Here is a 143,705-nt window from a genome sequence, read left to right as displayed (position 1 = left end):
TTTGATGAGAAAATTGACAGAGATTCAACTTTGCCTAAGATGACCCAATAAACCTTTTATTGAGCATTTAATTGCATGCCAGGCTTGGGCTAAGTGCTTTACATTCATTATCGTCTTTAATGCTCCCAATAACATTATGAGGCATCACTCACTGTAAGGTGAACCAAGTGCGGGAGCTCAGAGAGGTTAAGCTTTCCTGGCATCGCACAGCCAGTAAGTGGCAGAACCAGATCGGAAATATCTCGGTGTGCTTCCAGAGCCTGGTCTGCAGCTGCTCCCAGGAGGCACTCACAGACTCCCTATCTGCTGCCTTATCATGTGCCCCGAACTCCTCTAGGCCCTGTAGGGGTGCACAAGCAGAGTCCCCTCAAGGTGTTAGACGTATAATTGAGGAGCCAGAGACAGACAGATGGTCAGGGCTGGAAAGGACCACGAAAATGTTTTTCAAAAGGGGATCTCTGCCCTGGGGCAGGAAGGGAGGGATTGGAAGTGTGGTGGCAAAGGGTGGGTTGCTTCAATGCCTGGGGGCACTACTGGGATCTAAACTCTCCTGCCACCCAGGGGAGGATCTCACAAAGAATTGTTCCCCCCCAAATGCCCATAGGACCCCTATTAAGAAACTCTGGGATCTTTTATTCAGCAGATGAGGACATAAAGGGAGGATTCATTTGGGGGCAGGGACAGGAGTATGGCCGATCCAGTGAGAGGCAAAGCCAAGACTAGGAATTGCTCTGCTGCTCTCCAGGCTCGAGCTCGGTGCTCTGAATGCTCCGCGGGGCAGCCTCCTGCACACGCTTGAATAAAGAGAACCAGACTCAGCAGCTTAGAGTGTATGGGGGGGGGGCTTATTTATTAAGCTCCTGCTGCATACACATAATCATTTAAGTTCCACAATAATCTTATCATTTTATGTCCCCAGCTGAAGGGGAGCACTAGGAATTGGAGAACACAGGGATAAGTAGGTGGTGGCAGATTTGGGGAGAAGCCTAAAACCCCAGCAGAAGGCATGCCACTGAAGACATGGACAGCAGTGAGCTAACAGGGCTGATGAGAGGTTCTTGAACCAGACCGTGACTTCATCAAATGTGGGTTTTGGCCCACTAACTGTGGTGGCAATGCTTTGCACACGCTGTTCCCCCTGCTCAGAATGCCTTTTCTCCCTTACACACCTGGAGAGGTGTAGCTGAAAGTTCTCTGTGAAGCATTTGCTGACCCCGGGGAGTCTGACCACATGCATCCACACCCCTTTGTTAGATGGGGAACCCCCAAAAGCAGTGGCTGTGTCTTATCTTTGCATCCCCAGGCTCTGGTCCACTGTCAGGTACATAGTGGGAACTCCATAAATGCTTACGGAATGAATGAATGAATGAATGAATGAATGAACGAACGAATGAATGAATGAATGAAGTGATGAAGGCCTGAGACAGTGGCAGCAGGAAGAAAAAGGAAATATGAAGCCAAATTGAAGGAAGATAGGGCATCTTGGCTGGTTAGATAAAATAATAACAGCTTACACTTGTGTAGTACTTACTGTATACCAGACCCTATAAGGATGGTACTATTATTATCTTCATTTGACAGATGAGGACACTAAGGCTCAGAGAAATTACACAGCCGGGAAGTGCTTGAGGGAAGTGCACTTACACAGCTAGTAAGTGGTGGAACTAAGCTTTGAACCCAGGCGAGTAAAGTCAAAACTGTGCCTTCTGGGCAACTGGAATCATGATGCCCAGAGACCCTAGCTCTTCTGCCCTCCGATCTGTTGCATTATCCCTGCTTTCCCATCTCCCTCTCCTTTATCACCTCGAATACTCTCACAGGACCCAAGCTTCGGCCCCTACAAAAGGTACAGCCTGGACAGAAGGGGCAGTATCCTCTCCTTTTCTAGACCCAGGGTGGGGAAGCGGGGGCTGGGGAGCACGTGGAAGTGGCAGCAGGGATCAGAGCCCCGCCCCAGTGGCTTTTGGCCTGCCCCAGTGGGCTCTGGGCGGACAGCCAGTGCGGGCTGCGGTGCCATCTCTCTGCTGCTCCTCCTCCTTCACCCAAGTCACACTCCACACGCTCAGGTTCCTTTGTGGTGGGTGTTTTGATTAATTTTATTCTAATTAATTCAGTAATCTCAAGCTGTTTGCAAAATCTGCGCCGAGCGCTGCTCCGTGATGGATCTGCAGAAGGGCCTGCAGACAAACACAGGATTCATTTCTCCGTTGGCGCTATATATATCTTACGGCTGGGAGAGGGTGCGCTGGGGAAAGGAGCAGGAAAGCTGCCTGCCTGTCGGCTTTCAATGTCATCTCCCCAACGCCCTCTGCTTGTTCGGGGCCAGCGCTTATGGACGGAGGGTGGTGGGAAGACAAACAACCCCAGGCTCTCTCGCAAGCAGGCTTGGTGGCAGGGATGTGAGTCCCACTTCTGCCTCGGGTGGTTTGCTTAACCTCACCAAGTTCAGCACCCTCGCCTGGAAAATGGAGATGAAGCGCCTGCCCTGGCTACCTCATGGGCTCTCAGAACCAGCTAGAGAAACTGTACAGAAACAAAGGACTGCCGGCATCATTACTGGAGACGCAGTAGAGCATGACGGTTAAGACGCAAACTAGATCTGCTGCCTCAACCTGTAACTATCTGGGTACCTTCGGAGAGGTTATTTCCCCTCTCTGTACCTCAGTTTCCACACCTGTAAAATGGGGGTGAAAAGAGCACCCACCTTATAAAAATTCTTATGAAGATTAAATGGCTATGAGTTTTTACTTTTTTTTTTTTTAAAGAAGGCTCCACGCCCAGCATGGAGCCCAAAATGGGGCTTGAACTCACAATCCTGAGATCAAGAACTGAGCTGAAGTCAAGAGTCGGACGCTTAACTGACTGAACCACCCAGGCGCCCTGAATATGAGTTTTTAGAACAGTACTTGGCATGGAGTCAAGCACTAAAGAAAATTACTATTATTATGGTTATCTTAGTCATCTCCATCTTTAAAATCTTCCCAGTGCTACACGAGTGTGTAGTTAGGCAGGAAGCCTTCTCTGATTAACCAGATGAACCATAACAAAACTTGCACCCCAGTCCCAAACCACCCATTCTTCCCTCATTTCTCTGAATGCACTGAAGCCTTCGGCCATAATCTCTATGCCCTCTCCGGGTGGCCCATTTTTGCTTCCTGCTCAACAGAACACCCCAGATTACAGGACCCATCTTGCCCTAAGTCTATAACTCCTACTGGTGGGATTAAAGGGGCCAGGTCCATGACTGTTCCAGAAGTCCCATCCAAAGGGACTTAGAGGCAGCAAGATGATGAGAAGGGAACTTATCTTGAAGCTGAGTTTGCCAAGTATTCACAACAATTTTACTTAAAATCTAAATACATGTAGGAAAGTTTCTTTTTAATTGAGGCAATGTCTGTTGTCTATATGAATGATGATTTTACTTGATATGAAGGGACATTGGAAGGGACATATGGAAATGGTGGTGGAGAATCTCTCCCAATACAAATCTGTACTAGTGCCATGAAGAGGAAAACCAGCCAATCAACAACCAAGAAGGTAATGGAATGGGGAAGGAAGTGATGCTTTAGGTGGGTACACATGGAAGTCCTCTCTGAGAAGGTGTCATGTGAGCCAACCTCTGAGAAATGAGAGAAAACCTTTTGTGTTACCATCAGGGTGATGAGCATTCCAGATAGAGGGCACCGTCATGCAAAGGCCCTGAGATAGGAATGAACTTGGGGTATTTGGAAGACTGAGAGCAGTGGCTGAGGGGGACAGAAGGGTAAATCAGAGTCACAAGGCCACTAGGTCCAGACTGAAGGGTCTCAAAGGTCATGGTAAAGAGCTGGATTTCATTCTAAATGCACTGGGAGCCATTGAAAGGTTTTAAGCAAGAAAGTGACCCAATCTCATTTGTTTTTAAAGGTCACTTTAGGGGTGCCTGGGTGGCTCAGTCAGTTAAGCAGCTGACTTCCAGCTCGGGTCATGATCTCAGGGTTCTGGGATAGAGCCCTGCGTTGGGCTCCCCACTCAGTCTGCTTGTCCCTCTCCCTCTGCCCCTCCCCCCGTTTGTGTGCTCTCTCTCTTTCTCAAATAAATAAATAAAAGATCTTTTTTAAAAAAAAAAAGCTCACCTTAGCTACCTCTCTAGAATTCATTCCTTCATCCTTCCATCCTTTCATTAACAAGATTTACCATGCACCTACTGTGTGCCAGTCTGGGCCCGGAACTGGCAGTTCGGAGTTGAGCAGGACATTACTCTCCCCTCCTAAAGCTCAGCACTGATGAAGAAACAGACATAGAGATGCCTTAAAAGCAGGGTGGCAAGTGCCATGGTAGAGCTGTGTACAGGATTTGACTGTGGAGGAAAGGCCAGGGGCCTGAGATTGGGAACAGAACAAGCTATTGGTTGGAGCAGCTATTCTCCAAATTGAGTGGCTTTGGAATACCCTGGAGGGATTGCTAAAAATAGATTGCTGTTGCACACGCTCTCCCCACACAGATTCTGATTCATCAAACCTGGAATGGGGCCTGGGAATTTGCATTTCTAGCTAGTTTCCAGGTGATGCTCATGCTTCTGGTCCAGGGAGTACACTTTGAGAACCACTGGGTGGGAGGCTCTCAGCTTTTTTATTCCAAAAATATCCAGTTCTGGGAATCCATTTCAGGACTTGGGGTCTTGGACAGTTCCTGGCATCTCTCTTCAGTGTTTCTCTTCCACCCAGGTGTGAGACGGGGAGCCTGCTGAGAACAGGTGAGAATGGTGATTTCGCCACCATCTCCCTCCATCAGCTTCCCCTTGAATTCCACTCACAACCCCCACCCCTCTCCCTCCCTGGGAGGCACATCTTCGAACTCTGTCCTGCAACTGAAGGAGCAATTTCACTCTCAGTCGCTTTCATTGATTCCTTTCAGGATGCAGAAGACCTCAGTCACCACAGAACACAGTTTCCATTCAGCCAGCCGACAGCCCTCATCTCCCTCCTCAAAACTGTGCCTAGGGCTGGGGGATTCCAAATCACCCAGCCTTCATCTGTATGTCATAGATTTTATTCATTTCACACCCTAGTGGTCAGATATCTCCTCACCCCCTTCCCCTTTACCTGTCCCTGCCTCTCTCTGTGCCCTGAGTACCCCTTCTCTCCATGTCATTTCCCCCCAGTCCCCTTCCCTACTCACCCCTTTGCCCATGCCCTTCGTGCTAAATTTGGCCAGCTCTCCCATGAAAACCTAAGTGACCAGGGCTCCTGATAATCTTGACCCTAAGTCCCTCAAAGAGATGGGGTTGAGGTTTCCAACATCAGCCAGAGCCAGAATTTCCAAATTTACAAGGATTCTCCAATTTGGGGTTTTCCTAAGTATCCCCCAAGACCGGAAATATCCTTGGATTTTCAGTGGGCATCTGATCCCATTCCCCTCTCCTCCACCAGATTATAAACTCTCTGAGAACAAGGAGCTCTGCTACTCAACTCTGAGATGATATGCTCCCCACAGTGCCTAGCACCTAGTACCCGCTCAGTAAATGGCCCCTTTATTATTACCAGTGTCATGATTGCATTGCTAATGTTATTGTGCCCTCCTTTCCTTGTGCCTTGCCCAATACCTGGCACATAGGGTCTCAAAGCCTTCCAGGTAAACACATAACAGAATGCAGAGTTGTCGTTCTCACCTCGCTGGTCTCGCCTCCTACTGCCTCATTCGCCTGTAACAGCTTCTCCCTCATTTGCCTTTTTTTTTTTTCCTTAACTGCTGCTGTGTTCCGAGCCGGAGCATTTGAACGATTTTTGTGCAATAACTCCCCACCCCCAACGCCCAGATCTTGGAGGCCTGGGAGATTAGTGTCAGGAGATTTGGTGGGTAATGGGTTCTGGGCAGTAGCAAACGGCCCCCTTTACAGAGATACAATTATGCAGGTTACACTTCCCTGGCTTCAGACACAGCCACGGACCTCAGGGAAACTGGTGTCCACACGTATGGTGCATGGGGCCACATTACATAGAATATTCTCCACTTGCTGTAAATCTGTTGACAAATATATAAGAAACAAGATGGTTTTCTTTTCCTTCTTTTTTTTTCCGTTAGCCAAATACTGCAGGCCCTCGTGAGTCACAAAAGTTTTGAGATATTACTCACGAACGCAGGAGGAAAACTCCATATTTCCCCCTGTCAAAGGTTTGGTTTTCTTATTTATTTACTAGTGTGCCACTGGGTAAATTGAACCCTGAACAACATTAAAAGGAAATAAACATATCTCTCAGCTGCTCACGGACCTGGCACTCACCAGGGAGCTGGGTTATCAACAAGCCTCCCCAGCCAAGGATGAAGTTGCAGCCTGGAGGTGCAGTGGGGGTCTAGGGGCCTACAAAGCAAGGGACCTCTAGCTCCCCGCTCCAGGTGTGTCGGAGGTCCCCTCCCACCCACCAGCTTCCAAGACTCACAACAAACACCCGCACTCGATGTCCACAGCAGCTGTGGGCAGGCAGAATGGCTCCCTTTTTATTCCCACCTTTGTAGTCCTTGGGCTTCTTACCAACCCCTACACACACACACACACACACACACACACACACACACACACGCACACCCCAGCAATGACAAACAAATCAGAACCGTAGGAGAAATGTCATCTCAGAGTCATATCTGCATGGTTGAAATCAGAGGGCGAGATGCATGAGAGCATTCTTATGGCCTGTTTACAGTCACTGAGAATCAATACTTACTTTTAGGAAAGAAATACACACCACACACACACACACACACACACACCCATATATATAGCTATGGTGGATGGATGGATCCCTCTCACCCTGAAAACCATGACAGATGAGTTTTGTTCGGACCTCTATGCATTTTAAAGGTGCATTTAAACTCACTAAATTAGAATCTGGGTCGCGGCGGCACCCACCCAGCCCTGGCCAGGCCTCCTCTCTCCCTTAGCAGGGGGGCAGCCAAGCAGGGCTTCGTTCAGAATTCAGTCTCGCCTGAGTGGTGTGACTGCTTCTCTCTCTCTGCCCAGTTTCCATAATGAGAAAAGCTGCGCCTTCTCCTCAGGGGGCAAGCCTGGACCAGGTGGGTTTATAGGGGTGAAGGCGGAGACCCCACTGCCCTGTGATCTTCAGAGGCCTCGACCCCACCACAGTTATGACTCAAGGCTCATTAGGATCAGGGCAAGCAGTCCCACAGAGGCTCCAAGAATGCAAAACTCATTCTCTCGCTCAAGAACCTGCTGTGGCTCCCAGTTACCCAGAGCAGCTAAGCTTCTCCTCGGTCGAAAAGGCAGGGATAGAGATCCAAGGCCCAGCGGGGCTCGGCAGGGAGAGTATAGCGATTGGTGGGCAGGGTCCACCATGAATGAAGGCAGGAGACCGGAAGCAGCCATGCTGAAGAGCTGTCTTCCCTGGATTCCAGAATGAAGTCCAAATACCTCTGCTGTTCTTTCAGATCCCTCCACTGTCTGGCCCCTCTCTGGTGTCGTCACCCGCTTCTCTCCAACAAGGCCACCCTGGTGTGGACGACCTCAGTCCAGCTTCTGTGCCTTTACTCCAACTGGTACCCCCACCGTCCTGCCATCTCTCCATCCTTTGTCTATGAGTTCAATTCCTATTGCTTCCTGTGGTCCAGTTCAAATCCCCCGCTCCTGTTCAGCTTTCTTACCTGCATGGTAAGAAAGCTCTCAAGGCACCCAAGGACACTACGGCATATTAAAATATCTGTCTTTGGCATGTTTCCCATTTCCTAGAGCTCATCTCCCCAGTGTGATTGGAACCCTCCACCATCGCCTCCAAATAAGAATCACATCTTAATTTCTTTTTGCACCACCCACAGCACTTCACACAACTCCAGCCAAGACCCAGTCTTGTGCTTTGAGATCTCTGGGGTCTTAGAAACCAAACCTGTGGGGCCGAAGATGGAGTCAGAGGGGCCCATCCTGAACCAGGAGTCCCCTTGACCCAAATTCCATCCTTGACTCACAGTACAACCTGTGATCTGGGCACAGCTTAACTAAATTCCTAGGCCTTGTTGTGCCATCTGCAAAATAGCCACTTTTTGCCTCCTCCCATCCTGCCCAAGAGGCAGGGGGGCAGAGTTTCAATTTCCACCCTGCCACCAACAAGCCAGAAACACAGGGTCAGGGGGGCGCCTGGGTAGCATAGTCGTTAAGTGTCTGCCTTCAGCTCAGGGCGTGATCCCAGCGTTCTGGGATCGAGCCCCGCATCAGGTTCCTCCACTGGGAGCCTGCTTCTTCCTCTCCCACTCCCCCTGCTTGTGTTCCCTCTCTCGCTAGCTGTCTCTATGTCAAATAAATAAATAAAAATCTTAAAAAAAAAAAAAAAGAAACACAGGGTCAGAGACCAGGCCTCCTTGAGCCCCAGGGTCCTCCCCTGTAAGATTCTCAAAGAGGAACAGGTGTTCAGAAAGGGTTTGCTCCCTTCTCTTTGGTCCTGTTCCCTGAAGCACAGTGGAGGGTAACTGGGGAGAAGGTGAGGAAGGGGGAGGTGGGAGAGATGTGGGGCCCAGCATCTCACCTTTGGTACCACTTGCTTTAGGCCAGAGTTTTCTCAATCTCTCTCTCTCTCTCTCTCTCGTTGTTGTTGTTGAGAGGGAGAAGGGGGAAGGGGCAAAAGGAGAGAGAGAGAGAGAAATAATCTTAAGGAGTCTCCACACTGGATCTCACAACCCTGAGATCATGACCTGAGCCGAAATCAAGAGTCAGACACTTAACTGACTGAGCCACCCAGGTGCCCCCAGAGTTCTCTTACTCTCTTTGCCTCTCCTTGGGCTAGGGAAGGGTTTGGGAAGACAGACGTGTTCTACAGAGTCCATAAGGCCGGGATCGGGGGAGCCCTCTGGCTTCCACTGGCTGAAGGAGGAAGACAGCTCAGAGGTCTGGAAGTCAGTCATAGAACAAGTCAAGGGAGATAGGGAAGGCTGAAGGCCCAGCGGCCTCCCTGTGGAGCAGGGTCAAGTGGAGAAGAGCTGAGAAGACAGACCCCCATTGGAGGGTCAAAGAGGGATAGAGAACAGAGGTTCTCCGAGCCAGCAGGGCCCTAGTCCTACTAGTCACTGGCCCCTCCCAATCAGATACTCACAGATCCTTCCTGGCCCCACACAGGGACCACAAGATCCCCCTTTCCCCCTACACGTAGACCACAGCAGTTCTGCCCTGCCTTCCCCCAGGTGGTCACCACAAATGCTGATTACAAAAATTATGGGAAAATGTCTGTGGCACAGTGAAGTGCAGAAAGCAGGACACGGCACAGTATGTGCGGTGAGAGCACCGTCGTGTTAAGGATGTTGAGAAGCAAGAGGCAGCAGACGCTGAGAGAACAGGTTCTGGAGCCAGCCCACTTGGGTTTCACTCCCAGCTCTGTCTCTTCCAAGCTGCATGACCTCGACAAGGTACTTGACGTTTCTATGCTTCAGTCTCCTCACCTGTAAAATGGAGATGACTCATACGGCACCGCCCCCCCCCCCAGTGAATTAATCTCAGAAAGCACTTGCCCAGTGCTTCATATCCCTGTAGAACCACTGGGATGGAAACTCAAAAGGGTGCAGACTTTTATCTCTTGGATTTCCTGCTTTATCCCTGCACCTAGAATACCACCCAGCACATGGGAGAGAACAACAAATGATGTAGGAATGAATGTATGAATGTTGGTGGGGAGGGGAGACATTTCCATTCCTTTGTCTCCTTCTTCCCCACTCCTGGAACTTTTGACAGGTCAGATGGCCAAATAGAAAAAAAAAGAAAAAGACTACATTTCCCAGCCTCCCTTGCAGCTAGACATACTCGGATGACTCAATTCTGTCCGATAATATTTAAAGGGAAGTGTCAGATGAGAGCTTCTGGACGTCTCTTTAATAGACAGGTAGCACTCAGTCTTCCTCTGGTTGACTGGAAAGTGAGTGTAATGCCTGGAATTGGAGTAGCCATGCTAGACTGTGAGGGGACATTGGTCATGAAAGCCATCTGTCACAGGGCAACAAGATGGTAGGAGACTGGATCTCAGAGGACCAAATGGAGCAGAGCCACCCTATCAGCCCTGGATGCCAGACTTTCAAGAGAGAAAGAACTAAAGCCTCTAAATTGTATAAACCAGTATTTGGGGGCTTACTATTTCCTGAAGCTCATCTCAATCCTAACTGATGCCTCCCCCATCACTGGAAGCTCACAGTCAACTAGGGGAGGCACACAAGGAAACAGACCAACTCCGCCGAGTGACGTGGTAAGGGACATGCACAGGGTGCTTACTGTAGGAAGTACACAGAGGATGGGGGACCACAACCCAACTGGGAGGAGGATGTGGAGGAAAGGGATTTCAAAGAATGGGGAGGAGTTTTCAGGATGGTGGGAGGTGGGGAGAGTGGGGAGAACTCTGGAAGGGGAGGTGAATTTTGTCGCAAGAGACCAGGGAAGGTTTTCCAGAGTGAGATGGAGCCAGACTCTGATGAGAGGGACTATGTCAGGCCAAGGCTGGGAGGAAGGACACTCCTGGCTGAGGAACAGCAAGTGCAAAGGCGAAGAGGCCATGGCTGAGGGACAGGGATAGTCTGGTGTGGTTTGAGCACAGTGAGCATAGGGTTGGGGTAGGAATCATGGAAGATGAGTCACGAGTGTTTTAAACCCTGGTTGGAGTAAGACTGGAAAGCTGCGTACCAGGTGGCTAGTGTTTCAAGTGTGTGATATGTATAAACTCCCTCAACTTCACTACAACCCCATGAGTCAAGCACTCTTAGAATCTCTTCTGCAGATCCGGAAACCAGGCGCAGGCAGATTTAGACCCCTTGCTCCAGACCGTGCAGCCGTGAATGGCAGGGTTCAGGTTGGAGTCTGGGCAGTGGGACTCCTCAGCCCATATGCTCCCCTGAGATCCTGTGCATTCTCTCAGAGCTGTGGCCTTCACAGGGGTTGGTACTCTCAGCCTTTCCCTCCACCTGCCCGGCCACACCACTGCCCGATCCACACCTGGCAACTTCTGCGGGCTCATATCGACGCCTTTCCCACTTCCGGCAATACCAGGCGGTTTTGGTCTTGGTCCCAAGGGGAAAGGGAGAGAAGGGGCTCCAGGAAGGCCCCGCAAAGTCCAGAGCAGCCAGAGAGAAAGGCACATCTAAAAAGCAGGACCCGGATTTATTCAGACAGAGTCCTTTCATTTTAGGGGGGAGATTTCCAAAAGGAAATATCAAGTATCTTTTTTTTTTTAAAGATTTTATTTATTTATTTGACAGAGATAGAGACAGCCAGCGAGAGAGGGAACACAAGCAGGGGGAGTGGGAGAGGAAGACGCAGGCTCCTAGCGGAGGAGCCTGATGTGGGGCTCGATCCCATAATGCTGGGATCACGCCCTGAGCCGAAGGCAGTGGCCCAACCGCTGTGCCACCCAGGCGCCCCAGGAAATATCATGTATCTAATCTCGTTTGTACAATAGGGAGGTAACGACACGCTAATGCTTTTCTTACATGTTCTCATTTATCCCCTCACATCAACTCTATGAAGTTCCTATTCTCACCCTCATTTTACAGACAAGATGAGGCGCAGAGATGGTAAGTAACTTGCCTGAGGCTGCCCAGCTCCTAAATGACGGAGCCGGTCTGTGTGACCCCCAAGCCCACTCTCAGTCTCCAGGCTCTTACGAGTTCTCTGTCAGAGATCTTTACATCCGAGACAGAATTCCGTTCAGATGCTGCTGCCTCTTCCCTCCGCACCCTCCCCTCCCATCTTGCTACCACAATCTGTAGTCAACATATGCCTCCAAATGGCGACAAAGCCACAGACGTCCTCAGAGGTTTAAAAAAAAAAAGTAGTATTATTATGCAAGAGCTGAGAGAATCATTGCTAGAAACACCCTTTGCCTTACTCAGTCCTGGCACGTTTGGAAAACCCGTCCTAAAACAGGAATCTGAGTGCCTTCGGGCACCGAAGACCTTGGACTGGTCCTCCTGCATCCCCTGCCTCAGGGAAGGAGGCCCCTTCAATCCGCGCGGAGCCAGGGAAGGGCCCCTCCGGACCTGATGGAGACGCGCGCTTCCTGGCTCCTGGCACGGATTTGCAGGAACCTCTCCGTGGGGAGAGGCCCAGAGCAGGGGTGCGGAAGCGTGGCACCAGTGCAGGGGAGGGGGGGGAGCGCTCACTCACAGCGCGGCATGCCTTGGTCCCCAGGGCCACCCCCCTCACCCACTGGCCTCTGTCCCCCCGCCCCCCGGTCCCCTGGTGCCCCACTGCCCAGCCGGTGGCCGTCCAGGGCTTTGCGCCGGCTCGAGGCCGGCCTGCTCCGGACCTTGTGGCGTTTTAGGCCCCCAGCTTGAGGCTGACTGATGGCTGGCAGCTGGGCGGCCCACACGTCTGGAGTTCTTCCCGGGAGAAGCCCCAAGTACAGCCCAGTAAATCAATAAACAAATTAATAAGCAAATACTGCTGTCTGCCCAGCTGAACTGGGACTCCCGGGCGAACAGATTTCAAATGAACAACAGACGGCCACAGGGCATGCCGGGAACCAGGGCACCATTTCTGGGTGGAATTTTCAAACCCCCCTCCTTGCTCCCAGGACTAGAAACAGGGTTGGGGCGGCAGCCAGCCGGGAGCAGAGCGGGACAGAGGCTGGTATGGAGGAAGGCCCGTTTCCATCCTTCGTCCTCCCTTGCTCCGGTCCACTGTCTCCTACAGATAGAAAAGGCTGGGTGCACAACTGGCCGCAGCTTTGATCTGGGTGCCACGGCTGATGATGTGGGTGACAAAGGAGCCCTGAATCACAGAAGGCACTGGTTAACGAGTTGGCCGTTTATGGCTGACCCGCAGCTCCTTGCAGCAGTGGCAGCAAAGGGGCCTCTGTTCACTTCCTGGAAGGGCCTGCGCAGGGAGGAGGAGGGCCCAGCAGCCAGAGGGAAGCAGGAGCCTGCGGTAGGGGCCTGACCCCCGCAGGCGCCACCGTCACCTCATTTGTAAGAAAGTGTGCAAGTAGGGTGCCCATGCCTGGGGAAGACCGTAACTCCAGCTCTGGCAGAAATCTCCGTGGGGCCAGGGTCAGGGCGCAAACAGACATGCCTGGACAGCTGAAAATAGACTCAACCGGACCTCCAGAGAATCTCCAGCCAGGAGGCCTGCGGCACCCTTTTCTGAAAGGGCCTCCAGAATGCTCGTGTCTTCTCTTTTGTGCTCACAAATGCCACCCAATCGCAGCGAGGCCACCGAGGCTGAATAATAAGGCAGAGAGTGTGTCTGCCTGGGGCGCTGGCCTCTGGGCTGTCTGCCAGGGCTGTCAGGCCGCCCAGACTTCAATACCAACAGAGCTAAGGGACACGAAAACAGCTCCGGTGAAGGCTTGGAAGCTGGGGAGGGAAATGACCTGTCTTGTGAAGTGACAGAGTTCAGTTTGCCCGAGGCCTTCTGATGTGAGGCTGTCGGGAGGAGGCCCGTGTGGGCAGGCTCTCCCCCACCGGGTGGGCACTAACAGTGCCCACAGTCAGCAAAACGGACCTTGTAAGCGCTGCCCTGCCTGGTTGCCTAGGGCTCGTGCTGCTCATGAGCCTGGGCCCACCATTTCTTTCGCAGGCACTGGGGAGGGGTCTTGTCCAGCTGCTAGAGCTCTCAGCGAACACTCTTCAGAAGGGAGGGAAGGCGCCGGCCCAAACACCCCAGGACGCTGGGAGAATTCCGATGACGCAGTGCACCTGCTGACAAACCTCCGATGATCCGCCATCGGCTCACAGAACAATGTCAAGGCTCGTGAACATCCCGGTATTCCTCGGCTCATTCGGTCATAGGGTGCCTGCTCCGTCCCAAGCCCCTTTCAGGAAGGTGTCCAGGTGGTGGCAGTGAGCAAGACAGACATGTTTGCTACCCTGCCTGAGCTTGCAGTAAGAAGGAAGCCTGGCTTCCAGATTCAAAGGTGCGCTGGGGTGGACAGGGTCCTCTCCAGAGGGAGGGTGGGATTTCAACAGGGCTTAGAGGCAGGCTGGGATCGGCTAGGGCAGAATGTGTTGCAAGGGTGGGGAGGAGGCTGGCAAAGGGCGGAGGCCAAGGTCAGCCAGTCAGGGAGAAGAGGAGGCCAGGCTGCCCAGAGGGTGAGGGGGTGGGGCAAACATCAACCTCTCCCTCTTCCAGGCCAGGGGGAAGGACAGAGGGCCCAGCCCCAGGGCCTGCCTCCTGCCTCCCAGACCACTTGCCTGAGGGACCACCTCATTAACTGGCACGCCACGGCCCCGCTAGGCCAGGCCCGGACGGGTCCCACACCAATCGCCACACGAGAGGAGGAGAGCAGGATTTGAAGGAAATGCGAGAGGAAAAAGAGATCAGGCCCCAGACAGCTTCCTTGCCGGCCCCAGGGAAGCTAACAGAAGCTCCGTAGCTGTGGAGCACAGACCCAGGGGCCAAATCCTAGCTCTGCCTCTTACTAGCTGTGTGGCCTTGGGTGAGTCCCTTCCCCTCTCTGTGCCTCAGTCTCCTCATCTGTGAAATGAAGGTGCACATAGCACCAGTGTTCACGGGTTGTTGTGGGAATTAGATGAGCTCACGTACATGAAGTGCCTGGAGCAGCCTCCAGCGCCTAGTAAGAGCTGTGTAAGCGAGACTGGTTGCTCTGAGGGAACAAGCGGCTGGGCCTCCTCCCGAGGCAGGTGCGCTGGGCCCTGCCACTCCGGCAGGGTGGGCAAAGGGAGAAAAGAAGGAAGAGAAGAAAGCGGGACAAGCGGGCCTGGAACAACAGGCTGCTGTAGCCTTTCAGAGGAGCCATGGCAGACTAGTGGGGACCCGCTGGGCTCCGACGTATGCGTGTGCGTGTGCGTGCGCGTGCGTGTGTGAGACACAGATTTTTGTTCGGTCGAATGCACTGATCTTAAGCGTACAACGTGGCCAGTGTTTACTTACGTTTACACTTGTATAATCACTACATAGGTCAGGATAATATTTCCATCACCCCAGCATGTTCCTACAGGGACAATGGCCTTTAACACAGTCTTCATCCAAGCAGGGAGCCCACAGCCCAAGGAGGCATGAATCTGTTGGGGTGCCACTTCTACTTTGTCTCAGTCTTTTCGATTCGGCTTCGCGTGCGCACCGTTCAACGCGTGTAATACGTTAGCGCCCCCGCCCGTGTTCAGGGTTAATAGATAAGCATACATTTGCTGGGGGTATGAGCCGAATATCTCTCCTGCGTGTCGCCTTGACTCCCTGGGCCCTCCTCCACCCTGCCCTGAGGCTCCCTGCCCTGGGGTTTCGGGTAAGATTTGGCTAATGGGAGGATGGCAGGAGGACCGGCCAGGGAGGGAATTTATTCTCAGGCCTCCCTCCCTGCGGGGCCGCCTCAGATGGCTGTGTCCCTCGCAGGGCAGCTCCTCACAGGTTGGCTCTCTCGCTCCAAATTTTTTTTTTTTTAATTTATTTGACGGAGAGAGAGACAGCCCGCGAGAGAGGGAACACAGGCAGGGGGAGTGGGAGAGGAAGAAGCAGACTCCCAGCAGAGGAGCCTAATGTGGGGCTCGATCCCAGGACCCTGGGATCACGCCCTGAGCCAAAGGCAGATGCTTAATGACTGAGCCACCCAGGCGCCCCCTCACTCCAAATTTAGACAATCATTCCCTCCCCTTCCTCCTGTGGATGGAAGGGTGGCCTTTGCTGTGCTTACCACACAGTCCCTTGTGGTTCCTTTATGTATAAACTTCCTTGGATTACCCTAATTTGAATATGACATCTCTTTCCTGCCGGGACCCTGCCTGCTACACAGGCACATCCTCAAAACTGTTTTGCCCATGGGGGTATGAGCTGAAAACATTTGGAGATCACTGTTCACTGCGTAGTCATTTGCCCAGAAGTCTGGGCCCATCAGGGCAGTCTTCCTTTTCCCAGAGGAGAGGTGAGGGCGACTGTTTCCAGCGCTTGCTGCCCCCAGCTCGGAAGCCCCAGGTGCTCAGTCTGCTTTTGGAGATGGAGTTGACTGAACTCCCCCTTGCGGCTCACCGGGGGTTCCTCCAGCCGGGAGACTTCACCCAGAATCACCCTCCAGCTCACCCAGCTGCCTCTGAGTCCGCATGTCCTGTCAGTGAGGGGAGTTTGACAGTTTGCTTACAGAGATACAGGCAGGGTTTAGGGAAACCCACAAGGGGCACTGCAGGAGCTCAGGGCTGGCGGAAGTGGACAGCCCCTGAGGGCGGGGGGGGGGGGCTGTCTGACATGGGTAACTGTGGGTCAGGGACACGACCAGCCCACGGTAACCTCGCCAGGAGGGAACCGGGCTCATAAACTCCCTGTCCTCACTGGGCCCTTGGATGCATCCAGAGACAACAGCTTTCCGGGCCAGGCAGCGGGGTGTGGAAAGGCGGGGCTCGGATCTAGAGGGACAAAGGGAAGGTTTCCTGCCCAGCACCAGACATGATCTCTGCTCCCAAAAGGCTTTGCTGCCCCCCCCCCCCCCCCCCCCCGCCCAGGGCCCCTGGTCCCTCAGGTACTCAGCGGGACCAGAGCCCAGCTCCACACAGCCCTCCAGGTACACGGAGCGGGAGGGACTCTCGCCCCAAGCAGAGGCTGGAGGCGTGAGTGGAAGGTTGGAGGAAGAAGTCTGAGCCTTCCCGGCAGGCCGGCGGAGATGGCTAAGCGGTGATCTGGCTCACTCCAGGCCTGAGCCTGCATCCAGCACGGATACGGACGGACTCTCTCTGATTCCGCACAGCCTCAAAGAGAGGAAGCGAGGGAGAGGGGAGGCCACAGATAAAAACCCTGCTGCCTCCAGCAAGCCATTTAGGAAGAGCTCCTGAGCCTTTGTTCGCTGCAAATACACAGAACTGGTTCTCGTTCTGCCTGGAGCCAGGGTTCTGGTGTCTATGGCTGGGAAGGAGAGGGGAGGGGGGTGGGGAGAGGCAGCTGGCAGAGAAGGGGGAAGGGAGTTCTCTCTCCCTCAACCCTGGGAGAACTCGGACCCCTCAGACCCAGCTTGCTTCTTTCTGTGTAGCTCTGGGCAGGTTCCTGCCTTTCTCTGGGCCGCAGAGTCCTCATCTGGAAGCGGCAATCATAGCACCCTCTTCCCGGGGTTCTTGGAGAAATCAATGCGACAACACGTGTGCAAGCATATGTTCCTCACCAGAAGACACGGAGGATGGTGGGCAAGTGCCATTTTATGGAATACCCAAAAGGAATACTCATCTCTAAATATGTCTTGTTGAAATAACAGAACCTTTCCCCCGCCCCCTTTGGGTTTACCGAGTGTCTTCATGCCCCCGCCCCCCACCCCACTTTGTGGGCTGCGCTGGAGCACGGGAGAGGAAAGGGGGCCCGCAGCTGGGCTGGAGAGCAGACACACGCACGCACAAAGCATGGGAACTCCGGGGGTGAGGGGACACAAGTTCGGGGAATGACAATTCTGGGAAGGGGGAAATTGGGCCAGAGGGGGCAGGGAGTGTGGCTAAGCGGTGCTCGAGTCAGCGTTCCAGGTGAGGGGAGCCTCCCAGCTAGAAACAGGAGCCTGGAGCAGGAACAGCCCCCAGGAAGGAGGCAGGACGGGGAGCTCCGTGTGCTGCGGGGAGCTGGCGGGAAGGGCCACATACAGGTCCTGGGACAGTCCGTGCTCTCAAATACCACACCACATGTCTTCCCCCCCCTTTGGTAAAGATTTATTTATTTATTTGAGGAGAGGGAGGGGCAGAGGGAGAGAATCTTCAAGCAGACTCCCAGCTGAGCACATACCCCAACACCAACACTGGGCTCGATCTCATAACCCTGGGCTCACTACCTAAGCTGAAACTAAGAGTTGGACACTTTTTAAAAAATATTTTATTTATTTATTTATTTATTTATTTATTTATTTATTTATTTATTGAGAGAGAGAGCAAGAGAGAGCGAGACAGTATGAGCTGGGGAGAGGCAGATGGAGAGGGAGAGGCAGACTCCCCGCTGAGCAGGGAACCCAATGCGGGGCTTGATCCCAGGACCCTGGGCAGATGCTTAATCAACTGAGCCACCCAGGTGCCCCGCCATACCATGCTCCTTGATAACCACAGAGGTAGAGACCCTACCGTGGAGAAGCCTCTCCAAAGCTTTGTCCCTCTTGCTATCTTTCTGCTACTTCCTCTGAGCAAATCTCCATCCCTAAATTAGTCCAGCCATCCACTTTCATTCTCCAGACTGCTGGTGTCTAACAGAGGAAGTTACTCCTACTTGTTAGTCTTGGAGTCCCTACAAATTCATTCACTCATTCATTCATTCATTCATTCATTCACTCACACATTTATTCATTCAACAAATATTTATTGAACATCTACTACTTATGTTCACTATTTTAGGCCCTGGGGGATACATCAGTGAATGACATGGAGCCGTGTTCTAAGGTAGAGAGACAACAAACAAAATAAATAAGCAAAATATATAGGAGGTGTTATGGAGGAAAAGGAAGGAGAATAAGGGGACTTGGGAGGGAGGTCAATTTAAAGAAAGAAGCCAGAGAATATGTCATCAGGAAAGTGACTTCTGAGTGAAGACCTGAAGGGAGCGAGAGAGGAAGCCATGAGGGCACCTGGAGGGAGAGTATTCCAAGCAGTGTCAACAGCAGGTACACAGACACTGAGATGGGCATGTGCCTGGCATATCTGAGCAACAGCAAAAGGCCAGTGTAGATGAGGTAGCCTGCACAAGGGAGAGTAATAGGAGGTGATGACAGAGTTAGTGGGGGGATCCAGTTGCGGAGGACCTTGGAGGATTGTAAGATCCTCACCCTCAACCAGGCCCTTAAGGTGGCATTTGGTTTCCCTTTTTCAAGTCACAGTTGAGTTATTTTAAAATTTCAAATCAATCAGGGTGCATTTGGCAATTAGGTTGTGTTTGAAAAACCAATAGTCAGTGGCTCAGGTCATAGGATATATATATTATGTACTGGAGAAGTGTCTGAAGGTAGTGGGTCCCCAAACTCATTTAACAGGTCACAGATGTCATCACGCCCTCAACCTCTTCCTGTTTATTCATTCTGCCACCCTCAATGTGTCTCCTCACGGTGACAAGATGGCTGCTGCAGTTCCAAGCCTCACACCCCTCCCAACAGTTTCCCAAGTAGAAATGAAAGGCTTGGGCAGAGAAAAATGTATGTGTATGGTGAGAAGACAGGAAGACTTTCTTCTCACTTATGTCTCTTATCACGGAGGAAACAGTTTCCCAGAACACCCAGCAGACTTTTTGTTTCATTGGCCAGGGTGGGGTCATATGTCTACTCCTAGGCCAATCACTGGCAGAAGCGAATAGATGAGCATAAGTGATTTGTACCAATCATGATTCATCTTGGACCTGAGCACATTGACTGGTGGAGAAAATTGGGGCTCTTTTAGCAAAGAGGGGGAGGAATGCTGTGCGTAGGTACCAGGTAGTGTCTGCCATGCCCATCCCAGGCCCCGCTGCACCCTTTCTGGAGCACAAAGAAAACAAAGACCTTCAGGCTCCCTCAACCACCCACCTGCCCTCCCACCCCATCTGCGATCCCTTCGCCTGTACCCTGGAGCCCAGCCCTCAGGGTTACCACTCCATTGAACTCATCATTGTTCTTCCTAAATCAGCCACTCTACCTGGTTTTCCTGTCCCAGCAAATGGCAACACCATCCTCTAGTCCAAGACAGAATTGCATGCTGGTAATATGTCAACTGGTGAATTACATGACTAGAGAATGTGATGCAAACAGAGCTTCCAAATGTACTTGTATGGTTTAGCTTGGCCTCTTGCAGTCTTGCTATTTGCTGTGAGAAGAGCAAGTTCCCAGCAAGCTGTTGTCTCTTCAGCCTGAGTCCCCAAATGAGAGAGACATGAAGCAGATGTGAATCTGAACAGAATCACCCCAGCTCACCTAAAATCCTATGAGCAAGAAGTAGATGTTTGTTGCTGTAGTCACTGAGATTTCCTAAAGGATTATTTGTTACACAGCATGATTGCTGCAGTAGCTGACTAATATAATGGACATTTAAGTGGTTTCCAGTTCTTGGCTATTGCAACAAGGCAAATGCTTATAATATGTCACTTCTTGTGCCAGTGTATCTTCAACTTTTCTAGTTAGTGCTGATTTGTTTTCCAAAATTTTGTACTAATTTACACTCCACCAACAATGTATCAGAGTTTCCATGGCTCCATGTTCTTGTCAACACTTGGTTTTGTCAGGTGTCTGCTGATCTGATAGGTGTGAAACTGCATTGTCTGTCTAACTCTTATTCATTTTTCCCTTCCTCTGAGCCTCCTTCCCTAACTCCCTAGTCTGAACTAGGTCTGCATTCCGAACACATCCCTAGCTCCTTACGCTTGCCTCCCTCACAGTGCTGATAACATGGCATTGCATTTATCTTTTAGTCTTTCACCAAACAGAGCCCGTGTCCCCCAGCCCCAGTCTAGAGATCAGCACTGAATAGGCACTTAGTAAAGAACTTTTGAATGAATGTTTGATGAGAAACTTTAATCAAGCTGGTCAGTTCTTGAGTGTATGAGATGAGACAACTGACTCGTCACAGGTACGAGGTGTGTAAAATGTCAGAGACTGATTGCTTTTCATGTGGGTATCTGACTTGGGCTTTGAATGCTGCTGGTTTTCACACTGAAAATGTGATCAGATCAAGGTGACTCTCAGGAGACTAGCAGCAGCTACAGAAGTGAGTGAAAGCTAAACCCAATGTCTTGTGAGAAAATGTGATCTAAAAAAAGCAGGTAACGGTAAATAGCTAGAGTCTACTATTGTTGCACACTATTCTAAACACTATATACATGTATGGAGGCTTTCAACAGCTCTGTGGGGGCAATAGCAGAGGAGGAACCTGAGAAAAGCAACTTGCCCGAGGTACACAGCTGGTGAGTGGAGGACCTCGAATGGTTTGAACTCAGGCAGTCGGCTTCAGAGCCTGAACTTTTCATCACCATTCTCTGCCGCTGTTCTGGAAACCACACATACCCCCAAGGCAATTGCTTTAAGAGATCATGGAACTTGGCACCTCCCAGAGATCCCTTGTCTGAAACGCTGAGAACCCCTTTGGATGGCATGGCTGTGTTTGATATATCTGAGGTCATATTCAAAGGTCAGTGTTCTGAGCGATCCTTGAAAATGCATCTCTGCTGCCAGTCAGAGTGGCAGAAAGAACACAGACCTGGGAGCCAGGAGACTTGGGTTTTAATCCACTCTTGGCCACAGTCTTAGTTTAGGTTATTTTTGTTACAAGAAGAAAAAAATAATAACTTAAAAATTCCCAAAATGAAGAGAAAAGCCATATTATAAGGGTTGGGTGGTGCTGGTGGGAGACCCAAGTGTTGATCCAAGAATTGGTGCATTGATAGGACTATTCTGCGCCTTCCTCTCTGGGCTTAAGACCAGCATCTCATTCCAGGGTCAAATTCTTGGCTGATGAAATCTGATTGGTCCAGCTTCAGTCAGGTGTTTTCCTCAGGTCCAATCAACTGTGGTGAGTAAGGTAAGATCACCTAAACTTCAGGCAAGGGGGATCATTGTGAGCTAAGCAGAGATCTCTGGAAGGTGTCTACTAAAGTTGCAAATTCTCTGTAGACCTTAGCGAAGCCATCTTCCCTCCTGGGACTCAATTTTCTCATTTGTGTCTTGTTTACCATTATATTTGCTATGCCTGGCACACAGTAGATGCTTAACAAATGTGTGTTGAATGCACTAATGGGATCAGGCCATCTCTATATTACCTTCTGATTCTGATAGTCTGTCTTCTAGGATGCTTATATGTGAGCTGTGGGGGTTGAGAGCTGACAGTGAGGAAGAAGAGGGAGAGGAGGGTGGACAGACACTGGCTGGAGGTGCCCAGGGAAGCCAATTTAAGCAGTCCTTTCTCTGGGCATCTTTCCAGTGTCAATCCTCTGTCCTCACCAAGCAGACTTCCGGACAGAATTCGGCTTCTCTAATGGACTCTGCCCCTGGAGAGTTAGTGCCCTTTATAAGTTACATTGTTTCCCTGACAATAGCCAGCGCAGTGTCCTTTGGTAAACATGGTTTTAAAGACATGGCCCTGGATTTTTTTTTTTTAACCCTGGATTTGACTCCAATGTCTAGAATCCAGACTCTTCCAGTTATTATGTGACTTGGGTGGGTCACTTAACCACTCTGCACATCAAAGTCTTCATCAGTCACACAGATATGAGAATATTTGTTCTTCCTCACTCTTGAGTGAGCTTGAGGGATATTGCATGTAAAATTATCCAAAAATAATTGAACTACATTTACGATGTGCTTACTAGATGCTAAGCACAGCATTATATGCTAAAATGGAGGATTTCATATAACCTTCACAAGAATTTTAGGATTCTGCTGTGATTATCCCCATTTTTCATAAATGAGGAAACTGAGGCTCAGAGGTTAAGTAACTTGCCCAAGTTCGTGCAGTTGACGAGCTACAGAGCCAGGTTCAGAGCCATTCTGAACCACTAAGCTCCATAGTCTTTGTTAATGCCCCAGCTATAGACAGATGCTTGACAACGTGGTGGCAATTATTACCAGAGCCTAAGCCCCGTTGGTCAAGCTTAACGTTGAGTTTCCTGACCTGAGACCTAGGAAAACAAAACTGGGACTTCAGAGAAACAGAACTTCAGGGTTTCTTCTCCCAGGGAAAAAAAAAAAAAAGCCTAGAAAATATATGAATTAAGAAATCTCTAGGCTGTAAATGAAAGAAACTCAGCTCAAACTAGCTCCCTCAAATGGGGAGGTTCATTGGCCTCCATCCTGGGAGGGGGTGAGGGAGCAGAACCTGGAAGCTGAGCTCCGCGCATCTGCAGGGCACTCTCTCTCCCTGCCTCCCATAGTTGTGCTTTGTGCATGCTGCCTGCCTTCTCTCATACTTCGCTTGAGCTGCTTCTCCTGGAAGAGAGTACTACCACCAGCACTTCCAGGATCACATCTCAACAGCTCCACAACCAGAGCTGAGGTGGGCTTTCATTTCCCTGCTAGAGACTAAGAATCTCACTGAAGCACTCCATTGGCTCAGTTCAGGTCATGTGTCCTCTCCTCTGAGCCAATCACGACAGCCAGGAGCATGTGGTGCTATGATTGGCTGCCCAGCTTGGGTCACATGCCACCCATGGGAGCAATGGGAGTGGTAGACAGTGCAAATGGCAACACAGATATGGACTGGAGGGAAGGCGGGTAGAGCTCTGAAGCCAGTGGGCACCCCGGTTTGTCTCCTTTCCAGTTGGTGACTCCAAACTTGGTTTCCTCCTTCGCAATCCACATGTAATAATTAAAGTCACCTGGGGGGCTGTTAGTTTCATATTCTTGCCTTTTTCTTCGAAGGTGTTCAGGTGGTCTTCTAGATAGATGGGGGAGTGCAAGCCACCCCGGTCACGGATGTGCCTCAGCTTCCTTGCCTGCAAAATGGGGCCGATCAAACATCTGCCCAACTTCCCCTACAGGGGTGTGTGAGGGTCCACAGAGCTAATGGATGTGAACTTGCTTTAGAAAGAACAAAGTGCCATATTTACAAACACAGGATGTATTTATTGATTTATTTAGGCTCCTTTGTGTTCCAAAAAGCTTTGAGGTAGTTTACCAAGATGCACACGATACAGTGGGATAAAAATAGATGAAGTGATAGAGCAAAGGGAAAACAAGGGTAGAAGAATAAAATAAAGCCAGGGACGATGCTGGTACCTGGAAACCTGTGCTCTAAATTCCTGAACAAGCTCAGATCTAAGCTTCCTCAGGAACAAAAATGCGGGAAGCATGATCAGTTACAAAAGGTATAGCAGCCATTAAGGTAGAAACAGCACGACAGGGAAGGTCGCATAGCTTATCTTGGCACTAATTATCTGATCAAGAGGATATTATGGATATCAACATGTTATAGATATGCATATTCAACAATATTTGGATTTCCGTCCTTTTGTTTTCACGATGTCACTTGACATCTACTTCAGGGTCTCATGTGGATTCATCATTTATGATTTGATTTCATTTAGCTAAAAGCCAGATACCAATTAAATAGCAAGCAAAAACATCCCTTTCATCTCCTTTGGCTTTCTTTTTCTGGGAAAACGAGATCGGGTGCACAGAGTGGTACACGAGTTCCCCAGCAAAGTACAGGACAAAAAAGTTCGAGCATCTTAGCTTCGCTGAAACATATAAAAATCACCAAGACATAAAACTGATCCAAGCAGGCCATAAAGACACCGCTGCCTTTGCCTGAGAACTGGGGCTATAATCTGCTGTCCTGGAACAAAATTCAAACATAAATCAGCCTCCACTGTATTTTTAACCACCTACGAAATCCTTCATTTCCTGCCTGAAATGCTTCTGACAGTGAACGATTCCACTCTCCCCCACTCCTGCTCTGAGAAGGTGCCCTCGAGGCAGTGGTGGGAAAGGGAGGGCTGGGGTCCCAGGTCCAGGCCCCTCAGGTCAGGCAAGCCAAGGATGGAACAAGGGGTAGAAAATCGACCCAACGGTCTCTGTGACAAATAAGCCAGGGCCGTGGCTAGCCTACACAGCAATTTTGTGCAAAGGTGAAAGGGTGACCCTGTAGGCACAGGAAGCCCTTTGGGGTCCCACCTGGGGTGCCCTCTTCCTCGTCTTCACCTAACCAAATCTCTCCTGTCCTCCGGGACCCATAGCCTCCGCAAAGCCCACAGCATTTCTCTTTTTTTCTGAGCTCCTAATGCATCAACAGTACGTACCAGACAGCTCGCATTTAATTATATGATGTCTGGTGTTCGCTATTTCATGTTGTCAGTCTGTCTCTCTAACTAGATTGAAGCTATCTTGAGGGTAATGATTGGTTCCTATTTTATATGTCTGCCTTACAGCCAAGGAGGGCGCCTTATGTCTAGGCACTTTACATATAACAAGGTCATTAAAACAGAATCTTAGGGTGGCTAAGCTGTCTAGTTCTCCCTCCCCCTCCCCATCCCCATGCCCATTTCACAGATGAGGAACTTGAAAACCAAAGAGGAAGCTTTATCTGCCCAAGGTCATGCAGTGAGAACCCGGCCTGGCCAGGAATGAACCCATTCTCCTGTCTGCCAATGCAGTGCCTACTCCCTTAAACACTTAGCTCTAAAACTCTCAAATAGAAAGACGGACAGACAGCTGGCCCACAGTAATCGATATGCCTGTGGGCAGAGTTTCCAGCACAAAACCAGGCCAAGCTGCAGCAGGCTCACCAAACAGCCCCCGTGGGAATCAAAGCTGGTCTTTGTATGCACCAGGGGAACGAAAGGACCTCAGTGGGTCACCTGGGGCTTTTCAGCCTCACCACACCACGGGATCATGCTGTCTGTAATGTGTGGGCACATGAAACCCATGACTGCTGGTCTCAGCAGGAAGAACGAGTAGAGAGGTGGAGAGAGCATCACAGAGAGACACTTGTGTATGTCGGGGGCTGCCTTTTGCAGTGAACCACTTGATAGCAGGAAACCACCCAAGTATTTGCCCCAAACTCCTAACAACAGCTACTTTACGACAGTGTCAAAGCTGGTCCAAACCAGTATCAAAATAATAACAACGGAATACAAACGGCAACAGTTGCCAAGCGAAACCCTCTACTGGAAAACTGGCAGCAGCTGCCTGAGTCCTGCTGGGTCCCTGGTGGTCGTTCACAACGCACAGCACCGACCACTTAGTAACTCTCATGATGACCCTACAAGCCTGGCCTCACGAGCTCGTTCCGCTTTGCAGGCACGGGAAATTATGGTTCAGGAAGTGTAAGTGTCTTGTCCCAACTCACACCACTGCTAAGTGGCAGAGCTGGGGACTGGAGTCCGGGTCAGTCTCCCTCACTCCCCTTACGCTACAACCCACATAGGCTCTTATTCCAGCCCCATTTCAAGTATTAGTCTCCTTATCAGAACCATTGGACAAGGTTTGGTGTGGAAAAGCTGAGGCTCTTCCAGAGAACGATGACAGCTTGCCCAATATTTCGCAGGGGAGTAGGGGAGAGAAACAAGAGACCAAAGCCCACTTAGATCTCCGTGGCTTTTTCTTGGTGCCAAACAAATGCATAAGAAGCCACTTCTAAAAGAACACAGTGTTTTTCCCTCTCTTCTCACCTCCCCTGGGCCTGTGCCTGTGATAATTGGGAAGTACAAAGTCTGGTTTTTCTGGGATTGGAACCAATGCTGTGAAGCGTTCTGACAATAAATGCTGTTGATTGACAGTTGATGGACAATGTTCTTGAGCAAGTTTTTCCTGTGCTGGGTGTTAAGCTGAGAACTGCTCTAAACAACTGCTCAACAGCCTGCTTCCTGTTCAGACAGAATTTACTACGTTTTCCCTCTGTGGGCCTCAGTCAGGCAGCCAGGCGAGATGATATCTCAGGTCCCCTCCAGCTCCATTACTCAATGACTATATCAAGAAGAGAACACAGATCTGAAAACATTCCCCTCCCACCCCCCAAACACTGAGTCAGGGTTATCACTCACACACAGAAACGCAAGCTCCAATAGAGAGGTAACTAGTCAGAAAATAATGTGTTTGATTCTGGTATCATACCCTTTGACCCAATAATTCCACTTGTGTGAATTTATCTTAAAGAGCTATGTACACAAAGATGTTTGCTTTGGCATTATTTGGAAGTAATATCCCATAGAATAATGTCCAATATGAGAATGTACGACTCACCTGGCAGTATATACAGCTATCACAAAAGATGATTTGGAAGACATGAGAAAATGTCTATGACTGTTTGTTGTTTTTTTTTAAGATTTTATTTATTTATTTGACAGAGAGAGAGAGCACAAGCAGGGGGAGTGGCAGAGGGAGAGGGAGAAGCAGGCTCCCCACTGAGCAGGAAGCCCGACGTGGGGCTCGATCCCAGGATCCCAGGATCATGACCTGAGCGGAAGGCAGACATTTAACTGACTGAGCCACCCAGGCATCCCTATGACTGGTTTTCAAATTGTAATTCAGTATCCATTAATGGGTCAGGAAATAAACTTAATAGGTCTCCTGCCACCAACTCTTTTTTAAAATGAATTAGACTAGAATAGAAAATAGAGTACATCACAGGTGGTAAAGGTGTTTATCAGGAAATCAGTTTCAGTTATATGGATAACTGGGCTAAAATACCCATAGTATTTTGCATCATAGGGGGTCACAATTAAAACATCTCTAAAGGGGGCGCCTGGGCGGTTAAGCATCTGTCTTTGGCTCAGGTCATGATCCCAGAGTCCTGGGATTGAGCCCCACATCGGGCTCCTTGCTCAGCAGGGAGTCTGCTTCCCCCTCGTCCAGCTTGTGCTCTCTCTCTCAAATAAATAAAATCTTAAAAACAAAACGAAACAAAACAAAAAAATCTCTAAAGACATAGGTCTACAGTGTACTATATAATAGGATTACAAGAGTGTAAAATACTATATCTGAGACCAAGCCTAGAAGGGAATACACAGGAACAAAGATAGGAGCTGTGTTAAGAGTGGTAGGATAAACAGTGTTGCTTTTCATTTATAAGTTTTCTGTGATGTTTGTAGGCAGGTTTCTGGGGTCTTTTGTTTTTTTTTTTTTTTTTTTTTTTTTTTTAGCAATGTCTACACCCGGGGTGGGGCTTGAACTCACAACCCCAAGATCAAGAATCACATGCTTCACCTACTGAGCCAGCCAGGGGCCCCGTAGGTGGTTCTTACAATAAAACAATAAAAATGAGTAAAAACACATGACAAAAAAAAAAAAAAAAAGAATACCAACAGGTCATTATCAGAGCCCACGGTGCCAAAGGGCTCAAGGCGGGACTTCCTGGAGGAGCAGTGCTTCAGGATGGGGCTTGAACGTTGGACAAAATTTGAACGAGGGATGGGCCATGGCCTCAAAATAAGTCGGGTGGTCACTAAAAGGATGAAGGGTACAGAAGGATAAGATGGGGTGAAAAGTGCCTCAGTGATGTAAAATGGTTTTGAACTAGAAAGAAAAGGAGCACCATCTCTGGAGGGTGAGCGATTGCTCCTCCCGGGCCAATCTACCCATCCTCTGCCCACCCTCGCCTGAGACCTCCAAACTAGAAGTTGCTCCTCATAAACATGGCCGCGCCAAGATGGCCACGCCCCTCAACGAGGTGGTGACCTCCAATAGCCCCGCCTCCCACCGCTTCTGGGGCCAATGCGAGGGAAGTACGAGCGCTGGCGCATGCGTGATGCCACCAGTGGGTGCGCCCAATAATGACTGGGGGATCCCGGCAAGTAACATGACCAAAAAGAAGCGGGAGAATCTGGGCGTCGCTCTAGAGGTGAGGGGACAAGTGCGGGGTGGGCCGTGTCGTTAGCTGCCTTCTCCCCGCGGCGGGGTACAGTGGGTCGGTCCGGCTGCAGGTTGGAGGAGGGGCTGAGGGGAGGAAGTGAAAGCGACGAGAGTTTGGGAGAGGGACGCGAGGGGCGTGAGAGCGTCCGATGGGGTACCCGAAGATGAGGGGCGGGATGGGGGAGATGGAGTTTGGAGAGCCCGAGGGGGCACCAGAGGTGAGGGGACCTTCACGTCTCGAGGTGAAGGGGAAGCCCCGAAGAGGGCGGGACGCGGAAATTGGGAGGCCCTGAGGGGAGATGTGTAACTGAAGAGGACGCGAAAGGGGCGGGCTCTCGCAGGGGAGGGGCACCCCAAAAGGATAGATACCTGTGAATGAGCCCCCCCCCCCAAATGACAGAGCCCGTACTGTTTAGAATGTTACTAAGTGGCTTAAACATCTCCTGAGATGGGAAATTTTTTCCTCTGGGGTACTGAAGCTCGTAGCCTGAAAATTACTTTGGGAATCTGTGGGAATTTGTAGAGAATTCTGGAATGAAGACGTTCCCAAAGGGCTTAATGTACTGCATATGGAAAGGAAAGAAAATTGAGGCATATTGAGCAACTGCTAACATCGTTTGCATTCTAAGTCAGTCCTCACTACGAGCCTCAGAGTTTTAAACCGACGGGGAAACTGAGGTTTCAGGCAGAGCCCAGGCTGAAGCAGTGAAGGAGCTGAGCCGCAGCACAGGTAATTTGTCTAGTGCATCTTATTTCTTCTGTGCCCCAGGAGTTACCAGAGAGACACAGGGTGGTAGTCTTCGTGAGCTTACTGCCAGTTTGGTAGTTCTCAAACTTTAGAATGCATTAAGAATAATTTGCAGAGCTTGTTAAAAATGGAGAGTTGAATTGTCTCCCACCCTGAGTAATTCAGTAAGGCTTGGGTGTACGTTTTCAATGAGGAATCTGCATTTTTTTTTTAAGTAGGCTGCATGCCTAACATGGGGCTTGAACTCACAAACCTGAGATTGAGAGTCCCGTGCTCTATGGACTGAGCCAGCCAAGCTCCCCCAGGAATCTGCATTTTTAACAGCTACACACACCCATGCTGATGCAGGAAGTTTTAGTACCGCCCCTTGAGAAATAATTGGCCTACCTGGTAGGAAAAAGTTGGCGGAAATATGAACCTCCCTCTAAAAGAGAGTATGAGTGGTAAAACGAGGTGGCACTGTATGGTGGAAAAAGCATAGACCTTATAATCTGATTAGGACGCAATAAGCTACTGTAACAGAAAAACCCTAAAATTCAGTGGCTTCAGAAAGTTTACTTTTTTCTAATAGGGTAGAGCAGGGATTGACAGATGTTGTCTATAAATGGCCAGATAGTACATTTCTAGGCTTTGTGGGCCATATGGTCTGTGTTGTAACTACAGTTGATCCTAATTATTCACCAATTCCGTATTTGTAATTTTGCCTTCCTGCTAAAATGTACTTGTAACCCCCCAAATCAGTACTTGCAGTGCTTTTGCAGTGATTCACAAACAAACCAGTGAAAAATCTGTCCCCTGAGGCGCAGCTAAGGTCGAACAAGTAACGCTCTGCCGTCTTATTTCAGCTTATACTGTAAACAGGTGTCCTTTTTGTGGTCTGTTTAGTGCCATGTTTTTTGTGTCTGTGTGCTTTTTGTTGGTGATTTTGTTGCTTAAAATGGCCCTCAAGTGTAGTGCTGAAGTGCTGTCTAGTTTTCCTGAAGTGCAAGAAGGCTGTATTTGCCTTACAGAGAAAATAGGTGTTAGATAGGCTTTGTTCAGAGTTGAGTTATAGTGCTGTTGGCTGTGAGTTCACTGTTAATGAGTCAACAATATATATTAAATAAGGTCTCTGAACAGAAACACACAAAAACAAGGTTTTGTATTAATCACTTGATAAAACTCTTGTGACCAGAGGCTCATAGGAATCTAACTTGGTTCAGTATTTGCTAATTCATTGCTGGCAGCAACTTTACAGAACATAACTACCATAAATAAGGAGCATCAGCTATGCTTAGATAGGCTATCTTAGCACAAAAGTAGCCATAGACAATATGTGAATTAATGGGTGTAGCTGTGTTCCAATAAAACTTTATTTACAAAAAAAAAAAAAAAAAGGCAGTGGACTGTATTTGGCCCCAAGGCTGTAGCTTGCCAATCCCTGGTCTAGAGTGGTTCTGCCGTATTCCCCTCATCTTGTGACACTGCCATCCCTCAGTGCCTTAATGTCACCTCATGAATGGAACTAAGTCACATCCCATTGACATGTCCACTGGCAGGGAAAGAGAGAGTGGAAGAAGCATAAGCATCACTGTCTTAAGAGTCGTGGGCCCAGGGGCGCCTGGGTGGCTCAGTTGGTTAAGTATCCGACTTGTGATTTCGGCTCAGTTCATGATCTCATGGGTTGTGGGATCGAGCCCGCCTTGGGCTCCTAGCTCAGTGGAAAGTCTGCTTGAGATTCTCTCTCTCCCTCTGCCCCTCCCCCCACTCACATGCTCGCTTGCACGTGCACACACACTCTCTCTTTAAATAAATAAATCTTAAAAAAAAAAAGTCATAAGCCCCAGAGTGCCCACCTTCCATTGGCGAAGATGTGAGCTATGACTCAAGACATCACCCAACTGCAAGGAGCTGCTGGGAAATGCATTCATTGTCTAGGAGGCCACATGCCCAGCTACAGCTCCATCACTGTGGAAGAAGGACCTAGCATGTTTAGTGGACAGTCTGCAGTCTACTGCAGATGGCAATTTACCTCAAGTGTGGTGGGTTTTTTTAATTTAATTTTTTTTAATTCTTTATTTAAATTCAACTTAGTTCACATATACTGTTTCAGGGGTAGAATTTAGTGATTCATCGGTTCCATATAACACCCAGTGCTCATTACATCAAGTGCTCTCCTTAATGCCCATCACCCAGTTATCCCATCCCCCCACCCACCTCCCCTCCAGCAACCCTCAGTTTGTTTCCTATAGTTCAGCGTCTCTTATGGTTTGTCTCCCTGTTTTTATCTAATTTTTCCTTCCCTTCCCCTATGTTCATCTATTTCTTAAATTCCACATATGAATGAAATCATAGGGTATTTGTCTTTCTCTGAATTATTTCACTTAGCATTATACCCTCTAGTTCCATCCATGTCATTGCAAATGGCAAGATTTCATTCTTTTTGATGGCTGAGTAATATTCTCTCTCTCTCTCTGTGTGTGTGTGTGTGTGTGTGTGTGTGTACGTGTACGTACATACACACACACCATATCTTCTTTATCCATTCATCTGTTGATAGACATCTGGGCTCCTTCCAGAGTTTGGCTGTTGTGGACATTGCTGCTATAAAGATTGGGGTGCAGGTGCCTGTTTGGATCACAATGTTTGTATCCTTTGGGTAAGTACCTAGTGATGCAATTGCTGGGTCGTAGGGTAGCTCTATTTTTAACTTTTTGAGGAACCTCCATACGGTTTTCCAGAGTGGCTGCACCAGTTTGCATTTCCACCAACAGTGTGAGAGGGTTCCCCTTTCTCCACATCCTTGCCAGCACCTGTTGTTTCCTGAGTTGTTAATTTTAGCCATTCTGACCAGTTTGAGGTGGTATCTCATTATGATTTTGATTTGTAACCTCAAGTGTGGCTTTGAGGATACCGTATGTGTGAAATACGAGCCAGTGGGTCTCCAACCCCTCTTCCTTTGCCCACTTCCACTGCAGAGGTTAGAAAAGCTCAAGAGATGCTTTCCCAGACTCAAGTGTGGTTTTGAGGAGACCATGTGTGTGAAATACCTAGCACACGCCTGGCTCGGGGTGGAGATAATCAACAAACAGTGCCCTTGGTAGTAGCCTTTATAGTTCTGCAGTTTTCCATCATGGCTAAGTCCAGACCCCTTGTTCAGATTTAGTTTCCTTTTCTGTAATATGAAGACCGTGAATTTCACCAGGGGTTATAAGTTCATTGACTGTGATCCAAATACAGATCACAGATGTCTTTTGTTTGGCTGACACAGGTTTCTAAAATGTTTTAAATTTGGTGGGCATATGCTCTCCTAGTGCCTTTACCAGTCACATTGGCTCATTTTTTTTTTAATTCTGTCAATACCAATGTAGATATTTACATTTGTGATCTTGGTCTCTAAGGTTACTTTTTGCTTGGCTATTCTAAGATTTGAGATCTATAACTGTGCACCTTAGGCAAAGCTTGGCATCTGGCTGTCTCCCCACCTGCTCGTCCGGTGCTCCCAGCAGATCTGAGTATTGAATGTGCACTGATGCTCAGGAGCTGTGGATATTGTCCTCTTATTAAAAGTCGTGTGCTCAGAGCCAATGAAGTGGTGATTTAATCAAAATGTTTGTTAATCTGACGAGTGCAATAAAACCCCCACAAGCGAGTGATCTCGGCACCTGCAAACAGTCTCCACTTGTTGTAATGAAGCAATTACCAAGCAGGCAGCACTCACCCCTAGGGCCGGCTTGGGCCAGCTGTACCGGGCATTTACCTCCCAGGACAACCAAGGCACCCCCTAGCAGCCTCCACTCATGTCTCCTCTCAAGGTCTTTTTATCCAACTCATTTGCCACCCTGAAAGATCTCAGAGTTGGAAAAGACTGGCTATGAGTTTAGCTTCTGAGAGTTAATTCTGAATAACGAGAGAGCATTCAGATGAGAAATCACCGGTTTGCTACTGATTTTAATGTGTGGAAGGATGGAAAGGCTGCATTTCAGTCTAATCTGATAGGATTTTGGCTGATGTAAATCTTGTTTCTGTTTTTGTAACCTCTGATAGTAATGAGCTGTTACTTGGTCATTGTACTTTTCTTTCACAGCTAGATCATTCAGCTTGGTGTCTTTAGATGTTTCAACAGCCAGTGGATCTTAACAGATGTGTGGTGTTTTAGCCAACATCTTAAGGGGGATAAGTGGGTTAGATTTGGCCCCTAGTACAAAAATCTATCAGATGGAAACTTTGGCTACAAGGTACAGAAAACTGACCTAAGTAAATAGGAATATACTTTCTTCCCCATAACAAATTTGGAGGTAAATGGCTACTGGCATTGGTTCAAAAGCTCAGCTAAGTCAAGGCTGGTATTTCTGCATTCTCTTAGCTGTTTCCTCATATTCACAAGAGAGCTGCCACAGCTCCAGTCATCATATCCAACTTTAAGTTAGGAAGAAGGATAAAGGAACTACAACACTGTCCTTTTTTTTTTTTAATTTTATATTAAAAATATTTGAGAGAGATTGCAGAGGGAGAGGGAGAATCAGACTGGCTGCTGAGCAGAGAGCCCGATGTGGGGCTCGATCCTAGGATCCTAAGGCAGATGCTTAGCTGACTGAGCCACCCAGGCACCCCACAACAGCCCCTTTTATCAGCAAAGCATAAGCTGTCCCAGGAGTTTTCCAGCGGACTTCTGGAACATGTCATTGGCCAGAACTGGATCATGACCATCCCTGGCTGCAGTGAGCGTGGGAAAGCATCTCTTGAACTTTTCTAACCTCTGTAGTGGAGGTGGGCAAAGCAAGAGGGGTTGGGAAGGAGTGTTGTTGGCCAACGAGTAGTATCTGCTATAGGAAAGAGAAGTAAATGGGAGTCATTTAAATTCACCAGAATCCTTACCAGAAAAAGAGGTGGTAAATTGAGGGGAGAAAATTACCTAGGCAGAATGAGCACAGGAGGAAAGAACCTTGACATTGTAATTATTTGTTCAGTGTAAGCCACTGCTGTAAGCTCTCTGCGGGCATAGAGAGGCAGAAGCACCAAGCTGTTGGTTTGCAAACTGACCCCTTTCCATGGAGGACAGAGAGAGACCCAAGAAAGAGGCAGACCACTCCAGGCTGGTAGGTGGCAGGTTTAATAAGCAAGGGAACTTAGAGGTGAGGCTTGTCTTGGGCAGTGAATAAGAGGAAGAGATCTCCGCACCCACCCGCCAAATCTTCCAAGTTTGTGTAGAGGCCTTAACTGGGTTCCGTCACGTATACTGTCCAGGTGGTCTCCACAACACATGGTCTCTCAAGGCTATGTCCTTGGAACAGCTCCCAGTGCGGGAACAGTGGGCAGAACGTACATTCCAAGGTCAGAGGAGGGATGAGGGGCCTCCGATTGCCCTGGTCCTGCGCTCAGGTCAGCCGGTGGTTACGTCCTCTTCGTTACCTCCTCCACCACAAAGGTGTAGACAGTCACAGTTCTGAAACAGGCTGTGCACAATGCTGGGGGTGTGAGCATCTACCAATTTTCTGAGACAAGGGGCAGAAACAGCTTAGTGGACCATCAATAAATATTTACTGAATTGGCTTGAGTGGCTGGAGGAAGCACTTGGACGCTTGGCCCTGCCGTCTGGGCCCCGTGGAGTGGTTCACTGGTCAGAGGTTGGGAGGCCACCGTGGGGCAGGCACTTGGACACCACCTTGCCAGGGAGCCAGCCGTCCAGGGGCTGGGAGAAGGGCCGCTGACCATTAAATGAGCGTCACCTGCTGCAGGCGCGAGCGACAGGTTGCCGTCGGGCAGGTGATTTCTCTCGGCAGCCTGTGTCTGGCTCCATTCCACTTGACGGGGGTCAGGAGACTAAAACCTCATTACCTAACGCGGCTGGATGTCAGCATGTGTGGAGTGGCTGTTTGCCAGCATCTTAATTAATGAATTCATAAGGCACGGGGTGGCTGCCAGTTCTTGAACAGTGCTTTGAGCCTTTCAGCGATGAAGAAGCTTTTCCTAATTTATCAAAAAATATATATTGGGGGAAAGAGGAGAAAACAAACCCCACACAACGTTCTGGCCCAGGGACAGCTGAAGGCTTCAGGCAGGGACTGACGTGGCTCTCCTTGTAGAGCTGCTCAGCACGCCACAAGGTCTCACAAGGTCCCGGAGCTTGCAGGCGCTTCAGCAGGGCCCCTCGTGTGCCTGACCTGGGGCGGCGGAGGGGGGCGGGGAGTCTCCAGAGAAATGGCAAGCCCTTTGGCTCTCTGCTTGTCCCGAAAATTGTTCGTTGATTGAAGACTGGGAAGGTTTACGGTCTTCATCTGCTCAGCCTGGGAGAGAGACTTCTCATGATTTGGGGAGACATGGATGGAGGTTTTTGTCTTCTGTCCCCACGGAGCCCTGAGCCTCCTCCACAGAAAAACATCCCTTCAGCAGTGTCAGGGCAATCGGCCCTTTGGGGTTTGAGGCTGGTCACCTGGAAAATCGAGGCCCATGACCCTCATGTGACTTGGCTGTGTGGCCCGATGGCCTCAGATGGAAAGCCCCAGCGCTCTTGCCACAGACCATCTGGGCAGGTGTTCTGGCCTCTTTACCGATTATAATAAATGTCCTGGGGCCTCCCTGACGTGTGAAAATGAGTGGATTTCCAGAAATCCGGTTCCCAGGCTGCTGGGGCTGGAGATAAAACAGCTGGCACCACTCTCAGGGCTGGGAACTGGCACGTGAAAAGAAAGGCCTGGCTACCCACTGGGAAAGAAGGGCTTAGCAGGCCTACCTAGCTCCCCTCTCTCCGTCTCAAAACTGCGGCTGTTTTGTGTGAATTGGGGAGGGTGCTGTGGCAGTTTAGGCAATCTGGGGGAGGGTGCCAGGGATGTTTGAGAAGCCGGAAGTTGGGGGGATGGGTAATTGCCTTCAACATGGGGACAGGCGCTCTGCTCCCGGCTCACCGTCTCCACGCGGATTTCAGTCAAGCTCTTCCCTCACAGAGAGTATCTGTTACGTGGACAGAGACCAGGCAAAGCCCTTGTACAAGATTATTCAGAGTAGAGAATCTGTTGAAAGCAGATCAACAAGCTTAGATTGGCTTCGACTAGGATGTGGAATGACTTTGTTCCACAGAACCCTTCTTTGTCATGAATGTTTTCATGAGGGATTTTGGAGAAAGAGCTTGAAGTGTTGAAAAGAACATAAGCTCTGAAGCAGAAAAACCTCAGATTCAGACCCTCAGTTCTGCCACTTCCCAATTACATGACCTTGCTTAAAACCTCTACACTGGGAGTTTGCTCTTCTCTAAAATGGAAATAGCCCCTTCCTTGCAGAGTTGATGCAGACGTCGGTAGCCTACACGAAGCTGCCACAAACTGCCTAGTCCGGGCTACAAGGAGTGGAGCTCACTCCCGGGAGCTGAGTGGCTCAGGGCCGGTATGTGGGGTGGCAGCTAACAGCACAGACTCGGACTGCCCAGCCCCCCCCCCCCCCCCCCACGTACTGGCCCAGTGACCCTGGACAAATGACTTCATCCCACGGCCCAAGCTTCCTCATCTGCAAAAGGTGAATACAGGAGTTCCCCCTCATCCATGGTTTTACCTTCCGAGGTTTCAGTTACCTGCAGTCAACTCAGCCTGGAAGCAGATGATCCCCCTTCTGACATACTGTCAAAACGTGGATGGCGGCCTTAATGCTGTGTCACAATGCCTCCGTCACTCACCTCGTACCACCTCATCACGTCGGCATTTTTCACCTCACATCAGCACAGGAAGGGTGACTACAGTACAGTAAGATATTTTGAGAGAGACTACATTCACGTAACTTTTATATATGGCCTTTCGTCATAATTGTTTTATTAGCTGTTGTTAATCTCTTACTGTGCCTCATACATAAATTAAACTTTATCATAGGTATGTACCTATAGGAAAAACCATCATATATATACAGGATTCAGTACTATCTGTGGTTTCAGGCATCCGCTGGGGTCCTGGAGCGCGTTCCCAGCGGGGGGGGGGACCGCTGACTGATGGTACCCTACCCCTCGTTAGGGTTATTGCGAGCATTCTGTGGGTGAGGTGCTGAGAACGGTGCCTGGCATACAGCTCATGCTATAGAAGTGTTTGCTGCTGCTGGTAGTATGGTTTAGTTTTGCGTGGACTTTTGGCTTCTGGAAGCTGCTTTGACTTGTGCTGTGCCATCTAGATACCCCCACACCATGCTCTTTATTAGCAAGTACCTGGCCAGGCAGCTATAGGATATGCCCCTTGACCACTGCCTGACTCCTGAGGTTAACCTGTTCCAGCAACTTCTGGCAGTCACTGGCCAGAAGCTCTTGAGAGCAAGGCTGGGAAAACAAGAAATAACTACCTAAACCAGAAAGCAGAGTGGCCTGCGTAACCCAGAGCTCTAAGTCCTGAGGGTGCTTTCTGCCCTTTCCCAGAAGAAAGCCTGGCCATAGACAGCAGCTTGGGGTGGGTGGGGAGCCAACTCCCAGGCCGTCGGGATGCTCACGGGAGCACCATTCAGCCACCCTCAGGAGGAGTACCTGCAACAGGGGAGCGGCAGCCTGTGCGTGCCTGTCAGCAGAATGTGAGCTGTGCACGGGGGCCTGGCAGCCGCCAGACCCGGAGTGGCCCCCCTGCACCCCCGTGGGGCCTGACCTGACCAGTGTGCTGGGCAGTTTTCCATGCGTGAGCTGGCATTCAGGTTCTCTGTCCCCAAAGAGGCCTCACTCAGGGTTTTGATTCCAGGAGGCTCCACACTCCTGAAAAGATGCCTCCCAGGGATTTCAGAGGAATTTTACAGTTTCTCTTAATACAGTGGTTTTATGGCGTTATAGGACCCCAGGGAGACTTCCCTAAAGCTCTGAGAATAAGGTGTTATTCCCCAAGTCAGGTGGCAGAGGGGATTTTGCCTAGCTGGCTCAGGGCTCCTGGACGGCAGGCGCGGCATCCGAAGGGCGCTTGAGGAAGGCCGCAAGTCTCTGCCCCTGGTGACTGCAAAGAAGCCACCCTCGCTTCCCTTGGCACCTGCCAAAGGACCAGCGGCCCCACTCGGCTGGGGCGGGGCCTCTGCTAACCTCCACTGCCTGCCGCCTGACTTCAGATCTTCACATTCTTATGCAGGATACCCCCCTGCGCCCCTGAGCCTGCGTCTCTACCCACTCTCGAAGCGGCCCACCAGGCTCCAGGCTCTGATTCCCCAGTCCGCGCCTGGGTCAGAAAGGCAGAGGTTCTCATCCTGTCTGTGGTAGGATGGGCCTCTCAAGTACAGACTTACGGATTCCGGTTCCAGGGCCTCCTCTGGGACCTTCAACTCCTTCCCACTGCCTACCTTACATACTTTTTCCCTCCCGCTCTGCGTCTTCCTTTCTGGGCTCACACCAGCAGTCCCCATGGTCTGGTCTCAGGGTGAAGGACCAGCTGTTCTACCAGGACACCCTGCACACTCACCACCTACCTCTCGTCCCCTGAACCGCGCGGCACACGGGTTTTCACACCTACCAAGACCTCAACTCTGTGTGACGTGCCAGAAGGCAGTTTGCTAACTGGTAGAAAGCTCACACCACCACCTGACTTCTAGTGTCCCTTTGCAGCCGTGCTTCACCTCACCATTACGTCAAAGAGACACAGTGTTCTTTGTCCCTGGATAAAAATGGACACTTGGTCTTCAATATAAATGCAATGCATGGATATTTTTTAATGTAATTTTACAGAGGGGGTATCCACTCTCGTTCCCACACTGTGCCTGAATGAGTGCCTCGTCTCAGTCCCCACCTCGGCTGTTACCACTTTGCCTGTGACAGTCACAACCAGCAGTGCTGCCCCCTCTAGCTCCACGCGAGTCTCAGTACCTGAGCCACTCTTGGCCCGGCCGCACTCTTCCAGCCGGTTAACCCTGTATCCAGCCAGTTGGGCAGGAGTCCTGGGAACCTCTGTGGCCTCCAGAGTGTAACCTTCTCTTCCTACTAGAGTTGGTCCAGTCTCTTTGATGGGGCCTCTTTCTGCCTTAGTCCTGGGGCTTCGCATTCCTGCTCCCAGCTTAGCTGGATGCCAGGCCATGGTGTGGGTGAACATGGTCTCCAACTGCCAGTCCCCACCTGCCATTCCATGTCTCCTCAGATGCTGATCCGCGCCCAGACCACACCTGAGTCTGTGTGCCCTTAGACACCGCTCTGGGCCTCATCCGCGGGTGCCACCAGGCCGAGCCTCAGCAAGTTGGGGCCGGCTCCAGAGCCCAGCCCAGCTTCCTCCCCAGGCAGGAACATGAGGTTCCCAGCATGCTGTGTTCTGAGCCAGCTGGATGGGTTAGGCTTTAGAGGCAGTGCTGTTCTGATAGGCTACCCTGCAGCTCCCCCCCCCCCCCACTGCTGAACCCCTCCTCTGCAGACTCGGAGGATGGCCATATCCCAGCTAGACGGCCTCCCCTTGCCATTGCTGCCAGCCAGTGATGGGTGGAGATTCCTCTCCATCACACATCCCCACTTCTGTCTCCTTCTCTTACTCTAATCTCACATTAACTCACTTTTCTTTCTCTGTTCCCCAAATATCAAGTGGAAACCATTCTCTGCTAATAATGACAGCACACACTTATTTAACTCTTACTGTGTGTGTTCGGCACTGTTTAAGCACCTTACACGTATGGCCTCCTAGCATCCTCACGACGTTTTGAAATATGAAACATGAACTTTGTTTTACACAGGAATAAAATGAGGCACAGAATTAAGGAAGTCCTTCAGAGGGCAGGTGAGCAGCAAGCTGAGGCACCCGCTTACAGCCCATACTCCTCACTACCACACTTCTCAGGACCCACAGTTTCAGGCTTCTGGGCACTTGGGCTCCCAACTGCTTGCCCAGCTCTCACCCTATGTGTTTAGAATCTTCCTGGCATTTGTCTTCTTGTTCTGGTCCTAACCCTGTGCCCTCTCTCCTGTCCTGGCTGTATTGTGCTCTGTTGCCTTTAGCCTGGCGGCGAGAGAAAGCTACCCAAGGACTCTAGAGTTGCACTGGGAAATCTGCAGTGCGTAATCCACATGCATGCCATCGAAAGTTGACTGAACACCCAAGGAGGGGCTGCCTTTAAGGTCCACTTTCTGGGTCCTCTTCCCCGTTTCTGGCCCATGTTGAGTCCACCCCACTCTGTAGGCACCACTCCTGACCCCAGCCACAAGTAAAAGATGCATCCTGACTTCCCTCCTGCCTTCTCGCAGCCAGGTCCCTCTGAATCTTTGCACCCCTTATCATAGCTGCTCGAGAGCCGGCTTCTGCTTCAGCAAATGCTGCAGGGTGTTTGACTGCCAGCGGGGTCACCTTCTGAGGACGGGTTTGTGGCCTACTGAAGAGCTTCCTGACAGTCTCAGCCTCCCCTCACTCAGCCCACATCAAGCAGCTGGGTTATAAAAAAGGGGAACTTGCTATTTAGAAGGGAATCAGAGAGAGCTGTCAGCAGGACATAAATATTCATAGAGGGAGGTTAGAACTTGAGTCCCTAAAACCTTGATTTGTGTTCGTCCGTTTAAGCCTCATTAAAAAGTGGTAAATGAAAGTGGGGATATTCAGTGGAACTGCAGATAAATTGGGCTTGTTCAGATAAAGGCCTCTGACTGCCAGCTCCACAGGCCCTGCCCAGAGCACGACAGCAGATTGGCTTGGCCACTTGTGGTTTGCCAACCTCAATTTAAAGATTTTGCTTAGCATGAGTTCCCAGCCTTGTTCTGGCCCAATTACCACTTGTTTGGGCACCTGGTAGCCTTCCAGAGGTGTTTAGGGACGGAGATCCCCAAGCTGCTTCTTCCCAGAATGACGTGCGAACTAGCACTTGGCCCAAGGGATGGCAGGAAGCAGGCTATCCCAGGACTAAAGATGTGCACTGGGTTAGCAGCAAAGTACATAGTCTGTGTGCAAGTGTAGTTGCTTCTCCTTCTAGCTTCTTCGAGCTTCTGTGGGCGCTAGGGGAGGGTTTCAGGCTCTAGTTGCTATGTGAGGTCTAGATCTGTCCCTAGCTCCTTGGCCCCATCCACGTCCAACCAGAGTCACTCCTCCATGGCTACAAAGACTGCAGCAGGCCAGGCCTTCTGGTGACCACAAAGGAGAGACCGATGGCCACCATTCTAGGATAGGAGCTACACAGTCGGGCATCCTTAGGAGCCAGGCCGTCACATACACAAACAGAATGGGCCAATCTGGGTGACACTTGATCCCTGGGCTGTGAGTTTACACCATAGGCCCTAGGGGTTCCCAGTCTAGGAAGGTGACGTTGGACGCTCATAGCTGTGATGACCTGGTGTGCTGTCAGCCTTAAGAGAGGAGGCCTAATTCGTTTGCCAAGGGGAGGATGTGGTACTTCTCCAGCCAAGGGCAGCAGAGAAGGCCTTGTGGAGGGGGTTGTGCTTCAAGAATTACGCTTTGGGGGGCGCCTGGGTGGCACAGCGGTTAAGCGTCTGCCTTCGGCTCAGGGCGTGATCCCGGCGTTACGGGATTGAGCCCCACGTCAGGCTCCTCCACTATGAGCCTGCTTCTTCCTCTCCCACTCCCCCTGCTTGTGTTCCCTCTCTCGCTGGCTGTCTCTATCTCTGTCAAATAAATAAATAAAATCTTAAAAAAAAAAAAAAAAAGAATTACGCTTTGGGACCTAGTGTGGAGTTTGGTGCCCTGCCTGTGGTTTCTACACGATGGCAGCAGCAAGCCTCAGGGTCCCCAGGGTCTGGGCTGAGGGTGCTGCTGTGATGCGTGGGCCACGTGGTGGCCTGAAGCGCCTGCTCTTCTCATCTAGCCCCACAGACCATCATATCAGGCCGCCACGGTTCCCTGAGCCTGGCTGCCTGGTGCTTATTTCCCTGCAGTACAGGTTCCCGGATGGCCTCTAGCCTCCCCAGGTGCAGGCCCCAGCTCCTTGCTGAGGCTGTTCCCCAGGACAGTCCTACCTTTGGTGCCAATTAGCAGAGAAATGATACAATTACCAGGCAGTTACCTCGGGGCTCTTCAGTTGCTCCCTCCCACAGGGCTCTGCTTCTGGAGCTGGAGCTGGCAGCAAGCTGAGGCTGTTGGGAAGGGACTAGATGGTGTGTCATTTGGGGCAGGCATTGGGACAAGGCAAAGTGGCCGACCCAGAAATGGCTGGGGTAGGTGCTGAGGAGAGGGGCAGAAGGCTTCAAGTGCATCTCTCCTGACACGGACCCCAGAACACCTGCCTGGGACTCTGGGATCCACACTTGGAATCACTGATTACCATCTCCACAGGGGCCTTTCTAGAAGCGGCTAGATACAGAACTGGCTGAGACCAGTAAGGAGAGGGGTGCTCCAGTCTGTCTCAGAAAAGTCATTCCCTTTGGGGATCTCAGTCTCCCATTTGTGAAATAGAGGTCGTACTTGCAATTCCTCCCAGGGATGTGGCAAGAGTGAGTGAAGTCAGATGGAAAGTCGAGTGTCCTGGGGACCTGAGGCACTATTCTGTCAGCTGCCGTGAGGGACACAGGCCCTCTGAACCTTCCTGCCCACTGAAATCTGGGCTCCCGCCAGCAGGGCAGAGGTGCTGGAACAGACCCGGGCCCAGAAAGGTGGCTGATGAGACAGACACCTGGAGACAGACGGACACAGATGAACTTTCAAAGCCACATGTATGATACCAGGAACCAGGCTTGGACCATCCAGTCCAGTATTTTACAGAATATTTTCCTACAACTCATATTTGTCCAAGAACACAGCTCTGAAACTATAATCAAAACAAATGGGAAAACTGATACCTTTGGCAGCCAGCCTTTGAGGAGCTTAGCTATTTTGCCCTACAAGTTACGGCTGCCTTGATGACAGACAATGTTTTTGCACAAGAACCAAGTCAGAAAGAAACAAGTTTTTGAGCTGTGTGGGTTGTTTTTTTTTAATACTCAGTAATTTTTTTTATTGATTCTCATGGGAGAATAGATATTAACAACTTAAGACTACCTTAAGAAGTGTGTCAATGCAAAAAACACCCCTGCTTTTTGTCCCTGAGATGTCTAATCCCCCAACCCTCACGTGTGTGGAGCTCTAGGGAAAGGCGGCACCTCACTGCATTCTAGGCTGGGCCTGTGCAGCAGGCGCCTGCCTCATTCCCGAGCTCTGCTGGCTCCTGCTGTGGGCGCAGCCAGGACGTGTGCTGGGGACACAGAGCTGACTGAGGGACTGCTGCCCTCTGCCCCCATCCCAGGCTTGGTCCAGAGGGGCGGGGCCGCTGCGAGAACCTCAGCACACCCAGAGCTGTTTCCAGTGGGGCTCAGGCCGCACTGTGTGGAGGCAGAGGACAGCAAATCAAATCGGCTGGGAGGCCAGGGCCAGGGGAGGCAGGGCGCTATCCAAGACGACTCCTAGAGGCTCCTTCCTCCCCATCCCAGGATCCCAACTGTTTTGAAAGTTTTAAGGCTCTGCCCCCCATCTCTATCTGTCGGGTGTGCCGTGTGTTTCAGATCGATGGGCTGGAGGAGAAGCTGTCGCAGTGTCGGAGAGACCTGGAGGCTGTCAACTCCAGGCTCTATGGGGTGGAGCTGAGCCCAGAGGCCAGGTAATGTGTCTGTCCCAGACTCCTGCCTTCTCCCGACCCCTCATATTTATCCTGGGGCCCTGGCCCTGTGCTTCCATTCACCCTACCCCTTGCCACTGGAGATTTGGGCTCCTGTTCCCCTCATCCATCCTGCCCCGGTATGTCAGCTGCCCCTGAGATGGGAAGAAAAGGGCTTGAGCCATAAAACTCCTTCTCCCCTCACAGGAAGTCTCTGGAGAAGGAGAAAAACAGCCTGATGAACAAAGCCTCCCACTATGGTAAGAAAGTTCCCTTTACCAGCCCCATCCTCCAGTCCCAGGGTTAGGAGGGGACAGACAGCCCAGGGAGCCCATCAGGTCATAAGGATCAAGAAGGTTCTTTGGGAGGGAGCCCCCCCACCACCACCCTGCGACCGCCCCGCACCCCCACCCCTCTGCTGAGGCCATAGGAACCCACTGTAAGCCTGGCAGCCTGGAAGGAGAGCAGGTCTGTTCCTTTGTTCCAGGGGAGATGGAGAGGCCTGTGGGTCTGTTCTTCCTCTGTGGGATGAAGGGGAATGGTTATGGTCAGGTCCAGAAGAGACTCTCACATCCACCCAGACTTGGGAGATCTGTCCTCCCCCACCCCCCTCTCCCCTCCCATCTCACACTCCATCCCAGGAAAACCCTAGAGGTGAAGGAAGGGCTTCTGTGGGTGGAGCAATGCTGCCACCTTCTGGACACTGGGAGCAGAGCCAGGTAGAGCCAGCAGGGTGCAGAGGAGAGCAGCTACGTCCACTCCTACCCCAACCCTGCCCCAGCCAGCCTGAGAGGAAGACGGTCTGCAGAGGTTCCTCAGACTTCTCGGTTTTGTTCTCCCCCTGAGAGACCAGACCTGCCAAGAATCAGCCCCAGAACAGTCCAGGTGACAGGGAATCTCCCAAAGGGAGTTTGAATCAACACTGTAAGCACAGCACGTGTACACACACACCCGTACCTGGGCCCCAGTCTCAGTCTGGCCTGCCCAGAGCTGACTACCTACCCCCTCCTTCACACAGTAGGGGAGGGATAGCCATTCTGCCTCAAGCCTAGCAGTTTTTACCATCAGCCCTCAGTTTACCTGAGAGGTAGCACAGTACCGCCCACCTGCACGTCACACAAGGGGATGAATGGATGCCCTGTGGGCACACCCTGCCTTCTCCTAGCATCCCTGGTTCCAGCTTAGCTGGGCGTCCAGCAGGGGGCAGGGCTGGAAGCACCGATGGTGTGGCCCCACCCTGTCCCTACTCCAGTATCAGTCCCCAAAAGTCCCAGCCGCCCTGAGTTTCTAGTCGGCCAGATGAGACCCCCTGAAAGGATGAGTCCCATGAAGCACCCCACCCCCACCCCCCGCCGGCAGCGACAGGCCAGAGGACTCACCTGGTAATGCCATGCCAACACCTAGCGTGGCTATCAGGTGTGGCCTTTTAGATGACCCCCTCACACGCTCCATCCTCAAGTTCCACTGCATTTGAAGAAAAATGGCTGAGCAGCATTGGGTGGTGGGATTCCTTTGGGCCAGGATCTGTAGCCAAAAGGTGGTGAGAATCTGGGCAGATCAAGTAGGACAGTCATTTTTGTGGAGAAGCAGCAGAGAAGCTGGGTGGGAACACCTCTGCTCTCAACAGCGCGTACACCCATTTGCCAGAGAAGCAGAGGCAGAGGAGGGTGGCAGAGGGGTCCACCTGTTCACCACCCTGTTCTCTCCTAGAGAAGGAGCTGAAGCTGCTTCGGCGGGAGAACCGGAGGAACGCGCTGCTCTCTGTGGCCGTCTTCATCCTCCTGAGCCTCGTCTACACCTACTGGACCCTGTGAGCCTGAGGTGCTCCACGGTCGGCACAGGCTTCCCCTTGGCCCCTGGTCACTACCAAGCAGGCCCTCCAAGCCTCAAGACAGCCAAGGTACGGGAGCCTTTCTCCCCAGCCCAGACACTGCAGCAGGGCCTCCTGTGGGCCCAGCCCGTCTCGCCTCCTGGTCCTGCTGTGGGGCCTGTGTCTGCAGAAGGACTGTGTGCTGGTTCCTCCCTCAGCCCAAGGGAAAGGCAATAAAGAACAGCCAGGCTGCTCCTGTCTGCTGAGTAAATGTCATGGTCTGACTGCAGCTGGAGGCTAGTGGGGGTGGCCCTCAGGAATCAAGGAAGAGAAGATGTTCAAGGGGAAGTGCTTGGCTTAGAATTCAGGAGGGGGGAAGGGGCGCTGCGAAGGTGAGTCCCCAGCTTAAGTGGGGAGTAAGACAACGGAAAGCATTTTTAAAGCCAAAACTATTCTGGGAGCCATTTCCAGGGCCTAGGCATGACGCCACCCATCCACCGCCCCCACCAGACACACTGTCTTGCCCTCCAGTCAGTGCCACTGCCTGTAATTATGGCAGAAAAAAATGCAGCCTGCACACAGAGGGTGACCGGGGACTTGAAGTGGTCATGTGGAGGTCCCATGGGAGCACAGAGTTAATCCATCTTCAAGAGGCAAGCAGGGCTGGTGAGGCCTGGCAGAGGAAGTGGGCAGCAAGAGCCTTGGTAATGACCGGACACTTATGGTGACAGTAGTCAGTAAATCAGGCAGGGCTCCTGGGAGAAGCAGTAGGGGCAGGGCCGACCGGAGCGGGGGCCAGTAGCAGCAAACACGTATCCCCGCCCTCAACTCTGCTCCCAGCCCCAGGACCGGGAGGGTCAGGAGTGGGAGGCCGGAGCAAGGCAGAGCACAGTAGGGCTTGGCGTGGAGACTATACCAATTAAGAAAGTGAAAACAAGGAAAGGAGCTGCCCCAGGAGCTAAGGCCGTGAGACATCAAGGAAGGACCCTCAGGGCCAGGGTGAAGGAAGGAGCCAAGCAGAGGCAGGCTGTGGGAGGCCAGCACCAGAGCTGCGGAGCTGGTGGAGAAGCCGTAGCCCTGAGCCGAGAGGGGGGTGCCATTGGCACCTGCATGCCTCACCCCAAGTGCAGCACCCTCCCCCCTCCCAGTGCAGGCCCAGAACGGAGGGGAAGCTGGCCAGGGGTCAGCGAAACCATCTCTCCCTCCCTCTCTTCCTCCAGTCTAGTGACACTAATTGGTCTGACGCCTCTGTTATTTTAGTCACACAGACTGATTCTGGATTGTCACAGTGCCACCATAGAGTGAGCTGTGAGATTTATGTGAAGGGGGGAAGGTGCCTCCCTGTCCCGCTGGGCTGTAGGTTCATTCATTCTCCAGTCCCTGCTTCCAACAGGAGCTGCATAATTTCTTGGGCTCTTCCTGGGCCCCTCTCCAGAAGCAAGCAGCAGGGCCTGTGGGGCCCAGGAACTTACACAGGCTCTGAGTAAACCAATCTGCTTTTCCCCCTCTTCCTAAGCAGAGCTTCCCCCCTTCTCCAGCCCAAGCAGTTTCATCCAAGCCAATCCCAGACCACACAGCACCAAGGACAAACAGCCAATAGCCCCAGCACAGAGCCACACAGGCATTAAAAATATGTTTATCTTTAATGATCCAAGATTCTGCAAGACACACCGATATACCCAGAACTGGGTGGAAATACAGCTTTCTCAGCGGTGCTGCCGCCAACCTAGGGGGAGGGAGGGGCTGGATGCTGGCTGGAGACCCTCCCCCCAGGTACAGTTCCGACCTCACAGGGAGTCTCAGTGCCCTATCTCCATGGAAACCAGCCCAGCACTGGGATGGGGCCCTAGGGAGCCCATAGGAGCATCTCTGAGAGGTATTTCCCATTAAAAACAACCACAGGTGCCCTCCCCCACCCAAAGCTACTGCCCAGCTTCCCCTCTTCCCCCTCTGCCACGACAGAGGAAATGGAGTGACCACAAAAGGACAAACAAAAGTGACTGTACTTCCTATTGGGCAAGAAAAACGAAGGGAGGGGTTTGCAAGGTGGCTGTGGCAAATGGGGGTGCCATGATTGCCAAAGGGCCAGGTGTGACCCAACCCCAGAGATACCCCGTGTTGCCAGGGGGCCACTACTCTGGGGCATAGAAAAAGGCAGGTCTGCAAGGCTGCTTCCTCTTCTAGAGCTGCCCAGGTTCAGATCAAAAGGGGATGGGGCCCAGGAAGGCTCACAACCCCAGGAGGCAGTCACACCCCCTGCCAAGACACTACCTGTGTCGAGACACAGCGTCAGGGATGTGTGGCCCACATGCCTCCCTTCCCGGCCTGCGGGACTGTCAGAGGTCCGGCTGAGAACTGCAGGGAAGACCAGGTCAGGGGTCAGGGGAGGAGACAAAATCTTCTCCGACTTGGCATCAAAACAGAGCAAGTTCAAAGAAACAAAACCTCGATTTGTAGAGCAGCTGCCCCTGGCCTACACCCACTTAGGGTTGGCCCAATAAAAAGCTGGGCAGAGCAGGAGCATGGCCACCCTCAGGGCAGTGCACGGAACTCAGAAAAGTGAGTCTACAGGATACAAGAGAGAATGGCAGAGCCAAGGCCCTGCTGTTCTCTGACAAGTCCTCCGCCGGCCGCACGTTCCCTGGGCCTGACCTCAAACCCACTGCGGGAGCAGCAGCCTAAGGCTGAGCCCTGGCAGGCAGGTCTCCGGGGAGGGAAGTTCAAGAGGTGTCCCAGAAGGAACGTTAGAGTCCTCTGAAGGCCCCTGACTGAGTTCTTCAGGGAGAATGGAGAGGAGACCACCCACCCCTTAATGGCCAGGCTGCAGTGACTGCGCTCCCCAGTCCCTCTCCTTGAAGGGGAAAAAAAACCAGTCCTTTGAGCCCCAGGCAGAGCGCCCTGACTCAGAGAACGACAGGTCATTCGGCAGGGGTGGGCATCCCCACGCCCTCAGGCGCTGTGTGTCTGGATGAACGAGAGGACATCTTCCTTGGACAGCTTGTCTGGGTCCTGGGGCTTCTGGGAGTCATGCACACGGATGCCATCCCCCCACTCCCAGAAGAGCCTGCCATAGTAGCAGATGCTGGGGAGAAGGAAGAGAAAGGAGGTCAGAGGGCTGTACCCAGGTGGAGCAGGACCAAGAGATCACCACCCCAGCCCCGGCAACCGTGATTTAGAGGGTTGGTTCTTAAGGGGCGGGGGCGGGGGGAGCATCCTTTGATTCCTCTGGCAGCCAGAAGGTACCCAGTAGGCCCCAGTTCCTCCTTCCTCACTTCCGGAACCAGCTTTTCCCAACAAAGAGCTGCTGCTGCTAATTGTGTCCATCTGGATTCCTACAGTGACTGATATTCCTGGTTTACCTGTCTGTGCTGCTTTAAGAAAACAGTATTAGTGTGGCAACAGAAACTAGTGTCTGTGGCTAACTACAGGCACATCAGGGCTGCTGGCTGCTGTCAAAACCTAGGACTAACAATCTGGCCAGTGGACACTGGGTCCTAATGAGGGACGACTTTAGGACCTTGAGTCCCAAGGGGTATGGCTGCAGGCCCTCAGTAGGTTCCCACCATCAGGCCAGTACCGGAAAGCAACGTAAGCAGTGGCCACTCCAAGGGGCAGATGCCCTGCCTGGGTGAGGCCCTGCCCACTGAGGACCCCCAACCATCACAGCAGGTCCTGGCATCATTCGCCTCTCACTGAGCCTCTACCCAGAAGAGGGCCACATCCCCACCCTTGGGAGGAGCCCGGCCCACGCTCAGGAGGGCCCCTGCGTGGGCACCATCTTTCTCAGGACTTGGGGTGTGCCCCAAGAGGGCTGGCATCCTGGCAGGAGCACCTGAAGCTATGGAGGGGAAAGGCACGGAGGAGGGCCACTTACTGAAATGGGGCAATGGAGTCTGCAGGGAGATCAAAGGTAGAGATCTTGGTTTTCTTGTTGTAGAAGAACTTCCTCTTGAAGCTTTTGCTGAATCCCATAGTCCACGGCTCTGACAGAAGGAAGAGGGAAAAGTCATAAAGGACACACGTTATTCACGGGGGACAGGGGCAGACCAACATAGGGGTGTATCTTCCTACACTCCTGTTCTTCCAGTCCCCTCTTCCAAAAAGCAGGCAGAGAACGGCCTGTGAGCATACAGCCTTGATCACCAGCCTGAAGAGGCTCAAGGAGGACACCTAAGATAATTACTTCTCAACCTGCCACCTGCCACCAGGGCGACAACTCTGGGACCCTGGCAAAGAAAAGGCTCTGCTAGCTAAAGGGCACTGAAGAGAAAGGGATGGTACTGAGGATGCAAATGGCCAAGCTTGACTTTCTGGATCTGCTGCTGCCCCCTTGAGAAGGCCCTTTTCCTGCCATGAGGACATGATCTGTGCACAGACCAACTGCACTCCTCTCTCCCCAGCCCCAAACCAGTCCCCGGGCGGGGGCGGGGCCGGGGGGGGGAACGCAGTCCCCACCCCTCCAAACTACACCTCCAAGAAATGCCAGCCTGGCCGCTGTGCACCTTAGCAGGCAGCTTTCGGCTCTGGCTCAGTCAGGGTCTGGGCCATCCTCCCGGCCGCGGGAAAGAGGGCAGGGAGCGACCCCCCGTCACCTACCGTTCACCGTCCTGACGATGTAGAGGCCAGTGGGCACAAAGTGCCGGTCATCCCGCCCTGTGTAGCTGAGCTTCGGAGTGCCGCTGGAGCCCTTGATGATCTTCATCTCTAACCTGATCTCCCCGAGGTGAGTCAACAGGAAGTGTGAGTGCGTACATGAGCGAGCGAGCACGAGCGCGCTCACATTAGTCTCTGGCTGATATCAAAACCTCACCACCCACAGGATTTATCTCAGGATTTATCTTATGTTGACATAAGAAACTGAGGCAGACAGGAGCTGCTCCAGGCCACACAGCAAGGGAGTTTGTGCAGAGCTGGATGTAGGACTCGGGCTCTAAACTCTCAACTACACAGCGGAGGCAGGAGCGTGACAGATGGCCCTGCTCTGTCGCTGCTGTTGCGGTCGGGGTTCAGGATGACACCAGTAAGGGTAAGATCCGAGACCAGAGGTGCCACTGGGCCTTCAGTCCACCACCAAAGGCATCTCAGTAGCCACTAAAGAGTTAACCCGAGACCATGGAGTCCTGGCCCAGCTCCTATGGCTGGCCGTGGTGGGCACAAACCCAGGATAAGACTCACAGACTGGAGCACCCCGCACACCACCAAGAATACGAGGAAGCAGCTCTGCCCCCTTCTACCCTCCAGGCTCAATCTCTGTCAGCACCAGGAGCTGGGATTTACAGCATTTCAAGCAGCTGGCTGCTCTGCCCCTCACAGGGACGACCGTAACTATTACGGCGTCAGTGAGCCCGTATTTCTGCCTGACACACACCCGCCCTGCTCCCCCCCGACAGGGTGCTGCATCAGCGCACCCCGGGGGGCTCGTGGCTGCAGCGGGGGGGTCAGAGGCAGCCCGCGGGGCCAACTCACTGCCTCCCCCACAACCCAGCTCTGCAAAAAACACTGCTGCACCCCCGACCCCAGCTCCTCTCAAATCCTGAGCTAAGACAGAGTCACTCACCTGACAAAGATCTTCTCCATCTCCTCCAGTCTGTACACCTCCTTCACCCTGTGTGTAGAGGGACAGAGAGGGGACAAAGGCTTCCTGGGGGCTCAGGGGGCAGACATTCTTATCTGGCAGCAGCTGGGAGGTAGGAGGCGGTGCCTGTCCTTGTCCTCTGCTTTGGGTCCCTGTATCCCCAACCCACCAGAATGAGGACCCCCCAGGCTGGCTCACCGCTGTTCCTCACAGACATGCCCCTAGCTCAGAGCTACCAAACACCGCCTTGGGCCTGCCCCAGGGCAACTGGGGAGCACAACTATGGTTATGGAAGAAGGGCGAGAGGGCAAGGTCAGGCAGACAAAGCCGTCTCCGCCAGCATTCCCACCCTAATTGATCTTCCCTGTCACCACGAGAAGCACCGAGGTCAACACTCATGCCCAGGTCTGTTGCCATGGATTTTAGGGCTTCCTGTAGCAGAGTTACTTCCAAACAGTTCTAAGAGGCCTTTTACCACAGGTGGCGGGATTCCTCCACCTCTGGGGGCCCTTGAATACATCTTTGGAACTGCTACCGGGTAACGTCCCCAGGGCCCCAGCAACCAGACCACCAGCAACACAGGGAGGGTCCCTGGAAGGTGGCCCTCAGGACCTGGCAGACAGATTTTACATAAAGGGTAAACCGACACCTCAGTCTCTAGTCACATGAAGCCCCAAAGGTAATAACCTCTGACCTGGGAGCAGCCTGGAAAGACTGTTCTCCATCTGTTGGCTCCCTGACTGTCCTCATCCTCCTCTCCTCCCTTGGGGGCCTGGAACTTTCACACTACCTAACGTGACAACAAACTTTCTCTTTTTCATGTTCAAAAACTCCCATTCCCTTAGCACCCTTCTCTTACCTGAAAAAAATGAAAAGGCCAGGTGACATGCTAATGATATTCAAGCGTGCACGTGCGATTCACAAGGTGTGTGAGCACGTGCATCTTAAATGGGGACACCTTAACCCCTAGGAGTGAATCTCTCCTCTGGAGGTTGGCCCACTGGGACAGGCAGGTTGGGGAGAGACTGGGGCGAAGGAGACACCTGTCCTGGCAACCCAAACAATTCACACTCACCAAGGGTAGTCTTCTCTCTGAAGCCAACCTTGCCTGGTCCCCTCTACTGAGTTCTCCCATCCCCCACAGGATGGGGAAGCCGGCACTGGCCACAAAGCAGCAATGGGGGACGGGGAGCGGGGTTTGGAAGGGAGAGAACATATGCTCACCTGATGGGATTCATGTCAGGCCGACTGGGCTTGGAAACAGCTTTCACAAATTTCTCAGCAAGCTGAATTCTACAGTTCAAACAGAGGCTCTCAGAGGCAAGCAAAGGCGCCTCCACCAGCACCCCCGCCCCCAGGGCTCTTCCACGCCAGCCATGAGGGAACACGTCAGGTGTGCAGCACCGCTGCTCCGAGAGGCAGCACTCCCGCCCCCAGGAAGCCCAGCCCGCCCTCCTCCACTGCCGTCGTTATGCAGGCCTGTGCTCTCTGGATTCCCCCTTCCACTCCGTCCTGGGAGGCGGTCCTGAAGGGTGCCTCGAGGTGTGCTCAGTCCCCTCCAGGCAACCTCAAGCATCGTCTTTACGGTCTCTACCGTCTGTGTCCACTCCCCCCTAACTACTGATACCACAGCACACCACACAGAAGAGCCGCCTTAGCAGTGACGTCACAACACGGTGGTGTCAGATGTCCCTCCTTTTTGTCCCCTTCCCCCCTCCCAACAACGGATCAGGCATCCATCCACAAACAAAAGGGATCCAGACGAAATGACTGAAATGGGACCACCCATGCTTAAGACGTGTTCTTTAGAGACCCTTCCTCTCTCCATAAGGTTATCGTCTTGCTCAGCCTTAACACAAACATCACTTCTGATCTGAACAGCTGTGGCAAAATGGAGTGTGCTGGAATCTACGGCCATCAAGGCCCATGCCCTAGCAAACTCTGCGGTGCCGGTATTCATTCCTCTCCCTGCCCCTGGAACCAGCCAATGGATGGGAAAGGGAAACTAAGGCTATCCTCAGGCAAGGAGGCCTCGGTGAGGGGCCAAGCCCCGGAGGCTGCTGCCAGAGCTGCCCTGGCCTACCCCGCCCTCCCTCCCTCCCCAGGGCCCAGGTCAAACCGCTGGTTAAAGTGCTGCTCTCGCACGTCGCTGCCGTTCAGCACGAGGACATCGAGGATGTGGATGGCACTGATTTTCCGCTGGGCCTTCCCCTAGAAGGACAAGTACACTGCCCACCCTGCCAGGCACTGGCCGGGGCCCATTCTGCCCACCATGGCATGCTGGCCTCCATTCTACCTGTAGCCAGACAAGAGAAGGACTCCAGACACAGGATATTTCTCTTGCCCCCCTTCCCAGCTCATTCTCAGCACCGCACTGGCCCAGACTTCTGAGCAGGCAGAGATCTGAGGCTTTGGGTGATGAGCCCCCCGGAACCCAGGGAGAGGCGGCCGCCATGGTGCTCCAGCCAGGGCCCAGCATCCCAATCCTGTCAACTGTTCCCACTGACCGTTCTGAAAGTCATCTGTATGGTTGTAATGGCCAAAGCTCAAGGGATCCCTGGTAAAAGCAAAATCAGCAGCTATACGGCCCTCACTGCCCAGAGACGACCAAGATCCCCTCTTCCACACATGGGGACTGTGGTCCTTCCTACCTGAACATATCATGGTTTAGAGCAACTACTCGAGGAGGAGGAATCATTACAAAGCCTTCCCCCAGCCCTGGGCCCTGTCAAGCACCATACAATGTAACCCAGTTAACTCAGGGGGAGCTTAGCTCTACAGCTTAGCTGGCAGGGCCAGAACACGTGAGCAGAACCACCTCTGACCTCCCCTTTCAGCTCATGGACGATCTCCACAGACAGCAGAGTATCCCGGGGTAGCTCTGTCTTCAGGTCCAGCTTGACCCAGCGGTCTGACTGGCGGCCATCCCATGTGTAAATCTGGGACTTCTATGGGCAGAGAGAAAGGGCCCCATCAGGCAGGCATGGAGATCGAGGGGTGAGAGGCTCAGTTCTCAAATGGGCTTTTTGTTGGCAGCTATAAGCTGATGGGGCTGGGAAATGTCAGAAGAAAATGTCTAGGAGAGATTAGCCAGTTATACTTCAGCGATAGGGATCTGGTTGTCCTAGTGAGAGGGAACAGGCCCAGGGCACCATTCAAAAGGCCTAAGTCCACGGTGAGTAGCCATCAGGAAAGATCAAGCTTGCTGTCTATTTCTCTGAGGTGAGGTTGTAGAAGGGTCCAGTGAGCCGGGGAGAGGGGGACCGCAAGTAAAAAGAAAAAGATCAAGTGTGAGAGAACACAAGTGAGGGAGAGAGATAAAGTTACACAGAGATACAAGGCAGAGTAGAAAGAAAGAGCAATGATGACTTTACGCAATTAAGATACAGAATTGCCAAGGCTTGGGGCGCCTGGGTGGCTCAGGCAGTTAAGCATCTGACTCTCAGTTTCGGCTCAGGTCATGATCTCAGGGCTGAGAGATCACTGGGCTCAGTCCTAGCCGCGGAGCCTGCTTAAGATTCTCTCTCCCCCTCTCCCACTCCCCCTTTTGCTCACACACACGCCTGCTCTCTCACAAAAAAAAAAAGAAAAAATTGCCAAGGCTTTCCCTTATCTTAGACTCTAAGGGCTCCAGAGCAAGACAGGATGAGGAGGGATGGTGTTGCAAAGAAATGGCTGCGTGGATTCAAGCCACATTAGCCTGTTGACCATCCTGCTAGCCTAGGAAGCTTACCGTCACAAGAAAAGAAGCAGTGTTCCCTTTAGCAATGCACAGAGATGGGGAAACAAATGTGTGAATTAATGAAAAACTGAATGAATGAATGGCACTTGGCCAACTCAGAGGAAGAAAGGAAGTGAAGCTTTAAGAAACACCCTCTCTGGGGTCAAAGCCCCAGCTCCTTGGTGCTAAGAGAACACGCACCAAGTGTGGCAGGCAGCTGTCCAGACTCCCACAGACCGAGACCAAGGTTCCATCACCCCAACGGCCAGATGGGAAGCCAGCAGCAGACTTACCCCCAGGCCAATGAGGAACTTCTGCTCGCTGCCAGACACCATGCAGCGGTAGTCAAGCACTGGGCGGATCTTCTCCAGAGTTTTGGAGGTGAGCAGCGTGGGCTTATAGCTGAAGATGTCAATCTCAGTGCCCTGCAGCCCCGGGTCAGAGAAAACACGGCTGGGTTGGGGGAATGGACAGCGCTCAGTAAGGGTGCCTGTATGGGGGTGGGGGCAGGCTGGGAGAGGCGAGGGACAGGAAGAACTGGCTCTCTGAAACATGCCCCCCTGCATCCCGGCTCTACCTAACCACGCGTTAACTGGGATCTAATTCCATCTGCTTGGAGTGTTCCTTTAGGACCTATTAGGACAGGCTGGGAAGGGAAAGAACACCGAGTCCCTGAGTACAGATCAATTTACCAGAGCCATAAGGAAATGTCACCAGAATATAAAAGCCACCCCTTCAATAAAACTGAAGGCGAGGACTCATCAGTAGTTGGTTTGAGAGCAGTTAAGTGACCTCTCCACCCCACTTAGAAAAAATGTACACATGCTACTCTTTCGAGGTCATCTTAACCACATTCTCCAGTCCCTGACCCCACAAAACCAGCACGATGGCCCACGATCCAGGCCAGATTTAAATGAAGCCCAGAGAAAAGCTGGAAATCAGGTGGTAGGAAGAAAAACCGGGCAGAAGAAGTCCAAGGACCAGCTCACCAGAAACAGAACAGGGAGTCTAGGGCTAGGCCAGCCCCACTGTGGAGCTCCCCTGACAGCCCCTCTTGGCCCTCTGCCCAGCTCCCCTGCCTGAGATCATCCCACACTTCATTGTCTTCCCTGCAGGCAAATCTCATGCGACTCTGAACTTGCCAGGGAGTGACAGCCAGCCCCACCCTTTGGGCGAGTGGGAACGCTGAGCACATCACATCTCAGGACAAGAGGCTTCAGGCAACCCAATGGGCTCGTGGGGAATTCAACACCCTACACCAAAGGTTCCCACCTATGGTGGCCTCAGCCTAGCCCGTCAGAGCCCAGGAGGTGCCTGCACAAACCCTCTGGAGGACAGACATCTGGGGGATCTCAGCGATACTTTCCACATCCAAAGTTAGGCCTCTCTGAACTTTTTATTTTCACCAGATACAAACTTACCTGGATTAGCTCAAAGAACTTAGATTTGGGGTCTGAGGAAGAAGGAGCAACTCGAGCCTGGTCTGGGATCTGAAAGGAGACAGCAACGAGCTTTGATTTTCAACTGCACTTTCCACGAAGGCTGTGTGTGAGCATATGCAGGCGAGGGGATAGGTCCAGACAGGGGAAGAGGCAATGGCACCTAACAATGGCACCTAGGAAGCAGGAGATGGAGGTGGGTAATCCAGCCACTGCCCCACGTCAGGCCCTGTGGTTGCACACCACAAAGGCCACTTCCCTCTCTCTGGGGCTCTCTGTGGGCAGTGTTGCAGTACCAAGCCCCAGCAGCAAAAGGAGGCCTGGTCACCCACCACCCTTGTCCTTTCTGACCCAACTGCAGGACCACACTGACAGTGAAAGGGCCACGAAGGTAACTCCTAAAAATGTTGAAACATCCGGCTCTGGAACGTCAGGAGGGGAGGCAGGCATTTTCACACAAGGGGAGACCCTAAGGTGACAGGGTTGGTCAGTCCATTCTTCTCGACAGCTTCCCTGCCCTGCAGCAACGATGGGCTGGGGAGATGCTCACCCCCCAAAGTCGAAGGCACTCTTTCCGGATCTCTGCCTGCCGAGGCTCACTCAGGGTCCTGGGAAAATGAAGCCAACAAGTGATGAAAAGCTCCAAGAGGCGTACCACTCAGAACCCGAGAGAGAGGAAGCCCACAAGAATAAACATGTGCACGCACACGCTGAGGCCACGCGGCCATCAGCTCGGGATGCTGACAACACTCACACGGCTCTGCCCCTGAAGCACGGGTGCTCAGATGTACACAGAATGGGTACTTCCCACCACAAAGGGAAGGGGACTGCCCTCCTCATCACCCTGGATGCCAGAATTCCCCACATAGCCTTCTCTCAATTACCCGTCAGCACATTCTGGCTCCTCCTCTGCTGAGAGAGGCCACCCACGTTAAATCCATCCCAGTGGATGTCACTCTGTCCCAGAAAGCTGAATCAGCTTATGCTCACCCCCTACCAGAGGGCTGGTTTTCCTTGACCAGCCCTATCTCCCCTCTCTGGATCACTCTTTACTCCATGTCCCCTGAACGTTATGTATTCTATTCACACTACGCCACTCTACATCCCCTGATGCAGTTAATGACTCTTCCTGTGTCCCTCTGCTGGGTTACTCTTCTCTGCCCAGACACAAACACGAAGTCTGGGAGGGCAAGGTTCATGTCATATACTCCTCTGGCATTCTTCACAGACCACAGCAGAGTGTAAGATAAAAGAGTAGATGTTTTAAAACGTTTGTTGAAATGAAATAAACAAAGAGCTTAAATCTTTCCTTGAAATAGGTGAATTCTGGGGAGTGGGCAACACTTACGTGTCTTGAACAAAGGCATGGATTTTGGCCAGAGCTTTGATCTGCAGACTACAGTGGCTAGAGAGAGGGAGAGAGGAAAAAAAAATTTAATTTCAGAAGGATTACCAAAAAAGACAGCCAAAGGACATCAAAAAAGAGAAGTTCAGCCAGAGCAGTGCTATCTACATTTGGGGGAGAGGGGTGGAGGACCTGAAAGAGAACTCCCTTGACCACACCCCAAGGCACAGTTACATGGGGCCTGCTTACAATAAAGCAGAACTGAGTTAAACCCTTCAGACGCTCAGCTCCCAAGTCCTGCTAAAAAGGAAGGTTCTGATCCCATCCTTGAAAATTTGAAAGCAGTAGTGAACTAAGTCTAAATAAAGCAACAACAAAATCCAGACCCAGTTCAACTGCAGACTAAACCCTATACTAACAGCTGCCCTTTCTACTTTAATCCCCAATGTTCTTTTACACACAATGTCTGGCATTAAATAAAAAAGTACGTGACATGAGATAAAGCAAGAAAATGTGACCAACTAGCAAGAGGGAAAACAGTCCAGCAGCACAAGATCCGAATGTTAGAATTATCAGACGCGGCCCCTAAAATAACTGAAAAACATGTTAAAGGATCTAGCAGAAAAGATGTACAGCGTGCGTGCAGAATAGAGAATTTCAGCACAGATGCAATAGCCACACTTCTAAAGCACAAAATTCTAGAAACAAAATAAATATTGTAAATATTTAGAATTTAGAATTAGAATCTAACGATTCTAAAAATAAAATATAATATTAGCGATGAAGAATGATTTTGAGGGGCTTATCAGCAGACTGAAAACAGCAGAGAAAAGAATCAGTGAACTTGGGGACTGAAACATAAAGAGAGAGAAAAATGAAAAAAACACACAAGCACTGAAGCTCTATAGGACAGTAGCAAACAGTTTACCATAAACAAGTAGTCTCAGAAGCAGAGAAAAGAACAGGACAAAAATACTGACAAGATAATAGTCAAGAATTTTCCCAAACTGATAAATGAAATCAATCCACAGATCCAATGTCAGAGAACCCCAAGCAGAATCAATACAAAGAAAACCAGATATAAACACATCATAGTCAACAAGCTGAAAACAAAGATAAAGGGAAAATCTTGAAAGCAGTCAGAGGAAAAAGGACACACAACAAGCATAAAAACAGTAAGAATAATGACTGACTTCTCATCAGAAACAAGGAAGGCAGAGAACAATGGAACATTATTTTTCAAGTGCTGAAATAGAAACATAGCCAACCTCGAATTCTATATCCAGTGAATATTCTTCAAAGATGAAAGGGAAATAAATACACTTTCAAAAGACAAAAGCTGAAGGAATTACTCCAGCACACCTGCCCAACAAAAATAGGCTAAAAGAAATTCTTTGGGCCAGAGGGAAATGATTCCAAATAGAAACCTGGGTCTGTAGGAAGGAATGAAGAACACCAAAACGGGTAAATAGGTCAGTCAATATCAAGGACCTTTAAAAAAAATTAAACGTACAAATACAGGCCCACCTCGTTTTATTGCGCGTCACATGACTGCTCTTCACAGATAATGCATTTTTTACAAACTGCAGGTTTGTGGCAACCCTGTGTCGAGATCTACTGGTGCCATTTTCCCAACAGCATTTGCTCAATTCATGTCTCCGTGTCACATTTTGGTAATTCTCACAATATCTCAAACTTTATTATTATTATTATTATTATTATTATTATTATTATTATTATTATTATTATTATATTTGTTATGGTGATCTGTGATCAGTGAACTCTGGAGCCTGAAGATGGGACTGAATTGCTATAAAACTTTAACAGATGAGGAGCTGCTCCTTATGGATAAGCAAAGAAAGTAGTTTCTTGAGAGGGAATCTACTCCCGGTGACGATGCTGTGAAGACTGCTGAGATGACAACAAGGGATTTAGGATATTCCATAAACGTAGTTCATAAGGCAGCGGCAGGGTTTGAGAGGACCGACTCCAATTTTATAAGAAACTTTGTTGGTAAAACGTTATCAAACAACACTGCATACCACAGAGAAACTGTTCATGAAAGCAAGAGTCATCCAGTGTGGCAAATGTCTTATTTTTAGAGATTGCTCGGCCACCCCACCTTTAGTAACCACCACCCTGATCAGTCAGCAGCCATCAGCACTGAGGCAGGACTCTGCACTAGCAAAAACATTAAAACTCGCTGAAAGCGCAGACAATGATCAGTTTTTAGCAATAAAGTATTTTTAAGATTTGTACATTGTTTTTTGTACATAACGCTATTACACACTTAACAGACTATAGTATGGTGTAAACATAACTTTATATGCACTGAGAAACAAAAAAATTAATTTGTCTTGCTGTATTGCAATATTCATCTCATTGCGGCGGTCTAGAACCGAAGCCACAATATCTCTGAGATATGCCTGTATGGGCATGTGTACCTTTAAATCGCTTTAAAAGACGATATGGACTTTATAGTTTAAAATTAAAATAACAGCAAGGTAAAGTAGGGTTTATATGAAATAAGAACACGCGTATGCAAGTAAATGCATATTCACTATGGTAAGGTTCTTACATTGTTCATGAAGTAGGATACTTGTTGAAGGTAAGTCATGATAAATTAAAGATGCACACTGTAATCTCTGAAACAGCTAAAACATAACACAAAAAGTATAAAAAAGAAAAAACCCAAGAGATATAAAGGACTATTAAAAAATACCAAACTTTCCTCCCCAAAAAGGAAGGAACAGAGAAACAAGAAGAAGACAGGATAAACAGAAATCAAACCACCAAGATAGAAGACTTAAACCCAAACATATCAATCATTACATTCCATGTAAAGACTCTAATTAAAAGGCAGAGACTGTCACACTGGACAAGAAGGTAAGACCCAAGCATATGTTATTTACAAAGACAGGTTGAAAACAAAAGGACATAAAAAGACAAACCAAACAAATACTAAGCAAAAGAAAGCTGATGCAGCTATATTAATGCCAGACAAGGTAGACTTCAAGACGAAGAGGATTACTAGATATAAGGAAGGATATTTCATAGTGACAAAAGGCCAATTCATTAAGAACAGAGAACACAGATTTAGAGACTAATATACCTCATAAACACAGACTCAACTTAATAAAATATTAGTAAATCAAATATAGCAATATATAAGAGTGATACTCCTCATCAAACCATATCCAAAAATGCAAGATTTGTTTACCATTTGAAAATCACTCAAAGTAACTCACTGTATTAATGGAATAAAGAAAAATAACATAATAAATTCTATAGATACAAAAAAATTTGACAGAATCAAATATCCATTCATGATAAAAACTCTAAACAAACTCAAAATAGAATAAAACTCTGTCAACCTGATAAAGGACTCTAAAAAAACCTACCAACACCATACTTAATGATTAAACACTTTACACTTAAAATCAAGAATAAGGCGGGCGCCTGGGTAGTGCAGTCATTAAGCGTCTGCCTTTGGCTCAGGGCGTGATCCCAGGGTCCTGGGATCGAGCCCAGCATCGGGCTCCCTGCTCCGCTATGAGCCTGCTTCTTCCTCTCCCACTCCCCCTGCTTGTGTTCCCTCTCTCACTGGCTGTCTCTCTCTGTCAAATAAATAAAGAAAAAATCTTAAAAATAAAAAAATAAAAAATAAGGCAAGGCTGCCTGCCTTTATCACTTCAATTCAACATCAAACTGGAGGAATTAGTCTGTGCAATAAGACAAGTTAAAAAAAAAAAAACAGAGCTACCATACGATCCAACAATTCCACTTGTGGGCATTTATCCAAAAGAACTGAAATCAGGATCTTGAAAAGATATCAGCAGCCCCATGTTCACTGCAGCACTACGCACAATAGCCAAGATGTAGAAACAACCTAAATGTCCACTGACAGATGGATAAAGAAAACGTGGTAATGTATATACGATGGAGTATTTTTAAAAATTTTTTATCTTAAGTAAACTCCACGCCACATGTAGGGCTCAACCTCAAAACTCCGAGATCAAGAGTCACATACTCTACTGACTGAGCCAACAAGGCACTCCTTTACATCGATGGAGTATTATCCCGGCTTTAAAAAAAAAGAAATTAAGAAACATGAGACAACATGAATGAACCTTGGGGACATCATAAGTGAAATAAACTAGTCACAGAAAGACAAATATTGCATGATTCCAATTATATAAGATATCTGAAATAGTCAAATTCATAGAACCAATAAGTAAACATTCTCACAGGACACACAGTCAGTATACAAAAATCAATTGTATTTCCACTTACTAGCAATGAACTAGAAAATGAAATTTTAAACATACTACTTAAAATACATCCAAATGCACACAATTCTTAAGGATAAATTTAGCAAAAGATGTGTAGGACCTCTATACTGAAAACTATAAAACTCTGCTGAGAGACATTAAAGAAACTAAATAAATTGGCCATTTTTTTTTTTTTACTTATGGATGGGAAGATTCAATTTTGTTAAGATGTCAATTCTTGCCAAATTGATTCATAGATTCAATGTAATCTCCATCAAAACTCCAGCAGGCTTTTTGTAGGAATTGACAAACTGTTTCTGAAATTACATAGAACTGCAAAAAAAAAAAAAACCTAGACTAGCTAACAGTCTTGAAAGAGAAGATCAATGCTGGAGAACATACACTACCGACCTCAAGGTAACTTGTTTCAAGGTACAGTCATCAAGAGAATATGGCAAAGGACAGACAAACAGACTGATAGAACAGAACAGAGTGTTCTAGATATAATCAATCACACACACATAGTCAAATAATTTTCAACAAGAGTGACAAAGCAATTAAATGGAAAAAGGAAGGTATTTTTAACAAATGGTGCTAGAACGGGGTAGCTATAAGGAAAAAAAAAGAACTTCAACCCCTACCATCACACCACATTCAAAAATTAATTTCAGGTGGACTATAGACCTAAATGAATGAAACTTCTAGATGAAAACAGGAGAATATTTTCATGACTTTAATGTAGGCCAAGACTGTTTAGGGAAAAAAAATCACCTATAACAAAAAGAAAAAATTGATAAATTAATTTCATCATCAAAATTTAAAAATTCTAGGCATCCAAACTGAAAGAAAAATTAGTAAAATTATCTCAGTTCACAGATAACATGACCTTTTATGCAAAAAACCCTAAAGATTCCACCAAAAACTATTAAAACTAATAAGCAAATTTGGTCAACTTGCAGGATACAAAAATCGACACACAAAAACCAGTCATTTCTATACACTAATAATGAACAATCTGAAAAGGATTAAGAAAACAACTCCATTTACAATAGTGTCAAAAAGAATAAAATACTTAGGAATGAATTATTATTATTATTTTTTAAAGATTTTATTTATTTGACAGCAACACAGCGAGAGAGGCAACGCAAGCAGGGGGAGTGGCAGAGGGAGAAGCAGGCTTCCTACTGAGCAGGGAGCCCAATGCGGGCTCGATCCCAGGACCCTGGGATCATGACCTGAGCCGAAGGCAGACACTTAACGACTGAGCCACCCAGGCACCCCACTTAGGAATAAATTAAAGAATTGTTAAGACTTATACACTAAAAGCTACAAAACACTGCTGACAAAAATGGAAAAAGACATAAATGAATGGAAAGACATCCTGTCATCATGGATTGGAAGACTCAATATTGAACATAACAATACTATCCAAAGCAATCTACAGATGCAATGCAATCCCTATCAAAATCCCAAAAGCAATTTTTGCAAAAACAGAAAAACCCATCCTAAAATTCATATGGAATTTCAAGGGCCCCTTTAGCCAAAATAATCTTGAAAAAAAGAAAAACAAATTGAAGGACTCACACTTTCTCATTTCAAAACTTACTACAAAGCTAGAGTAATCAAAACTGTGGTACTGGCATAAAGACAGGCATACAGACCAATGGAACAGAATAGAGAGCCCAGAAACAAACCCTACATATATGATAAAATGATTTTCAACAAGGGTACCAAGACCATTCCATGAGGAAAGAACGCATTCAACAAGTGGGCTGGGGAAACTGAATATCTACATGCAAAAGAATGAAGTTGGACCCTTATCTTACATCTACAAAAATTAACTCAAAATGGATCAAAGACCTATATATAAAAGCTAAAACTATAAAACTCTTATAAGAAAACATAGCAAAAAGCTTCATGATGTTAGATTCAATAATGATTTCCTAAATATTACATCAAAAGCATAAGCAATAAAAGAAAAACTAAATTGAACTACGTCAAATTAAAAACTGTACACTGAAGGACATAATCAACACAGGGGTGGAAAAGCAAAGAATGAGAGAAAATATTTCAAATCATATATCTGATGAGGGATTAATATCCAGAATACATAAAGAACTCCTACAATTCAACAACGAAAAACAAACCAATTTAAAAATAGGCAAAGGACTAGAATAGGCATTCCTCCAACGAAGATACACAAATAGCCCAATATAAAAATATGTACAATATCATTAATCATTAGGGATACAAGTCAACACTACAGTGAGATATCATTTCATACCCATTGGGATGGCTATTATCCAAAAAACAAAAACAGAAACAAAAAAACAAAAGAGAGAGATAGAGACACAGTAACAGGTGCTGATGAGGATGTGGAGAAACTGGAACCCTGGAGCATTACTGGTGGGAATGTGAAATGGGGCAGGTGCTGTAAAAAATAGTATGGCAGTTCTTCAGTAGCTGCACCATTTAAGCAGAACTACTTACATGATCCAACAATTTCACTTTTTGGTATTTACAGAAAAGAACTGAAAGCAGGGGTTCAGTTATTTGCACACCAATATTCAGAGCAGTATTATTCACAGTAGCTACAATGTGGGGAAAATCCAAATGTCCAAGAACAGATGAATAAAAAAAATGTGGTATATACATATGGAATATATTATTTAGCCCTGAAAGGACTGAAATTCTGACACATGCTATAACATGATGAATCGTGAAAACATGCTAAGTGAAATAAGCCAGACACAGAAGAACAAATACTGTATGATTCCAATTATACGAGGTACTTAGAACAGGCATATTCATGGAGCTAGAAAGTATAATAGGGGTTACCAGGGGCTTGGGGTGGGGGAAATGGAGAGTTATTGTTTAATGGCTACAGAGTTTCTCTTTCGGATGATTAAAACATTCTGGAAATATACAGTGATAATGGTTCCACAACAATGTGAATGACTATACTTAATGCCACAGAATTATACATTTTATAAAGGGTCAAAATGGTAAACTTTATTTTATGTATATTTAAACACCATAAAAAAATGATTGAAAAAATTTTAAACTTCTGCTTATCAAAAGATACCATTAAGAAAATGAATAGGTAAGTCACGCATTAGGACAAAATATTCACAACATATATATTTGAAACCAGCCTTGTATTCAAAATAAATAGTTACTACAATTTAATAAAAAGACAAATCAATTTTTAAATGGTCTAAAGATCTGAAGAGACACATCATAAAAGAAATATACAAACAGCCAATAAACACATGAAAAGAGGTTCAACATCATTAGTCATCACAGAAATGCAAATCAAAACCACAAGAGATACCACCTCAAAGAAAAGAAATAACATGTGCTAGTGAGGATGTGGAGAAAAAGGAATCCTTGTGCAGTGTTGGTAGCAATGTAAATTGGTGCAAACGCTCTGGGAAACAGGATAGAGTTTTCTCAAAAAATTAAAAATATAGAATTACTACCACAGTCCAGCAATTCTACTTCTAGTCATTTATTCAAAGAAAACAAAAACACTAATTTGAAAAGCCATATGTGTCCCTAGATCATCAGACTGTCATTTACAATAGCCCAAATATGGAAGCAAGCTAAATGTCCATCCACAGATGAATGGATAAAGAAGATGAATACATACGATGGAATATTACTCGACCATGAAAAAAAGAATGAAATCTTACCATCTGCAATATGGATGGATCTAGAGGCTATTATGCTATGTGAAATAGGTCAGACACAGAAAGACAAAAACCATATGACTTCATTTGTATGTGGAATCGAAAAAACAAAACAAATGAACAAATAAAAACAAAACAGAAACAGACTCACAGATATAGACAACAAACTGATGGTTGCCCGAGGGAAAGGAGTGGGGGGATGGACAAAATAGGTGATGGGGATTAAGAGGTACAATCTTCCAGTTAAATAAATAAGACACGGGAATATAATGTACAGCATAAGCAATATAGTTAATAATACTGTAACAACTCTGTATAGTGACATATGGTAACTAGACTTACTGCAGTGACCATTTCATATATGTATATAAACACTGAATCATTAAGTTGTACACCTGAAACTAATACAATATTCAATTTAAAAAATATATAAAAAAATAAAACCACAATGGTGGAACACTACACCCCCACCAGAATGTCCAAAATGAAAAAGACTAATAATATCAAATGTTGGCAAAGACTTGGTACAACAGTCAGAATTCTCACACACTGCTGCAGCGAGTATAAACTGGTACAAGCACTTAGAAAACTGCACGGCGTTACTAAAACGTTACACACACATCCAACCTATGACCTAGAATTTCTGTTCTTGGATATTTATCCAAGAGAAATAAAAACATTTGTCCATCAAAAGCCCTGCACAAGACTGTTTTAGCAACTTTATTCAGAACAGCCCCAAACTAGAAACATTTTAAGTGTCCATCAACAGAAGAATAAATTTGATATGTCCATACAATGGACTATTACTCAGCAATAAAAAGGAACAAACACCACATGACAGATTCTCAAAAAACACGATGGTAAGGAGGAAAACACCAGACACACCAAAGTGTCTATGTATGATTCCACTTATACAAAGTTCTAGAACAGGCAAAACTAACCTATGACGATAAAAATAAAGAGTGGTTACTTCAGGATTGATGGATAGGGACACAAAGAAATTTCCTGAGGTTATAGTAATGTTTTTTTTTAATCTTAATAGAAATGTAGGATACATGGATATATGCAGTTGTCAAAAATGACTGAAGTGTACACATAGATTTCCATTTCAATTATGGAATTATACATCAATCTGTTTAAGAAAAGAGAGAAAACGAATTTGATATAGGATTGCTAAAACATTGCACTTTTGCAAGCACTGAGAAGTCCGGTTCTTTATCTTTTCCTTTTTTTTTTTTTTTTAAGATTATTTATTTATTTATTTGAGAGAGAATGGGCCAGAGAGAGAACATGAGCAAGGTGGAAGGGAAGAGGGAGAAAGAGAAGCAGACTCCCCACTGAGCAGGGAGCCCGATGTGGGGCTTGATCCCAGGACCTGAGCCAAAGGCAGATGCTTAACCGACTGAGCCACCCAGGCGCCCCTGAGAAGTCCAGTTCTGCCACAGTTGAAAAGAAGTCCAGAAATGTTACAAAGCCCTGGTTTTGCTGACTCTAGACCGGTTCGGGCCTGTTTCCTCACGTATAACACAGTGAAGCTCAGTATCTGCTCTACCCTGGCACCTTCCATTACTGTCAAGATGAGAGCTTATGTGGCAGTACTGTGGAAAGTTACAATACTGTAGGGTGATGGATAAATGGGTAGACTTCATCTTCTTCTGTGATTCTCCACGGCCACCTATACCTTCAAAATTCTCTGGGAGCCAGGACTGTATCCTTAGAAATGACCTTTCCAACAGCTGTTTTGCCCCGTGAGAAAGCACTTCTACTGATTCACTACTATACAACTCTGCAACGTACCTCAAAACACTTTTCTCTAGGGGCACCTGGGTGGCTCAGTTGGTTAAGTGTCTGCCTTCGGCTCAGGTCCTGGAATCGAGCCCCGCATCGGGCTCCCTGCTCAGCGGGGTCTACTTCTCTCTCTGCCTGCGGCTCCCTGTCCTTGTGCCCTCAATCTCTTTCTTTCTCTGACAAATAAATAAATAAAATCTTAAAAATAAAAAAAAAACACACTTTTCTCTAAGGCTTGCCCACTTAGAAAACTGAGCCAACTCTCACTACTTTAAATTATTACAGTAACAAGAAGTGGAGGTGGGGAATCAAAAAAAGGTTTAAAAAAAAAAAACAAAAACCATCATTCAGATCACCCATCTGGGGAATTCATCAACTGGCAAAAAAGCTTTAATACCAGAAACTTCCAAAGCATGCTGCATACTTGCTTCCTAGCCATCTCCGGTCTCCAAACACGGAGCTTCACAAGGCAACAACCATGACAGTCTTTCACGAACAGAAGCAACTAAAGAGCAGTTACTCCTGCCTCCAGGGACACAGGACAAGACTGCTCTCTATCAGGTTTCACCATCATCTTCAGACTCCCATGGGCAAGGCTGTACCAACCAGGTTCCCACTGGCCACTCTTGGGACAGGGCATGGGAGTAGGACAAGGGTCCCCGAAGTCTAAGGAGCCCTGGAACAAGCAGACCAATTCTAGTTACCAATTTTTTAGGACTGACCAAGTGATACTAAGAGCCAGTCATTCAGTCCTTCGTTCTCTGGTCTTCCTTGATATCCCAGTGGCGTTGGCAAAAAACACCCAGTTTGCTTACCTCTCGTTGGACCGTATCATGTAGTCCGTAAATTCATGGTCTCCCTTGATCACCTCCAAGGGGACCACAAGGTTGACATCAGAATCGGTGTTGTGCAGTTGGTTGAGTTTGATATTGACTGAGAAGAGGTAATCCCGCACATCATCTATGCCCACTTTCAGGCCCTTGCACACCACATACCTGGCAGAAAACACCCTGTCAGTCCACTGAGCAAGGGCTTCTCCCCCACATTCCTCCTCCCCAAACTCCTTGCTGAGTCATAAAGCTAAACAGTCTTAAGTCCATGCACAAAGAACAGCACAGACTTTGCTGCGAAAGTTCAATTCAATTCTTTCCTTTTTATGTTGGGCTGTGTTTCTACCCTCTGTAGCAGTGGTTCCCAACTGCCCTGTGCCACGCTGGCTGCATCACCATCACTAGGGAGTCTGTTAATTACAGACTTAATTAATCAGACTCTCCAGGAATGGGGCCCAGAAATTTGCGTTTTTAACAAGCCACCTAGCAATTCAGACTGGCCACATCTTCTCTCACATCATGCAGGAGCACCGTGTACTGTGTCCCAACTAGGATGCCAACAGCGCCTCTGGTTGGTGGCCCCCTTGCCCTTGTCCAGCCCATGTCCCTCCAGGTGCCCCTTCTTCCAGTCACCTTCTCCTTCCTGGACCAAGCCAAGGATCCCCCACCTAGGTGTGAGGAATAAGGCCTGTGGAGAAGGCGGCAGAGGCTGGAGTGGCACACCACAGAACCGTGAGGATCCGAATCCTGACTCCTACTGGTGCTAATGACTTCCTTAAGATCAGGGTTTAAACGCAGCTTGAGTAGTTATGCCAGAGACGTGCATCAGGATCTGCTGCTCTAACATGCGGTCAACTAGCCCGACCACAGCGCAGAGGGAGGCCTCACCTCTCGGAGTTGGCAGGACGGCTGGTAAGCGGCTTAAAGAGACACACTCGTTCGAAGCAGCAGTAGAGCAGGTAGATGAGCCCGACGCTGAACGGCGTGAACAGGTCAAAGGTTTTACAGATGAAGTGGCCTCCTAGGTTAGCGCAAAAACACCAACAGCAGTCAGTGGGTTCTATCCCAGGAGGCGGTAAGGTAATCTCAGGGAGTCAACGTGACAAAGCCGGGACCCACCACTTGGGCCCATTAAAAGAGGCAATTTAAGGGGGAGACTCAGCTTTAGAGGGGACTTCAGGGATTCTAGAGCACTTACTCCCCTAAATTCCTCATTTAGCCACCTGTCACCTGATATAAGCAGTTTGTTTGTTTTACTCCCAAGCCCTGGACATGCTCTCATCCCACAGGGCCTCTAACAGGTCCTGGGCTGGGGAGTCAGCTGAGGAAGCGTCACCTGTTCGGACAACAGACAGCGCCATGAGGAACTGACAGAGCAGCAGCTGCTTGCTGAGGATCTCTTGCAGGTTCTCCTGCCCCTCCACTGAGAAACCCTGAAATGAGAGCATAAGAGTCGGAAGAGGAAAGAGACATGGTGAGGACTTCATTCATCCCCACCCCACCGTCACTGAGACGTCTTCAACTGTTTTCACTGACTTCCACATCTGACTGACAGAGACACAGCTCAGCATTTAAATTATTTCTGCGTGGTCATACGGCACTGCGTGGCTGAGGCTAGCACTAGGACCCAGGCCTGGCTACTAGAACAGGCCCTCTTCCGCTCCAGCACTCCCAGGGGATAGAACCCAGTCTACTTTTCCAAGGAGATGGTCCAAAAAACTGTAAAACCTGTGTGGGAATCCAGGGGAAGAGTAAGGGAGGACAGAGGCAAAAATACTGGCTGGTCACAGGCCAACTACAAGATAGGAAACAGAATGCCCTGGTCAGTCCAAGAGCCAGGGAGCAGTGTGACTACTCTGCTTCGGCTTACTCAGCCACTGTGCTGATCACTGAACAGGCCCCAGTATGGTGATGGGAGAAACGTTAGCACAACTCTGACACTCACAGTAATCTCTCTTTCTCTGCTGACCAAAACCCCCTTCCTGTCTCAAGACCATGGAGCCTCTCCCTCCAGCTGCCAGGGTCTCTGGCTAGGGTATTTGTTCAAAGCATGTGCCTTGCCATTCCTGGAGTGGTCTCCCTCCCTGTGAAACACCAGCAGGGAGCAGAGAGCCAAGCTCACACACAAGTAAAGGGGGGCCAGCGGTTGGAGGAGGGAGGAGAGGAGAGTTGTTGTTTACTGGCTACAGAGTTTCAATTTCACAAAAAGAAAAAAGCATGGCTGAGATGGCACACTGTATGTGTTTTTTATCACAATAATTTTTTTAAAAAGTAAAGGAGGCTGACTTCTGTCCAGCTGGCTCCAGCCCAACCAGGTCTCCCTCACTCAGCTCTAAATGACTCAGAATCAAAAATTTAGTAATGTCCTCGGGTTTTATAGATGTTTCTCAAAATGCATGTGTATTTGTAGGGTCAATCAAAAAAAAAAAAAAAAAAAAAAGCCCAAGTCACCAGTCTACATTGCCTAAGCAGAAAGAGAACCTTTGCATTCGCACTGTGGCTGCTACATGGCACCAACCGCCTCCCGAGCACCATCAGGCCCTAACATCTGCCCAGCGGGAGCAGCCCCTCCCTCTTTATTCCCCAAGCCTGTCTCCCTGTCATTCCCTGCTGTGCACAGTGCTTTGGTAAGCCAGGGCATCTTCAGGTCCCACGCTGCACCCCACGCACTCCTTCGCCTTTCTACGTGGTTACTTGAGAGGACACCCAAGGAGCTCCGAGGCTCAACTCTAGACATGTGACCCTGCAGCAGTTGCCACATTCTCTGTCCTTCCTCTTAGAGTAAGTGGTGGCTCACTCCAGAAAAGCCTACTTGCAGCATCAGATTTCTAGGTGAGAAAGCTACAGTGGGATACCCTCGGTACCTCAAGCAGCTGCCCAAAGAACAGGGCTCCCTGAATGTTCACTTCAGCCCAACACTGACAGAGCCTCCTGTGGGCTCCCCCGAGCTGCTCCCTTTGGTTATATGGTCATCTGTCAGCCATCCAGAGGCTTAGGGGTGTAAGGACAGCCTCTACCAGGAGCCACACCCAGGTGACAAATGATGGAAATGTTCTTCCCAGTTTTGCCTCGTCCATCTTGGTCATGATTCTCCCCTATCATCTCTCACAGCCAACCAAGGCCCTCTGAGGAACTGAACTAAGAAGCCACTTGCTCCAAGCAAAGATGTCCACAACATTACGACACTGACAAAGGAATCATTGCAAATATGTGCAAAAAGAATAAAAACGTACATCATACATCCCTACTATCTGAATAGTGAACCACCACCGTCTGGGGCAGCAAAGGACCAAATAAAACAAAACAAGCCTCTAACATGATAAATCCCTAAAGCATCGCCCTATGGACAGAAGATCACCTACCCCATCAGCCATCAGAAAGTGGACACCCTTGCGATCTGTGTTATCCAGGACAAAATTCCGAAAAGCAGTGATGTTCTCCGGGCGGGTAATATCTCCATCTCCATCGATCCCACCCTCACCTGGCAGGACACAAAATTCACATTTAGCTTATCCACCCCGTGCATCCCAGGAGCTGGGACACAAGCCCTGGGGGGCTGTGAACACAAGTTCTCCTCGAGGACCATGGGGAAAGGCCCTGTGAGGAGGAACTCAATGCAAGATCTATCCTGCAAAGCTGCCTTGCAGTGACGGACCAAGAGGCAAAAACAGGGCCCTGCTGTACTAAAGCAGAATTCAAAAAGAGTTGTCCAGCTAAGAGTCATCAACTGAAACAGAGGGCCTTCCTCTTCAACGCTGAAGTTGCGTTTAAAGCACCTACATTTGGGGGAAGAAAGGGATAAAGAAAGGGGGGGTAATCAGAAGGGGGAATGAAGCATGAGAGACTATGGACTATGAGAAACACAGGGGAGGGGGGTGGGGGAATGGGATAGACCGGTGATGGGTAGTAAGGAGGGCACGTATTGCATGGTACGCTGGGTGTTATACACAACTAATGAATCATCGAACTTTACACTGGAAACCGGGGATGTACTGTATGGTGACTAACATAATATAATAAAAAAACATTAAAAAAAAATAGAAACCAATATCAATTTTTAAATAAGAACTGTTACAGAAGAACTCGGGATTTGCTGCCAAATCACAGCCATCAAGAAAGAGCAGAGGGGACTGCCGTGGGGCTGCTGAGCTGTTACCCAGCGCGTTCCACAGCCGGTGACCAGGGCCCGAGATGGGCATGCGGTTTGTATTTGTTAATAACTCTGCCAATTCTCAGCCGGAGATCAGGCAGTTTCATTATCTCCTGTCACCACAAGAGAAAAAAGGAGGATTTAATATGGTTTTGATGAGTTTGCCTAGTGAAGTGTTTAACCTGCATCCTACAGGCGTGGGGTAAAAAGGGACAGTCTAGAGGGAACCAAGACCTTCATGACATGGACTGGAAACCCCAGGCTGAGAGACCTAGTAAAGGAAACATGCCCAGGGGATAATCACTGCTTCTGACTTAAAGTCCCCAGAGAAGATGATCTCTCATCACCCCCAGGACCCTCCTCCATGTCCCTACCATAGTAGGGTTCGAAGAGCTCACTGGAGGCCGAGTAGAAGTCCTCCAGTTTGAAGTCATTAGGGCCCTTCAGAGTCATTCCGAAGCCCTTCGCGTGCCACTTCTTCCTCCACAGCACATACTCCGAGAAACCGCCTGGGCCTGCGCAGACGTCAGCAAAGTACAGAAGCTCAGCTTCCCGGTCCTTTACCAGTGGTTTCTGCAAAGGCAGGTGAAGGACAAGGGAGGAAGGGGAAAAGTCTGGCTCAATGGGGAACAGGAAGGAGAATGCAGGGGGAGTAAAATGAGCCTTTCAGCAAGCACACAGCAGAGCTCCCATTGGGGCCACAAGACTCAAGTGTGTATCCTCTGTGGTCGCCACCCTGTGGAGTTGCCCATCCCCACCTCAAAATACCCCTAATGCCTTCAACCATAGGGCCCAGCTCAGACTCCTAAGAAAAGCATCTTACTAGGAATCGGGAGTATGCATTTTGTTTCTCAGAGTCTTTTCCTTATCATATCCTGCCTTACAAGAGCCCCACTGAGCCGAGTAGATGCTGTATCCCCCACTCACAGACAGGGGAAAAGACACCAAGAGACAAAGCAACCTGCTCATAGCCTGTGTGCAGAAAAGCTAAATCGGATGCAGTCAGCCTGACTGCTGGACTCAGGTCTTCCTACCCAAAGCCTGAGGGGCTCTAACATCTCCCCCTCCCAGTCACAGGGCCTACCTTTCCAAACCACAGGCCTTGCTTCCCTTCTCCCCTTCCTTCTTGGCTCTCCCTATTTTTTTTCAATTAACTTTTTATTGTGGAATAATTTTAGATTTACAGAAAAGCTGCAAAGACAGAGTTCTCATATACTCTTCATCCAGATTCCAATTTTGTTAACATCCTACATGGCCATTTGTCAAAACTAAGAAACCATTGTTGGGGCACTGCTATTAACTAAGTTCGACTTGATTCAGGTTTTATTAGTCTTTGTTTTGTTCCAGAACCCAATCCAAGATATCATAGTGCATTGAGTCTCCTTTTTCACACTCCCTTCTCCTGCCTTTGCCCCTCTGCTAGCCAGGCGCATGGGGCGGCACGCAGAGCTAGAGGCTGACAAGGCAGGGGGCGAAGAAGACGCTGGTGTGCAGCCTCCAGGCAGCCCCCAGAGTACCTGCCCACCTTAGGAGTAACTAAATTATAATAATCATTTGAATTTTTACTGGATTATAGGTCTGGTTACTCCGGTACCTTTCAACTCATAATCTGAAATTTACACTGAACCCAGCACTGGCCCATACTGTGTTTCTCTTTTATACACCTGTCGTAGAGGGTGAATTCTACTTGTCCCGACCTAGCTCCAAGGCAGAGGGGATATACCATCTGCACTGGTGACAACAAGAGGTAGAGCTCTAGGGCAGGTGACTACAGAGGACCCTGAGGAACATCCAGAGAGAAGGAGCTTGGGCATCTCGGCCTTCCCTCTCCACAGGTGTGTCATGGCTGAGTACTTGTCCAGAGTTCTGTAACTGCTAGGTAAAGATCAGAAAGCTTTAGGGGAAACAGTTTTAAGAAAGAAATGGAAAATACGAATGTTCACAATCTAGTCACTTTCTGGGTGAAAAGGGCCCTGCCTCTGATGATAGCTATCCAGCTTTATCAAAACAGTGAAGAAGTCTCTGGAGAAACTGACTTCAGCTAAAAATAAACTTCATCATCCTATGACAAACCCACCCAGGCATGCTGAGATGTATCAGTTCTTTCTCTGCTTCCCCACCAATCTAGCCCAGTATTCTTTGTTCCTGAGCCATCAATTATTCATATTTTTGGATTATATTCATTTGCACACAAAAAAAAGACCTAATGGCATTTGCTGAGAACATTATGTAGCATGTTCTAGGCAGCACAGTGGTAATGAGGCAAGGTCACAAGTTTAAGGCCCGCACACACTGGAAAGAGGAAAAACAACGTTCCTCACCACTGGCCATGCCTAGCCCTAGGCTCTAGGCTCTCCCAGCAAGCCGCTGGCCCAGACGAAGACTGGGAGAAGGAAGGAAAAATAAATCAATGAAAAAAATCTCACCTCCAAAAAGAGGGCATAAGTATGATCTCATTCTTTGATTTCAAGGCATGTAACCCCCACAGGTCATGACCAGAAGGTCTTTTCATAGAAAGGACAGCTGGAGTTCTCACCTCTGCCACTTACTGGCTGTGCAGTTAAGGGCAGCATACAATTTATGCCTTTAAGTTCAAGCTCCCTCAACTGTAAATTGGGACTAATGTAGGTTCTCGAGGCTGTTGTGGGATTAAAGTACCATATGTTAAAGATGCTTATAAACTGTAAATACTAAACAAACATTAGATAATACAATATTCAACTGGATCAACTTCCTTAGAGTCAAAACTCTTGTCCTTTTCCGTCGCCTCATGTAGTACTCCACGTTCAGTGGGCACTTTGTAAGTTCTGTCTAATTTCCTCTAAGACACCACCGCAACTCAAAGACCCACATTCAGTTTTTGTCTCCTGTAAGGCTTCACACACAACGTTTACTTACCTCAGCAATATCCCCAGGCACACAAAGCCCGCACATAATGTTACGGTTTATTATAGGCTAGCATATACCCAAAGAATCTAAACTCCCTTCTTTCCTTTGTCTCTTCCAATTCTTATTTACGATTTGTTTCCCTACCTAGTCTCTCTTCTCCTCTTACCACAACCCACAGAAGCAGAATGCCAGTGAAAAACCTCATAGTCCCCTCTGCCTCCCACCTCCAACCTCCCCACACCTGTCCAAGCTTCAAGTTCTCCATGCTCTTATTCTAAAACCTGCCTGATCCAAGAGCCAGAGGCCCTAAAAAACCCAGGTGTGTGTCTGGGCCTTCACCCGCTCGCATCTCTGCTAGTGATTGCTCTAGGGCATCTCTGCTCTCCTGAAAAACACACCAAGCCTGCTGGGTCCTCAGGGGAAAAAAGAGATGGAAAGAGAGAAGAAAACACTAGGGGCTGGAGAGAAATCACCTTCTATAGTGGAGTGCAGAGAAACATCTCTGAAAGGGCAATTCTCCATGGCCACTAACAATCAATTCAGGTCAAGACGGTGCCTGCAGCGTTACAAACACGGCTACCTTTTCCGACATAACTAACATCTCCACCCTTGACCTGAATGGTACAACCCTGGTGCCTCCTTCACTGTCCTGACAGCAAAAGACAATAACCAGATCCCAGCCGCTGGAGGCATTTACATTCAAAAGCCCAAAATGATGTGCTTCCCAGCAGCTTGACAGAGCTCCTCTGCCAGGCAGGGGTTTAAAGGAAATCATTTGGTGCTCAGAAAATTAAACCAACATTATATCAACCTAATTTTCTCAAGATGCTAATTCCAAGAGCCCTTTTGTGCTGCCTGCTGGTCCTGGAAAACAGGGCGGGAGACCCAGGAGAGAGAAATGACTAGGGGCTGGAGGGGTTCACATGCCAGTTTTGCCAGCATGGAGGGAAACAGGGAGGTGGAACTGAAACATTAAAGAACTTGGAAAATAAGTTCCTTTAGCGGGTGGATAATCAGGGGGCCTAGTGGAAGGAGAGTGAGTGAAGCAGAGACAGGTTTGGGAACAGCTGGCTCCTGGCCCTTCACTGTCTAGAGAACTAACTTTCTGGGCCTGAGTAAAAGTGCTTTGAAACCCTGAAGGGAATGCCAGAATGAAATTTCCTTTTTTCTCTATCATTACGGTGTGTCTGTGTTCAGCGGAATGAGATGTAGCAAAGTAGAAAATCATTGTGCTCTACCACTTCTTGAGAAGGGCCAAAATCTAGTAACTGTGACCCCACACAAAGCTGGTTCAGAAAGGCAGAAAGGGAAAGTGGCCACATCTGAAATCACAGATCTTAGAAATGGAACAGATCTTAAGGGCCTCTGGTCCTACCCCAACCCTCTGACACGTTAGTAGGGCTAATTTCGGGGGATGAGGCAGCTGAGGCCCTAAGAAGGGATGAACTTACGTGACACCACCTGCGATGCAAGAGCTGTACTTCCTGCCCCGCAACCCTCACTGAACACCACAGCCTGGATTTTCAGACAGGATACTGAGTTTCAATAAACCGGTGAAAGGACCCAGGTGCTCACATTTCATTCAATACGCACATTTCCCCGGGCACTTCCTTCTCATACCAGCCACGGCACCCAAGTCAGATGATGTCACAAGTTCGAATTTGGAAAACAGCTCACTCTAAGGACTACATACTCACCCTGGCAGCAACTGGCCTCCACAGAAAGGCTTTACAAACATCCCCACCCTGAACCCTTGCCAGTTCTCGAATCCACCAGAACATCCAGAACCTAAGTGCCACGGAGGAAGGGATCACATCTACCTCATCCAAAATTATATTCCTGGTGCCTGGCACATAGTAGGAGCAGGATAAATACATGTTTAATGGATGCAGGAGGAGGGCCCATGCTCTACCTCATACCCTGCACCTCCCTGTTCCCTAAGCCTACGGATGTCACAACTGCTGATTTTGCCCAGAAATGTCCCTTTGCCACTGCTGCAAGCCCTACCGTCCTCCACCTGGGGTGAGCAGCAGGATCCGCAGAGTCAGGGGCTACAACTCTGGGCCTGAAGCCCTACAGACAACTGCGTACTGGAGCATCCCTGGGACCACAGGAAGCACCATGGGACCTACTTTGAGGAGCTCAAAGCAAAATCTCTCTCACATAGCAGGAATACTCTTCTAGCATTGCACAAATGGCAATTTCTGGGCCACTGAAGCGGAAGCCCATTTAGCACTATGAATTCAGACAAAGAATCTTGCTCTCACCCCACAAGAGTCCCGTGGATTTGTAAACATGCGATCAAACACAAAATCCATGTTAGCCATCTTCATTGCCGCCCTGCAATACAGACGGAAAAACGCAACTCAGTACGCCAGATGTATGGAAAGCGGAGGCTCAGACGAAAAGGTGGAACAGTGCGTGTCCGGGGAGGGGAGAGGTGGGGAATGTCAGCAAACCTGTTTAGGAAGAAGACTCCTCGGATCATCTCGTAGGGATTGGCCCGGGTCCGAGCTCGCCGCATCTCCTCCCCATCCAGAACATCAAACACACTCTGCCCAGAGAGAGTCAGAAAGTCGAGGTGAGCATCGCCCTCCAGGACGGGACAGGGGACTTAAGAGCTTGAGGAGCCCCACTCAGTCCTCGGAAGAGTGACAATACTGCTGCATCCCAGCTCTGAAATGACCGGTTGTGTGACCCTAGACAAAATGCTCAATCTCTCCAAGCCTCAACTACCTCACGGGTGAAGCGGTAAATAAATAAATACATAAATAAATAAATACATAAACAACCTGGAAGCGTGTCCCCGCACAGTAAGTGGTTAATAAATGACACCTATGGGTAGGCACAAAGCCACCTGTCGGCATCACAAATCCTCAGAGCAAATCTGTTTCTCCACTCCAGCAGCAACTTCCCAAGGGACCAGAGTTCTGATAGTAAGGCTCACTCAGAGAGAGGGCAAAGTAAACCAGGCCCAGCGTTTTGTGACGGCACCTATTCACACGGTAGAGGTCCCTTCTCCCTTCTCCAGTTTTCTCCCTGAGAAAAAAAAAGCCTCGCTTCACCTGAGTTCCAGTCACCTTAAGGATATTCCCAACCCTCTGCCTGCAAAAAAAAATAAGTTTGGTGAGGCTGGTCTGAGGCTTCTTCTCCAACCCATTTCTTCCTCAGTTTCCCTGGCTCATCCTGCCCCGGGCAAGGTACTTCCTGACGCAAACTCGCGCCGAAAGCTATCAAGGAGAGACTAGTGCTTGCCTGTGTGTTAGGAGCTTCACGCTGACTATCCCATTTAATTCTCACAACGATCCCAGGAAGTATCTTCTCCCCGTTTTACAGATGAGAAAACTCAAACTCAGACCAGCTAAAGCAACCGGCCCAAGGTCACACAACAAGAAAGCTGCAAAACGAGGATGAGTTCAGCTCTATCTGACACTAACGAATGATTGCAAACGTTTCACTCCACCAGGCCCCCTCAGGACTGTGATGAACCGACCCACTGAGGTTAAGTGGAGCCTTTCCTGGCTACTGACCACAGGGACAGCACAACACTACAAGGCTCCAGGAAAAAGGATACCTTGGAGAAATGTAGCAAGCCACACATCTCATCTGTGAGAAAAATCTTGGCTAAACTTCAGCTCCCCCCCGCCCCAATTCAAAAGAACTGGAAGAGCCCAGCATATGCCCTCACACAAGGTTTTCCAGCCCGGCTCTAGTCACAGGCCTTACCTTACACTGCAACACACTGTGAAGCAACTCTTCGCCACAAAACTCTGTCTCGTCTTCAATAACCATCTTTCTCTAGAGAAAGAAGAAAATAATCAATAATGACCATGTATGACTGCAGTTGGGGGAATGAATGGAGAAACGAGGGTTCCAAGTGAGTAGAGCAAGAAGGGGCTTGAGTCTCTGCCAAGAACATCAATCCCTGAGGGGCGGGAAAGAGAAAATCCTAAATCCCTCTGGCTATACTCCAGATGGCTGTGAGATGAAGCAGCCCCCTGGGTGCTCTGACTAGAGCACCATATGGATACAAGACTCATGAATGCTGAGGCTGAGAAAAGCAAACGGGAAGGAAACATTCAAGCTGTCTGCCCCCAGAGCATGGAGGCAGAAGGATGGGGACTGCCCTAAATGACAGAAGCCTTTCAACCAGGAAGCCTCGTGATCTGTGAGGGGTACAACTGTAGGACACCAGGCACTGACCGGGTAGCATCAGAGATAACAAGGGCTCAAGAGACTCTCACAGAGGTGTCAAATCCAACCTCATGGCTGAGTGAGGCTATCCCTAAAACAACGATGCTCAAATTTGGGTGTTCCCAGGTTTTACACATTTCAAAACCACTGAGGATCCCAAAGAGCTTCTGTTTATGGGAGGGGATATATACATATCGACATTTAGTATTAGAAACTGAGACAATTTTTATTCAGTGTAAAAGAACAATACACTATGTTAACATAAATATTTTTTTGAAAAATAACTATATTTCCCCAAAAAATTTTTAATGAGGAGAGTGGCACTGTTTTTCGTGTTTACAAATCTTTTACTATCTGGCTTAATATAAGATGGCTAGACTCTACTCTCTGCATTTGCATTCAACTGGTTGTGATATAGCCTCTGGAAGACTCCACTGGACACTTGTGAGAGAATGAGTGAAAAAAGCAAATAACTTTCCAGTACCATTATGAAAATAACTTTGACCATTTAGAGCCCCTGAAAGGGTCTTGGGAGATCCCCAGGGGGCCTTACACTTGAGAACTGCTCTCTAGACCATACTGATTTGGTAGATATGTACTTTATTCTTAGTTTTCCAGAAGGAGATTAAACAAATTCCCTCTGTAACAACTCCCTCATTATTTTCTGAGGACAGGGACAGTGTCTTTTCATCTACCTGGAACAGTGCCCAGCAGTGACCAGCATATACACAAATGTATAATAAGCTACTCTAAAAAGCATCCATGAGGAAGACATAAGTTATGCATTTTGTGCTGCCTTGCAAGTTTAAATAACTAGGAGAAAAAAACCCTGTCACAAGGGCATATCTGTAAAGCCCTTGACACACCATCTTGACAAAACTTCATTCTTGCCAGAATGGTCAGATTCACATTTTTCTTAAACTATGAGTATACATACATACATACACACTGGACTCAAGAAGAAAAGTCAGGAGGTAAGTGCCAAGAATTCAAGGTACATTTTCCTGAAATCCTACCTTTCCCACAACCATCCAATCGCTCATTTCCTGAGTGTCAGGAATTTCAGTGGTACATTCTGGAAACCATGACACCTGCTCACAGGCACTGGGCTACAAACAAAAAAGAGGCAAGTAAGTCAGGGAAGACTTGCTATGCCCCAACTTGCAAGGGCTTCCCCAAAACAATCAAAAGGGACTCAGACAGATGGAAGGGCCCGGGAAGCTCAGGCGAAATGTACTGGTCAGAAATGAGAACTGAGCCAGGATCCTGAAGGTTAACTTTGGAAGGCCAGCTACAATTCTAGTTTGAATCTTCAGAAACTTCCCAAAGCTTCAAAGTTTCTTTCATTTGTTCCAATATTATTTATAAATATGTACTATGGGCTAAGTACTCAGAATGCAGTTAAAAAGATGTGGTCCTTGACCCAAGGTGCCTACAATCACAGCACTGGGGACACAGAGAAGTGCACACAGGATATAAGTCTATGAAAAGGTAATTATACCAGGAAGACCCAGTGGCAATGAGTCTCGCCTCCCGATGCCTTTCAAAGTGTTATTCACAAAGGGGATTCCTTGCCTCTTCATTCCCAGAGCAGAAACTGGCATCTCAGTGGTGCTTTCTCTTAATTTTTGAATTACATTATACATTAGAAATATCTGCAGTCTTTTTTTTTAAGATTTTATTTATTTTTAAGTAATCTCTACACCCAGCATGGGGCTTGAACTCACAACCCCGAGATCAAGAGTTGCACACTCCACCAACTTAGCCAGCCAAGCACCCTTCCGCAGTCCTTTTAAAAAGTACTGCTAACAGGCCTCGCCCTCAGACTATATGATTCTGTCAGTCTGAGGCAGAAACTGGGTATAGTCATATTTTTTAGAAGACCCCAGAGGATTCTAATGTGAGTCAGGACTACGTTCACTGGGCTAGAGACATGGATTATAAGACCTGAACAGGTGGCTAACCTGCACGGCAGCTCTACACGCGGCCTCCCAAGCAAGGGTGGAGAAGAGATTCACCATTGCAAACTGAAGCGATGTGATTAAAGGTAATATTACATGCTCCGAAAGGCATAAAATGGTAACACAACGCAAGGTCTTGAGAGCAGGCCAACCATCAACAACAGAGAAAAAGTTTAAAAGAAAATTTACTGAAGCCCTTTTCAATCTGGCAATGAATCATGGCTCCCCCCCGGCCAGTCGAATTCATCACCTTTAACCATTTATAAATGGTTATAAGTTATAAACTCTATGGGGAAGAAAGCTCGTGTACACTTGGATGTCCCTTTGGAGAGAATAAGTAGACTCAAGCTCCCCACAGAACTGTGCACATCAAGAGCAAAAATGGACTGCAACGTGGACTCTGTCTGAAGGGCCAAACCTGGCACTCCATGTTCCTGGGCTGCCGAAGCCACCAGGCATTTCCTCTGCAGTGACTCCAGGACTGGACAGCCACCTGAGGTGACCCAGACTCATCTACCTTAAAGAAGTGGATACCAACTAATTAATTAAGCCAAACTCTTAACCAAGAAATAGGGCATCTTTTGTAGGAGGAAAACTGAATCACGGTAAATGATAATTAGGACAGCCTTGCCTCAAAAAGGAATTTCAATAGCTTGTCTCCATTAAAAACAGAGATTTTATGGGCAAATTTGAGATTTTGAGTTTAGCTAAGTTGGTTCTAATTCTGTCCCACTATGAGGATTAGGACTCTTTACTGGTTTTCATACAAATGAGGACACGAAAAGCGCCAAGAATTTCTGAGGTAAAAACCTACGCCTCACACCCAATTACAAATATTTACCCTATTCTGCACTGTCTCATCTGCTATTCTGCTGGTCTCGTCTCCTCGCAACTACAAGGCAACATAGCAGGACCACCCCCAGAAGCCATTAGCTCCTGGCTTGTCAGCATCTTACTCTGAAGCCTTATTAGGCTTTTATCATGTGCAATTCGCAGGAGTTCTTTCCTGAACTGGAACAGCACAGAGACAAATAAAATATCAATTCTCCAGAGTTCACAGCCACATGTGAAGCTCAACTACCCCAGCTACATGGAAGACTAGACATTTGTGTTCTATTTTCTCTAGCTTCAACTCTATAATGGCAATATTTCATCATTATTTTTAGTTGTTTCATTATACCTACTTCGAATCCTCTGTGAAATAAGATAGGACATATATAAATGAATAAAAATAAAATTTCAGCATCATCTGTGCCATGAAAAAGGATACGAATCTCTTTCGGTAGCTGGGGTTAAAAAAAACCGGTACCCAAGCAGATAAGCAGACTAAACCCACAAGAGGAAAGCTATACAGTATAAACAAACACCTACATAAAAGCTGGGGTGTCACAAACCCGTAGAGGTGCAGGACCTTAGAGGGGACCTAATCCAGTCACTCACCCAATGGGAGAGCAGGTCCTCATCCAACCCTTTGAATCCTCTCAGCAGAGGGAACTCATTACCTTAGCCACTAGTGGAAAGGTGTATCTATTTATTAAAGTACTTTGTGGAGCCAAACTCTGCTTTCCAGCATTTTCTACCCACTGGTCTTTAACAGAAAACAAATCCTCACCCTAATATATTTCCCTCAGTATATCTCTTCTGTTTCCATTCTGGACATCCCCAGTATCTTCCATGTAAAAACTCAGTTCCAATCCCCACTGCCTCTGAAGACTTCTAGTTTGTTACCATGGCTACTTAAAGCCATGGATACGAAAGCACAAGTTGGCTTTCCCGTCTCCTCCTCCCCTCACCAGTTACCTCTGGTTCGTCTCGCCAGTCCACATTCAGCTCTCGATCAAAGCCTTGCAGTGTCAGACCCAAGCCTCTTCGACCTTTCTGATTAGAGGCCTCAACTATGTCCTTCCGACCCTGGCTGTATTTACCCAATCCTTCACCTTCCCTGAAGCCCATCTTGGCCTGAAAAAGAGACAAAATAGAGCATTTATACAAATAAACAGATAATAATGGAGCACTTACATAAACAAACAGATATCTACTCAGCCCCTATCACGTGTCAGACATTATACTAAACTCTGAGAAACAAAGATGAGTAAGGCCAAAAGTTTTCCTTCTAGCCTAATGAAGAAAATAAGCATAAATAAGTAACGGCAGTTTAACTGTGGGCCCAGTGGCTATCTACTCTGGAAGTGAAAGTCCAGGGCAACCAGAAGTTGGATAAATGAGAAGACACCTCATAGCTGTAATTAAAAGCACCAAGAGCACTTAATGAATCTCACTGGACATCTGCACAACTACCCTTCCAGCTAATTTGTCTGATTAAGTGAAAAGTAGATCTAGAGTTGAGTTGGTACAGAGAACAAAATTTACAGTGCAACTGCTTCAAGCAGCAACTCTACCTTACCCTCAGCCACGCAAACAGCCTTACTAGGTAAAGACAATGAAGGCTGTAGAAGTCCACTTAATCAAGATATTAACTGAAAACTCGCTTCATGTAACACTGAGGTATGGACGCATAAGTACCATAAGACACTGGACAGGAACTTTTTTTTTTTTTAGAGAAGGGGAAGAGGGTGATGGAGAGAGAGAATCCCAAGCAGGCTCCATGCCCAGTGCAGAGCCCAATGCGGGGCTCAATCTCACGACCCTGAGATCATGACCTGAGCTGAAATCAAGAGTCAGATACTTAACTGACTGAGCCACCCAGGCACCCTGGGAACATTTTTTTTAATGTCACAACTGTCCATAAGCTCACACTAAACTCTAGGGTCACTGGGTCCAGTTATATACCCCCAAAATCAGAGACCCAAATCCCAAACCCCAAGGACCCTTATCCAATAAAATAATTCCAATCCTAAGAAAACGTAATCCCCCCTCGAGGGTCTATATTCCCTTTGGAAGGGGCATTACCAACCAAGAGCTGGAGAGAATTCCTATAGTAGCCACAAAACTCTCCCCAGGTCAAAAAGGCTGACTGGGGGGTACCCTCTCCTCCTCTCCCTCTGCCCTTCTCCCCTCCCACTCTCTCTCTCAAATAAATAAATAAATCTTTAAAAACAAACAAAAAAAGGCTGAATGAGTCACAAACCTCCCCACTGTCCACTTCCCCAAAATTTGTAGCCTTGGGGCCACAAACTAGAATCCTATGACATAAGTGGCAGTTCTCATTCCTAAATGAATCCAAAAGAAAATGAAAGAACTAATACCTTTAAAATTAAAGTAGCCAGAAAGCAACCTTGAATTTCCCTAACCTTTGTGCACTTATACTAAAGTCTGATCAGGAAAGCAAACAGGTCTCCTAGTCACTTTCCTTCTTCTGGTATATCAACAGAGTACAGAAGTTGGGAAGGAAAACTGGACCTTCTTTTCGAAGTCATATAAAAGACTGTACTACTCTCATTTATTTTGGGCACCCGGGAGTGAGCAGGATTTCAGTCATTTCTCTTAAAATCACTCAATAGAGCAAAAACTCACATCACGAAGCCTCTTTACCCAACCACACACGTCCATGTGCAGGGAAGTACGTTCACATGCACTCATGATAAGCTTTCATTACTAAGGAGACCGAAGGGTGATCCAGCTCTGGACAGGACAGGACAAGCAGGCCTGCACAGCCACTTCCCGCGGACGATTCAGATGTGACAGATGCTTCTATTAAGAAGGGGGCCACACTTTACTAAATTTCAGTAGCTGGAAAACAGAGGAAAAACTCACGCCCTGGTTTTTCCTCTTTTCACACCAATACAATTTCCATTCTCTCACTCTGCTGGTGGAGCTTTAGGGACCCAACCCAAGCACTGACATACCATAAGCTTCTGGGAGACACTATTATACATGGAATAGCGAGAAGAAGTTCCCTCCACAAGGGAGTCTGCTTTGAATGCATCGTCGAAAGAGTCAGAGCCGTGTTGCTTCCCCTCAGTCTCACTGTCAGACCCACTCAGGCTCGTGGTAGATGCTGAAAAAGAAAAAAAGAAAACATTCAGGTGAGTTTACGGCATCGAATACCTCTAGAAGTCCGCGTTTCATTTATCCAACGAGTGTTCAGAAAATGCACTGCACACACCAAGTTCATTAAATGATCCAGGGTCAAATGTACTCTCTACCTCTTACTAACTATGTTATCTTGGGCAAGTCACTGAAAGTTCCTAATGGTACCTGACACATGATGGGAGTTCCAAATGTCAGGTGCCCTTTCCCATCTTTTCAATTTTTCCCCTACAAAACTGAGATGATAATACCTACCTCATGGGCTCGTATGAAGATTAAATGAAATGTCTAAAAGTACACCGTCAAATATAAGATGTATTTATCGAAAATATGATTATTATTTCTGCTGCTTATTATTTGAACATCAACTTCCGTACACGGATACTTGGCTCCATTTTCAACAATTCTATCATGAGACTAACAGTTTCTGATTGTTTAACCTCCTAGTTTCCTTTGCTCTCACAGTCCTTCAAACTTACAGGTATCATAGACAGTGCCCCAGAGGAGAGCCGGCTCACAGTTGAGCTGTGATATTTTACAGGAGTAATTGCTGTTCTTCTTCCATCACCACCCTGCCCTACACACTAAACTATCTGCGTTGATGAGTCGAAGCCTGGCTGCTTGTGGGAGGTGTTGAGGAAAGGCAGCCGTGTAAAATAATTCTTCAAAGATCCAGAATGGTCACTATTCAGGTATTCATAACTTGCAATGACATAATTCTAAAGCCTATCTGCACTGATCCATCCACTTCCCCATGAGAACACAAACTTGTTCAGGGTTAGCATTTGAGAAGAGCAAAATGCTCTCCCCTGGCACCCCAGGCCCGATTCCCCCTCGCACTGTGCTCAGCACCACCAGCACAGCACTGGCCAGGGTCTCTCCTGGAGAGCAAGAACTGTGTCACACGCAACTGTCCATCTCCAACACCTGGACTGAGTCTTCCCATTTAACAAAAATTAAGTACTCACTACAATGAATTTTTAAAAAATCTTTAAGTCTTGATTGATGGCCTTAATATATTCATTACTAATACATTTGTTTATAGAATGAGGCACGTACAAAGTAATCTAGGAGCTGTAACATACTTAAATTTTCCTTTTAATAGTTTCATATAGAAGACAAAACTTGAAAATAGTAATACCCATAGGACAAAATTTGTACTATTACCGAAAATAGCTTCAAGTTTCATTTAGGTACATTTAACTTTGTTCCAGTGTTACAACTTTGACAAAGACGGTTTTAAATAAAGCTGCTTTATAACCTGGTGCCATTAAAAAAAAAAAATAAGTCTTTAAATGTTTTTTTAAAAGGTTAAACAACAAAGAATTTAAGCATGAGTATGAAATGCCTGTATCTTAATACAGAATTAGGCCTTCCGGGGCGCCTGGGTGGCACAGCGGTTAAGCGTCTGCCTTCGGCTCAGGGCGTGATCCCGGCGTTCTGGGATCGAGCCCCACATCAGGCTCCTCCGCTATGAGCCTGCTTCTTCCTCTCCCACTCCCCCTGCTTGTGTTCCCTCTCTCGCTGGCTGTCTCTATCTCTGTCGAATAAATAAATAAAATCTTAAAAAAAAAAAAAAAAAAGAATTAGGCCTTCCTTGGACTATTATTTAAGAACTCCCATTCCCCCACCCTCTGGCCAGCAGGCTGAAATAGGACATCTGTCAGACCTGTCAAGAGAACAAAACACTGGTATTGTTTAATTGATCAGACAACAACTTTGGCTCTATAAAAGGTCCATGCTATATACAATGGGGCACTCTCCTAAAGAAATAATTCTACCCTCAGAGAGTTTAAAAATCAGGTAACTAAGGTCCAGGTTGAAAATGGTGGTGGCAGCTGGGTCCTGGGTTTCTGGGCTGCTAGGTGGGTCTGGGGCACAGCTGGGGCAGTACATGTTGAGTGGCACCCATGGCGATGAGGAGGGCTCAGCTCAGATGTGGGAGGCCCTCCCCTACTTCATAGCGCTCCCCGGTGTGGGAGTGAGTATGCTGAAAGTCTTCCTGAAGTCGCACCACAGAGAGCACAGAGAGCCCTGAGTTCGTCACCTACCCCCATCTCTGCAACAGGTCCAAGCCCTTTCCCTGGGGAAACTATAGTCACACTCTATTCCATAACTCTCACATGAATCCACTTCCAACTGCCTATGAAAACGAATAAAGAGAACCTGGACCACTACCCAGCAGGGACCACAGCACTGGTTTGGACCATTACTCTGCACGAGGACCAGAAAAGTATACGGGACCTTAAGCTCACCTTCCTTCCTTGTGTCAAATGATGACAGTATACTGACCTTCCATCCTTTTGTTTATGGTAGGAGATGGCTTAAATAAATAACTTAGATTGGTCCGTGAAAAAAAAATATTAAAATAATAAAAATTTTAAAAACCCAAAAATCAGATTGCTAAAATAAACATGCATTTTTTTCTTTTAGGGATGTAACATTTTGCAGAAGAAAGAAAAAGCCTAGGAACATGTTTGAAAAAATCAGAATAAACTTAAAACGAACATTCTGGCTTTAAGAGTTAGCAGTTAGCAAAGAGAAATTTTGGTTGAGAATATCCCTATATGAGAGGAACCAAATCTACCCCTTCCTCTTTAAAAAAAAAAAAAATCTATTTATTCATTTGAGAGAGAAAGAGAGAGACCGTACACGTGCAGCAGGGAAGGGCAGGCAAGCAGACTCCCCGCTGAGCAGGGAGCCCGACCTGGGGCTCAATCCCAGGATGCTGGGATCATGACCTGAGCAGAAGGCAGGTACTTAACTGACTGAGCCACCCAGGCACCCCTACCCCTTCCTCTTAGGAAGCTATCCAGTTCCCTCAAAAAGGAGCTGACTTGCTTACACAGACCAATGCAGCACATGTCACAGAGTGCCAGAGAGTGCCACTCAAAAGGAAAGATCCAGAACATTAACAATGAGTAACCATGGAAACTGTGAGGTGAGGTTATATTTATTTTCTGTTTTGCACTTTTCTGCATTTTCTGTGTGAGAAATAAGAATATACTCATTTGAAAATTAGTGTAAAAAAAATAAAGCTATAAAGAAATAAAGTACCATTCCTTGAGAAGACTTTGGTTCCTTTCCAGACCAAGCTCAGAGGTCAGCAGATCTAAGGGGCAAGACCTCCCGAGTGGCTCAAGACTAACCGCGGGTCTCTCGCCTCTCACCCCCACGCAGGGAAGAGACGCACCCTACAACAGAGGGCCCACGCGCAGAAGCACCGCGCTCCCACAGGCACAGCTGCTCTTCACCTGGTCGCTCCCTCGCCTTCAAGCTGTACTGATTGGTACGGAAAGAGGGGGTACCAGGAATGCGGGTGGCTCCCTGAGCTCAGCCCTAAAGGCTATTCCTGTGTAGCCCAGGGCTGCGGGGTCCTGACTAACCAGAAGCTACCATGTTAGATCAGTTCCTACTCCTTTCACCGGCTTTCTGGGATTCACAGGCCGACCTACAAAAAGGTTAGGAAAACCTGGAATCCTTATCAAAGAGGAGCGTGCCCTCAATCCAGCTCTAGGTGGAGCGGCCAGACTGTTAGGTTTGCTCGAGGACCCAGCCGTGGGCACTCATCCATGGTACGAACATCATTCCTCCGCATGCAGGGTACAAACCACCCTCAGATCGCAAAGAGAAATCTTTTGTTTTCTTTGTCTCCATGCCATTCTTGGACCAAAATGACAGGGAGAACCAAACTTGGGTGGAGAGCTCATTAGGCAAATCAGCGGTGACTCGGGTGCAAAACACCAGCACCAGACTCTGGGACGGAGATCTTTCCACCCCGTTCCTCTTCCCTGGGTGTTACCCAGCGCACAGATGTCTGTACTGGTTCTGAGAGTGAGGTGAATGGAAGCTAAAATACCATCCTACTAGGCATTTCTTTGTGAGATCAAGAAGTGTGGTGGGTAAGCCTTATTTCTCTCTTTTACTTCACGTGGTGTTGGAAGCCAATTCTTAGCCCGACATGATTTAAGACAAAGTTGCCTAGACTAGCCCTGATGTACACAGACACCACAGCCACTGCCCATTTTCACCCCTGGGCCTTTGGGGCCACAGTTTTCAGATGGAAAGAAGACAACTGTCATGGCTGCAGCAGTAACTAAAGGGGAGATTTCATTTCCCAAGACTGATAAGAATTCAGCGAACACTGAGCAGACAATTTTGTAATGAAGATATGAATTAACAGGAGTAATAAGGTCAGTCTATTAAAGTGATTAGTTTCATTAAGAACTTGCCAAAGCTGGGTGGCATTCCCATTTACCTCCCCAGGAGCTCCCCTTCTAAAACCTAACAGAGAGCCCAAAACATTATTTAGAGTTTTCATTTAAGATTTCTTCTCTACCTGATAGAAATCATTACTCTTAAGTCATTTTAAAGAATACAAGTTCAAATTTCTCACATAGCAACAGAACAGCAGGGCAAAATTTTTTACATGGCAACAGAACAGTAGGGCAAACATGCCAAGATTAAAAATGACAGTGACAACACATAAGGAGAGGCAGCTCCAACCATTAATGGCCAAGGTGAGCAGCGCACAGATACAGAGGAATAAATTATGGATTTTAATAAATATCACATCCTGCCTAACAACTGCTGTTGGGAATGCTACTCATTCCTGTTTAAAGGCTCAATTTCTCCTTCATGCCAGACAAATGGTAACTCGTTAGAGCAATTTAAACAGATACCGATAAAGGAAGTTTTTGATTAAGGTCATGAATCTGGGCTGACAGGAAAGCGATGGTGTTTCAGGGAGAAGAGCCTATTTAGGGAAGAATTAAACCTGGTGGAGGGGAAGGCGCTACTAATGTGGTGCGTGCAAAAGGGCCTGGCAACTTCCAAGGCAACACCCTGTGGGAGGGCCGGGAGCCTACATTGGATGCACAGCTAAGGAGAAAAGGAAACACATGATGCCACAGCGGCCGTTACAACAACGTCCCTTTTTCTTTTCACTCTGGTCAGATGTCAATCTCTGACCTGGCAACGCACTTACCTTGTCGATAAAGTAAAATAAACAAACTCATTAAACTAAATAGACCTATTAATGAGTCACCACCCTGATCTAGCAGACAAAGCACAACTAAGGCCCAGAAAGACAGAAATAGTAACTACCATTTTTTTGTTTTTCTATTTGTACTCCCTAAAGAGCATTTGTCAATCATCTGTTCAACAGCATGTCCAGGTAGAAGTGGCTGAAGCAAAAGGAAACACATTTGCTTTAATGCAATGACTTGACTAGGAAAGCTGCACAGAAATCTCAGTGGATATATAGCTTCTGGCGAGACAGGAAACTACCAGGGTACACTGTCCAGGGGACGCCTAAGAAAAGCCAATTCAGGGGGCACCTGGGTGGCTCAGTGGGTTAAGCGTCTGCCTTTGGCTCAGGTCATGATCCCGGGGTCCTGGGATGGAGCCCCTTGTCGGGTTCCCTCTCCCTCCGCCCCTCCCCCTCCCCACTCCTGCTCTCTCTCTCTCAAATAAATAAATAAGATCTTAAAAAAAAAAAAGAGAGAGAGAGAAGCCAATTCAGAACAGAGAGGATATAAATGTTAAGTACTTAATGAAATGATCTTCTACAGAATGGAGGAGGGATGGGCAAAATGAAATAGGTGAAGCATTTTAAGCTTCTTGGAAAAGATACTACTGTTGCCTTCTATCAATTCTATTCAGTAAATATTTATTGAGCACTTATTCCATGCCAGGTATGGGGTACAGAGAGCAATTTTGCTGATGAAGACACCAGACTCCAGCCCTCAGTTTTTGTGACAAGGAGAAAGCTAAATTAAGCTAAAACAGGGAAATCTAGCAATGTTTATTTGCCTCTGCCTCCTGCCTCATTTTCGGAAACATAAAAAGGACCAGTGGCGCCTGGGTGGCTCAGTGGGTTTAGCATCCAAACTCCTGATTTCAGCTCAGGTCATGACCTCAGGGTCATGAGATCAAGCCCCATGTGGGGCTCTGCATGGAGCCTGCTTAAGACTCTCTCTCTCTCTCCCTCTGCCCCTCCCTCCTCTCTTTCATTCCCTCTGGGGTAAAAAAAAAGGTGCCAAATGGCCTATTGCCAAACGCATATAAGGTACTGGCCATTTAGATTTCCATTCTGTACATACAACAGCAATAGTCAATCCTAACTGAATCACATGGTGCTACTTCCAGAAAAGGTTAAAGCTATTTGGTACAATTAAGGGAAATGCAGGAGGGTAGACAATCTCAATTCAGTCAATTTTAAAAGCTTGAAATTTAAATCAGACTGGTTCCCTTAAAAGATCCTTAACCATATGCCTCCCTCTACTTGTCAGTTGGCCTCTCTTTGCTGCAAGAAAATGCCCCCTGAGATCCACTTAGAACTAGATACCTCCAGCACCTGAGTACATTTATTCTCCCAGACATGCTCTCCCTTCTTCCCGTACAGGCCATCTCTCCCAATAACCCAGAGCTCTACCTAAGAAGACTCTACCTTCACCAAGCTGCTCAAATCCCAGGTGAAAAGCAAAACTCCCTTTCTTCAATAGTCCCGGGAACCAGTACACCTACTATGTTTTTGCCTTCTTACTTAGTAACCTCAATTACATACAGCCTTTCTCCGCTATCCTGGAATCCAGTGACAACTTTAAAGGCACTCATATCTCCACACGCAAGGTTATGAGAGTCTCTTATTCACCGGGGACCACGGCTGCACCAAATGCTTCAGCTGTACTGCCTGTCAAGCTTCTCCTTTCTGAACCAGCTTCTCAGTACAACTGATGAGTAACCACCCTTCAATTAGCCTACCACTTGTAAACTGTATTTCCTACCACTCTCAAAGGATGCTTCACACCCTTTCAGTCACCAACCTGTTACCAAATTTCATTCTAATTGATCAGTGATCCAGCAAAGGCTCCAAAATGGAAGACTGCTGGTGTACCAGGCTGAATAGTGTTCCTCCCAAAAGCTATGTCCGCTCAGCACCAGGGAACATGACGTTTGAAAATATGTAATCAAATTAAAATAATGTCATACGAGATTAGGGTGGGCCATGATTCAATGACTGATGCCCCTTTAAGAAAAGGAAAATTTGCAACAGACACACACAGAGGAACAACAGAGGCAAAGACTGGAGTTATGCTGTTATAAACGAAGAATACCAAGGATTGCCAGCAACCACCAGAAGCTAGAAGGGGGAAGGAAGGATTCTTCCCAGGAGCCTTCGGAGGGAGCCTGGCCCTGCTGACACCTGGATTTCAGACATGCAGCCTCCAGAACTATGGAGAATAAACTTCTGTTGTTTTAAGCCACCCGGATTGTGGTACTTTGTTCCAGCAGCCCTAGGAAATGAACACAGCTGGCAAGTCAACGTAAATGCAAATGAAAATGCTTCTAATTGCTTGGTATTTGAGGTAAGCTCCTAGGCACTCTATAACTTCTTTCACAGAAAGGCACCTACAGACACTGTGTATGTCCATAACCCTAAAAAGCAGGCAAAGCAAAATGTTAGTTTCAACCAGATCAGTGAAATCTTTTGAGCTTAATGTCAACAGTGAACAAAGGGATGTTCTAATTCATTGGGTGTTTCTGATCACAACAGTTGAGGGAACTGAGAAAAAAGAATACAAAAACCTGAGGGGAATTAGGCCAGATCCCTGCAGCAAAGAGCCCATCTCCTGTGAAAGAGCCCCAGGATCATTAACAGCAATTAAGAGCACAGGGCACTCAGTGCTCACCACTACTTCCAACTGGTTTAAGGCAGCAAAAGAGTGCCACCTACTGAACGACTAGCCACAGAACTAAGGCATTACTGCAAAAATGCCAATTCTTTAGGCCGCCTGGGTGGCACAGCGGTTGAGCGTCTGCCTTCGGCTCAGGGCGTGATCCCGGCGTTCCGGGATCGAGCCCCACATCAGGCTCCTCTGCTAGGAGCCTGCTTCTTCCTCTCCCACTCCCCCTGCTTGTGTTCCCTCTCTCGCTGGCTGTCTCTATCTCTGTCAAATAAATAAATAAAATCTTTAAAAAAAAAAAATGCCAATTCTTTATTTCAAACAAGTTGCACATTCCTAGTAGAATGGGCAGAAAGGAAGACAGACTATAGCCAGCATCTCTCTGTAGAACTTGCCTAATTTTCCGCAGGGGCAGCAGACTGTGTTCTGGCCAATTCAGGCACCAGGGATTCAAATAACCAGATGGCCAGTGGCCTCACATCACGTGGGCAAGCATACCTTTTGCTGCATGATTGACGGAAGAGGGAGGTTCATCATCAGACGTAGCACTGAGGTTCAGGGCAAGTTCTGCAACTCTTTTCTTCTGTTTCTTGATAGGGGCAGTGCATTCTGGATCATTTCTCCTCCTCATTGTTACTGCAACCATAAATCCAGACAGTCAGCTGCCCCTGTCAGAGCCACTAGGATCAGAGCAGGGATTCCAAAATATAAATCATCAATGGGATGGGACTCAGCAATTCCAAACAGCTTCCAGTGCCAGCACTTGAATAGCCTCTTCCGCAAACTGAGGTTCAGGAAGGATGCTAGCCAAGCTCTAGTCTTCAGTAATAGCTGTTAGTTTTACTGGAAAATGTGTGGTGCTCACAGACCCAGAGGCCTCAGGGCCTTGATGTCAGATACCACAAAGTCATGGATCAACTCTACAAGCCACAGGGGGGAAAGTACCTTGGGTACTTATTATTCTATACCTTTCGTGCAACACTGGCCATGTGTGACAACAACGTACACTGGACATTAATTATGAAATCTAATGAGTATCAACCAATATTTCCAAGGTGAAGGGACCATCCCAGAATGATTGCTCCATCACAATTATTATTTCACCAAGACAATTAAGAGATTACATTATATGATACAAATACTGGTTCTGGTTTATTTCAGGATGTGTGAAAACATGAAGAATTGGGGAAGTTTTTAATGAGAGTAAGGAATGACTCAGGACTGAGAAAATAGAAGGGTGGGAAAACTATTCAAGCCACATCGTAGGGCTCTGGTATACAAATAATTTTAACACCAACACACCTCCATGAAAACAGAATGGAGACAATCATGCACCAAGTCACACATCATCACGCCCATCGGTAGGTACATGAGAGGTTATTATGACGGGGGGCGGGTGGTAATGAGATGGAATGAAGTGAGTATGACATCCTGAAACCCTGTCATGATCAAGTGAAAGAGCAAGCGAGAGTAGTAGTGAATACAGTGTGGTTTACACACAACTGATGGGCTATAAGGAGACTCAGAAAAGAGAAAGAACTCAAAATATAGGAGCGAACAGGTGGGTGACCAGCTGGGCTGCAATTCCTTGAGGAAGGGGAGGTGCAGAGGCACAAAACAGGCTTTTAACATGGATCACAGCAGCAAGAGAGCAATGAAATGCAAAGATACCACCGATCCCCTCAACGTCATAAAACCCTGAATCACATGGTTCACTTCTCTACAACTCAAGGATGAGCCAATCAACCCAATGCATAATCATCTTCTAAGGAGGCAGCCTCTTACTAGCCACAGGCAGGGGTTATCCTGGGGAAGTAAAAACGGGGGACGTTGAACAAAGAGAAAAAGCAAGACCACATTTCACTTTAAACCACCGTCTTGAATGCCCCCCCAAAAGGCACATAACAAAAGCAAAACGGGCCATCTGATTCTTAGCGACTCTGGGAGACTGCAAGCACAGGGAAACTCAATGTTGACTGCGTTGGGGTGGGTGAAAAAAGGAGAGTAAACAGTTGTGTGAAAGGCAGGAGATACTGATGCCCCTCCCCAAACCACCTGCGATTTGGGCCTTCCAAACCAACTACTCCAACCCTCCTGTTTTCCACTGGAAAGAACTGAGGCCCGAGAGCGAAGGCCGCACACCTTAACCACTGCCCCGCTCAAGTGAGCGACACAGGCCAGAAGAAGGTGCCCAGGCAGGGGACTTCTACGTGGAAGGCAAAAGGCCTGGTTCTACCTGCTGCTCCCCCCAAGGCGGGGGTTCAAATCCCCTCTCCAGTCTGCTCTCCCAGGGTGTCGGTTTCGCACTGCCACCCTTATTCACTGTGGGAGGAGATGAGCTCTCTCTCCCGGCCAGGCTTTTCATTTGAAAACAACGTGAGTGTGTGAATGTGTGCGCAGAGACGTTTGTCAGCGGCAACTCGGGCTGCCGGGAGCTGGAGGAGCGGGTGGGGGGCGGGGGAGGGTTGCAGGAAGTGGGGGAGAGAGAAGGGGCGGCGAGGGTCGCCACCGCCGGTGCGCGGACGAGGCGGCGGTGGAGGACAGAGGGATGCTGAGCCCGCGCGCCCGCCCGCCCGCTCGCTCCCCCCAGGCCGCGCGTCGGCACTCACGCTGAGGGAAGAGGGTGAGCTGCCTGGGAGCGGAGAGGGGGGCGTCAGGCCGCCGTTGCCGCCGCCGCCGCCGCCACCAGGCCTGGCCCTGCCGCTGCCAGAGCCGCCGCCTCCTCCCTCAGTTTCGTTTCCCCACCAGCCAGCCCGGTCCGCCGGCCGCGCTGTCGCGCTTGGGTCCCGCCCTGCGGGCTGCGCAGCTTGATGACGTCACGGGCAGCCCGCACCCTCCGCGCGGCCGGGTCCTGGCCCCGGGGAAGAAGACACAGGTTCGGGCCCGCCCCACCCCCACCCAGGGCCGTCCAGGGCGCCTGCGCGGAAGAGCCTAGGTGGGGAGGGTACAAAAGCAAAAGTAACCGAGTTATCGTCTCTTCCCGCTCTAGGGACGAGAAACAAATATACAAATTAAAAGAGCAGGTGTCGTCACATCACCTCATTTCACTTGATCTCATTATTATTTTCATTTTATAGATTAAGAGCAAGTTGAGAGAGGTAAACGGTGAACTGGTTAAGGGCAGAAACCCAGTCTTCTTGTTCACTGCTGTATCCCCAACATCCTGCGTAGAATACATCCTCAACAGATGTTGAACGAAGGTCGGGAGGAAAGAAGGAATGCTGCCTATGGCATCTTACCATATGGAAACAGATGGCTTCCCATCCCAAACCCCTCTTCCAATTTTCTGGCCAATATGGCCAAAAGTCTGCTGAACATTCTCACTCAGTCACTTCACGCCCATAAATTCAGATCTGACTTTATGTTCTCCTATAAACCTGCTCTTTTTCCAGTGAATGGCACCACCATTCGTCCTGTTGGTCCAACTGGAAATCTGAGATGGCCCCATCTCCCTCATGTCCCAGAGCCTCCAATATACACTTATATTGAGTTTACCACCTATTTGTCTCTCAAATCTATGCATTCTTCTCCATTCCCTTTGCCACAACCCATGCGCTCACCTTCTCGCCACAGGATTTCTCCAGCAATCCCCAAATCAGAGTTCCTGCCTCCAGCGGTGATGCCTGTAGTGTAGAATTTTAAAAATTTATTCTGATCCTGTCACAACCTATCAATGATTAAAACCCATCAATGACTTCCCATTTCTCTTAGGTTGAAGCTAATGTCTTTAAGATGGCTACAAAACTCTTCTGTCTGACCCCGTCTGCAGTCATGCCTTGTGTTACTGGTCCTTTCTCCCCATCCCCATGTCTTTTAAGTGCTCACCCCCCACTATCTGGATAGCTCTTCTTCCCCTTTGCTTGGGTAATATCCACTTATTCCTGCGATGTGTTTAGCATCCTAATCTGGAAATCTTTCCTGACTCCACAAGTCTGGGGTGGGAATCCCACCCCCAATTTCCCATAGCTTCCTCCTTCTGCTATCAAAGCACTTATCACAGTGTTGTGTAATGACCCCTTGACTCACTTGCTTCCCCCATTCAGTTGTAAACTTTGTACAGGAAAGGTTATCTCCATCTGTCTGTATTAAAATCCATAAGATCCACAAGATTTAAAACAGCAGCTGGTAGCAGGTGCTCAATAGACGTTTATTGAATCTGCGGAAGTATGGAAGATGAATTATGGTTAAGTGATGTGCCCAAGGTCTTAGAGCTAGGAAGCAGCAAATGAGCATTTAAACCTAGGTCTCTTTGATTCTAAAGCTAAGTGTTTTTTTACCTCACCAGGGGTTCTTAACATATGCGTACTTTGGACACCTTCGGTAATCTTAAAGCTTAGGGACCCATTCTCAAAATAATAAATTGAAGGGCATAAAATACAATACATACAATTACAAAAGAATTCAATTATATTGATATATAATTATTGAATAAATTTTGTGATTTTTTGTAATTTTAATGTAAAGCATTAAATAATGCATTTAAAAATAGGAAAATTAAAGATAAAATTAGTTTTTAATATATACGAGTAAAATCAATGAATAATGCTGGATGGAACAACTAGATAAATATATAGAGAAAAGATGAAACTTGATTTCTACCTTACACCATAGGCAAAATTAAATCAAATAGATCAGACCTAAACATAAGAACAAAAATGATAAAGCTTGGGGGCGCCTGGGTAGCGCAGTCGTTAAGCGTCTGCCTTTGGCTCAGGGCGTGATCCTGGCCCCGGCGTTATGGGATCGAGCCCCACATCAGGCTCCTCCGCTATGAGCCTGCTTCTTCCTCTCCCACTCCCCCTGCTTGTGTTCCCTCTCTCGCTGGCTGTGTCTGTCAAATAAATAAATAAAATCTTTTTAAAAAAATGATAAAGCTTGTAATAGAAAACATTAGGCAACTATAGTGAACAATAAAGTATTGTATATTTGAAAGTTACTAACAGAGTAAATGTTAAAAGTTCTCATACAAGAAAAAATTATAACTGTGAGATGTGATAGATATTAACATATTTGTGGTAATCACTTCACAATATATACATATATCAAGTCATTATGTTATACATCTTAAATTGATACTACATGTCAATTATATCTCTACTAACAGGGGGAAAAGGAAGTTAAAAAAAAAGAAAACATAGGAGAACATCCTTGCAGACTTGAAGTAGACAAAGATTTTTTCACAAAAGACCCAAAGAACATTAATCAGAAGAAAAAATTGTTAAAATTTTTCTAATTGTTAAAATTTTCTAAATTTTGTTTCATCAAAACAAAAGGTTTTGCTCATCAGAAAACACCATTAAGAAATTGAATAGGCAAGCCACGGACTGAGAGAAAAACATTCACAATACGTATATCTGAGAAATGACTTATACCCAAAAAATATATAATACTCAATAATAAAAAGCAAAGCAGGGGCGCCTGGGTGGCTCAGTCAGTTAACTGTCTGCCTTCGGCTCAAGTCATGATCCTGGGGTCCTGGGATCAAACCCCACTACAGGCTCCCAGGGAGCCTGCTTCTCCCTCTCCTTCTGCCCCTCCCTGACACTTATGCACTCTCTCTCTTGCGCGCGCTCAAATAATTAAACAGAATCTTAAAAAAATATATTTGGTGCAGAAAAAAAATATCTGAAGAAATGGCTGAAAACTTCTAAAGATGGGGGGAAAACCATAAACTTATAGATTCCAGAAGCTCACTCTCCACACAAGAAAAACTCAAAGAAGTCTATTCCCAAATGCATCATAATCAAACTGCTGAAAACTAAAGGCAAAGAAAATATCTCAAAAACAGCCAGAGAAAAACAGTATCACGTATAGAAAAACAACAATTAGAGCAACTGTGAATTTCACATCAGAAATGTCAGGAATGAAGGAAGAATGATGAAAACGGCAAATATTTAGGTAAATACCATAAACTCTTCTTTCTTTTACATTCTTTAAAATTCACATGAGAGTTGGAAGCAAAAAATATGACATTGTCTGATGGAGTTCTCAATGGATGTAGACGTACTCTATGTATGACAGTGATAACAAATGGGGGAGGGGCAAAATAACCTATGAGGTGGCAAGGTTTCTATACTCCACTGAAAGTTGTAATATATTAATTCTAAATAGACTGTGAAAAATTAAGTACACATATTGTAATCCCTAGACCAACCCCTTAAAAAAGATTTAGGAATTCCAACTTCTGGAATGGCATAGTAAGGACCTCTAAAAATACAGTCTTCTAAAAGCAAAGAAAGCACAGGCAAATTTGCCAAAATCAATTTTTTTTAGAACTTTTTTTTAGAAATTAACCAAAGACTTGCAACAATCGAAGGAAGGGTTCCTCAGGAACAATGGTTTCAGTAAGAACAATCAGCTTTGTGGCATTTTAAGTTGCCCCAATCCTATCCCCTTATCACCGGCTCCATGGTAGACTTGAAAACCAACAACATCACAACTATGGTAGCTGTGAAAACCAGTAATCTAGCAGCAACTGGCAGGACAAAACAGGTTTGGAGCTCCTCCAAAGCCCCACCCCCAGAGAATGATCTCTACTTTAACTGTCTGCTGGCTTGCTGAAAAATTCCATTCTCAGAAAGTGTCTTTATTTTCTCTGACTCTGTGCAAACAGTTCTATTTGCAAAGCATTATCAAAAATAATCAGTGACAAGCATTACCTGAGGCAGCATTAGCAGTTGGAGCTAACAAAGACTGAAAATAAGTATCTGGGAATGATAGTGCCCAAAAGGGTCTCTAAAAGGCCCTAGAATATTCCCAGGTATCTAGAAGGCTACAGGAGTATTCAGGGCTATTCGTGTGCCTAGGAAAGACGTGAGAAGGCCCTAATCTCTCACCTCTGACCTAGTGTGAGGTTCTGCACAAGCAGGAAGTGAAGATAAAGGCAGAGTTAGTTGTGAACTGCCTGTCGGAGAATTGAAGCCATCCATCCCCCAACATGAGCACACACACCTTGACAAAGGCTAGGAGGTTTATTGGCTCAAGGCATTTAAGGAAGTCTGCTGGTCATTAGCTGACCGTTAAACTAACCACACAGAGACTTCAGTGGTCATCCGTGACAAAGAATGCAAACTTGACAGAATTAATTCAGGAAAATCACTAAAAAATAGCAACAAAACTAAACTAGTTGGGGGGGGACATCACATTATTTTAGACATTCAGTTTTCAACACACAAAGAAATGGTAAAGTATGACTCATTCAAGGGGGAGGAGAAGCAGCCAGTAGAAACTCTACCAGTGAATGCCCATTGAACCTAGTAGACCATGACTGTAAATCGTCTGTTATAATATGCTCAAAGAATTAAAGGAAACTCTGTCCAAAGAGTTAAAAGAAAGTATGAGGGAAGTGTCTCGCCAAATAGAGAACATCACTAAAGAAATAGAAATTATGTTTTAAAAAGAACAAAGTAGAAATTCCAGCATTGAAAAGTGCAATGACTGACATGAAAATTTCACCGTTGGTGCTTATTATGCACTGAATTGTGTCCCCCATAAAATTCAAATGTTGAAACCCTAACTCCCAACGTGACTGCATCTGCGGATAGCGCTTTTAGGAGGCAACTAAGGTTCAATGGGGTCAGAAGGGATCCTCAATGAGATTAACAGCTGACTCTGCATCAGAAATCATGGAGTCCGGAAGGCAATAGGATGACATATTCAAAGTACTTAAAGAACGACGGTCAACCAAGAATTCCATATCCAGCAAAACTTTAAAAAAATAGCAAAACAAACAAACTGGGGAGTGGAGATCATAAAGAAGTAATTGAGACCTTCCCAGATAAACAAAGCATCATTTGTTATTATCAGACCTGCCTTACAAGAAATACTAAAATGAATCCTTCAAGCTGAAAGAAAAGACACTAGACAGTAAATTGAATCCATGCAAAGAAATGTTGCCTCAAGTCCATTTTGGAAGTAGACAAATGAAAGCAGTAAATAAATTACATTCAGAGTTGTCTGTCTTATATTCCCTGCCATATTCATAACTGTCAATCAAAAAACAAAGTCAGAAGTAACTTGAGAGGATGTATTTTTATTTCTTACTTAAAAAATAAATCATATGAATTTTTAAAAGTGTACACAGAGATACAGTCAAAAGCTCACTCTATCAATTAAAATGGAATCTTTTTTTTACTTTTATAGCTTATTTTATTTAAATTCAATTAATTAACATAGTGTATCATTTGTTTCAGATGCAGAGTTCAGTTACTCATCCATTGCATAACACTCAGTGCTCATTACATCACGTGCCCTCCTTAATGCCCAACTCCCAGTTACCTCACCGCCCCCTCACCTCCCCTCCAGTGACCCTCAGTTTGTTTCCTAGAATTAAGGGTCTCTTATGATTTGTCTCCCTCTCTGATTTTATCTTATTTTATTTTTCCCTCCCTTTCCCTATGATCCTCTGTTTTGTTTCTTAAATTGCACATGAGTGAAATCGTATAATTGTCTTTCTCTGACTTATTTTGCTTATAAAATGGCATCTTTAAAAATTTCAAACAATCCAAAAAAGTCAGGAGAGGGGAGACAGAGGTATGGAAAACAGAACAAACAGAATATAAAGAATAAAAGGGCAGACCTATAGCCAAGCAGATCAATAATTGTATTTAGTCTCAATGGTCTAAATGCATCAATCCGAACATGAAGGTTGTCATAAAGGATAAAAGAATCAAGAATTAACTTCTACACTATCTATAAAAATCCACTAAATATAAGGGTCAGTTAAAATTAAGAGAATCAAGAAATGATATACCAAGCAAACACTGACCAAAAGAAAGCTGAAAGATCTAGAATCATATGAGTCAAAGTAGACTTTAGAGTGAGGAAAGTTATCAGGAATAAAGAGAGACATTGCACAGGGCCCCTGGGTGGCTGAGTTGGTTAAGGATCTGACTCTTGATTTTGGCTCAGGTCATGATCTCGGGGTCCTGAGACTGAGCCCCACATCAGGCTCTGTGCTGAGCGTGGGGTGCTTGAGATTCTCTGCCTTTCCCTCTGCCCCTCTCCCAGCTCACACACACACTCTCTCTCTACCTAAATAAATAAAGACATTACATAATGATAATGGGTAAATTCATCAAGAAGACACAACACTCTTAAATACATATGTATGTAACAGAGCTTCAGAATAAAAGTGAAGTCAGATGGAAATAAAAGGAAAAATGGACAACTCCGCAATTATGGGTGGTGACTTCATTTCTCAGCAATCAGTGGTACAGGAGACAGAAATCAGCAAAGATATAGAAAAACTGAACAACTGCATCAACCAACTGGATCTAACAAACCCTTAGAGAACACCTCACCCCACAACAGCAGAATACTCTTTCAAGTACACATGTGCACCAAGATAGATCATATTCTGAATCATTAAACGAACGTTAATAAATTTAAAATAATTGAAATCATACAAAGTAAGTGCTCTATCTGACATTAAAGTAGAAATCAGAAAGATAACTGAAAAACCTCCAAATACTTCATAGTTATTTCGATTATTCCAAATGATCTATAGGTCAAAAAGAAATCTCAAGTGGAATTAGGGAATATTTTGAACAAAATAAAAATACAACATAAAATAATTTCCAGGATGCAGCTAAACCATGCATCCAGGTAAATATTATTGCATTAAATACACGTATCAGAAAAGAAAAATTGCAATCAACAATGAAAGCTTCCACTTCGAGAAAATAGAAAAGAGGGAGCAGGGGCGCCTGGGTGGCACAGCGGTTAAGCGTCTGCCTTCGGCTCAGGGCATGATCCCGGCATTTTGGGATCGAGCCCCACATCAGGCTCCTCCGCTGGGAGCCTGCTTCTTCCTCTCCCACTCCCCCTGCTTGTGTTCCCTCTCTCGCTGGCTGTCTCTATCTCTGTCGAATAAATAAATAAAATCTTTAAAAAAAAAAAAGAGGGAGCAACTAAACCCAAAGTAAGCAGGAGAAGGAAATAATAAAAATACAAGCAAAAATCAATGAAATTCAAAACAGAAAAAAAAAGAAATTAAAAGCTGGTTCTTTGTGGGGCACTTGGGTGGCTCAGTCAGTTAAGCATCCTACTTTTGATTTGGGCTCAGGTCATGATCTCAGGGTCATGATATGAAGCCTTGCATCTTAGGCTCTGTTCTCAGCAGGGAGCCTGCTTAAGATTCTCTCTACCCCTCTCACCCTCTCACTCTCAAAAAAAAAAAAAAAAAAAAAAAAAACAACGACAAAAAACCCATAAGCCTAAAAGCTGGTTCTTTGAAAAGATTAGTAAAATTAATAGTATTTTTGCCATACTGACCAAGAAAAAAAAAAAAAGAAGGTATAAATTTCTGGTAAGAAATGAGAAAGGGAGTATTTTTATAGATCTTGCAGACATTAGAAACATAAAAGAATACTATGAGCATCTCTAACACATATAAATGGACCAATTGATATCAACCAATTCCTTAAAAACTGCAAACTACCAAAACTTACCCAAGAAGAAATAGATACCCAAATAGTTCTATATCTATTAAAAAAATTGACTTCATAGTTTTATTTAAAAAAAAAAACCTTCAAAATAAAATCGAGGTCCAGATGGCTTCACTCTTGAATTCTTCAAACATATAAAGAAGAAATTACATCAGTTCTACACAATCTCTTCCAGAAAATAAAAGAAGAAAGAACACTTTCCAAAATATTATATGAGGTCAGCATTATCTTGATACCAAAATGAGATAAAGATGATAGAAGAAAAGTGCAGACCAACATCCCTCACAAAAACTAAAAACAAACATCCTAACCAAAATACTACCAAATCAAATCCAGCAATGTATTAAAAAAATATTCTATACCATGGCCAAGTAGGGTTTATCCCAGGAATGCAACAATAATTAAATATTAAAAAGTCAATCAATGTAACCCATCATACTAACAGACTTAAAAATCAGGCCTCATGATAGTAATTGATACAAAACATATTTAACAGAATTCAGCACCATTTGTTATTAAAAACTAATTTTAAAAGGATATATATAATTATCATAATATGCTGTAGTGATATGTTATATATTATTTATTATATATATTAATTATCTTAATTAACAGGAAAAGTCTGAATGCTTTTTATCTGAAGTGAAAAAGAAGGCAAGGATAAACATTCCCACCACACATATTCAAATCATACTGAAAGTCCTAGCCAGTGTAACAAGGCAGGAGAAAAGAGATATATGATTGGAAAGGAAGGAAGAAGAGGATCTTAGTCACACAGAGCACAGTATCTACATATAATCCCAAAGAATCTACAAAAAAAGTTCCTAGAATTAATTCGTGAGTTTTGTAAGTTTGCAGAATTCAGCGTCAACAGCTAGAAATTGACATTCCTAGGTACTTGCAATTAACAATTGGACATCAAATTTTTAAAAACACCATCTACAAAAGCTTCAAGAAAATGAAATATTCTAACAAAACTTGTTCAAGGTATGTCTGCTAACAAACAAACAACGATAGGGTACGGATGCAATAAATCAAAGATGAGCTGTGTAGAGAGAAATGCCACGTTCATGGGCTGGATGACTCTGTGTAATTAAGATGGCAATGAGCCTTAAAGGATCTATCGATTTAGAGCAATTCCAATAAAAACTCCAGCAGAAGTATTTATAGATACAGACACATGGACTTAAAAATTTATGTGGAAAGGCAAAGAAATTGGGTAGACAAAAACAATCTCAAAAAAGAAGAAGAAAGGTGGAGAGTTCACACTCCATGATTTTAAGACTTACTATAAAGCTTCAGGGATCAAGGCAGTGTGGTAATGATAAAGAAATAGACATATAATCAATGGAACAGAATATAAAGATCGTGAATGGACTCGTACAAACACGGCCAACTGCTTTTTGACCAAGACAGCTCAATGGACAGAAGGTTGTCTTTTCAACAGATGGGGTTAGAACACCAACCGTATGCAAAATCATCCTCATCCTCATCATCCTGAACTAAACTGCAACTTTATACTAAAATTAAACCCAAACGGATCATTGATCTAAACATAAACTCTAAAGCTATAAAACTTTTTAAAAAAAGAATAGGAGGAAATCTTCATAATGTTGGTTTAGGCAACGAGTTCATAGATATGGCACCAAATCATGATGATCCCTAAAAGAAAACATTGACAAATCGCACTACATCAAAACTGAAAACTGAACTGTAAAAGACACTGTTAAGAGAATGAAAAGAGAAGCTATAGTCTGGGAGAAAAGATTTGCAAATCATATAACTCACTATGGACTTGTATCCAGAATATATAAAAAAAACTCTTAATATTCAACAAACTCCATTTTTCAAATGGGCAAAAGACTTAAGCAGATAGCTTACCAAATAAAATATATGGATGACAAACACCTGAAAAGGTAATTCGACATCAGTAGCCATTAGGGAAATGCAGACTAAAACCACAGTTAGAGGGCGCCTGGGTGGCTCAGTGTTAAGCACCTGTCTTCGGCTCAGGTCATGATCCCAGCGTCCTGGGATTGAGCCCCAAAGTCGGGCTCCCTGCTCAGCAGGAAGCCTGTTTCTCCCTCTCCCACTCCCCGTGCTTGTGTTGTCTCTCTCTCTGTCAAATAAATAAATAAAATCTTTTATAAATAAATAAATAAATAAATAAATAAATAAATAAATAAATAAAACCACAGAGACACACCTATTAGAATGCCTACAATTTAAAAAAGTCTGATAATACTAAGTGTGGTGAAGATACAAAGCAACTGAAACTCTAACACGTTGCTGTTGGGTGTACAAAATGGCACAAGCAATCTGAATAAACTTTATTTGGCAGTTTGTCAGTGTCTTATAAACTTAGTATACACACACGTTATTTCCCAGCAGTCACAGTTATCTATTTATCCTACATAAACAAATCTTTTTTTTAAAGATTTTATGCTTAAGTAATCTCTACACCCAACATGGGACCTGAGCTCACAGCCCCAAGATCAAGAGTCACGTGCTCTTCCGACTAAAGCAGCAAGGCCCCCCTGTATAAATGAATCTTACGTTCACACAAAAACCAAATACGAATGTTTATATAGTGAGTAGCTCTATTCATAATTGTCAGTCTGGAAAGAACTGTGTTCTTCAGTAGGAGGACAGATCAACAAACCACGGCATGCCCGTATAGTAGAATGCCGCATACGCACTGAAAAGAACTTCTGACATAGGGAACAACATGAAAGAATTTCAAATGTAGAGTAAAAGAACCCAGGCTCCAGTGATGACATGCTGTATGATTCCATCTACATAAACTTCTGGAAAAGACAAAACTATGGGGACAAAGAATAGATCAGTGATTGTTAGGAGTTAGGAATGGAAGGAGGCTGGGGAGGAAGGTTGGACCATAAAACAAAATGGGATCCGTGAGGGACTATGTAGGGTGATGGAACTATTTTATACCTGATTGTGGTGGTGGTGACACAGCTGTACGTGTGTTAAAACTTACAGCACGTCAACCAAAAAGCCGATTTGACCATATGCTCTTAGTTATCAAGGACACACACAGTTAAACCATAATGAGGGGTGCCTGGGTGGCTCATTTGGTTGGGTATCTGACTCTTGGTTTTGGCTGAGGTCATGATCTCCGGATTGTGGGGTAGAGCCCTGCGCTCAGCGAGGAGTCTGCTTCCCCTCTTCCTCTCCTGCCCGGCCCCCTACTCGCGCACTCTCTCAAATAAATAAAATGAAATCTTAAAAAAAAAAAAAAAAAAAGATTCCCTTTCTCCCTCTCCCTCTGTCTCTCCACTCTCCAAAACAAAAAACAAAACAAAACAACAACAAATGGGGCACCTGGGTGGCTCAGTTGGTTAAGTGTCCACCTTCGGTTCAGGTCATGATCTCAGGGTCCTGGGATTGAGTCCTGCATCAGACTCCCTGCTCCGCGGGGAGCCTGCTTCTCTCTCCCTCTGCCTGCTGCTCCCCCTGCTTGTGCTCTCTCAATCTCTCTCTCTGCAAATAAATAAATAAAATCTTTAAAAAACAACAACAACAAAAACCACAATGAAATACCACTTTACACCCACTAGAATGGCTAAAATTAGATCTACAGGACAGACAAAACCAAATGTTGACAAGGACATGGAGCAACCGGGATGTTCATACATTGCTTGGGAATCACTGCAGCAATTTCTCATGAAATTAAACGTAACTTATTCCATGACCCAGCCATTTCACTTCTAGGTATTTACAAGAGAAATGAAAACATATGCACATGAAAAGACTTACACATGAATGTTCATAGCAGCCTTATTGATAATCACCTTAAACATGCAAAAGAAGCCAGGCATAGAAGAGTGTATATGCTATGATTCCATTTATATGAAGTTTAAGAGCAGTCAAAACAGATCAATGGTGATATCAGAATAGTGGTTGGCTCTGGAACAGAAGAATTGACTGAAAAGGGGTGTGAAGGAACTTTCTGAGGTGCTAGAAATGTTTTACATTTTGATTGAACCGGTGGTCACAAGGGACATACATTGTCAAAATTCGTAGAATTGTTCATACTTAACAATGTGCTTTAACTGGATGTAAAATTTACCTCCATGAAATAATTACAATATATGTGTAGGTCGGTGAGAAAGCTGTTATCTAGCTTAAATAAGAAAACTGAATTGCAAGCTGGTCTTTACACTCATGCTTTGTTGGACATTCAATCAATTTTTAATTTTTGTTTTGATGATCAGAAGTGTTGAAAATCCCCACTTGCAGATTCATAAGATGTATTGTTACAAATGGAATTATAGCTTCTAGAGTGTTTTTTAAAATCAAGGCAAGAATAATCCTATCTCGAGAAACACCAGAATTCTTCAAGTATGTTTAAGTTAAACTTCAATTACTTTTTTGGTCTAAGATCAATGAATCCGTCTTCAGTTAGGCCAGCACCTTAACCTCTTTGATTCAGCTTATATAAGAAAGAAATGCATTACATGTCTATGGTTCAAGGTAGGAGCCATCAAGGTAGAAATAACTTTTGAAGGACTTCTGAGGTGTTCCAGAAATTTGCAGATTTCTCTTTTCAAAGAAATTGCCAGAATTTTGTATCACGACTCCGTCTTAGATAAGCATATCCTCCAGTTTATTTTTTATCGATTATTTAACCAGGTATGTTTTAAATTTTTAGGAAGCATCTGTATTGTTGACTTCATAACACTGAATTGAAAGGTTTAACTTATTCACATGGTTAAAAGTATATGCCAGGTAAGCCAATGCATAGATAAAGTTCTTTTTCTCATGTCCCAAGTGATGAGGGAAGGGAAGGCAAGCTGAGGACAAAGCAGAAGCTGACACCCTGCAACTCCATCCCCCCCCCACCATGGGATGTATGTGACATTCCTCAGGCACTCCTGGCTGCCCTAAAGGACAAAGAAATAGTCCTTACTACCTACAGCCCATTGACAAGTCCTTGAAACAGGCATGGCGACATTCCTCTAGGAACTCAGCGGCCTCGATGTTAATACTCTGCTAAGGGCAAAAGGCAGTCCTAGCCTGACCCCCTCCCCTCCACCAAGATCCTGTAAGTCTACTTTAACGTATAAAAATTCCTTTGGAAACTTCCTTTATCTCTAACCTCCCCCCCAAGATACGTATTGGCAATCATGCCCCAAGCCTATGGCCCACCGATATACATTTGAAGGGTCTCATGACTAAGGTTTTATTAGATGGTAATAAATGACCTTTTCCCAACAGTAGCCAGCCCCCTCAAGGTCCTGGAGACCTTGCTTCCAAAATTCCTTAGAGACTTATGCTATCGCTATCCCTAGCCCCCTCCCCACTTGAGGGTATAAAATAGGCCATTCCTCACAACCCCGGGCAGCAGCTCTTTCTGCCCACGGGTCCCGTCCCCCTGCTTTAATAAACCACCATTTTGCACCAAAGACGCCTCAAGAATTCTTTCTTGGTCGTCAGCTCCGGACTCCACCCCTCTGAACCTCATGTATATTCCCCAACCTCATCACAAGAGTGGATTTTTTTCCCCCTCTTTTTAAAATTTTGGTTAAAGTAAAACTTCTCCCCTTAGAAGGGAGGAAAGAAAAAGAAGAGAGGGAAACAAGCCGTAAGAGACTCTAGAGGATAGAGAACAAACTGAAGGTTGATGGAGGGAGGGAGGTGGGGGATGGGCTAGATGGGGGATGGGTATATAAAGGTGTTGTAGGTAAACGATGAATCCCTGAATTCTACTGAAACCAACATGGTACGGTATGTTAACTAACTAAAATTTAAATTTAAATTAAAAAAACAAAAACTAAAAACTTCTGCCCTTAGTTCGAAAATGCGCTCGAAGGCATATCCTCATGAAGTGTGTGGTAGAGAAGGAATTCATGTTTTGCTCTCATCTTTAGAGCAAATTTTCAAATGTGTTTGATTCAAAGATCTGCCTCTGGTCAAGTTGGTGACATTTAGGGCTATTGAGCAAACCCTCTTTTTCAGGGTTGTTAGAAAAATCTTGTTGTCGGTGTGTGTCTGCATAAAAAAGACAATGAGGGATGTGAAAAGTTCCCTTTCTCATGAGAGCAGCAAAATTAGATGCATTACCAAGCATCTCAGGGCCTCCATCTGTGCAGAAAGTGAAGGTTTTCTTTCCAAAGTTTTATTTGGCAAAAAATATTTTTACCATCCTCAAAATGTCTAAAGCCTTTAGAGCTTCCAGAAGGACTCAGAAAATACGAATTCTTCCCCGATGGTACCAGAGTGTGTACAGGCAACAGAGAGAGGGAGCTGGCTACACTGGCTACCTGTGGAGAGACACATCTTATTTAGGTGCCCTTTCAGGCTGGACACATGTGAGACGCTCTTTCAATTTTGCTGACATTATGCTTCAATTCACATTAATTTTTATACGTGTACACGTCCCACTCTGGCCTTTGTGTTCCATTACATTCAATAATGCAAGTAAAATAATATAATACATGGTCTTCATCACCTGTCCCTTTCTTTGACATTTCATTTTAAATTGGATTTGTAAAAAATATACAAAATAGAGGTAAAATAAAACATTTGATCCAATTTGCTTCTTTTTTTTTTATTTTGAAATAATTTAAGACTTACAGAAAAGTTTCGAGAATAATATGAAGAATTCCCATAGACGCTGGACTATATATATTCCCCAATTGTTTTTTTAAACCACATTTACTTTATCATTTTCTCTCTGTATATACACTTATACTTCACCTTATTCATATGTAGTTTTCTTTTATCATTTCATTCAAAAATACATACACATTCATCTCTATTGAAACATGTATTATTTTTTTGAACCATTTAAAAGTAAGTTGCAGGGGCGCCTGGGTGGCGCAGTCGTTAAGCGGCTGCCTTCAGCTCAGGGCGTGATCCTGGCGTTATGGGATCGAGCCCCACATCAGGCTCCTCCGCTATGAGCCTGCTTCTTCCTCTCCCACTCCCCCTGCTTGTGTTCCCTCTCTCGCTGGCTGTCTCTATCTCTGTCGAATAAACAAATAAAATCTTTAAAAAAATAAAAATAAAAATAAAAGTAAGTTGCAGACACAACACCTCTTTATCCCTAAGTACTCAAGTATTTCTTTCATAACAATAAGGATAATCTTTTACCTAAGTGGAGTACAATGCCCCGCTAGCATATCATTGAGACGCTACTTTAATCTACAGACCTTATTTATATTTCACCGATTGTCCCATAATGTCCTTTATAGTAAATAATACTTTTTTGGATGAATAAAGAAAATGTACTACACACACACACACACACACACACATACAATGGAATGAGGAAATCCTGTCATTTGCAACAACATGGATGAACCTGGAGGGCATTACGCTAAATGAAATAAGCCAGGTGGAGAAAGACAAATTCTTCACGGTTATCACTTATGCAGAATCTGACCCCCCCCCCCAAAAAAAAGGCTCATAAAAACAGAGAGTAGAAAAGTGATTGCCAGGGAGGTGGGGGAGACAGGGAGAGGTTGGTAAAAGGATAGAAATTGTCAGTTATAAAATGAATAAGTTCGGATGATCTAATGTACAGCATGGTGGCTATACTGGACAATATTGAACTGTATAATTGCAATTTACTAAAAGAGTAGAACTTAAATGTTCTCACAAAATAAAAGGTAAATATATGAGATGACGGATGTGTTAATTAACTTGATGGGGGAATCGATTCACAATGTATACGTATATTAAATCACCACATTGTACACTTTAAACATCTTATGATTTTGTCAGTTATACCTCAATAAAGTTGGGGGAAATTTTCTGGTCCATTCCAGGATTATTCGTCAAATTATGTAATGTCCCTTTAGTCTTCTTTAATCTGGAACAGTTCCTAAATTTTTGTCATTCATAATCTTGACATCTTAAGTTATTTTGTGGAATGTTTCTCAATTGGAATTGTCTAATGTTTCCTCCTGACTGAATTGGAGTTACATACTTTTGACAAGAATACCATAGAAATGTTACTGTGTTCCTCTTACTGGTGGGGAACGTGATGTCAATTTGTATCATTTCTAGTGATGGTAACTTTGATCACCTGTTTAAGGGGGTGTGTATCAAGTTTCTCTACTGCAAAGTTACTATCTTTGCCTTTGCAATTAACAAGTATTTGGAAACTATATAGGTGTTCTATTCCTCATCAAACTTTTACTAACTAGTTTTAGCATCTGATGATGACTCTCAGCTAACTCAATTTTTACTGTGTTATCTACTAAATGGCGACTTTCTTTTTTTAAGATTTTATTCATTTATTTGAGACAGAGAGAGAGAGCGAGCCCAAGCAGGAATGGGGGGTGGGTGAGGGAGAAGCAGACTCCCGACTGAGCAGGGAGCCGGATATGGGGCTTGATCCCAGAACCCTGAGATCATGACCTGAGCCAAAGGCAGACGCTTCACCGACTGAGCCACCCAGGCATCCCTAAATTGTGACTTTCTAATTACGTCATTCCTTCTGACTTTAATGGCTGGTATTCTATTGTAAGAAGTTTTCCTTCTCCTCCGTGTATGGATGTATGTATATCTGTGTGTGGTTATAAGAGCATTCCGTTATTATACACTACTGTGATTTATTTTAAGGTTCCAAGTGACATTTTTGAAACTCAATTTTTGTTATGATTTTTAAGTAAATTGTTTTTCTTGAACCTAGAGAGAAATAAGTAATTTGTATGTTAAGTAAAATGATATTTCAAGAGATACGTGTAAGTTATAAAACAAGGCACGTTTTATACTTTATCTGGTTTTATCACCTTTATTGACTTTTAATCCTCAGATAGGCATATGGATTCTAGAAGCAATAGCTCAAGAATTCTGTCCTCCCAAGAATCTGGGTTTTGTTGCACACGATGTTGAATGGCTCTCTGTGCCTTCCTAGAAATAATGGTTCTTGCTTTTTATACCCTACGGTTTTTTACAAGATTTTTATTATCATATACATCACATCACACAGTAATACAGTGTTTTAATAATTGTTTTTTTTATCTGCTTTTTAAGATAGTTAAGAAATGAGGAAAAATACATTTCTAGAGTCTTTCCTATTAATCCACATAGTTACCATTTCTGGTGCTCCTAATTTCTTCCTGCGGATTTGAGTCATTTTTTGGTGTCATTTCCTTTCAGTCTGAACAAATCCTTCAGTGTATCTTAAAGGCAGCTCTGCTAGCAACAGATTTTCTGTCTTTATCTAGAAATGTCTTTATGTGACTTTCCTTTCTGAAAGGTAGTTTTGCTGGGTAGAGAATTTTTCATTCAGCCCATTTAATATGTCACCCCACAGTCTTCTGGCCCCCATCGTTTCAGATGAGAAGTCAGCCGACGGTGGTACTGATGCTCCCTATATGTGATGATTTTTCTTTCTGTTTTCAGATTTTTCTCTTTGTATTTCAACAGTTAGACAATGATGTGTCTAGGTATGAATTTCTTTGCATTAATCTTACTTGAGGTTTGCTACATTCTTGCATATATAGATCTTTTTTGACCAGCATTTCTTTTAAAAAGGCTTCCCTTTCATCTCTCTCCCCTCTTTTTCTTCTTTGGATACAAACATTAGATATACGTTGGTAATCTTGATGTCCCACAGGTCTCTGAGCACTATTTATTTTTCTTCAATCTTCAGATTGGGTCATTTGTTTTTTAAGATTTTATTTATTTACTTGAGAGAGAGAGAGCAACAGAGAGAGCACAAGTCTGTGGAGGAGCTGAGGGAGAGGGAGAAGCAGACTCCCCACTGAGCAGGGAGCCCAATGTGGGGCTCGATCCCAGGCTCCCAGGATCATGACCTGAGCAGAAGGCAGACGCTTAAACAACGGAGCCACACAGGTGCCCTCCAGTTTTCTTATTTTAAATGCTCAGTATTTTCTAAGGAGAAACAGTATGCAAATACCACCTGTACAACATACTGTGTGTTCACGCCTTTATTTCAAAACATAGACAATATACAAAAAGGGAGTTTAAGGGGAAAAGTAAAAGAAAAATAAACCTCTGCTGATAACAGCACTTGTAACTGTATACCCCTGCATCACGTGTTAGCAATAATTAATTATCTCAAATAATATCCCGTAACAGTTACCTAACCTATTCGACATGTTTTAAAGTGCCTCATCCACCCTCTAGGCTGCATTCTTGTTCATGTTACAAAGGGTCAAGCTGCCTTATGGGGAGTCAAGAATTTGAACTGCCTGGTTTGCAGACGTTGAACCAACAATGGAAACAACTCATCTCTTTTGTCTGTTTGATCGGCAAACAATTTTTAATAGAAATTCCTAAAAAACGGGGCACGTGGCTGCCTCAGTTGGTAGAGCATGTGACTCCTAATCTCGGGGTTGTAAGTTCAAGCCCCACATTGGGCATGGAGCCTGCTTAAAAAACATACATTTCTAAAAAGGAACAAAGGTGTTGGAGTCACCAAGGTGAAAACACAGTGACCACTAGACGCAGAGCTGCACAAAGGCTGGCGAGCTCTACCACACATGTAAGTAGGCACAAGACTGTGAGCATGTATTTCCTAGTGGCGGGTCTAATGATACTGTACTTGTGAAGTCAAGATGAGTAGAAGGAATATTTTGAAATATCTACAGCAACTTTAATGTGATATGAAAATAGCTATGGTTTCAAGAAACAGACTCTCTCTCTTTTTTTTTAAGAAACAGATTCTTAACTACAGAGAACAAACAGATGGCTACCAGAGGGGAGGGGGGTGAGGGGACGGGTGAAACAAGTGATGGGGATTAAGGAGTGCACCTGTCATGACGAGCACTGGGTGACGTGTGGACGTGTTGAATCACTATATTGTACATGTGAAACTAATATTACACTGCATGTTAACTAACTGCAATTAAAACAAAAACTTAAAAAAAAGAATCGAAAAGGAAAAAAACCAAAAAAAGAAAATAGCTATGGTTTCTATTGGTGATAAAGTCCTAGATAATTACTATTCCTGGGGTTTGTTGCCTATTGTATTAGTTTCCCTACTGCTGCATAACAAATTGCCCTAAAGTTTAGTGGCTTAAAACAACACTGATTACCTCAAACTGTTTCTAGGGGTCAGGAATCTGGGAGCAGCTGAGCTCTGTGGTATGGTTGGAGTCTCTCATGCAGTTGAAACCAAGCAGTTGGTCACGTGTATGGCCATCTAGAGGCTTGACTGGGCTGGAAGATCCACCTCCAAGCTCACTCACGTAGCTATTGGCAGAAGCCTCACTTTCTCTGTGAACCCTAGGTCACTCTGGGTGACAATCTGTCCAGCTGAAAAAATTATCATGCTAGCCTCCCTCCCAGCTAGCCAATGACGTGTAAGCAGAAGGTGTTGAGCGGAACTTCTGGGAAGTCTGAAAACTTCACTGAGGATAGTGAAGGAAAAAGAAAGAGCCTAATTCCTTAATAACAATAGAGTTTTCCTTTAGCTCCCTTTCTGTCCGGGCCAAATGGCTCATTTAGGGCCCGGAATTAGCCTAACTTAATTCTGATAGGCATATGTAATTTCATTTCACCCTCACAAAAACCCTGGGAGGAAATATTTTATTACGCTCATATTATGGAGAGAAAATCAGAAGATAGATTAGTTGCCTTGCCCAAGCTCATATGGATAGTAACGGTGGTAGAGCTGGAATTCAAACCCAGGTGTGTCTGACTCCTTAGCCAGTGCTCCTGTCCTCCGAGCACATGCTTGTTTTGCAACACGGGCAGTCGAAGTCCTTTCCAATAGCAATAAATGACAATAAGAGCAATAGCTAACATCCAAGCTCCTGACATGCACCAGGCATTAGGCTACAGGCTACATACTTACAGTTTCACTTAATCTTCACAACCACCCCCATGAGGCAGGTATTATTATCCCCACCTTACAGATGAGGAAACTGAGACTTGGAAATGTTAAGTCATTTGCCCATGACTCAAGCAGCAACATGGGTGGCCAAGACATGATCTAATGTGTATTTTAGAAAGCCACCTTGGGATATGGAGTAGAAGATGGATTAGAGAGGGAAATAGCAAAGACCAGGGGCTTACTTGAAAAGCTATCAAGAGATTTTGAAAACAGAGGAGGAAGACTGAGCACTTGCACATTCTGTCCCACGTCCCAACTTCTTTTTTTTTTTTTTTAAAGATTTTATTTTTTTATGTGACAGAGAGACAGCCAGCGAGAGAGGGAACACAGCAGGGGGAGTGGGAGAGGAAGAAGCAGGCTCATAGCGGAAGAGCCTGATGTGGGACTCGATCCCGGATCGCCAGGATCACGCCCTGAGCCGAAGGCAGACGCTTTAACGACTGCGCTACCCAGGCGCCCCCCCCATGTCCCAACTTCTAAGATGTGTGGTATGTATGTTCTGAGGAAGCTCCTTGTAAGAAGCCATCTGTAAGATGGTAAGGCTACAGACATGTCTGTCTCTCTGATCCCTGAGCTTTATTTATTATTTTAAGTAATCTCTATGCCCAACATGGGGCTCAAACTCACAACCCGAAGATCAAAAGTCTCATGAACCAGCCAGGTGACCCTCCCTGAGCTTTTAGGGAGCTCCTTCTATTCCCTCTTGTCTCTCTCCTCCTTTAGCTTCTGGAATGCCCTCCCTCCCAGTCTCACCTCACAAAGTTTGTAAGGGAAGAAAATGGATGGAAGAGAAGAGATGATAATCCTATTTGCTTTAGGATGTTATGAACTTAAAAGAGAACCCTCAGTGGGGGGGGGGGAGGGAAAGGGATGGTACCATCAATCAGCAGTTCAACCTGTTGTTCATTACTCAGTACAGACTTTGAGGGGCCCTCCAAATTCTACAACCAGAGCAGCTCAAAGTGGGAGGCACCCTCTTATCTGTTAGAAGACGTAGGGTAACTGGCCAAAGGTCACAGAGTAAGTAAAAAATAGACTTGAAGCTCATACTCTTTCTTTTTTTTAAGATTTTATTTATTGGAGAGAGAGAGAAAGTGATCACGAGTGGGGGGAGGGGGGTAGAGGGAGAAGCAGACTCCCTGTTGAGCAGGGAGCCTGATACAAGACTCGATCCCAGGACCCCGGGATCGTGACCTCAGCTGAAGGCAGATGCTTAACCCACTGAGCCACCCAGGCATCCCAGCTCATACTCTTCTCACCTCACATTTGCTACCTAGACAAGTCATGGAACCTGCTGCTGACTCAAATCAAAAGAAAATGTTTTGGAAGGATATAGGCTAGCTCACAGAACTGAGGCAAGGCTGACCAGGCCACGTCAGCTTTCTGACTCAGGCGCACTGCTTAGAGAAGGCATATACTGACAGGATTTAGAGGATATAGCAGGAGAGGCTTGGGAGTATGCCGCCAGGAATAATGCCCCAAATTTGTGCTATAGAACCAGTCTGGTGAAGTCACCACTGCCCCTAGCACCTGGGCACATGCACCAAAGCTTGGCAAATACCCTTGACCATGGACAGTGCTGAGCACCACTGCCACAGCTGTTTCTAGAAACTGGACTCAAGAACCACCATCCTCACAGAACCACGATTCTGCTGGTCCTGGGCTTTTTGCATCGTATTTCCCATTCACAGCTTGAGTGCGTTCAATTAATGGATATCTGTTGTGTACGCAGCAAAGCATTCTGGACAAGTGAGTATCTGGCATTTTCAGGCTCTTCGTGGAGAGGTGGGCTTTGCTTCGTAAGGAAGGGAACTAGTTAAAAATCAGAAAGCAGTTGGGCGCCTGGGTGACTCAGTTGGTTAAGCGTCCAACTCTTGATCTCAGCTCAGGCCTTGATCTCAGGTTGGTGAGTTCAAGCCCTGTGTTGGACTCCATGCTGGGCGTGCAGCCTACTTAAAATAAATAAACAAACAAATAAATAAATAAATAAATAAATAAATAAAAATAAGAAAGTAGTTCAGGTGCTGGACAATTGAAAAGAAGGACAAACGTGGGTGGAACAGTTGCAGGAAAAGGACAGGAACCAAAGATTTTGGTAACAGCATTTTAAAATAATGCTTAATTTGTTCCTACTGTTGCAGCTGGAGATGAAGGGAGAAAAGAGAGAGTGGGAGATTAAGGATTACATAAGATTATATTCTCAAAAATAAAGAGTTCTCATGAATATATTATACCACAAACTGCTGCCCCGTCGGGTGACTGGTCTCCGAGCAGGGGCACAGCAAGAGGCAGAAAGTGCAGTGAGACCCCCTTCCCTCTGCTGGGAGGAGGGGTACAGGTGCGCACTACAGGAGTCCATGAAGTTTGGAGACTCCAAAGGGAGTCACATGCATGAGATAAAAAACGCTCCATCACGGGCTGGGTGAATGCAGTTTGGACGGAAACCAGGAAGATAAGAGTGGTTGACTGCTCTTCTCTGAGGGCTCACTGAAGAGTGGGGGGGCATGAACTTTCAGCTCTGGGGCTGGAGTTGGGGCACTGCCATTTCATCCCGCACACCAGCTCTGGAGCAGTTTACCCTGAGCCCAGCCCCCTGCAAGGGGTGGTGCAACTCTGCCCAGGCAAAGACACCTGAGAATCAGGGCAACAGGCCCCTCCCCCAGAAGACCAGCTGGAACTTCAGTGAATACCAAGTTCACTGATCGTAAAGAACTGTAAAGCTACAGCTCTTGGGAAAAGAAGTATATAGCATTCACAGTCTTTTCTTATTACTCTCTAGTCCTTCAATTTTATATTTTATTTTCCTTTTCAGCTATTTTCTTACTTGATCAATTCTTTTTTTTAAGTCTTTTTAAATTTTCATTTGTACACTTATGGGTTTTTTTTTCTCATTTTTGGCTTCTTTTCATTATATTCAACTTCATTTTTGTATATATATAAGTTTTTCTTTCTTTCCTATTTCGGGATCTAGTTTCTTCTAACAAACAGACCAAAATACACCCAGGGTCTAGTTTATTGTTCTGTTCTGTTCAACGTCTTGTTTGATGTTATTCTCATTTTTCTTTTCTTTTGTTTTCTTTTTGGTTTCTGTTCTCTTCTGATTTGTGTAGTGTATATTTTTCTGGTATGATTGTTCCTATTTTTGTATTTTTCCCTCTTTTTTTTTTAAAGACCTTATTTATTTGACAGAGAGAGAGAGAGAGCAAGCAAACAAAAGCAGGGGGAGCAGCAGAGGGAGAGGGAGAAGCAGGCTCCCTGCTGAGCAGGGAGTCCAACACAGGGCTTGATCCCAGGACCTTGAGATCATGACCTAAGCCAAAGGCAGATGCTTAACTGACTGAGCCACCCAGGTGCCCCTCCCTCTCTTTCATCAATTCTTTTCTGGATATAATGACAAGATGGAAGAACTCACCCCCAAAGAGGGAACAAGAAGCAGTACTCACTGGAGGGATTTAATCAATATGAATATAAGTAAGATGTTGGAACTAGAATTCAAAACAACAATTATAAAGATACTAGCTGGGTTTGAAAAAAAGCATAGAAGACACTAGAGAATCCCTTTTTAGAGAAATAAAAGAACTAAAATCTATTCGGGTCAAAAGAAAAAGCCTATTTCTGATATGCAATAAAAAATGGAGGCTTTAATTGCTAGGATAAACAAGGCAGAAGAGAGAGTCAGTGATATAGAAGACAAAATGATGGAAAGTAAGGAAGCTGAGAAAAGGAGAGATAAACTACTGGATCATAAGGGGAGGATTCAAGAAATCAGTGATACCATAAAGCAAAACAATACTAGAATAATTGGGGTCCTATGGGAAGAGGAAAGAGACAGAGGGGTAGAAGGCTTATCTGAACAAATAATAGCTTAGAACTTCCCTAATCTGAGGAAGAAACAGGCATTCAAGTCCAGGAATCACAGGGAACACCCCTCAAAATCAATAAAAATAGGTCAACACCTTGACATTCAATACTAAAGCTTGCAAATTTCAGGGATAAAGAGAAAATCCTGAAAGCAGCTCGGGACACAAAGGTTCTTAACCTACAAGGGTAGAAACAAAAGGCTGGCGGCATGACCTGTCCACAGTGACCTGATAGGCCAGAAAGGACTGGCATGATATATTCAGGGTCCTACATGAGAAAAATGTGCAGCCAAGAATACTTTATCCAGCAAGCCTGTTATTCAGAACAGAAAGAGAGATAAAGAGCTTCCAGGACAAACAGAAACTAAAAGAATTTGTGATCACTAAATCAGCCCTGCAAGGAATATTAAAGGGGCTCCTTTGATGGGGCGCCTGGGTGGCGCAGTCCTTAAGCGTCTGCCTTCGGCTCAGGGTGTGATCCCGGCGTTCTGGGATCGAGCCCCACATCAGGCTCCTCCACTGGGAGCCTGCTTCTTCCTGTCCCATTCCCCCTGCTTGTGTTCCCTCTCTCGCTGGCTGTCTCTCTCTGTCAAATAAATAAATAAAATCTTAAAAAAAAAAAATAAAGGGGCTCCTTTGAGCAAAGAGAGAGCCCCAAATTACAAAGACCAGAAAGGAACAGAGACAATAAACAGAAACAGTGATTTTACAGGTAATACAATGGCACTAAATTCATTATCTTTCAATAATTACTCTGAATGTAAATGGACTATATGCTCCAATCAGGGGCGCCTGGGTGGCTCTGTTGGTTAAGTGTTTGCCTTCAGCTCAGGTCATAATCCCAGAATCCTGGAATTGAGGCCCATGTCAGGTTCCCTGCTCAGCGGGGAGCCTACTTCTCCCTTTCCCTCTGCAGTTCCCCCTGCTTGTGCTCTCTTTCTTGCTCGCTCTCTCAAATAAATTATTAAAATCTTTGAAAAAATAGATAAATGCTCCAATCAAAAGACACAGGATATCAGATTAAATGAGACAAAAACAAAAACAAAACAAGACCCATCAGTATGTTGTCTAGGAGAGATTCATTTTAGACGCAAAGGCACCTTCAGATTTTAAGTGAGGGGGTGGAGAACCATTTATCATGCTAATGGACATCAAAAGAAAGCTGGGGTAGCAGTCCCTATATCAGACAAATTAGACTTTAAACCAAAGACTATAATAAGAGATGAAAGAGGGACACTATATAATACTTAAAGGGTCTATGCAACAAGAAGATCTAACAATTGTAAATATTTATGCTCCTAACTTGGGAGCAGCCAATATATAAATCAATTAATAACAAAATTAAAGAAACACATTGATTGTAATACAATAATAGTAGGGGACTTCAACACTCTACTTACTGCAATGGACAGATCATCTGAGCAGAAGATCAACAAGGAAACAAGGGCTTTGAATGACATGCTGGACCAGATGGACTTCACAGATATATTCAGAACATTTCATCCTAAAGCAACAAATCCACATTCTTCTCAAGTGCACATGGAACATTCTCCAGAATAGATCACATCCTGGGTCAAAAATCAGGTCTCAACCAGTACCGAGGGACTGGGGTTTTTCCCTGCATATTTTCAGACCATAATGTTTTGAAACTTGAATTCAATCACAAGAGAAAATTTGGAAGGAACACAAATACATGGAGATTAAAGAGCATTCTACTGAAAAATGAATGGGTCAATCAGGAAATTAAAGAAGAATTTAAAAATTCATGGAAACAAATGAAAATGAAAACATAACAGTTCAGAACCTTTGGGATGCAGCAAAGGCAGTCATAAGAGGGAAGTATATAGCACTCCAAGCCTTCCTCAAAAAACAAGGAAAGTCTCAAATACACAACCTAACCTTACAGCTAAAGGAGCTGGAAAAAGAACAGCAAATAAAGCCTAAATCCAGTGGGAGAAGAGAAATAATAAAGATTAGAGCAAAAACCAATGAAATAGAAACCAAAAGAAGAGTAGAACAGATCAATGAAACTAGGAGCTGGTTCTTTGAAAAAATTAATAAGATCAATAAACCCCTAGCCAGACTTATCAAAAAGAAAAAAGACCCAAATAGATAAAATCACAAATGAAAGAGGAGAGATCACAACCAACACTGAAGAAATACAATTATAAGAATATATCGGGATGCCCTGGTGGCTCAGTTGGTTAAGCGTCTGCCTTTAGCCCAGGTCATGATCCCAGGGTCCTGGGATCAAGTTCTGCGTTGGGCTCTCTGCTCAGCAGCAAGTCGGCTTCTCCCTCTCCCTCTGTGATCTCTCTCACTCTCTCTCTCAAATAAATAAGTAAAATCTGAAAAAAAAGAGAACATATTATGAGCAACTATATGACAACAAATTAGGCAAACTGAAGAAATGGATGCATTTCTAGAAACATATGAACTACCAAAACCAAAACAAGAAGAAATAGAAAACAAGAAGAGACACATAACCAGCAAAGAAATTGTAGCAGAAATCAAAAATCTCTCAACAAACAAGAGTCCAGGACCCAGTGGCTTCACAGGGGAATTATACCATTTAAAGAAGAATTAATACCTATTCTTCTGAAGCTGTTTCAAAAAACAGAAAAGGAAGGAAAACTTCCCAACTCATTCTATGAGGCCAGCATTACCTTAATCCCAAAACCAAAGACCCCACCAAAAAGGAGAATTACAGACCAATATCCCTGATGAACATGGATGCAAAAATTCTCACCAAGATACTAACCAGTAGGATCTAACTGTACATTAAAAGGATTATTCCCCACAACCAAGTGGGATTTATTCCTGGGCTGCAACACTCACAAGTCAATCAATATGATACACCACATTAATAAAAGAAAGGACAAGAACCATATGATCCTCTCAATGGATGTAGAAAAAACCTTTGACAAAATACAGCATCCTTTCTTGATTAAAACTCTCCAGGGGCGCCTGGGTGGCACAGCGGTTGAGCGTCTGCCTTTGGCTCAGGGCGTGATCCCGGTGTTACAGGATGGAGCCCCACATCAGGCTCCTCCGCTATGAGCCTGCTTCTTCCTCTCCCAGTCCCCCTGCTTATGTTCCCTCTCTCGCTGGCTGTCTCTATCTCTGTCAAATAAATAAATAAATAAAATCTTAAAAAAAAAACAACTCTCCAAAGTGTAGGGATAGAGGGAACATATCTCAATATCATAAAAGCCATTATGAAAAGCCCACAGCAAATATCATTCTCAATGGGGAAAAGCTGAGAACTTGTCCCATAAGGTCGGGAATACAACAGGGATGTCCACTCTCACCACTATTGTTCAATATCCAATATAGAAAGAAATAAAAAAAGAAATAAAAAAGAAATAAATGACTTCCAAATCGGTAAAGAAGTGAAACTCTCACTCTTCGCAGATGACGTGATACTTTATGTGGGAAATCCAAAAGATTCCACCCAAAAATTGCTAGAACTCATACAGGAATTCAGCAAAGTGGCAGGATATGAAATCAACACACAGAAATCAGTTGCATATCTATACACTAAGAGTGAGACGAAAGAAAGAGAAACCAAGGAATCGATTCCACTTACAATTGCACCAAAAACCGTAAGATACCTAGGAATAAACTTAACCAAAGAGGTAAAGGATTTGTACTTTGAAAACTATAGAGCACTTACAAAAGAAATTGAGGAAGACACAAAGAAATGGAAAAACGTTCCATGCTCACGGATTGGAAGAACAAACATTGTTAAAATGTCTATGCCACCCAGAGCAACCTACACATTCAATGCAATCCCTACCAAAATACCATTGACATTTTTCACAGAGCTGGAACAAATAATCCTAAAATTTTTATGGAACCAGAAAAGACTGAGTAGTCAGAGGAGTGTTGAAAAAGAAACCAAAGCTGGTAGCATCACCATTCTGGACTTCAAGAGATATTACAAAGCTGCAGTCATCAAGATAGTATGGTACTGGCACGAAAACAGACACATACGTCAATGGAACAGAATAGAAAGCCCAGAAATGGACCCTCAACTCTATGGTCAACTGATCTTTGACAAAGCAGGAAAGAATATCCAGTAGAAAAAAGACAGTCTCTTCAACAAATGGTGTTGGGAAAACTAGACAGCCACATGCAGAAGAATGAAACTGGGCCACTTTCTTATACCATACACAAAAATAAACTAAAAATGGATGAACAACCTAAATGTGAGACAGGAATCCATCAAAAACCTAGAGAAGGACAGAGGCAGCAACCTCTTTGACCTCGGCCCCAGAAACTTCTTACTAGACATGTCTCCAAAGATAAGGGAAACAAAGGCAAAAATGAACTATTGGTTGGATGCCTGGGTGGCCCAGTCGGTTAAGAGTCTGCCTTCAGCTCAAGTCATGATCCCAGGGTCCTGGGATCGAGTCCCGCATTGGGCTCCCGACTCAGTGGGGAGTCTGCTTCTCCCTCTCCCTCTGCCCCTACCCCCTTCTCATGCTTGTGCGTTCTCTCTCTCAAATAAATAAATAAATAAAATCTTCTAAAAAATGAACATTGGGACTTCATCAAGATAAAAACTTTTCTACAACAAAGGAAATACTTGACAAAACCAAAAGACAACCTACCGAATGGGAGAAGGTACTTGCAAATGCCTCATCAGATAAAGGGCTAGTATCCAAGATCTATAGAACACGTATCAAGTTCAACACCCCAAACCCAAATAATCCAGTCAAGAAATGGGCAGAAGACGTGAACAGACATTTCTCCAAAGAAGACATATAAATACCAACAGACACATGAACAAATGCTCAATAGCAGTAGGCATCATGGAGATACAAATCAAAACCGCAACGAGTTACCACCTCACACCCTCACACCAATCAGAATGGATAAAATTAACAACTCAGTAAACAACAGATGTTGGTGAGGATGCAGAGAAAGGGGAGCCCTCCCGCACTCTTGGTGGGAATGCAAGATGCTGCAGTCCCTCTGGAAAACAGTATGGAGGCTCCTCAGAAAGTTAAAATCGAGCTACCCTACAACCCAGCAATTGCACTACTAGGTATTTATCCAAAGGATACAAACGTAGTGATCCGAACGGCAACCTGCACCCCAATGTTTACAGCAGCAATGTCCACAATAGCCAAACTATGGAAAGAGCCCAGACGTCCATCGACAGATGAATGGATAAAGAAGATGTGGTATATAGATATACAATGGAGTATTACTCAGCCATCAAAAAATGAAATCTTACCATTTGCAATGACATGGATGGAACTAGAGGGTATTATGCTAAGCAAGGTAAGTTAATCAGAGAAAGACAATTATATGATTTCAGTCATATGTGGAATTTAAGAAACAAAGCAGAGGATCATAGGGGAAGGGAGTGGTAAATAAAATAAGTCGAAATCAGAGAGGGAGACAAACCATAAGAGACTCTTAACTATAGGAAACAAACTGAGGGTTGCTGGAGGGGAGATGGGTGGGGGGATGGGGTAACTGGGTGATGGGTATTAGGGCACCGAGTGCTATATGCAACTGGTGAATCACTGAAGTCTACCTCTGAAAGTAATAATACACTATATGTTAATTAGTTGAAATAAAATAAAATATTTTAAAAAGTCAAAGATGCAAAAACCAAAAAAAGAAAAAATGTTCCATTCTTTAAAAGGGTACAAAAAGAGCGAATTGCCATGTAACCCAATATTCCGATCTTGGGTATGTATCCAAAGAAAACGAAAACACCAATTCTTTAATTATTTTTTGGATAAGATGTAGCTATTTTAAAATATGGAATTTAAAGGGTGCCTGGGTGGATCAGTCGGTTAAGCGTCCGACTCTTGATTTCAGCTTGGGTTCTGATCTCAGGGTTATGAGATCGAGCCCTCTGTTAGGCTCTACACTCTCATGGAAGCTTCTTGAGTACCTTTCCCTCTTCCTCTATCCCTCCCCCTGCTCTAGCTCTCTCTCTCTCAAATAAATAAATTAATAAAATCTTTAAAATATGAAATTAACAGAGAAGAAACAGCAGCCACCAACAATGGGAACTGGTCTGACACTAAGAGCTGGCCCTCAGTGTGGTCAGAAGCTGGCTAATGCCCACCCCTTGGCCATATTGTTCTCCTGTGGGACGTAAGCCAGTCATCCCATAGGACATCAGCATCAGACAAGGATACTCGGAAACCACGACATCACTTTGTGTCATTAGAGACAAAAACAAGACGCTGTACAGCCCACAACACAACACACATCTCCCTGTGTCAGTCAGTGTGAGCAATCACTGCTTCTTTACCGTGACTGCTCTATCCTCGCTCTGGTCTGGCCCTGCCTAGAGAGGGGATTCACTGAATCGCCATGGACTCGCCCACACGTCCGACAATGTGCAGTCGGGAGTGGGCCCCAGCTTCCGCAGATCTTCTTCAAAAACCCCCCACCCAAAATGGAACTAGAAGCTGTTATGCTAAGTGAAATAAGTCAATCAGAGAAAGACGATTATCATATGATCTCTCTGATATGCGGAATTTAAGAAACAACAGAGAATCATAGGGGAAGAGAGGAAAAAATAAAACAATGAAATCAGAGAGGGACACAAACCATAAGGGACTCTTAATCATAGGAAACAAGTGAGGGTTGCTGGAGGGGAGGGGGATGGAGGGATGGGATAACTGGGTGACGGACATTAAGGAAGGCATGTGATGTAATGAGCACTGGGTGTTATATAAGACGGATGAATCACTGACCTCTACCTCTGAAACCAATAATACGCTGTATGTTAATTAATTGAATTTATATTTAAAAACTGGAAAAAAATAAAATAAACTGTCAAAAAACCCGAAAACAAAAACAAAAGAACACCCCTCCAAAGCCCATGCCCTTATAGGTTCCAACGCCTTCATATTAAGATGCCCCCGGCCCCAAAGGGGTGCGTTCTCTCCCACTGCAACAAGTCATAGATCCAACTTGAGTGCCCACAGGTGCACCTGGTGGTCTTGGGCTGAAGAACACTGAAGCAGGTTGCCCCTTTTGTCTGTCACATGTTTTTGTGTCTTTTAGTTTGATCATGACACGTGTTTGTGTCTTTGGGCGTGTGTGGTTGACATGCCGAAATTTCATGTTTTTCTTTATGGGTTTTCAACATTGGGCCATGCTTAGAGATTCCTCATCCCACAGTTGCAAACATTTCATGCATATTTTCCCCTGGGTAGAAATGAAGAGCAGAGGGTGTGGAGGGTGAAGGGAAACACAGAGAATTGTCTGAATTTGGGCAAGAGTATGGGGAAGTGAAAGAAGTAAAAGTCTCTAGGCGGGTGGAATCGAAGATGCCCATCTTCTGCTTTATGATTTTTGCAAGTGTGCACAGGGCCTCCAAGGTATCTGACGTATGTTGTGTTCTGTAATTGTTCTCACTCGGGCTCGGTGAAGACTTACGTGCCTCCAATGTTTACCACGTATTCCCAAACACCAATGAGACACTGAAAATAATAGACACATCGATTCGCTCCAGGGACGGGCATTTTTGAACACTTATGACCTTGATTGGTGCGTCATGTTTTGGTTAATAGCTGTATACTTCAGCTGTTATAATGCATATTAATTACACCTGCATGTTGTATTTTAAGCGTATGTCTCAGACCCACATAGACAAACCCATGACTTTCATTGAAAGATAAATTTAATACGCACACACCTATGAGTCACACAGTATCTTCCTCGAGGAGAATCCTGAAAACGAAGAGCGTTCTAGACACGTACTGTCTGAATAGTAGCTCCGAGCCACCTATGGCCACTTAAATTCCTATTCATTTAAAACAACTATAAATGCAGTTGCTCAGCACCCCAGGCCCATTTCAAGTGCCCCCCGCATCTCTAGAGCCACATGCTCTCGTGGCCACCGTACTGGACGGCGAGACACAGAACAATTCCCTCCGCACAGAATGTTGTATCGGACAGTACCGCTCTGCGTGCTTTGCGGGCCTCGAGTCAGACGCACTACACATGTCAAGGGAAAAGACCAACGAGATTTCTCTTACAGACGACAGAAGACTCCGTCTGGGATGTGAATACATATGAGGCTGGTGTGTCACAAAATCGAAGTCGCTTATGCATGGGTCTGGTGCTTTCAAGGGCAAACTGCTCCCAATTACAAAAGGGAAATCCCTGTCCCTCTACCTCCCTTCCCAGACTGGGGACCCTCTCTGCCAGCACAGTTCCAGGACGTGAGTTCTCTTCTAGACGCACTCAGGGGCTAGGGTCAGAGCTGAGTTTTCAGAGGCAGCAGGTGCAGCTCAGGAAAGGGATTCTGCTGAGTGAAGAGGGGGCCAGGGCAGGACAGCTGGGTGACTCTCGCAGGGTCATTCAGAGCAGCCGTTCTCAAAGTGTGGTCCCTGGAACGCTTGACGTCCCTGAGGCCCTTTCACAGAATCCATGACGTTAAATCTATTTTTCTAACATTACTTAGACATTATTTGCCTTTTCACCACGTTGACATTCGCACTGAGGTAAAACTGAGCAAGAATGGAGGTGATGGTCCACAGGGCAATAGCTGTTATTCTTCACCGCTACTTACTTCCATAAAAAACAAAAACACTATTTCCACCATCTTTCCAAGCCACCATAACAGTCCCATGCCAGACTCTTTCAAGAGCAGTAACAATGCCAAAAAGATAGGCAAACGCCTGGTTCTTCCCAGGCCGTGCTCCAAAGTCATCATCCCGTTTCCAGCTGTGAGGAAGCACAGTCATATCGGTGAATTTGAAAGCTGGGAACACTGCCGTGAACCTCACAGGCAGCTTGAACGTGTGCGGAGTGATCAGCCCCAGATTTGATGTACAATGCAAAAATCTAGAAAAATGGCAGAATAGGTGCACGTGGCTCGCTCGGTTAGAAGAGCATACGACTACTGATCCAGTGTCATGAGTTCAAACCCCACGTTGGGTGTAGAGATCACTAAAAATAAACATTAAAAAAGAAAAAACAAAAATGGCAGAAGAGTCTGCTCCCCTCCCTCCAGTTTGGTTTCATTGTCCTCACAGCCTCAGCTGGCATCATGGAGCACGGAGAAGCAAGACGAAAGCACACAGGAGGGAAAATCCTTGGATTCTTTTTCTAGGGATGTAACACACACGTGCAAATAAAGTGCCTCAATGGAAAAAACAAACACACAAAAAACTTGTATCATTTGAAAACATCCTGGATGAAGCATTAAAAATTATTATCTTATTAAATTACTCTCAAATCCCCATTTTAAACATGTCTTATATGATGATGTGGGATGTACAGCATATCCCTAAACCCCAAGGAAAATAATTTGTATGAACTTGACTGGCCTGGGCTTTTGTTGTTGTTGTTGTTATTGTTGTTACAAAACGCCATTTTTACTTGAATGAATGAATGACACAGAAACTTGGATTATTTAGACGGTATTTGGCCGACAGTTTCTTGAAAATGAACATGAATCTACCCCTTCATTAAAATCAACTCACACATGACAGCTGAGAGTACTTCTTGCTTTGATCAACTGTAAATTCTCAAGAGAAAATCAGAATTTTGGAAAACTTGTGATCCACCAATAAGCTTGAGAGCTTCTCACCACTGACAAGCTCTCCTGTAGGGATCTGTCGTAATATTAAAACAAATGGGAGTTTTGATCATTTGATTCCAGTCTAATCAACATGGGAACACCTATGTCACCTAGTGAAACAACACATTTCTTTAAAACAAATCAAGCATTAGTGCAAGATCCATTCAGTATGCAAGCTGGGCCTGTGGATTTTAATGTAACAGAGAAGGACATGTGATACTGTTTCAGGTGCCACTTTGCGAAAAACCTTACAGAAAGTACAACTTGGGTAGTTTTAATATAGTATCAAACATGACTATCCATAACTATCTGAAAAGGTAATAAGACATACCATTGCCCCATATTCGTGCAAGGCTGTAAATACTTTCATCTACTTCAACCAAAACAACCCAATAAATGCAGAAACAAATCTGAACACCCAGGGGTCTTCTAATGAGACAGACAAGAACAAGAAAGAGACTTGCAAAACTGGAAAACGTAACAAAAATCCACTCTTCTCACTGCCCTGTTTACTTGGGGTAATAGTTATTTTTCATAAAAGCAGTACTTCTGTTCATGTCATGGGTTATTAATATGATTCTAAATGAATTAATTAATTTAACAGTTTTATTCCTACTATGGTAAACATTGATAGAAATAACCCATAGACGCAAAATTATCCTTGGGATCCTCAGTAATTTGTACGAACATATATATACCCTGTGATCAAAATGTTTGAGAATCACTGACACACAACTTCTGGGCCACGACTCAGGGAGACAGGGTGACAAAGAGCGCTCTGTGCAGTAGGCGAGGGGTCCGGGCAAAGTCGCAGGTCCCCGGGAGGCCCCGAGCGGCGTCTGGGGCATAGAAGCCCAGGGCTAGAGAACCCCTCTCTCCCTGGGTTTCACGCCTCCCTCGCACAGGGAGTCAGGTCCTTCTGCCTGCATACTAGTGACGCAGCCACAGTTCGCACTCCCATTGGGTGTCGGGTTTCTGGAGAAGCCAATCAGCGGCACCGCGGTTCCAAGTTCCGAAGTCCTCACCAGACCCACAGGGATGCACCTACCTCAGACCCTGAAGGTCTGGGCCATGGGGCCCCGAACTCTCCTCCTGCTGCTCTCAGGGGCCCTGGCCGTGACCGAGACCTGGGCGGGTGAGTGCGGGGGCGGGAGGAAAGGGCCTCTGCGGGGCGGGAGCGAGAGGACCGCCGGGCGGGGACGCGGGACCCCCGGGGAATTGCCTCTCCGCCCCTCCCCCCGCCCCCGGCCCCCAGCCGCCCCCGGCCCCGCCCGCGCCTGTGCTCCCGCGTCCCTCCCCGCCTCCGTCCTGCTCTCCCCCACTCGGTGCCCCCTCCCCCTGCCCTCCCGGCCGCCTGCACCTGCGCCCCGGGCCCCGCGGCGGGAGGAGGGTCGGGCGGGGTCTCAGCCCCTCCGCCCGCAGGCTCGCACTCCCTGAGGTATTTCTCCATCGCCGTGTCCCGGCCCGGCCGCGGGGAGCCCCGGTACTGGGAAGTCGGCTACGTGCACGACACGCAGTTCGTGCGGTTCGACAGCGATGCGGCGAACCCGAGGATGGAGCCGCGGGCGCCGTGGGTGGAGCAGGAGGGGCCGGAGTACTGGGACCCGGAGACGCGGAACGCCGAAGACCACGCACAGATTTCGCGACGGAACCTACGGGTCGCTCTCGGCTACTACAACCAGAGCGAGGCGGGTGAGCGTCGCGGGTTCGGGTCCACGTCACGACCCCCATTCCCACCGACGTGCCGGGGTCGCCCCGAGTCTCCGGGGTTCGATCGTCACCCCGAGTCTGCGGGAACCCCAGTTCCCCGACCTTGGAAGAGCCCGCCGGAACTTCTAAGCGGTTTTACTTTCCGTTTGGACTTAGTCGCTTATCCTCGGGGGCGGTGACCTTCTGACGGCGGGGGCGGGGCCAGGCTCTCACACCCTCCAGTGGACGTCTGCTTGCGACGTGGGCCGGACGGGCGCCTCCTCCGCGGGTATGAGCAGTTGGCCTACGACGGCGTGGATTACATCGCTCTGAACGAGGACCTGCGCTCCTGGACCGCGGCGGACACGGTGGCGCAGATCACCCGGCGCAAGTGGGAGGCGGCCGGTGGCGCAGAGCGCTCCAGAAACTACCTGGAGGTCACGTGCGTGGAGTCCCTCCGCAGGTACCTGAAGAACGGGAATGAGACGCTGCAGCGCGCAGGTACCAGGGGCCTGGGGGCCTCCCCGATCTCCTCTCCACTGGGGAAAATGGACTCAAGGTCAGAATACCACCTCGTCCATGGGTGCGGAGAGGGAGATCCGCCTCTGTGTTAATATTTCTACTATTGAGTGACTCACCCAGAGCGCCGCTTTTCTCTAAGGACAATTGAGGAATCCAGTCTCTCTCGGGAGCCAGGTGGAGACCATCAGTGGTTCCCTTTGACCTGGCAGCCACCTTGTGTACCATGACCTAACCTCCATCTGAGAATATCTTTGTTCTCCGTCTGAGAACATCTTTGGACATCTGACTCCGGGTTTTCTGACTCAATCACCTGCCACCATTATCAGGACCAATAGTGTGCGCTCCCCCTTAGACCTACAGCGTCCTATCCTGGGCCATCTCCCTGATTCTAGAATTTTCCAAGGATGAGGAGATCCCAAAGGCTAGGATGGTGTCTGGGTTTTGGCTTTTTTCATCCAAACCAATTGTCCTGTCCACCTCAGGGTGGTCAAATGAATGCTGTTTCAGTGGTCCATAAAGGTAAACCAAAGTGTGGATTTTCTGATTCGTCTTCTTCAGAACCGCCCAAAACACATGCGAGCCACCACTCCATCTCTGACCATGATGTCACCCTGAGGTGCTGGGCCCTGGGCTTCTACCCTGCGGAGATCACCCTGACCTGGCACTGTGATGGGGAGGACCTGCCCCAGGACACGGAGGTTGTGGAGACCAGGCCTGCAGGAGATGGGACCTTCCAGAAGTGGGCAGCTGTGGTGGTGCCTTCTGGACAGGAGCAGAGATACACATGCCATGTGCAGCATGAGGGGCTGCCCGAGCCCATCACCTTGAGATGGGGTAAGGAGGGGATTGGGGTAGAGCCTCTTCTCAGGGAAACCAGAGACCTTCTGGAGAATTGTGGCAAAGTGAGGGCTCAGGCTACAGGTCTGGGCCCCTCACCTTCCCTTCCCTTTCCAGAGCCGCCTCCTCAGCCCACCATGGGCGTCATTGCTGGTCTGATTCTCTTTGTGATCGCTGTGGTGGTCGTAGCTGTGATGTGGAGAAAGAAGCTCTCAGGTAGAGAACTGAGTTTCCTTGTCCCACTGAGGGGGTTTCCCAGGTCTGAGATGGTCCTACCTTGTTACTGGGAAGTACCATCACACACATGGACTTGCTCACTCTGGAGCCGATTACTAACACTCACTCTGTAGCAAGACACTAATGAAAAGGAAGGGCGGATTTTCATTTTGGTAATTCTGGTGATGGGGACCTGATTCCCAGCAGTCACAGGACAGAGAGGGAGGTCCCTGCTGAGGACAGACCTCCAGCAAGTCAGGTGGTCCAGTGACCACACACCTCGTTCTTCATGTTTTCTGACCCTGTTCTGGGTTTTCAGTCACAATTCTACAAACTTCATATTGGACCAGGGCTAGGAGCTCCCACTAGATCTCCTAGCCCAGCCTTGTCCAGGCCTCTGACATGATGTTTTCTTTCCACAGGTAGAACAAGAAACTACTCTCACACTGCACGTAAGTATGGAGGGGGTGATCCCTGAGACCCTGGAGTAGTGTAGACAGGACCCCGTGGGGAGCTCACCCAGCCCGTTGCTCCTGTTCTTTCCCCCCAGGTGATGACATTGCCTAGGGCTGTGATGTGCCTCTCACAGCAGCTGTTGGTGAGACCTCGGGGGGCCTGACGTGGGGAGGGCTTGGGGCACTAGGGACACTGTGAGCATGCAGGGCGCTATTGAGAATGTCAGCACTTACGTGATTGACCTAAATTTGTACGTGATTGTGTTTCACAGAATGAGACCAGCTGCCTTGTGGGGGCATTGTGGGATGCAAGATTTGTCCACACTCCCACTTGGTGACACCAACAACCCCTGACTTCTCTTTGTGCAAAAAGTGTCACAATGTGTCTGTGTTCCTATAAGCATAATGTGAGGAGGTGGGGAGACTGGCCCACCCTGCCCACCACGCCCCCTCCCCATACTGACCTGCGTTCTCTTCTCTGATGTGCTCTCCTGTTCCAGCAGAGGCAGGGCTGGGCTGTCTCCATCCCTGTCTGTAGTTCATGCTGGGCTGAGTACGAATGCCTTACTTCCCTACTGAAAATCAGAATCCAGAAATGAGTTTGTGTTTTTTAACATTTGGCATGTGGTGTTGATGAGGTAATAAAAGAGGAGATTGTAAAATTGAGACAGCAAAAAAGTGAAAGCACTGAGAACCTTCCAGAATCCGTGTGGTTGCTGTGCTGTGTTGCCCCCACAGGTGGGGCAGGAGAAGGCTATGAGGAGCTGAGCAGGGACAGGGCCTGTGCCCAGTCAGTGCTCAGTACATCATGGGGGTGACGTGCTCACCCCTCAGCTGGGTCATCTCTCTGCTCTGTGTCCTTCCCCCTTCTGTGGAACCTTGTCTCCCTGGGACTTGTGATCACAGGGACTTGGACGTCACCTGTCACCAGGAACTTCTGCAGCCAGAGCTTCCTGTGACTAGGGCAATCTAGGCTCAGGCCTAGGTCCTGCCCTAGCCCCCATTTGGGAGGGGGTTCTCTTTGTTTCTCTGGAGCATCAGGCCTGTTCTTGCTCTTGTGTGTGAGTTTTTGTCGCATTCTTCCTTGGATGTCCCCATCAGTTACAGCAGCAGGTGTCCGTGGGGCTGTCCTTCCCACAGGCCTCGGTCAGCCCCCGCACACAGGAGTCTCTGAGGTATGGAAAGATGAACTTTCAGATTCATCCATCTCTTCCCCTCCTGCTAGAGCTGTTTTCTGGATTATTCTTTAGATTCTGGAGGTAGAGAGAGGAGGAATCTGAGAGGTTCTCATCCTTACTAAACTTCAGTTAGTTTCTGCCTTCCTTGCCGCGCTGTTCTCTCTGCCTGCCCTCAGTTCCAGTGATCCCAGTGCTGCTCCGATCCGAGTTCATTGATTTATGAAGCAGAGTCTAAGGTCGATTCCTGTGTGGTTGGAGAAAAAGGACCCGTAAAGCCTAAGTACAGCGTTTCAGAAGAGAGAACTCGGTGTGCTGTGCTGTGCAGGACACATGGTGTGGGAGGGAGGGCTGAGCAGAGGGACGGAGGGGAGGGCAGCCCCGTGAGAAGAGAGAGGCAGCACAGATGGTGAGGTGGGTGCCCGTGAGGCGGGAGCTGCCGCGGACAGCTGCGGCCCGACACTCGTCTACGAGGGGGACATCCTCTACCTGCTCATTCACCCGACTGATAATTGTCACGTGCCTCATACAGGCCGGGCTGTGTTTTCATCTAGGACAGCTCAGTGAGACTAAGACGAGGCAAAACGTGCTGGTCTTGAGGGGACTGTGTTCTAGTGGGGAGGGGCAGACCCCACTTGTCTGTCAGCGTGGGGACCGGGCAATGGCCTCCTTGTGCAGTCAGGAATCCAGGTGTAATTTTGACTCCCCAACACTTCAGAACTAAGAGCCTACTGTTGACTGGAAGCCTCAGTAATAAGATACACAGGTGCTTAACACATATTTAATATGCTACATACATGATATCCTGTATTCTTCTAACAACTAAGCTAGAGAAAACAGTAGGAAATCATAAGGAAGAAAAACGCGTGGACAGCATTTACTGTCTAAAAGCCCCCACGTAAGTGGTGGTGCGCAGGCCAAACCAGGGTCGTCCGGGGGGAGCTGTGTGTTGTGTCAGCACAGTACATAGGGAAGGGCTTAAATAGGGAGTTGGCAGGAGCTGTGAGGAAGGTGACCCAGAGAGCACCTGTGCTGGGACGGGGACGGTGGGACAGCTACTTTACTCCAGGATCAGGGGAGAAGGTGACCTCTGAGAGGTCTGAAGGACACGAAGGAACTGTGTAAGAGGAGGCCTGGGGGGAGCGCTTTCCAGGCGGGGAAGCTCCAGTGCACACACCCTAGGGCCGAGCGTGTCCTGTGTTCAGGGAAGGGGGCGGAGGCCACCGTGGCTGGAGCAGAGAGCAGCCGAGATGAGGTCCGATGTCAGACATGTCATGGAGGCCTGAGGATATGAGGCGGCTTTTGAGTTTTCTCCGAGTGAGGCGTGGAGTTACACGAATGGACAGATCGATGGGACTGACTTTCTTTAGCAGCACCTATTTGCCGCTGTGCAGAATCGAGAGGTGCAGAGCGAGCGACCAGTAGGGAAACAGTAGGAAACCAGCGCAGTGTCCCAGGAGGGGGCGTGGGCTGTCCGTCTGGGGTGAGAGGAGGGAAGATAATAGGAAGCGATTGGCTGCTGGAGATATTTACAGATGGACTTTGCAGCGTTTGCTAATGAATTTGCTCTGGGTGGTGAGAAGGAGGAATCCAGGAGGGCATCCAGGGTTTCAGACTGCAGGTAGAAATGTGGGGTGCTTTCTGTGGAAATGGGGAGGACTCTGGAGGTAGGACACTGGGGGAAGCAGCATCACAGGCATCCGCGTTAGGCATGTGGAGTCTGCGATGTCTACTGGAAATGCAGTGAGGTTGGCAGTTGGATACAGAGTGCAGGGTAGGAGACATATCCGGGTGGGAGAAATAGATTTGGGAGGTGATGGCATATTAAAGATGTTTAAAGCCTTCAGCGTAGATGAGGTCACCAAGGAGGCGAGGGCCATAGAAGAGAAAGGAACAGGACCAAACCCTGGACTCCTCAGGGCTAAGCACACTGATCAGAGCGCACACCCAGAGCGTACCGCAGTCTGGTTCTGCGTCTAGAAGGCACGTAGACCAGGGAGGCCCAGCCTTCAGTGCGCACGGGAATTTCCTGGACTGTGAAGGTCTAGACAGGCTGGAGCAGAGCGCGAGAGTCTGGGTTCATAACAAGCTTGGTGCTGCTGCTGGTCTCAGATCCCACACTGAGTAGCAGGGACATGAAGCGGGATCCCCACACGGCCGTGCATCAGCCTCTCCTGTAGGGCTTATTCGGTAAGTGATTCCTGGGCCCATGGCCAACATTCTAAGATGGTAGGTCTGGGGAGAGGCCTGAGTATTTTGTAACAAAGCCACAAGCAATCCTGGGGCTCCTCCAGATAGGGAAGCAGTGAAATCATTGATGAGAGCCCTCATTGTGGGAAGGGGTCTTACTTACACATTTAAATGGTTTTTGGGGGGTGCCTGGGTGGCTCAGTCAGTTGGGTGTCCAACTCTTGGTTTTGGCTCAAGTCATGATCTGAGGGTCATGAGATTGAGCCCTGAGTCAGGCTTTCCACTCAGTGTGGAGTCTGCTCGAAATTCTCTCCCTCTCCCTCTGCCCCCCCCAACATGCAGCCACTCTCTCTCTCTAAAACAAATAAATAAATAAAATCTTTAAATGGTTTTTTTTGTAGGAAGAAAAATTCAAGACATGCTGGGAGAAACATATTTTCTCTCCCATGGGGCACACAGCCAGGTGGCAGGTGAGGAAGGGCTTATCAGTTCAACATAAAATCTCGAGCAGCTAAGAATGGAGGTCTTAAATGTTCACACCTCACAAAGGGAAACAGTAACTAGGTGACATGATGCGGGTGTTAGCTAACGCTGTGATTGTAATGGTCATTGCCATGTTGCAGTATAGAAATACATTTATCAACAGGTTGCACCCTAAGCTTACACAATGGTGTATGTCAATCATATCTCTATAAAGCTGGAAAAAAATGTGTGAAATCTTGCTCTTGGAAACTCTTCCTACATGGGTTTTTGACTCCTTGTGATACATACGTATAATTACAGAGAGACTTAGGGAAGAGAGAGGGTATATAGGGCTTGTTTTATTTCAAGGAAAGCCACTAAACAGGCTCGAGGCTACACAGCCAGGAACAGAATCCACAATGGACCCTAGATGGAGGCCCGCATACAGCCAGTGCCCTGCTACTGGGTACTGATGTCACGGTCCACACCGCTGACTTCCCTGAGGCAGGACACTGGACCCTGAGGCTGCGACTGCTATCGCTGCTGCCCCTGACAGCTGCATGATGCTACAGTGACACCGCTCAGACCACCTGTGCCCAGTGCATGGATGCCGTGTCAGTGTGTCTGTCATGTGTCCTGAGTCAGAATCTGGCAGGTGGTCACGTGACTGTTGACACTTCCTGTCATGTCACGTCCAACTAACTGCGAGCCTGTTTGGCAAACAGGGTTCTCCTCTCTACGGATGGAGGTGGTCTCTGCCCCCATCAACATTGTTTATGTGTGGAACTCCTCTACTTGGGAAGAGAGGTACGGGTTCTGGGAATGGTCATTGGCGATCAGGAATGGAAATGAATGATGGGTTTCCACACTTGAAGCAGTATCAGGCACACTGCAGGCACACCAGTCTGCTTGGATGAAGGGGTGACTCATAAGTGGCATCTTTCAACTTATTCCCTCGATGCTGGTTATGGGTCCGGGTTTGTCCACTCCAGTTCCTGCTCTCACATAAGGGGAGTCGCATTGTTGGTTGATGAAGTGATTGCTCAACATGTCTTCTCCCGGCGTTTGTCTCTTCCTGGGATTAAAAACCCAGATCTGTATCACTTCAGACGATCCACATACATACACTGACATTTTACATTTCTTGATGGACGCACATATTTCTGAGGAGAGTGTCCGTAATTTTATTAGGTTTTAGTGGCCTCCACAAAAGTCTAAAAAACCACTCCATTTTAGACACTGTCCTACTTTGGGGCACCTGGGTGGCTCAATCGGTTAAGCGTTTGTCTTTGGCCCAGGTCATGATCCCAGGGTCCTGGGATCGAGTCCCACATCGGGCTCCATGCCCAGCAGGGAGCCTGCTTCTCCCTCTGCCTAATACTCCCCCTGCTTGTGCTCTCCCTGACAAATAAATAAAATCTTAAAAAAAAAAAAATAGACACTGTCCTATTTCATCTCTGGTCCACGAACATCTAATAGTGACAGTGTTTTAGCAGATCCAATGACATGATATGCATGCTCGTTTGTGTCTTGGCAATGACCAGTCCCAGAGAGGAGAAGGTAGAGCTTTCTTGCTTACACTCACTTTGAATTTCTGTGTGTATCTTTTTATGGGCTGAGTAACAGTTCACAGACTAGTGCTGGCTCACAGAGGACACAAATCTGACTTACACTCTAGCACTGACTCTGGTGCCTAATGAATAGCAGAAGTGAAAAACTGTTAATGAGGATTCTATGTCCAGTAACACAGTAGACTAAGGTTTAAGGGCTGCCTCTTCTCCTAAAACAACTAAAAATTATAGAAAAAACATAAACCATCCAAAAAGTGCTGTAGAACAATCAAGAGAATCATCATTTAGGCCAAAATTTAAATATAGGCTGTAAGCCAGAGAGAATAGTTGTGATCCTTGGAGTATTTTTCAGATCTAGAAAATCATAGCTTGGCTTCTCAGGCTCATGAGCCTCCTAGAGAGGAGATGACGCCCAGAGCTGCTTCATGTGAGGAGCAGAAGAAACGCCCCTCCCCAAACACCTGGGTTCTATGATTCATATCCTCAGGACGGGGTGACACTAATCAAATTTGTTCTGTCTTCAAGTACGAGAATATTTGGGAAACTCATAAATATGCAGAATTAAACAACACACTTCTACATAATCAAAGGGTCAAAGATATCAAAATGGAAATGAGAAAATACTTTGAAATTAATAGAAATGAAAACAGATCCTATCAAAACTTAGAGGGTCCTACTAAAGCAGGGCTGAGAAGCAAATCTATAGCTGTAAATGCCCACGTGAAAAAGCAACATGTCAAATTGACTACCTAAACTTCCACATTAAGTCAAGAAAGGGGAGCAAACTAAACCAAAAGCAAGCAAAAGGAAGGGAAAAGTAAAGGTTAGGGTGGAAGTTAATGAAATAGAGAAAAGAAAAAAATAACAATATATAAAACAGACTAAATCAAATGTGATCCTTTGAAAGACCAACCAAACTGACAAATCTTCAACTTGACTCACTAAAAAAAAAGAGTGAGAGAAATGACCCAAATTACTGGGATCGAAATGAAAGAGGGGATATTATGACTGACCACACAGAAATAAGGAGAATTATATGAGATTATCATGAGCAAATATATGCCAAAAAGTTAACTTACTTAGATAAAATAGGCAAATTCATAGAAAGACACAAATGACTACAGCCGACTCAAGAAGAAATAGACCATCTGAATATACCTACAATGAGGTAGAAGATAGACTCAAGTGTCAAAAGCTATTCCACAAAAAAGCCCAGTTGCAAATGGCTGCATTTGTGAATTACACCAAATGCTGAAAGAATTAGTAACAATTCTTTACAAACCCTTCCAAAATGGAGAGCAGGGAACCCTCTCTATGAGGCTAGGATTATTCAGATACCAAAAACAGACAAAGATATCATAAGACAAGAAAACTACACACCAACATCTCTTATGAATGTAGACACAAAGAAAGAAAGAAAGAAGAAAGAAAAAAGAAAGAAAGAAAAAGAGAAAGAAAGAAAAAGAAAAAAGGAAGGATTTCAACAAAATGTAGCAGATCAAATCCAGGAACATGAAAGAGCTACACATAGGTCTGACGAAATTTATTTCGGGATGCAAGATTGGTTAAACATCCATCGCAATCAACGTAAAACACCATATTAATACAATAGGGGAAAAACGTTACATGCTTCTCTCAACAGATGGAAGAAACATTTGATAAAATCGGACACTGTCTCATGATAAAAACTCAACAAACTACTAACAAACGGGAATTTCCTCAATCTCGTTATAAAAGCATTTATGAAAACCCGTAAGCTAACACTTTACTTAATGGCAAAAGACTGGTTGTTTTCCTCCCAAGATCAGCAACATGAAAAGAATGTCCACTTTCACCACTTCTATTAAACACTGTGCGCCTGCGTGGCCCAGTTGGTTATGGCCCAGCTCAGGTCATGATCTCAGGGTCCTGGGATCCAGCCCCACGGCAGGCACCCTGCTCAGCGGGGAGTCCGCTTCCCCCTCTACCCTTCTCCCCACTCATGTTCTCTCTCTCTCTTTCAAATAAAATCTTTTTTAAAAATTGTGCTGGAAATTCTAGAGCAAGAAAATAAGATAAAGTGCACCATGATTGGGAAAAAAAGAAGTAAAATTATTTCTATTAGCAGATGTCTTGTATGTAGAAAATCCTAGGGAATGAATTAAAAGCTATTAGAATGATTAAACAAGTTCAGCAAGGTTAAAGGATAAGAGGCCAATAAAAAAATCAGTTATATTTCCATACACTTTCAATAAGTAATCCAACAATGAAATTAAGAAAACAGCTCCATTTACAATAGCACCAAAATGAATAAAATACTAGAAATACATTTCACAAAAGAAGTGCAAAACATATACTCTGAAAACTACAAAATATAATTGAAAGAAATTTAAAAACATCTAAGTAAATGGAAAAATGTTCACGGATCAGAAGACTTACTACTGTTAAAGCGGCAGTGTTCGCCAAAGTCATCTATAGGCTCGACGCAATCCTTATGGGATACCTAACCAGCTCCCTTTTAAAATTTGACAAACAGATTTTAAATTCACAGGAAAATTCAAGGGAGTTAAAATAGTCAATCTTTAAAAAGAAGACCAAGGTAGTAGGACCTCCGATTCCCAATTTCAAAACTTCTTGCAAAGCAATGGTAATCGAGATGGTGTCGGGGGATTGGTTCCACACGGCAGATTACGAAGATCCCGAACCCATCTCCTTCCATGGACACAACGAATTTACAACTACAAATGGAATAATCACCTCTGAAAAAGATCTGAGCCTCCACAACAAAGGATAAAAGGGCAGCATCAAACAGAAAAGAGAGGCAGAGACACTCTTGCCAAAATCAAAAAACCCACCCCAGGCATGAAAATCCAAAATATGGTGGAATCTCAAAAATACAAAACTTTGCTGAGAAGCAAGGGGTCTGTGCCCTACATCAGGCACTAGGCCCTAGGTCCTGCCCAGGAGAGATGAGCCCCTAACATGCCTCGCTTTGAAAACCAAAGGGATTATATTTAGGAAAACCACAGAACTACAGGGAATAAAGAACCTACTCTTAAAATGTGTGTCTAGTCTCACCTCGGGACTCAGTTTAAACACCAGCTGAAAAGTGCCTAGGACGTAAGTGAAGGCGACCCACTTACTAATCTTTGTTTTGTTTTTGTTTTCATTTTAATTGCAGTATAGTTAACATACAGTGTATGTTAGTTTCAGGTGTATAATAAAGTGATTCGACAATTCTCTGGTAACCATCAGTTTGTTCTCTGTAGTGAAGAGTCCATTTTTTGGTTTGTCTCTTTTTGTTCCTTTGTCTTTTTTTGTTTGTTTCTTAAATTCAGCATACGAGTGAAATCACATGGTATCTGTCTTTCTCGGACTATTTCACTTAGCATGATAACCCTCTAGATCCATCCATGTTATTGCAAATGGCAAGATTTCACTCTTTTTTATGGCTGAGTTATATTTATTGCATATACATCTCACCTCTTCTTTATCCAATCATCTGTCAATGGACACTTGGACTGCTTCCATAATTTGGCTACTGTAAATAATGCTGCTATAGATATAGGGGTGCATATATCTTTTTGAATTAGTATTTTCATATTCTTTGGGTAAATACTCAGTAGTGAAATTATTGGATCATATGATAATTCTCTTTTTAACTTCTTGAGGAGCCTCCATACTATTTCCACCACAGCTGCACCAGTTTGCATTCCCCAAGGATTAGTGCACAAATATTCCCTTTTCCCCACATCCTCACCAACACCTGTTGTTTCTTGTGTTGTTGATTTTAGACAGACAGGTGTGTGATGATAGCTCACTGTGGTTTTGATTTGCATTTCCTGATGGTGAGAGACGTTGTGCATCTTTTCATGTGTCTGTTGGCCATTTGTATCTCATCTTTGGAGAAATGTTTGTGCATGTCTTCTGCCCATGTCTTAATTGGATTACTTGGTTTTTGGTGTTAAGTTGTATCAGGTTTTTAAAATATATTTTGTATACTAACCTTTTATTGGACATGTCATTTACAAATATCTTCTCTCATTCAGTATGTTGTCTTTTAGTTTTGTTGACTGTTTCCTTTGCTGTGCAGAAGCTTTTTATTTTGATGTAGTCCCAATAGTTTATTTTTGCTTTTGTTTCTCCTGCCTGAGGAGACATATCTAAAAAAATGTTGCCATGGCCAATGTCAGAAAAATTACTGCTTGTGCTCTTCTCTAGGATTTTTATGGTTTCAGGTCTCACATTATATCCATTTTGAGTTTGTTAATCCTTAATCCATTTTGAGTTCATTAATCCTTAATCCATTTTTAGTTTATTTTTGTGTATGGTGTAAGAAAGTGGTCCAGTTTCATTCTTTTGCTTGTAGCTGTCCAGTTTTCCCAACACCATTTGTTGAAGACACTGTCTTTTTCCCATTGCATATTCTTGCCTCCTTTGTCAAAGATTAATTGACCATATAATTGGGGGTTTATTTCTGGGCTCTCTATTCTGTTCCATTGAGCTATGCTTCTATTTTTGTGCCAGTACCATACTGCTTTGATTACTACAGCTTTGTAGTATAACTTGAAATCTGGGATGGAGATACCTCCAGTTTTGTTCTTCTTCAAGATTGCTTTGGCTATTTGGGGGTTTTGTGGTCCCATGCAAATTTGAGGACTACTTGTTCTTATGTAAATTTCTATGTAACAAATCATAAGTTTGTTAAATTATTAAATTTATTATAGAAACACAATAGCAATAAATAATAATTTATTATATAAATAAAATACATATTTAAGAAGAACATCCAAGATTATTTCCATAAAGGAGAGTGCTCATGGGGCAAAGCCCATCATTTTATTTTGGGATGAGGACATTCATGTTTGGTTGTAGAACTGTCCCCACCCTTAAATACTAAATCCCCACATCAGTTCTCTGACTTCTAGCTCTTTCCTTCAGATCCAGTTTGTTGACTCTACAGGTATCTACTCCAGGCTCTGACCTCATCTACTTCCTACTTACCACCTCCGTGCTGTCTTCATTTTCCACTCCAACCAGCCTTGAATCCAAGGTCATTACTTCATCCCCTCTTCATCCCCATGGCACCCTCTTATCAAAATCCCAACCCTGGATTAAAGCAGCTCCATTTTCTCCAGACAGAGAGAGCTGAGCCATGCCAGGGAAAACACACACAAAAATATCTACTGGTGCCACAAGACATTCCATAGTCCCCCCTTGTCACCATGCCCCCAAGCAGGCCAGCAATCATTCTGTGTTTCTCTAGTGAGCTCTCTCTCCTATCCTCCGCAGCAGCTGTTTCAAACCGTCTCCATCTTCTCCCAGTGTCCAATCCCAACACTTCTCCCTTCCTTCACTTGGATCAGGAAAGATCCTTTCCAATTTCATATAATAAGTCAAACTATCAGTAGGAAAAGCCCTCAACTTCTACCATATTTTCAGACTTTCCTTTCCAACTATATTCCATTTTTTCTTTTTCCCTCCTGAAATATGACAAGTCCTTCTCACTCACTTCCTAATGCAGAGCAAACGGTTGTTCTGTCCCTACCATGTCACTAAAACTGCTCTTCCAATGAAATCCTGGATGCTAATCCCATTGGTATTTTTAGTTCTTAACTTAGTTTACCAAACCACAGACTCCAGCTCTGTTAACCACTCCCTAATTCCTGAAATGTTCTCCAGTCCGTGATCTCCAGAGCAACAGAACTAACACGCTATAGGTAGGTAGGTAGGTAGGTAGGTAGATTTAGTATAAGGAACTAGCTCGCGTGATTATGGAGGCTGACAAATTCCAGAATCTGCAGTTGGTAAGCCCAAGACTCAGGAGAGCCGGTGGTGTAATTCCACTCTGAAGGCCTACAGGCTAGAGACCCAGGAAGGGCAGATGTTTCAGTCTGAATCCAAAGGCAGCAAAACAACAACAACAAACATGTCCAGCTCGAGGAAGTCCAGCAGGAGGAATCTCCCACTTACTTACCGGAGGGTCAGCCTTTTGCTCTCTTCAGGCCTCTGACTGACTAGATGGGGGCTCCCACACTGGGGAGGGCAATCTGCTTTACTCAGTCCACTGATTCAAATGTCAGCTTCATCCGGAAACACCCTCATGGACACCCGGAACAGTGTCTGACCAAATGTCTGGCACCTGGTGACCCGATCAAGTTGACACATAAAATTAACCATCACATTTGCCCT

The 143,705-nt window shown here is 46.4% G+C and overlaps 3 protein-coding genes and 1 pseudogene across 11 annotated transcripts; 3 read left to right on the top strand and 1 right to left on the bottom strand.

The window, feature by feature from the left end:
• The first annotated feature begins 28,050 nt into the window (after positions 1–28,050).
• CCDC167 (coiled-coil domain containing 167) lies at positions 28,051–45,422 on the top strand. 3 transcript variants are annotated; one of them, XM_087858207.1, is made up of 5 exons: positions 28,058–28,143; positions 31,442–31,540; positions 43,268–43,362; positions 43,567–43,619; positions 45,070–45,422. In XM_087858207.1, the coding sequence occupies exons 1-5, from the start codon at positions 28,102–28,104 to the stop codon at positions 45,171–45,173; spliced, it is 393 nt and encodes a 130-aa protein (XP_087714333.1). In that variant the 5' UTR covers positions 28,058–28,101; the 3' UTR covers positions 45,174–45,422. The 3 variants fall into 3 exon arrangements, with proteins under 3 accessions (XP_087714332.1, XP_045642279.2, XP_087714333.1); XM_087858206.1 differs by lacking the exon at positions 31,442–31,540 and having other exon boundaries at positions 28,051–28,143; positions 45,075–45,422; XM_045786323.2 differs by lacking the exon at positions 31,442–31,540 and having other exon boundaries at positions 28,051–28,143.
• CMTR1 (cap methyltransferase 1) lies at positions 33,972–95,493 on the bottom strand. 7 transcript variants are annotated; one of them, XR_015722663.1, is made up of 27 exons: positions 95,312–95,493; positions 93,201–93,338; positions 84,831–84,982; positions 82,825–82,983; positions 80,080–80,172; positions 78,596–78,667; positions 77,329–77,423; positions 77,137–77,209; positions 72,355–72,553; positions 71,193–71,311; positions 69,167–69,263; positions 68,719–68,851; positions 67,816–67,995; positions 57,253–57,309; positions 56,455–56,512; positions 55,887–55,955; positions 54,759–54,890; positions 53,570–53,692; positions 52,864–52,955; positions 51,969–52,037; positions 50,727–50,774; positions 49,766–49,878; positions 49,044–49,152; positions 44,739–44,883; positions 36,446–43,880; positions 35,787–35,891; positions 33,972–35,314 (listed from the first exon to the last, which is right to left on the bottom strand). XR_015722663.1 is itself a non-coding variant. In XM_045786321.2 (24 exons), exons 2-24 carry the CDS (start codon positions 93,331–93,333, stop codon positions 48,119–48,121), a joined length of 2,508 nt encoding a protein of 835 aa, XP_045642277.1. In that variant the 5' UTR covers positions 93,334–93,338; positions 95,312–95,492; the 3' UTR covers positions 46,794–48,118. The 7 variants fall into 7 exon arrangements, 2 of the variants coding, with proteins under 2 accessions (XP_045642277.1, XP_087714331.1); XR_015722664.1 differs by having other exon boundaries at positions 35,787–35,832; XR_006777561.2 differs by having other exon boundaries at positions 33,972–35,891; positions 36,446–36,604; positions 43,798–43,880.
• LOC123784822 (cytochrome c oxidase subunit 6A1, mitochondrial pseudogene) lies at positions 86,840–87,173 on the top strand (annotated as a pseudogene).
• Positions 95,494–129,407: 33,914 nt separating the features above from the next.
• LOC123784824 (HLA class I histocompatibility antigen, alpha chain G-like) lies at positions 129,408–141,439 on the top strand. Its single transcript, XM_087858204.1, is given in 9 exon segments — positions 129,408–129,552; positions 129,840–130,109; positions 130,333–130,371; positions 130,374–130,607; positions 131,187–131,462; positions 131,583–131,681; positions 132,104–132,133; positions 132,232–132,279; positions 132,409–141,439. Coding segments are annotated over 8 exon segments (1,062 nt in total). The 5' UTR covers positions 129,408–129,455; the 3' UTR covers positions 132,249–132,279; positions 132,409–141,439.
• Positions 141,440–143,705: the final 2,266 nt, after the last annotated feature.

Source organism: Ursus americanus, chromosome 32 (genome assembly GCF_024610735.1).
Source record: "Ursus americanus isolate L20-20 chromosome 32, mUrsAme1.1.p, whole genome shotgun sequence".
Taxonomy (NCBI): domain Eukaryota; kingdom Metazoa; phylum Chordata; class Mammalia; order Carnivora; family Ursidae; genus Ursus; species Ursus americanus.
This window is presented reverse-complemented; position numbering and strand designations above follow the sequence as displayed.

Excerpts from the sequence above, each read along its gene's own strand:
- CMTR1 (XM_087858205.1), bottom strand. The coding sequence starts at position 93,348 with ATGGTTGCAGTAACAATGAGGAGGAGAAATGATCCAGAATGCACTGCC. Across the intron at positions 84,983-93,200 it reads CGTCAATCATGCAGCAAAAG|CATCTACCACGAGCCTGAGT; the intron begins GTATGCTTGCCC and ends TTTCTTTTTCAG. Across the intron at positions 72,554-77,136 it reads ATCCACGGGACTCTTGTGGG|AAACCACTGGTAAAGGACCG; the intron begins GTGAGAGCAAGA and ends CTGCCTTTGCAG.
- CCDC167 (XM_087858206.1), top strand. The coding sequence starts at position 28,051 with ATGCCACCAGTGGGTGCGCCCAATAATGACTGGGGGATCCCGGCAAGT. Across the intron at positions 28,144-43,267 it reads ATCTGGGCGTCGCTCTAGAG|ATCGATGGGCTGGAGGAGAA; the intron begins GTGAGGGGACAA and ends CGTGTGTTTCAG. Across the intron at positions 43,620-45,074 it reads GAACAAAGCCTCCCACTATG|GAGCTGAAGCTGCTTCGGCG; the intron begins GTAAGAAAGTTC and ends CTCCTAGAGAAG.